At 29.7% G+C, this 144179-nt stretch overlaps 15 protein-coding genes across 25 annotated transcripts in view; 5 read left to right on the top strand and 10 right to left on the bottom strand.

The window, feature by feature from the left end:
• Positions 1 to 81, top strand: part of LOC113523286 (nuclear pore complex protein Nup50) — a 2275-nt gene extending 2194 nt beyond the window's left edge. The window contains exon 2 of the mRNA XM_026909178.3: positions 1 to 81. This exon is cut by the window's left edge and continues 1529 nt beyond it. The gene's annotated coding sequence lies outside the window, so the exon portion shown is untranslated.
• A 1884-nt stretch (positions 82 to 1965) lies between these two features.
• On the bottom strand, positions 1966 to 4778 carry LOC113523285 (protein lin-9 homolog). 2 transcript variants are annotated; one of them, XM_026909177.3, is made up of 2 exons: positions 4648 to 4778; positions 1966 to 4268 (listed from the first exon to the last, which is right to left on the bottom strand). In XM_026909177.3, exons 1-2 carry the CDS (start codon positions 4664 to 4666, stop codon positions 2563 to 2565), a joined length of 1725 nt encoding a protein of 574 aa, XP_026764978.1. In that variant the 5' UTR covers positions 4667 to 4778; the 3' UTR covers positions 1966 to 2562. The 2 variants fall into 2 exon arrangements, with proteins under 2 accessions (XP_026764978.1, XP_031763245.1); XM_031907385.2 differs by lacking the exon at positions 4648 to 4778 and adding an exon at positions 4368 to 4576.
• A 402-nt stretch (positions 4779 to 5180) lies between these two features.
• Positions 5181 to 8464, top strand: LOC113523287 (uncharacterized). The gene is made up of 3 exons (XM_026909179.3): positions 5181 to 5465; positions 6110 to 6286; positions 6936 to 8464. The coding sequence occupies exons 1-3, from the start codon at positions 5405 to 5407 to the stop codon at positions 7136 to 7138; spliced, it is 441 nt and encodes a 146-aa protein (XP_026764980.1). The 5' UTR covers positions 5181 to 5404; the 3' UTR covers positions 7139 to 8464.
• A 194-nt stretch (positions 8465 to 8658) lies between these two features.
• LOC113523550 (uncharacterized) lies at positions 8659 to 40454 on the bottom strand. 2 transcript variants are annotated; one of them, XM_031907387.2, is made up of 5 exons: positions 40150 to 40454; positions 13880 to 14102; positions 13344 to 13472; positions 9633 to 9788; positions 8659 to 9295 (listed from the first exon to the last, which is right to left on the bottom strand). In XM_031907387.2, the coding sequence occupies exons 1-5, from the start codon at positions 40150 to 40152 to the stop codon at positions 9090 to 9092; spliced, it is 717 nt and encodes a 238-aa protein (XP_031763247.1). In that variant the 5' UTR covers positions 40153 to 40454; the 3' UTR covers positions 8659 to 9089. The 2 variants fall into 2 exon arrangements, with proteins under 2 accessions (XP_031763247.1, XP_052758274.1); XM_052902314.1 differs by lacking the exon at positions 40150 to 40454 and adding an exon at positions 19847 to 19906.
• Positions 40455 to 42723: 2269 nt separating this feature from the next.
• Positions 42724 to 44073, top strand: LOC113523551 (uncharacterized). The gene has a single exon (XM_026909540.3). The coding sequence runs from the start codon at positions 43034 to 43036 to the stop codon at positions 44018 to 44020; it is 987 nt and encodes a 328-aa protein (XP_026765341.2). The 5' UTR covers positions 42724 to 43033; the 3' UTR covers positions 44021 to 44073.
• Positions 44074 to 46073: 2000 nt separating this feature from the next.
• On the top strand, positions 46074 to 49318 carry LOC113509078 (uncharacterized). Its single transcript, XM_026892355.3, has 4 exons — positions 46074 to 46234; positions 46567 to 46707; positions 47336 to 47489; positions 48210 to 49318. Exons 1-4 carry the CDS (start codon positions 46189 to 46191, stop codon positions 48343 to 48345), a joined length of 477 nt encoding a protein of 158 aa, XP_026748156.1. The 5' UTR covers positions 46074 to 46188; the 3' UTR covers positions 48346 to 49318.
• Positions 49319 to 52532: 3214 nt separating this feature from the next.
• On the bottom strand, positions 52533 to 56975 carry LOC128202340 (uncharacterized). The gene is made up of 5 exons (XM_052902323.1): positions 56585 to 56975; positions 56031 to 56302; positions 54847 to 54931; positions 53103 to 53216; positions 52533 to 52696 (listed from the first exon to the last, which is right to left on the bottom strand). The coding sequence occupies exons 1-5, from the start codon at positions 56859 to 56861 to the stop codon at positions 52533 to 52535; spliced, it is 912 nt and encodes a 303-aa protein (XP_052758283.1). The 5' UTR covers positions 56862 to 56975.
• A 3719-nt stretch (positions 56976 to 60694) lies between these two features.
• Positions 60695 to 61894, bottom strand: LOC128202339 (uncharacterized). Its single transcript, XM_052902321.1, has 2 exons — positions 61129 to 61894; positions 60695 to 60729 (listed from the first exon to the last, which is right to left on the bottom strand). Exons 1-2 carry the CDS (start codon positions 61892 to 61894, stop codon positions 60695 to 60697), a joined length of 801 nt encoding a protein of 266 aa, XP_052758281.1.
• Positions 61895 to 63205: 1311 nt separating this feature from the next.
• On the bottom strand, positions 63206 to 66286 carry LOC113523554 (uncharacterized). The gene is made up of 4 exons (XM_052902320.1): positions 65645 to 66286; positions 65094 to 65171; positions 63755 to 63908; positions 63206 to 63369 (listed from the first exon to the last, which is right to left on the bottom strand). The coding sequence occupies exons 1-4, from the start codon at positions 66173 to 66175 to the stop codon at positions 63206 to 63208; spliced, it is 927 nt and encodes a 308-aa protein (XP_052758280.1). The 5' UTR covers positions 66176 to 66286.
• A 2779-nt stretch (positions 66287 to 69065) lies between these two features.
• Positions 69066 to 72332, bottom strand: LOC116412714 (uncharacterized). Its single transcript, XM_031907476.2, has 4 exons — positions 71458 to 72332; positions 70875 to 70952; positions 69990 to 70146; positions 69066 to 69447 (listed from the first exon to the last, which is right to left on the bottom strand). Exons 1-4 carry the CDS (start codon positions 72247 to 72249, stop codon positions 69281 to 69283), a joined length of 1194 nt encoding a protein of 397 aa, XP_031763336.2. The 5' UTR covers positions 72250 to 72332; the 3' UTR covers positions 69066 to 69280.
• A 5760-nt stretch (positions 72333 to 78092) lies between these two features.
• LOC128202352 (uncharacterized) lies at positions 78093 to 80076 on the top strand. Its single transcript, XM_052902413.1, has 3 exons — positions 78093 to 78168; positions 79410 to 79566; positions 79881 to 80076. The coding sequence occupies exons 1-3, from the start codon at positions 78163 to 78165 to the stop codon at positions 80042 to 80044; spliced, it is 327 nt and encodes a 108-aa protein (XP_052758373.1). The 5' UTR covers positions 78093 to 78162; the 3' UTR covers positions 80045 to 80076.
• A 568-nt stretch (positions 80077 to 80644) lies between these two features.
• Positions 80645 to 87748, bottom strand: LOC113523361 (NADH-cytochrome b5 reductase 2). 3 transcript variants are annotated; one of them, XM_026909302.3, is made up of 6 exons: positions 87557 to 87748; positions 85924 to 86140; positions 85337 to 85455; positions 83678 to 83882; positions 82813 to 83007; positions 80645 to 81401 (listed from the first exon to the last, which is right to left on the bottom strand). In XM_026909302.3, exons 1-6 carry the CDS (start codon positions 87581 to 87583, stop codon positions 81229 to 81231), a joined length of 936 nt encoding a protein of 311 aa, XP_026765103.1. In that variant the 5' UTR covers positions 87584 to 87748; the 3' UTR covers positions 80645 to 81228. The 3 variants fall into 3 exon arrangements, with proteins under 3 accessions (XP_026765103.1, XP_026765104.1, XP_026765102.1); XM_026909303.3 differs by lacking the exon at positions 87557 to 87748 and adding an exon at positions 87353 to 87457; XM_026909301.3 differs by lacking the exon at positions 87557 to 87748 and adding an exon at positions 86957 to 87126.
• A 4197-nt stretch (positions 87749 to 91945) lies between these two features.
• On the bottom strand, positions 91946 to 105073 carry LOC113523555 (proton-coupled amino acid transporter-like protein CG1139). 2 transcript variants are annotated; one of them, XM_052902404.1, is made up of 9 exons: positions 104771 to 105073; positions 99330 to 99467; positions 98442 to 98592; positions 97387 to 97508; positions 95572 to 95656; positions 94573 to 94817; positions 93915 to 94133; positions 93349 to 93518; positions 91946 to 92356 (listed from the first exon to the last, which is right to left on the bottom strand). In XM_052902404.1, exons 1-9 carry the CDS (start codon positions 104806 to 104808, stop codon positions 92112 to 92114), a joined length of 1413 nt encoding a protein of 470 aa, XP_052758364.1. In that variant the 5' UTR covers positions 104809 to 105073; the 3' UTR covers positions 91946 to 92111. The 2 variants fall into 2 exon arrangements, with proteins under 2 accessions (XP_052758364.1, XP_052758365.1); XM_052902405.1 differs by lacking the exon at positions 104771 to 105073 and adding an exon at positions 104742 to 104761.
• A 15397-nt stretch (positions 105074 to 120470) lies between these two features.
• On the bottom strand, positions 120471 to 137483 carry LOC113523418 (proton-coupled amino acid transporter-like protein pathetic). 5 transcript variants are annotated; one of them, XM_052902395.1, is made up of 11 exons: positions 137315 to 137483; positions 136898 to 137081; positions 135047 to 135151; positions 133088 to 133238; positions 132469 to 132590; positions 131778 to 131862; positions 131172 to 131416; positions 129256 to 129468; positions 128555 to 128724; positions 126726 to 128088; positions 124667 to 124786 (listed from the first exon to the last, which is right to left on the bottom strand). In XM_052902395.1, the coding sequence occupies exons 3-10, from the start codon at positions 135121 to 135123 to the stop codon at positions 127838 to 127840; spliced, it is 1314 nt and encodes a 437-aa protein (XP_052758355.1). In that variant the 5' UTR covers positions 135124 to 135151; positions 136898 to 137081; positions 137315 to 137483; the 3' UTR covers positions 124667 to 124786; positions 126726 to 127837. The 5 variants fall into 5 exon arrangements, with proteins under 5 accessions (XP_026765212.2, XP_052758355.1, XP_052758356.1 ...); XM_052902396.1 differs by having other exon boundaries at positions 135047 to 135148; XM_026909387.3 differs by lacking the exon at positions 136898 to 137081.
• A 2709-nt stretch (positions 137484 to 140192) lies between these two features.
• Positions 140193 to 144179, bottom strand: part of LOC113523415 (protein yellow) — a 6129-nt gene continuing 2142 nt past the window's right edge. For both annotated transcript variants that reach the window (XM_026909382.3, XM_026909384.3), the window contains exons 3-4: positions 142453 to 142641; positions 140193 to 142340 (exon numbers count right to left, since the gene is read on the bottom strand). In XM_026909382.3, the coding sequence (XP_026765183.2) occupies positions 141244 to 142340; positions 142453 to 142641 (1286 nt within the window). In that variant the 3' untranslated portion in view covers positions 140193 to 141243. The remainder of the gene's footprint in view (positions 142341 to 142452; positions 142642 to 144179) is intronic.

Here is a 144179-nt window from a genome sequence, read left to right as displayed (position 1 = left end):
AACTTATAATGAAAAGTAATACTTGTATTCAAAAATGATTTTTGAATAAAAATGTAAATAAAAATATCTATTTCGTTGCAATTTTTTTTCTGTAGTAAAGAAGTGATTTGTTATTTGATGGCATACCAATAATTTTGCTCATTTTCTTATTGCTAAAAACATACAAATTATTTCCATATGACCAAAAATGTGTACAATTTTTTTTTGTTTTTCTCTAATATGCATTCCATCGGAATACTAGATTTAGGTAATTAAAGTTGATTTTTTACAGTGTACTTATAGGTAACTTAATTAAACAAAATAAGTAGTTAAATTATTTTTAATCATGTTATGATTAGTTATCAATATACTTTTTGTACTTATATGTCTACTAATTACTTAAGATATCCTCACGCAGCCATTAGACGGGATGGCCAACAGTCAAGAGTATATATTGTAAGTACTAAGCTTCAAATCATCAAATATGTTACTGTATAAGTACGATCTCTTATATTTATAGTTTAGAATAACTACTTACATTATACTTATTTCGCAACCTTAATAGTTACTGGTCTTTTCTAATAGCATTGACTTGAATATCAATGCTGGAAATTAGGTACTGGGTGAGTTTTTTTTTAATGGATGATAGAATAATAGCCCCATCTGCGGTATGAGTATACCTGGACGGGGTACCTGTGAGGGATGATAGGTGAGGATGAAGTCGGATTAGTTAACCCATCGTGTCTAATTGAAGAATAATTAACCAACACTGTTTTCTATGAAAGTTTTTTGTGATCGACCTGGTACCAATATGATATGGTATGGTACCAATATAGGGTATATTGTTAACAATGTGATTGTTAGTCCCCATTACAATTTCTTCTCTCCCTTACTAAAACTACAAAGAGGACGCGTGCACCAAATTCAATCAGAATCACGATAGGTGTCCCGTTCTTTCTCATGCGTGTGTTAGGATTTGGTATTTTAATGTATTTGCAAATGAATTCATTTCACATTTACTACACGATTTAAATTTCTCTGGTATCGTAGATTAATTCGACAAGACGCCAGGGAGGCATCTCGTTGGCTATTCTGTTCCATCGGTTAAATAAAAAGATCAGGAGAAATTATGGACTGACTACTAAGTATAGTATATAATGTATTTTTTTAATCATTTGATCTCTACAGGTAAATACCTAAATAGAAATAAATTGTAATTAGTCTATGTCTGCACATGAAAAATATTTAAGAGAAAACTACGTGAGAATTTTGATAAAAGGAGTAGAAGTCATAAAAATTATAAAAATGATTACTTTCATTTTTATTATTTTTGTATATATGTCCCAAAAACACGCAAAACTGCATCAAATTAAATGTAGTTTTCACAATTGTTTCTGAAGGTCTAAAATCTGGTCTATGATTCTTAATACACCTTGAAGCGGTTATCTAAATAATATAATAATAATATCTAGCTAATATAAAATAAAAAAGCGTTAAAATTGATAGCTAATATTGCGTAATTTTTGTTTATCACAAACTGTTTTAAAAATAATATAACGTTGGATTTGGATGGATGGGTAATCTACTAATGGACAGTATTTGGCAATAGATGGCGCTGTATAAAGACATCTATAATTTTACTTCTAAATACATAGTATATTTATATATGTCAATTTAGTCAGTATAGCAATAGGTTGACAAAATTAAAAAATACTTGTAATTATTCTTAGTCACTAGCAGGTCACAGAATTTTAAAGGAACTAAATGTAACGATTTTAAGGACCACAATTTTTTATGACCGAATCAATGTGGAACTTGATCGGAGTAGATGAATTTATTTATTCTAATGTACAGATTTTCATTTGATTATATAGCTAAGAGGGATTATTTTTGGTTGATTCATAAGAAAAATAAAAGTTATGTATATAACATGTTTAATTCTAATCTCTATACAAATAAAATATCATTCCACTTAAAAAATTAAATATATTTTTAATCCATAGGTATTATCGTCAAGCTTTTTTTGCCAGTTGTACACTTCCTTTTTTAATATTTTTACACATTTCATTTAAATTTAAAATATTTGTAAGTTAGAATGGTATGATTAATAAACATTTTAACACCGTTTGTAATACTTATTTAGTTACAAGATCATCAAGTTTAATATGTATGTAGATACTAATGAAGATGAATTATAATAAAAATTACAAAAAATATTTATATTAGCATTTTTTTTACAATAATGGAAGTGACAAAGAAGCTGACAGCCCACCCAATACAAAGTACTAAACATTCCTATAGACATGAACATACCAGAGATCACAGATTTATGTTGTGACCACTGTAGCACCACTCATGCTTTACTACTGCCACTCCTAAAGGTGCAGACCCCTTAGAAGTGATGAGAGGTGTAAATATTATATCTATACCACACTCTCTATTATATTATCTCTATAATGATTTATACAATTTGTACAAGTTTACAATTAACTTAGAAGTTTTAGATATGAGCTGGCAGCACTTAACCATTTATTTTACAATAAAAGAGATAGTAATTTTAAATATTACTATATTGCATAGACTTTATGTACCAGAAACATATGTATTTGAAGACATTTGGCCTAATCCTAGTTGTATTCTGTGCATATGGACCTCTACATTATTTTGGAATAATTTTTGGTGTTGAGGTTTTAATTTTATTTTAATTTGATCCATGGTTCCTTGCAACACACTTAATTCATAAGCATTTTGATCAGAATCTGATAAACTTCTGACTTGTAACATTAAAGCTGTAAGATCTGTGATGAGATCAATTAAGCTAATATCTTTTATAGAACCTTTGTTATTCTTCTCTACTAATAATAATGCCTCCTCTCGACATTTTTCTCGTAAATGTGAAGGTGCTAGCATTGCAGCTAAACAAGGTCCTGGAGCTATCTGTTGGCAGTATTGCTGCACTTCATTAATATACTCTTGTAAGTCCATGTTCATTCTCTCAAGGTCTATTACAATTGCAGCATATTTCCTTTCAAAATCTTCAGGCATTTTTTGTCCAAAACATTTTCGTTTCTCAGCTTCACAGTTGTATTCTTTTAATCTGCTTATTTTACTTTTCTTGGCCAGAAGTACTTTTGTTAATTTTACAATTAACTCTAATAGTGAGACTGGATAATTACCTATAGAGTTTTCAAATTGTTTTGCTATGTCAGAACATCCTATTAGTGGATCACTTTGTGTATTATTATTTGTGGGCAAACAAGGTTGATACAAATTGAACATTTCTTGCATTAAATATTGAGGTCTGAATTTTTGTGTAATACTAGAAAGGCTAATTGTATCGGGGGGTTCATTAGAAAGAACTTCATAGTCAGGAACAGAATGAGTTCCCAACTTAGGTCGTTCAAAAGAAATTCTGTATGTGTTATTTGATGTATCAACAGCATCAATACAACCAGTAAATAAACCATCCTGTGGTTTTCGCAATCTTGCAGTTACCTTTGTACCCACCACTAACTGCATAGGGATTTCATTAGGTAAATCTTTTATAGATATATCAACAGTTTTCCTTTGCTGTATATACCGTATAAGTTTCCTTTTTCTATCTAACTCCTTACGTTCTTCAGCAAAGAAAGCTTGAGAACATCTACGGGGTTTACCCATCATTCTCCTTATTTTAGCCCATTGTACTTGAGTCAGTTTGCGATTTGCTAACTGCGGAAATGATTCTTTAAGACATATCATAAAATCATTTTCTCCATCAAAGAGTGCTTTATCAATATTGCTATAGAAATACTCAAAACACACCCATTTATGGGCTTTTGGCAGCTTCAATAGGTTCCGAAGCCTCATGCCAATTCGCTGCCCTGATTTACGATCTGGTGACTGACTTCCAGTACTCTCTGTTTTCTCTTCATATTTGTCATTATGTTTATGGACTTTAGTAGGTGATTTCTGTTTCTTTGCACTGGATTGCTTAATTGGTGACCTTGATAAAATCTTTGGAATTCTTTTTGGTGACTGTCTAGGAGGAGATGTATTCACAAAGTCGTCAACAAAAATAAACCTATTTTTCTTCCGAATTCTAGCTGGCATACCTCTGGCATTAAGCTTTTGAACTGGTTCACTAGGCGCAGGTTTTGGTGGCAATTTAGTACCAACTCTGTGCAGACCCAATGCAGCAGGGCCAAAAGCTGGTGGCTCTTGCTCTTCCTCGGGAAAATCCAAATCCATGGGTTCACTTTTAACTCGAAATTGTGATCGAGAAGAGAAATTTTCTCCATCTTGTTCTCCTATAGAATAAATAAGTAAAATTATTATCAATTGAATTTAAATTACAAGATTAATATCGTTAGTGTAATAGGAATAGTAACAAATTATATCGTACTAACGATATTGATTTAGTTATTAGGAGTTGTACAAAGTATTTTCTGGGTCCTTCACTAAACATAAAATTTCAAATTTCGATATAATAAAATGACATTTGTTTCGTAAATTTGAATTTTTTCAAATTTTGAATGTAGTAAAGCACTTCATATTCCAATATGCGAAGGACAAGAAGTTTTCTGTTTTATTTTTGTGGAGGTAAGCATATTTATAATATTCAAGTTTAATAATAATATAATTAAAAAGGCTCTTAGAAAAGCTTTATTATTTATAAACAAAACTTACTTTCTGATTTATCCGCCATGTTGATGTTGAAAATTTGATTCAATTTGAAGAGGAGAGCGCCAAAGATTATAGTTGTTCGGATACTCACTTGTACGTATACTTTGAGTAAAAATGTATTCAAATTAAATGAAAAAAAAAAAAAAAACATTAAAAGACAAAGTTGGTTTGTGATGGAGAATAAAAATGAGATTTCAAATAATAATTATATTGTAGCTACATTAATTAAGATATTTCAGAACATATCTACCTCACAGTTGTTCATATTCTCTGTTACTATTTACAGAACTTAGGATATAATAAAATTTAATTAAAAAAAAACTATATTTTTATTTAGTTTTTTTTTTTTTAATTAAATTTTGCATGACGATAATCTATGCCGATCGCTATTATTGTTCTTAATATAACTTTTTGCCATTGTTAACACGATGGTACATAGATACTTTTTCTTTGGTTTGCTTTTAAAAGCAATTTTCAAGCTAATTTTAATCTATGGTAAAGAAGTATTTTTTTTTTTAATAGATGAAAATGTAGTCTGTCGAACGAGGAATGTGTTAACCTAATTCCTTGTTCTTGGAACGTAGTGGTTACAAGTGGTTGTAGAAACTACTTGCTTGTTAGACATATTCTCTGTAATCTGTATTACTCTGTTGTATTAAGTATTCTAGTCTAAATAAAATTACTTTTGGATATGAAAATTTAATTGTTATATTTTTATTTGTTGTTTTAATACTTTAATTACGGGTGAAAAAATACTAATATGAATTATATGTTGATTGTAAGCGTTTTCTTCGCGTTATTTTTATGGAAGGAAGCATATTGTAAGTATCAATATTTCTGATTGAGATTTCTTTCAAGGTAAAGTGAGAGTTAACTATATGAACAATGAATTTTTATTAATAATATAATTATAATAATAATATAATTAAATATGTCAGTACTCTTATGATCTCATGATACGTAATTAAGGAAATGAAGCATAATAAACAAATACAAGAGAATGAACTTATATTTTTGTTTTATTTTGAACTGGTATCTGTAACAAAAGCTGTCGTTTCAGTAAGATAATTATAGAATTGAGTTCTCTTATCACTAGTAGAAACCTTTATCCAATAGCAGGGCATTTATAGAAATCATCACCTGGTGCATTTATTATGATGGGCAAATTAATCTAATTCCATTTTCATTTATCATCTCTAACTGTTACCCTGCCATAATATGCCGATAGTTCAGGCAGATATAAGTTTCGTTTTCATGTCATAAAAAAGTAGTGGGACATTGATGGAAGGGATTAATGGGAACTAGTAAGATTTGCTTATTTTTTATTTTTGGTTATTACATTGTTAGATATGTATAATCTTATATAATATTTTTCCTTTCCAGACAATAATAGAAGATACCAGTAGAATAAAAAAATTGTATTTTGAAATATATAACTATTTAATAATTGTATATTATATTCCAGGTTTAAATAAGAGATGTATAAAATGCAGATCAAGAGGTGAATTGGGTTCCTGCGGAGACCCTTTCCCGTTCAATGTAACAGAACCAGAGGCTGAGTTTGGTATTCATGTGATGGCCTGCCCCTCAGGGTGGTGTGCCAAGATGCTTGAAGGTGTTAGCGGTGCTCTGCGATCAGATGGTATATAATAATTATATATATATATATATATATATTGTTAGGTTTTATAAATGGGACAACACTGTAAACATATCTGGGGGAAAGGGATTATTATGCAGGGAGAGTTAATGTGGACTACCAGCCCCAAAGTTAATAATATACCCTGTCTGGCCTACCTCCACATGGTCTCCCTTGTATACCATTGATTTTTTTTTATAAAGGAATTAAGATTTAGAAAATTTTTGATATGTTTTGGATGTCATGATAATCCCCTCTTTTTATATGCCCATTTAATAGTTATAATAAAAAGTAGTTAAAATTTTTCTAATTCTTGTACCCCTGATGCTACAATAGTACCGTAAAATTGTTACATTACGAAAATAGTGTGACTTATGAAAAAATATCAAAATTAAATAACCCTATTCTATGGACACATTAAAGTGGGGTTATTGTAACATCATACAATTCACCATGCTTCAACTCACACCTTTTTTATTGCCATAAATATGAAATATTTATTTATTATGTCAAAATGCAGATAATTATCTGATATAATATGATACATGTGTAATTTTAGCTTTTTTTCTTCAAACTAGAACTACAATCTTGTAACCTAGTTTAAGTTTCATATGTACAGTGTAAATATTTATTTTATATATTGTAATTTTAGATTATGGAGCAGCGACCGAACGAATGTGTCTTCAGAGACCACCAAGTGATTATGAAGAAAGATGTGCATATACTATGTGGAATCACAAAAAAGTTTATATGTGCTTTTGCAATGGTGATCTCTGCAATTCTGCATCTAAAGTTAATGTACTTAGTTATATTAATTTAGTAACAATTTTTTATACACTATACAATTGCTTATAGGACAAAAATGCAATATGCATAAAATATCATAGAAATGTGATATGAATTTATATTAGATAGATTGTTTATTCTATTTAATTTTGTAACTCCGTCCATGTTTTTAAAGCTCTTTATAATGTCACTAAATAATGTTTTTTTTTTTCATTTTGTACCTACTATTTGTGTATGAAATATATTGTAAAAGTTAAGAAATATTGTATTGTATTATAATTTTTATATTTAATTTATGTGTAGCTCTAATATTATGATCCTATTAGAGAAAACAATCTCAAATAATAATACTCTGATAAGAAAATGACTTTTTTTATCTTAATGATTTTAGTTATTATTACTGAGTTGATTGAGATAATAAATTTGTTCTTAATAGTTATAATTATTTACAGTTCAATGTAATCTCGTTTTTTTCTCAATAAATTTTCGTTTTAAATACCTATATATAATTTATCGATGTATACAATATCTAAAGGAACAACAAACTAAGACGAAATAACATATTTCTACATATTTGAATGAAATTGAATGTAATTCTGGACATCATTTTCTTAAAGTTTTTGTATTATGTTTCTTTGTCTTTACTCATATTTCTAAAATATAGGTTTATATTATACCTTATTTTGTTTATAAATAAGTATTTTATGAAGTCTTCCATTATTTTTATTTCTCAAAAGTTTGCTGGGAAAATGTTTTTTAATAATCGTTGAGTCTGCTTTATGCAGTTTGTATAAACTATTCTATTGTAGTTATTATATCAGTCGTTAACTGTCACGTTTTGAACATAGACATTTCTTATAAGGGGGGAGAGGTGCCAGTTGTTGCCATGCTTGTAGGTAAGTTGGCAACCACAGACTTTGGCGATGTGTTAAGAGGGGCCCTGCTTCATCCCTCGACCTTTGTCGCCTCTTACGACAACCATGAAAAATAAAGGCGTGATTCATTCTATGCCCGGTCTACACGGTACATATTAGCAATTATATATTTTATTAAAGTTCAATACACTTGGTTTAAATTAAAATTGTATAATTCCATTATCTAATATTATATTGCTATAAGCTCTGTTACCTGTACCTGTATGTTGTCATGTATATACTTAATAGACTGTCTCTTATGTATTTAATTAATGTATAAATAAAAAAATAAAAAAGTCTGATTTAAAATCTTAAATTGATAACAAGATATATTAATATTTTAAAATTGTTTATCAAGGTGCTCAAATGTATATTCTATTGAACTTAGTAATATTATTATGATTATTTTCTAAAGTTTGTCTACAGTATTTAACAAATAATATATCACTAGCTATGTAAACAAGTAAAAGGGATGGTTTCAGTATGGGTAAAATACAAGATAAATTATTAAATAAATATCTTATGAAAATAAAATTTTGAATACCCAGCATATCTTGTCTATTATAGACAATAGAATAATAGGTGTAATTGTTTATCTATAATGTGAATCTTCATGATGTAATTGTCACTGCCTTTTTATTGTTCTATAGATTAATAATGTTTTATTTTTTAAGAGATTTGCTACTAAAAAGGAAGAGATTCTTAATATGTTACACTAAATTTTATTACGATTGATTATTTCTCTTGCATAATAATGCAGTTGGTTGCGTGTATCTGTTAAAGTTTGATGAAAGCGTGTAATTGAAAGAGATATTACATGGAAGTAAATCCCTAATTTTGTCATAATTAAAGTCGATGTCTTTTTGTGGAACAAGACTATATTACGTTATAATTTGATATTCGATACATCATAGATTTTTCTACAAATATAATATTGAATGTAATTTTGTTTAATGAAAAGATTTAAATGTGTTGCGAAATTTTTATTATCGAAATTTAATAACGTAATATTATGACTTTAAATAGATTTTAATGTAATGAGTATTTTTTACAACTTTATACAAATATAATGTTATACTTTTGTAACATTTGTTTTATTTTATGCGCTACGGTCGATTAAATGGCCAAGTATGACGTATGCTACCGAGCCGATGGGGTTGTAGTTTATTGTTGATCCTCAACTGTTGATTGGCGAGTAAAGATTCGATGTGGGGGATATCATGGAAGTATAGGTGTCCGTGAAGGTATGCTTTCTCCACTGCAGCGATTGCATCCGTGCCCTCTAGTAGGTACGGGTCCAGTGGTTCCGGTTCTGTGAATAACATTACGTGGTAATATTTTTTAGTCAACTCGTTAAATGTTACAAATATTAGTATATCTAAAGCCAAAATTTGTATGTGTTAGGTTTCCATAGTAATTTACCAAATCGAGTTAGATATAATTAATAAATAGAATATTGTAACTCAAGCAAGGACCATTCAAAACTTTATCTATTTGTAGTTTAACAGGACTAAGTAGATGACTTCGTTGGGCCTACCTGTATTAAGTAAATTTGCAAAAGGTCTCAAAATTTACTTATTAAGTTGATTTCCATTTTTATTATATGTATACTGTTTTTTTTTTAAGTCCCAACCTAATAATTAATTTACCTGACGTTACCTCACCGGTGTCGGTGCGTCTCCCGAAGTTTGTTCCGAAACGAGGAGGGCTAATGGGTGGAAGGTATAAACCTTCAGGCCATAGAGATTCTGGGTCAGGTGAATCTACTTTGTAAGGCGATGGGGGCAGCACTGGTATAGAAACCTCTGTGGAAGAAATATTATTTTATACTACTGGGCAAATAGACGGTCGTCCTTGATGGAAAGTGGCAGCTGTCTGATAAAGATTTAACTGTATTGCATATGTGGCATAATGGCGGGGCATTATTAGAGAACAAAGTGATGAGTTTAAAGTCGGGTCAGTTGACTCATTGAATTTACTAAGAATTGTTTTATTTATTTTGAACTTATTATTATACTTATTACACCATTTATAAAAATAATAAGTATCCAAAATGATTTCCAATACAGTAGATGATTTTCAAAGCAGTACAAAGGTCGATCTAATAGGGTATATTGCTAGCAATAGCGACTACTTACATTACTTACAATCTCTTCTTCTCTTATAGAGCATACTGTGCCATCAATGAAACGTGCAAGGACCTTACCTACCTAATTTTATTCTACGCGTAATTTCAAAATATTTTAATCTAAATTGGTTAGTTATAATTTGATATTTAAATTAAAAGTCTTCTAAAGTAATGACCATATTCATTCAAGCACTTCTAATTTACTTGCCACCATGTGGTTATTCATCTAATGTACATATGACCGCACGAAACCTTGCTTGACCGATGTGTAGACTGTATAATTTAGGTACATTGTACAAATTCTATCTTCTTTGAATCCTCCGACTATGAAGGTCGGCTGCTCTAACGGGATCTGTCATTGTCCTTTGCAAGATGAAATAATACATCTGCACTCGTTATAATGTGTGTATATGTTATAGTTAATTATAAACTTTCGCGTTGTTTACACATATTTTTAAATACACAATAGGGACTTAACGTGATGAAAAAACTTATCAGTTAAATAGTACCTACATACCTGCTTTTATATTTTCCTGCTTTAATATTTTATATTTACCTGTAAAAAGATTTTTCATCGCTTAAAGTCACAATTGTGTGTTTAAAAATACGCTGTTGCCACTCGAAGGTTACGGAGCCATGTTTTACAAAATTTTTGTAGATAATAATTTCCTATGTAAAATTAATAAACAAATAGCATTGGAGATATTATTTAACGTTTCCTTATCCGTTACTAAGCAAAACTTGTACTGTGATTACTACTTAGAAAAAGTAACTAAACTTAAATATTTTTTGTAGATAAATATATACATTTTATACATAGTAAACACCCAAACTAATACAAACAGACATGAATACAAATGTTTGTATTGCGCGAGGATTGAACCCGTGACCATCGGAAGGTCAGGCAGTGTTTTAAATCGCTACACCACCAAGGTCGTCTTCAATTAATTTATGTGAGTGTCGATAAGTTTGTAGTTTTAACATTCTACTAAAGGGAACTAGCAGCTTTATTAATATATTGTTCTCATGGATACCTATTGCTAGCAATCAAGCCTACTTTCACAACTTCCCTCTTGAAAACCATCGTAGTAAATTAATTGTGAATTTCTTAGGATGCGACGGAGTGATACTGATTAGTGTATACCAATAGTGGTAGTACATGAAGGATTAATTAATACCCCTTGTCATTCACTTTGGCGTATGTAAGATTATTTTCCACGGGGAGCCTGGTCTGGCCTAGCAAACACACTGTTGTAAGGCTTATTTAAAGGGCTGGGAGGCGTGCCCACCCTAGGATACTAGAACCTGGGGTGGACACGCCCTCCCACCCCTTTAAATACGCCTATAGTCATCCATTAAAAATATAACGTCACTCTTTTATTGAGTAATATCTATTAGATCTTAGGTAGAGGTTCTTATAATTGGTCATGCTTATGAAAAAAATTCCTACATAGGTATTATAGAATCAAAATTAAACAAACTACCTATTTTACCTAATAACTACCTAATTTATTTATATATCAGTTTAATAACGATTGCCATAAATGAAGTCCTACTAGGTAAAATCAAATTTTAGAGAGAAATCAAGAGACAAATATGGCTGGGCTGGGCAGCTTTTGGTGAAACTTTGCCAGGTTTTTTCGTCATCTCCATTACAAAGCTTAAAGATGAAAGTCTATAGCCAGTATTACCTACCGCCCATGACATACGGCATGGATACGTGGACTCTTACGATATAACTAGTCCACTAATTGACAGTAACTCAGCAAGCTGTAGAAAGAGCTATGACTGGAGTTTCTCAAAGGTATCGAATCCGAAATAAAGTAATTCGCCAGAGGACCAAAATTACCGACATAGTTCAGTGAATTTGCAAACTGATGTGGTTTTGCAGGATGGTAAAAACTGTAAACGAAAAGCTAAGATCGTGCTCAGTGGCGTGATTTGGGAGACGTCCATGCCCAGCAGTGGACAGCAGTAGATTGAATATGATGAATACTCAATTAATTTATGTAACTATCTTCTTTTAATTAAATAAATATGTTCATGTTCATTGACATGACATTTGCAGACTGTTGTCGTTATGGTGATCTTGACAATTAGTCGACAGTATAAAAGGAAAATAAATTTGCGTTCACAGATACGTAGTATGTATAATATTATAGGTACTTCGGCCGTGTGGTCCCGGCATAGAATAAGCCACACCTTCTTTTTCTGTGAGTGTTGTAACAGGCGACTAAGGGAACTTAATGGTCGAGGAATGGGCAACAGCGTTCCTCTTAAAACATCACCAAAGCCTAACTGAGGTTACTTACCCGATTGCTAAGCATGGCAACTACTGGCAAACCCCCTTCAAGGGGAAGGCCTATGTTTAGTAGTGGGCAGTTAACGGTTGATATCATCACTGTTACCATAGATATCTACTGTCATAGAGGATGTCTATTAGGTAAAGAAACATATTTATCAGGCTCTCCTGTTAACCTTCTATTGGAAAATAATAGCTAGTAACAAACTAGACGATTGATTACACTGTAAGTACATAGGTAAAAACTGCTATTATTTTTAGATTAAAGACTTCCTTTCTAAGTAATTACAGTTTAATGTGTCTATATTGCGGGTTATATCTATAGGTAGTTAGAGGTTCTTACAATCAAATGCGGAAGTTAATATGATGATATTAGATCTTTCATCTTGCTATGTATCGAACTACCTGTATTATGTACGATTCGTGTTTCAACTGTGAAGCAGTTGTGTTTGCATAGTTGTGTTTCGGTTTGAAGGGTGGGATATGACGTGAATTTACAAGGTGCAGAGGAATAACATCTGAGTCCTCAGGAATGGCAACTCATGGGGGGTATCATGGGCGAAACAGTATGTGTGTGTACTGTTATGTCCATGGTACTGCTTATGTTTATAGGTGACGGTTACCACTTTCCATCAGGTAGGCCGTCAGCTTGTTTGCCATTCTAAGTTGTATAAAAAAAATTAGAAATTCATACTTGTATAGAGGCTAACTTTATCCCGTGCCAGTAATATTGATAGCCTATAATCATAACAAATTAGCTATCACATGCAAAATATTTTTTTTTAATCTGATTGATAGTTTCAGAGATTAGCGCGTTCAACCAAATAAACTTTTTTTATATAGATATTTATGTATCTATCCATGAAATTTTCTAGAGTTTTATTTGAATTATGCACTCCTATATTTTTTGTAAAATTATTTGATACCTACCCATAAAGGAATTGTATTGCCATGGTATTTGGTTAATGGTAGCCCGTGGTACTTCTTCCTCAGTGAAAGGTATTGTTGGCCGCTCTCTTGAATAACCTCTTCCTTGCATTTGTGGCAACGATGATTGCCCTAGAATATATATAAAAAAGAATTTAATAAACTGATTAAATAAATAATTTTTGAATTTACAATATTTCTGCGATAGGTTAAGTACCTACTTAGCTAGCGTAGAATTTTTTTGCTTTATCTACTTATTTAGGCGTGGCGTAAATGTATTTGGGGGAAAAGAGAATTGTTAGTCAAGGTGTAAGGTCGAACATAGAGTTCGACCACCTCCAGGAAATTGTGATTAATGTATTTATCAGGATAGCCCACCTGACCTGACTTTATTCTCACCTATCCCTCATTGGCACTCCTACCATTGTAAACTAACAGTACATACATAGGCGAGGTTACTTTTCAATTTTCATCCATAAAAAGCCTTCACCAGTCCACCTTGACTGTTTAAAAGTATGAAACAAGAAATAGGTACTTACAGCCACTGCGGAGGTTTCTACTGAACGATTTCTTAGATTGGTATTGGTTGTTTCTTTTTTCATTTATGGACAAAGGGTCACCTACTCCATGACTAAAACTGCGAGTAGGGGTGTTCACTGTCACGTGCGAAGAGAACTGCGTTCCGGCCAGCACTTGTGTTGATATGTGTACAGTATACAGTACTAAACTGCATAGACTCTTGAGTGTTTTGCTTGTCGATTTCTGAAAGTTGAAAGTGCACGGTTGTTAGACGAGTTAGTGAGGTATAGCAATATTCCATTGTTAAAAATCCATTGGCAACGAAATAAATAAAATTTGTTGTTTTTACGTTTTATTTTACGTAATTTTACAACAAAAAGCGGGTAGGTAGATAAGTATACTTTATTTAGTGACAGAGTAATAACACAATGTGTTATCACAATTTTCATCCCCAGTGTATTGTTAGAGTTGTCTAGAAAACAAAGGAAATTATCCCAGTGACTGCGCAATAGAAGTAACACTATGTTAAGCCGCCTAGCTTGTGTGGTAATACTTGCCCAACTATGCCCCTTGTATTCTACCCCTAAACTACACACAATAGGTATTCCGCCTCCAATATTAAATAGCAAGTATAGGATGTCTAAACAGATCTCTAATTAAAAAAAAATACTTGGCCAATGTCTTCCTTTGTAAGTATTATTGTTAGCAAAATTGGTCAATCTCTACGAAGTCTCCCTTATAAATCATCGTCATTAATCTTGGTGAATTAATTATGTGTGTATACCAATATTGCTGTGTGCTCCCGGCATAGAATAGGCCACCCCTTCCTTTGCTGTGGGTATAATAAGAGGCGACTAAGGGAGGGCGACGAATGGGAAGCAGCATCTCTCTTAAAATATATCCAAAGTCTTACTGCGGTTACCAATCCGCCTGCTAAGCGTGACAACTACTGGCAAACCCCCAAGGGAGTGACTTATGTTCAGCAGTGTACAGTTAAAGGCTGATATGATACATCATCATAGCGTAGACACTACCAATAGCGTAGACAGTTAGTATTCCATTAGCATTCCATTAAAAAAATTATCCTTCTGTTATGAGGAGAAATGCCATTTGTGATTGTCCGTGTCCAGCAGTGTTTTTTTTTTATACAACTTAGAATGGCAAACAAGCTGACGGCCTACCTGATGGAAAGTGGTAACGGTTGCCTATAGACATGAGCAGTACCATGGACATAACAGAGTATACTGCTTCATCCATGATACCCCCCATGCGTTGCCATTCCTGAGGACTCAGGTGTTATTCTTCTGTACCCAGTAAATTCACGCCATATCCCACCCTTCAAACCGAAACACAGCCATGCAAACACAACTGCTTCACGGTTGAAACACGAATGGGACAGTGTATTGATAATGGAGTGTTACTCGTATGTTATGGTAAGATCTTTATCTATTTGTACTTATGTAAGTAGTTATAGGTACAAACACTTGTTAGTGCCTATAACTATTTACATAGACTGTATTCTATAGAAAATACCTTCCTGTATACCTATACAGGTATAAGTATATAGGTTGGTATCTATATAATTGAGATAATATATTATCAGCTATATAACAAACTATTCCGATTAATTAAAAGAATTAGCAATTTTCAAATAAAAATAAATTTTGGTACTAGTCTAATAAATTTGTATTCAAGAAAATAATAAATTCTATCTCGGCGGTTATGATATCAAGCAAGAAACAGCTGTTGCATGCCAGCGGTGTTGATTGCATCACTGGTCTAAAATGAAAATTTTAATAGCTATTCTTTAAGTGTGCCTACCTATTAAAAAAATTTGCTTCTGGATTTAAACAGTCGTGTAGGAAGGGGATAAAATTACGAATTTTATAAAATAATGATAATCTATTATGATTAATAAATTACTAGTACGAAGGCAAAATTCGTAAAATAAAATTCTTTAAAGTCCAATGAAAATGCCAATAATCATATAAATAGATAGGTTGATTTCGACACATGTTGTATTTTTTTTTTGGAATTTTTTGTAAAACATGAACTGGGTTTAAAGTGATTGATATTGGTTGACAAAAAGCAACCGATTTTTAAAGCTAAAATCTCAATAAAATATTGGCTTTGTCCGCTCTTGAACTTTGTGTAGGTAAGTGGTTATTTTTAATAATTTTGAACAATTTGTGGAGATTGGCAATAATTAAGCCCTGCCAATTTTGAAATCTGTGTAGCCCTAGACTTAAAGTCGCAATACTCAAATAAGTAAGTGGTGCTAAGAAAGTGTGATCTCGAGATCATGTGACTACAATTACTTTCACTGTACCTGTGAGGCAGAAACATGTATTATTTAACAGTGTACTCGTATAATCGGCTTGAATTACATTCGACTTGTTTTAGCTTAATTGAAAAGACATAGGCAATTTACTTCATGATGTGTATTTAAAATGTGACATGAATTTTAAATTATAAAATGAGACTAGGAAAAATAATTTTTAAGACAATAATCGTCTTGAAAATTATTTTTAGAAGGAATTTTTAAAATAGAGTTTACATAAGAATTTGTTTTGTGTTACAGACATTAAATACACCTTGATTATAGTTATGGCTTAACTTTGCAAGTTTGTATTGAATAAAAAGGCTTTTAAAATTCTCAATGTCTTATTTAGTATGTAAGAAGGATATCTAAATAGTATCACTAAAATATTAAACGGGTAACAGTCTCCGCTGATATTCGTGCAAAGATAAGCTAATCACAATATTTACAATGTGTAACAATTACTTTTTTGCACAAATTAAAGAATAATACAAATTAAATATACATTATAAATTATTCGGTATATGTTTATTAGAGATGTTCTACATTTCTAGTCAAAGGCTTGTATTCTAATATAGTAGATAATGAATCTAGTTCTTAACATGTGATATCAGATCAGATAGATGTAAATATTTTTGATACATTTATACTTAATTTGGCTTTTAATCAAGCTTACAGTCTGCCTGTTGGTTATGAGTGACGAAAGCTTATTAAGACTTCAGTCGCTGTTCTTGATTCTTGTAACATAAAAATCCTGAGACACACTACACATGTAATATTTTACTGCCATAAATATTCCTTTCAAATATAACAACTGTAGGTAAACAAGTTCTATATCTGAAAGCAATAATCATGCAGACGTCTTTATAGAGTTTTGTTAAAGTAATACGAAACAATAACAAATTAATAAGTTTTTGTAAACATATGTATTTGGTTTTAGTTGTCATATACAAACTATTGGATCAACTATACATACCAAGTAAGTAGGCTTAAAATTCTGCTATATAAACAAAAGCTAAATACTAATTATTTTAATAAATATGTTATACGAAGTCTAAAAGAATGTGAATAAAAAATTATCAGTATACATAATAACATTGCAGATTAATCGCGAATGAGTACCTACTAATAGCAAACAACAATTGTACATTTTAAGCTACATTATTGTCGGTCCATTTAGTGCGGCATGCTCTCACGCAAGTTGCAACACAATGTCGTCTCAATTGGACCCTGCCAGTCGGTGGCGAAACGATGAGTACGCTGTGGATGGCACGTGGGACTTGCCACTCAATGGTGGTGTGGTGAAGAGCGTGAGTAGAATACCATTTAAACTAAACGTTAAACTAAACAGAACTAACGAGTATTTTTAGGGATCAACAAAAATAGGTACTGTAGCTGATGCATAAAGGAGCGAAGCAAACTTACATTTGCAAGTATAGTAACGTTACTGTCCTATGGTTGATCTTTAAATATGACAATAATAGTAGTTTGTACTAGAAAATAATAATTTTGAGTTTAGGTACCATCCAAATGTTGATAATTGGTAATAACGGAAGAAACCACAAATATAGACAAGAAGAAACAAATGCCTTTCTTTTATGACAAAATAATAATAATATGTAAGAGATAAGAATTCACGTATTTGTTGAATTCTTACGTACATAATATGTCTAGACCTAGACTAAAAAAACAAACAAGGTTATTTATAAAAAATGTACGTATATATTGTACGGGGATTGAATCTCTAAACGTTGGAAGGTAAAATGTATACAAATACAATGTAATACAAAATAATACAAATAGGTACGTATAATATCAGAAGTCTACATCTATTACAAAGTTTATCATTTGTATTACAAAAATCCGAAATCTATATCCATGTATTTAGTATCTATTTACAGAACGGAACAAATTTCTTTAAAAGAATATATAACAAAATATGAAGAAAATTTTGAACCTTTCATAATAATCGATCACGAAATCGTGCAATTTGATTCACGAATCACGTCACGACAATAAATAACTTCTTTTTTTAAGCTATTTAAAAAAAGAGGATGTACTTAATTCACTTGTATTTTTTGTTCATTTATTCAACTTTTCGTTTCCTATATCCATCTCTTGCTGACTTTTACAGAATATTCGAATCAGCTACTTTGGCGCTTTGGCTTTTACCAGCTCTACCTTTTAGTTGATATATATAAAGCACTTTAATAAACATAGAAAACATTTATATCGTATAGCAGGTATTGTACATGTTTCAAAGAATGTGATAATATTCTTCATTCTTCTCTAAATATGGAGATAAACACATTTAATGCCATTTTCCTATTAATTAAACTACAAAGTGAATAAGAAATAACTAAGCTCATAAATAAACCTACACTTGTCTAAGTACTACATGTAGTTATAATTACAAGAACTGGATTATTATAAATTAATTGTATTTATATAAAATTATGTAGTTATTACAGCATTTTTATAAGTTATCAAGTAGATAAGAATTTATGACCATGACCAGCTTATATGAAATACGTGCCATTGCATTTCATATGAGTTGCATTACATTACAATGTAAGTTCTAGCTGTATATGCTGTATCATTTGTTAGCCTTATTTATAAGTTTTTTAGATTTTTTATATTACTATTTGCTACATATTACGTTGTATGAAAATTTTCTATTTTTTTTTTAATATTAAAATATTATGGGTAGCTGTGTAATCCCGGCATAGAATAGGTCACTTCTTTCTTTCTGTGGGTGTCGTAAGAGGCAACAAAAGGAACTTAATGGCAGCAGTGTCCCACTTAAAACATCTCTGAGGTTTATTTGCTGTTGTCAACCCGCCTGCGAAGTATGGCAACTACTGGTAAAATCTTCCAATATAGGGAGGCCTATGTTCAACAGTGGACAATTAACGGCTGATATGGTATGGTACTTGTAGGTGTAGCAAAGCCAAATACAATTATAGAGAGTAATCATATTAATACTAATAATGTTAAGTATGAGATATAGCAGTAAAATTACTGGGTTATTTACAGTTATTTAGTATTTTTTTAAATGGATAATATGCTGGTGTAGTATCAGTGAGTGAGTGAGAGTGATGATCTTTAAGAATGAATTCAAGTCAATTGGCGACACATTCACCAAGAATTAAACACGATGGTTTCCTGGATGTCCAACTGATAGGGTTACCCATTGTTGGCAATATACCCTATATTGCTAACAATCCTCACTCAGCCTCCATTAACTAGCAATCTTCATATCAGTTCGGGAAGATCTGTGTATAGCGAATCGTATGCTTACACACTTGTATAAAAATTTAAGATTTTGTTCTACAAAAAAAAAAAACCGATTTCAATCGTGGTAAAACCAGTTATTTTGAATACTACTATATTGATTTTGATAAAATTTTTAGGGATCAATTTAAAAGTATATGTTTTCAGATAACAAAAAAATTTTTCAAATCGGTTTATAAATGATGGAGTTTCGAGATAAACAAAATCCCTTTTTTTTAAAGTCGATTGAAAAAAGAATATGTAATATATTTATGAAAAAATATGAAATATATTTTTTTCATAAAATCACATTTTTTAATCTTACAATATCGCTACTTTTTAATTATTTTACCTATTACTAATTTTTATTGACATAACACAGATATCTACCTACCCAATTGGTGAAAGCATTGTTGTAGTTGGACATCTATTCTCTCGGAAAGATTAGATTGGAAAGATAGTTTTGTGGTTTCTTTTATCTGCAATAAAATTATCTAAACTTTATAATAGCCAACCATTACATTGTTTGTAGGTAGGTAACGTTATAAAACTGAACTTTAATTGCCTTATTTATGTTATTTTAATATTTTTTTTAAATTATCTATCTAATGATGTTACAGATAATCATCGTCATATCATATCAACCGACTATTAAATTATAGATAGTATTGTCGTATAAATTTAAACAGAATAGGTAATTTCCACTTTTTATAACGGAACTTTTTCTATTGTTTACACTCACATGCTTACTTCTTGATATACTAATATCTCAATGACATCGGCGTGAGAGATAATAACGAAATAGTATGCATAGCCGTGACCTTAGGAGCACATATAACAAATAGATCTCTTAACGATCGAATCTACACTAATGGAGTCATATGAGCTGAACATTACACCAAGGTGAGATTAGACATCATCACAATAATACTGCTGTGAAGATAAAACGAGCACACGGATATAGCACGTCAATGAACGTTCGTATAATCTTAAAAAAATAATGGATCAAAATAATGGAATCACGATTGAGGATGTTAACAACGTTGAATTAATATGTGTTGAATTAATCGGCTTAAGAAAGTATGTGAGGTTTATTATATTACCAGGATAAAAAATTATAAGAGTCCGGGTGATTGACTTATGTATTGATTTTATAAATGATCGTTAATTATTATAGAAGCAATTAAATAATCAAATCAAATGTTTTACAACACTACATATCAATAAGTTGTTCCTGATTTCAATTATGAATTGGTAGATACTTACTTATTCATACTATATGAAATTAGCAAATATATTTTATAAAGATTAAGTGGTCTTATAGACTACCCTGTCGGTTGCTATTATTGTACCAAACTATTCCATTGCCGGGCACGGGTGTTACCCCATAAGATGCAAGAAAGATCCTTATAATTACAATGTTTTAGAGACCATCGGTTTAGTTTTTCATAAGTATTTAACAAATCACATTTCGAATTTTCTTTCTATTAACACGGATAGAGATTTATTCCTAGTCGCCATGACATTTTAAGGTGAAAAACAGCAGTGACTGTAAATTATTGTTTACTAATGATTGCTGACAATTGGTGATTTATTTCTAATTCAATTAAAAAGTAAATATAAAATAAAAATGTTACTTTTGGGCGTTTTTATATGAATTTACACAGTGGATCGATTCTATTATTAACACAGAATTGGTTAATTCGCTCCTTGACAAAATCGACAAATAATATCGATGATCGCATCAGTAAAATCAAGCTAACTCGAATTAAGAATCGATTACTGATTAACCTCATGACAGGAAGTATCCAATTCCATAAATTTTATAATTATGGCAATAAAATATTTAATAACTAGTTTTGCAGGTGAGATGTTTTATAAAATTTAAGTATATAAATATTAGCCCTGGGGGCTAATATTTATATACTCAAAAAGTTTTTGTACAAATCTATTATAGGTAAATAGCAAAATGTATAGTTTTCATAATTTAAATTAATTTAACCTATTCACGTAATTAAATTAATAAAATGGAAAATTATAAAACAATAAACCATTTTGGGAATACTGGCATTATATGAAATAAGGAGTAGGCGACCTTAATGGTGTATCCCGTGTATGCACAACTGCATCCCGCGTCTTAATTTGCGCGAATCTCTAAGTGCATAAAGTATACTATGTGCTAAGTTAGAATTTAACCTACTTGTGTACTAAATTTCATTCAAATTTGTTTAGTAATTTTTCCGTGAAAGATTAACAAACATGCATCCATTGATCCATCGTTACAAACTTTCATATTTATTGTATTAATAGGATATTAGGATTATAATAAGTGTATTAAACACAGTAACAGTTAATAACATAGATTTTTATCAATAATTTCAGCACGCGTGTAACTGCAGAAGTTTGCGTGATAGGTTTAGATTTAACTTGAAATTTTAAACGTTCTCTTTGTTTAGCGGACCTGCAATCAATCCGTCACTTGTCAAAAGGAGCTTTTGCGAACCACAAAACGTGACCGTAGTTCAATCACTTTAATTTAGTTCTAATTATCAATTCAGCGGTACCGTTTTCCAACCGTTTACGATTACAAAATTCGGTTCTAGGACTGCATTACAAAATTTAGAACTTGATAGACTAATCGAAATCATCTCTACGATTTTCATGGTATTGTACCGTAGAGCTAACAGAGGGTATTGTCACGAGCTGCCCATGTCATGTTGGCTAAAACGGTCACGATTTAAGACAAGAGTTATGTACTGAAATACTTGTAGTCGTATGTACCTGCTCGTATTGGTGAACTAAACTATTATTATTAACTAAAGCAATATCGTCATCATTACAACACTTTGTCGTCCACTTAATATAGTTTTCTTCGTTTACTACAAAATCCGAGTCATATGCATCAATCAACACCTTGCTGAATACTCTTGAAATCGTTACTCCCTCTCGAGCTTATGTATATGGAGTTGCCGCTAGGTAACACTTTTTTCCACCGACTTTCTAGTTAGGTATGTGGCAGCCCTTCGATACTACAACTTACAGATTTTTAGGACTAGATCGATATCGATCACTAGAGTTACTAAAATATTGCCTTGCCACAACTAATACCGATACCTAGAAACACATAGTATATATATGAGAGGGAGACTTTGTACAAAAGTCGTTTGCTTGGGCACCTCTGTCCCATTCGTGTTTCTACCGTGAAGCAGTTGTGTTTGCATGGCTGTGTTTCGGTTTGAAGGGTGGGATATGGCGTGAATTGACACTAGTGAATGTACAGAGGAATAACACCTGAGTCCTAAGGAATGGCAAAAAAGTACTTATACATATTTGCGTAAAATTAGACAATTTAAAAAGTAGTAACTTGGGTCTCCCACATAGCGGAACCAATGTGAGAATGAATATGAACTAAATTTCTTAATAAAGAAAGGTATGAACTAGTATTAATATGTATGTATATGAAATTGTGTATATATATAATAATGAGTAGGAATATATATTTATATTATTACATGTAACAGAATTTTTCATCGTGCCTATCACCAAACTATTTATAATTACTCCTCTCCATCCAAAGGTTGCCTGGAAGAGATCGCTTTAAGCGATAAGGTCGCCCATTGTTTTCTTATTGTGATTATTTCTTGTCATTGTTTATATTTATAATAAGTTTACTATTGTAATCTTTTGGAGGAAATAATAAAGAGTATCTATCTATCTATAAACTTCACGATAAAACTAAACATACAAACAAATACATTCATATTTATAACATATACTCATACATAGATACGGACACGGATTCAGTTTAATTATTGAATTTAATAAAATTTAATGTAAGATATAATTAAATATAGTTTATTGGTATCCTTTAAACATAGATGATTCTTCAAATATGTTTAATATCTACTATCTATAGTCATTTAGGTAGGTATGACAAACATGAGGTCGAGCTGTTAACTGAACATTTCCATAACAACAGCGTTCAATAATTTGGAAACACGAAGCGAGATCATTTTTGAAGTAACAGTGCACTTGACCGATTTTTATAACAAATAAAGACAACTGATTTGGTACGTGTCTTTGTGATTAGGCAGTTTTGCAGTATTGTGCGAAGGCAACCATTAGTGATCCACGTGTAGGCAACACCTATTGACAGGTACATAATTTGCATTTGTTAGGTAACGGACGATACAAATAAGGATGCACTCGATTCGATGACAGGATCATGTACGAGTATGTCATAAATGCATACGAGACACTTTCACCAGGTCAAGAGCCTCGTGAAAATCATAATAATCAAATCTTATAAAAATAAATTACGACTGTGTTGCACTTTTATGGTTTTACTGGTGTTTTATCTGCTTATATTTGGTGTCAGAATTACGGTGGTCTTTTTATATTTATATTGTTATTTACTGATATATAAAGTGAATTCTGAAATAATAATAACTATTATACCTAAAAAGTACATAAGTAATTTGCCAATATTGTGAATTTATTAAAAAATTACTATTACTTCTATAATAAAAAGAGACCTCCGTGTTATTATAGTACCATCCGTTGTTTTGCGTAATGTTATTTTTTTAATGGATGATAATGGAATGGTAACTCCGCCTGCGCTATCGGTATACACTGGCGAAGCATCAGAGAGGGATGATTGGTGAAGATGAAAAGGCAGGTCAGTTAGCACATCGTGACGAATTCAACGATAAATTAGTCACGGTGGTTTCCAAGTGGAATCGCGTGGAGGTCGACCTGATAAGGTATATTGATAGCGCTGGGGACAAACTTCCCTATTACTAACAATCCCTTCCCTCCTGAGTAATAAAGTCATATCATTGTTGTCGGATCAATTTAGGAATCGACCTATTTCTAAACATGCTCGAGGGTAGAAGATTGTGATATTCTCAAAAGTTTGTTGCCAAGCAATTTGTAGAAGTAGGAAGTTATAATATGATATAGCTACTTGATGAGAAGACAGATATTTTACCATAAATATTCGTAAATATAAATGGATGAATTAAAGAGAAATCCTGTATGACTTATTAACACACAGCTGAAACTATTACAGCTAGTAATACCAAATTTACAATATATATTACTTTTATAATTTATACAAGTAATAACATAGTTTTTTTTTTAAATTCCTTAAAAAAAGTTCTTTGTTATTAATACCCTTATGGGTGTAAAAGTAGTAGCGGAAGTTTGCATGAGAAAGGATTTTTTTTACCAATAGGTATACGTGAATTAATCATATATTTGTTATACAATAATTATATTAAATTCAGTAATTCACAAAATTCGTATTATATTGTTTTAAATAATAACACAAATATGGCATGATGTCGTTTTTTCGCTCATATTTCTTTGGTGTATACGTTTAGTTTCACCTGAGTATTCTATTCTCATCAGAGAATGCTAATGATTTCTATTTTAGCCCGTACTTATAGAAAAATAAAAAGACAACACTGTAATAGTTAAAATGAGTTTATTAGATGTTTAAGATTTTATAGATAATGAGGTTAAACTATTCTACTTCCTATTTCCTCTGACTAGTACTACTACTATAAATACAAAAGTTTATGAGAATGTATGTTTGTTACTCAATAATACTTAAACGGTTAAACGGATTTGAATGAAAGTTGGCACACGGGAAGATTATATCCTAACTTAATATGTAGGATAATTTATACATCGATGCACGTGGGCAAAGCCGCGAGGTACATTTAGTAAATAATTAAATATCCTTACCAATATTACACATGTGAGTCTGTATGTGTATTTGCTCATTGCCTTTTGGCACATTAATGTCCCAATTAATTCTCATGAATATGTTTTATATAAGTTTTATATAAGGAGTATAAGTAGTATTTGGTATCGAGAATCAATACATCACAATAGCGCAGGTGAAATCCTGGATAAAAACTACTTACCTGTTTATTAGTACATTGAGACTAAAATATTTCATGTTACATGCGACAGTAATAGTATAATTTATCTATTATTACAAATTATTGAATCTGAGCAGTGGGATTATCCACTATTAAGTTATGTAATTCATTTAAAGGTAAAGTTATCAATATTATTTTATTATTATCATCATGATTTCAACTAATATCTATTAATCATATTATTAATATAGTAAATGTGAAAGTTAGTGTATGTACATGTCTGGTTAATGTCATCTACATGTGTGAAATATAATATACCGAAGAGCCGTACATTGAACTAATATATAGGATACTTTTATATTACTTTTAATCTTCTGAAAAAATCGTTATTATCATTGTAAAACAAGTATTTTGCTTAGTAAAAAAATTGTGATTTCATTCGTAATGACAATTATGAACCACTAGACTCAGAATCGTATATATTTTCTATGAATAAATGTTGCTTTGTTAAAAGCAATTTTGAAAAATTTCCTGATGCAATCGTCATAATGTTAATATGGAGCCACTAAAAGAGTAAAGACTAAAAAGATTAAAACGTAATCTGGTAACACACAACGAAAAATACAGACGAATTTAGAAAATTCATTATTTGAGAGGTCACTTAAAAATGCCCAGAATCTATATCTACCTATTCCATTATATTATATTAGGAATAGAGAATGTAAATGATGGTCCAGATGTTCGTTAACGTTCGTTTCGATTAAAGCTAGCGTGGGTACAACCATGACCAGTAATTTAGTTGCACAATAGTTTTTTATAAATTACCGTAGACTAATTTTTTGACAACTACTATGTATAATTATACGTTAAATGTCGTGGGATTGAATTTTTAGAATTATTGTCTTTTATTTTATGGTAAGAATCTTCTTTTTTCTACTCTAAATATAAGTATTTTTAACATAGAAAGAGGTATAGAGAGAAATATTATTGCTAGCTTACTTCAACGAAAAAGATTCATGCAGTGATTTTTAAAAAGTCTCTTGTCTGATTGAAAAAAATATTATATATTATATTATACTCTAGTACTTACGCAGTAAATGGATACTTTTACCAATATCCTTTTGTTATATGATTCATGGATCAATTCCTTATATGGTAACTGATTTCATAATTGTTTTACAATAAACAATAACCGTAAATGTTAAATAAATCCGATGCAGAGCTCTCTTTTTGGTTTTCAATGATCCTAACAAAAGAAGGTATGTATTTATAGTTCCACTATACGTAATAGTGAAACTTGATATAGCACATTCCTGTTCGCATCACATAAGTATTTGTCATAATAAGCCTTATCGCGATAACCAAATCCGGTACCTGTGTATGAAAGTTCTACTTTCTATATCTACTGGACAGAACACCTTGCTAATTTTTGTATGGTACCCGTGCGGACAAGTACGTACCTGACTGTTATTTTCTTTTTATCAAGCATGATGTAAATAAGTAAAAAAAAAAAATTGATAATATAAAAATAATTGATAGTTGTTCACTGCTAAACATAGGTTTTATGTATATATCTATGTCCTCTTCTATCCCAAATAGTACGTATCATTAGTCCGTTAAATTGCGAAGAGATAACAAACTCACTTTCACATTTATAATATCAAACTCCCTTATTCATAAAAAACTAAAAGTATGAATAATTAGTAGGGATTATTTGTGTAATGATAATAGTGTAGTGTCCTAAACATCCATATCTTGTACGTACCTATATATTAATTAATAACCACGGCATTTTGTACAATGAGTTTATATATCTAATATATAATCTAGACGTATATTCAATTGATATAAGTATTAAAGTCATTGTAACATTATAAAAAGAATATCTAATAAAAGTGAGATATAATTACATAAGTATTACTTGGTGACTAACGCATTAGTATGAGCAATAAACACGTCTTTGAAAAATTATATTATCAAAGATCATTATGGTTCTGTAGGTTCATTATTTCCAGAAATCCAATGGTCTTGCATTTATCACCTATCTATTGAATATCATAAAAAATACTAATACTATAATAATATAAGTAATATTGAACTAAGTAATATAATAAAATTATTCATGATAAAGGTTAATTGAACGCATACATAAAATTTGATATAGTATCATAATATGAAATGAGACTATAGTACTCATATTTCATTGTTGGATAGATACCATTATACATAAACCACGTAATTAATTACTATTTAGGTTTACGTTATAGTAAAATAATAAATGTTGAAAGTGTGCGCAATATGATTTTCGTAAAAAAAAATGTTACAGCAGCTAGAAATAAGCACTAGATTCCAAATAAGTAATTTTTTAAATGCTATTTGTTATATCATCACTTATTTCACCATCTGGTGAACGATTTTGACGGAAATGAGCTATTATAATATATTAGAATATGGTCGACCGAATCTTAAGAAGTAATTTGATTGTTCTGTAACACTTAATTCGTTCATATAGAACATAGAGCTTTTTTAGATATTCTAATTCACAAAAAAAAAAATATTCAGATTGTTTTAATATCAAGTAATCATGTTTATAACCATAGTATCATAATATAATATCAAGTAAATGATTGATATTATAAGTATATGAATAAATGATCCATTAAAAATGATTACAACTGTTACACGGTCGAAGTCGCGAGTAACATATAGTATGTCTAAAATTAGTTATTACCTCACCAACAATAATCAAGTACACGAACAAAATATGCGGAACTCATTACAAAATCGAATCGGAATCATCACTTGCGAATCCAGGGAGAGAACCCGAACGGGTTTTCGCGTCCTCCGCACTTTCGCCTGTCTGTCGTCATTCTCAACTAGTAGGTAGATATTACCTATACAAAGAACAGATTAAGAGTACTAACTATACTGAAGCAAGCGATAATCTCATCGTTTGTAATCAATTAACTTTTATTGCTCAAACTATTTTAGACAATGCCACCTAATCTACTTATTAGTTCATTGTACTATTCGTCCTCGATATGAATGGCTCAGCTGCCCGAAACGAGAACTATTATGATTTTATTGATGATTTAATAATATTTTATATGATGTAGAAAAATAAAAAAATACTTACTGCTATATTTCCTAATTCATATAGTAGCAATTGTCGAATAAATCCATTATAGTGAATGTAAACATAAACTTTGTCACACAAAAAAGTGGTTACAATTTATAAATAATAATTGTAGTTCGGAATGAGGATACCTCTCATTATATCTAGTACATATTAAAAAAAATAACATAGATATGTACATAGGGATTTTTACAATGAGAATACTAATCGTTTCCATAGCATGGTCTCATAGGGATGAGTCTGAGCATGAGTCTCATAGGGATAGATAGCTGTGACTGAGAAACAATAAAAAGTAACATCTCGTAAAACGGTATATTTTAGAACTAATAGAGAAAAAGTGTCGAAAAACAAATATTATATAAAAAAAAAAATACAAAAATACAAGTACATAAAAAGGCCGTCTAGCCAAGTTACCAGTAACGATAGTAACGAATTAAATGTAAATAATTATTCCATTTTTTCTTCTATATATGCATTAATAAATAACTAAAAAAACTGTGCCGATGAAATTAGGACAATAATATAAATTGCTTTATCAATTTATTTATATTGACCTACTTTGATTCCTGACTCAAGTAAAATTACTATGAATTATTATTTAATAATTGCATTAAATGAACAATGATAAAATTTGGCTTTATCTATATCAATAATATCGTATATAATTGTTGCTGAGTTGTTGCTGCTTTCTCTTTCACCCGGTATAAGTAACCTTTCTACTTATAAATAAGAATGCCAATTTAAGTTCTCTTATATGTATGTACAACTCGAAGAATTTATTTTTAAAGGATGAAAAAGTAAATTAAATACAAAAAGGTAATTTTACATGAAATATCGTTATTGTTTATTTTTTATAACGGTTTAACAGTACTACTGACTTTAAATATTTTTTATGATTAATAACTTTTACCGGAAATACCTAATATCGAAATTCACATAATCGGATTTAAAATTATGTAAATTTGTATGTAGGTAGTATATAGACATATTTTGTAGAATTTTCAATGCAAATATATCATCTTATGTTTTTGTAATAAAATTTATACTCATAAATTGCCACTCAAATCAGAAGTCATCAGTTAACCACTTTACCCATATTTTATTTTAATATTACATCTGGAATCAACAGCTTATATCTAGAATAATTAAAAAATATTATATTCACATCATACATTAACCAATTACAAATTTCCAATTTCTATACCACACAATATTATATATTATCTTTGGAGGGTAGATATTCGCAACAAAATTTGTTGGAGATAAATGTTGCGTGAATGTGGTGTACAAAGAAACAGTGTATAGAGCGCGTATTGTTTTGTATTAAGGATATACATATATCTTTAATAAATTATATTATTTTCAATAAGTACTATATAGTATAATAATTAACAAAATAAATTCCTTAAAAGTAGTGTAAAATCACAGAACAATTTTTTTGTCCGAAATAAAATCTTTTTATTACCAAAAAACTAAAAGAATAAATTAATATACCATCAACACTACATAATAATAGGTATGTCATACTTTATAGTGCCGTTGGCAATACTAGTTTTAAGAAATAGATTTCATTAATTTACACAGTGTTTGGGACAGGAAAAAATAGGAATAAAAGAAACCGTACTACTTCAATAATATGGAGTATATGTTTCTAATGTAAGTTATGTTAGTGGCCTGGTATTGCAAATTTCTAGTCACATCGTCATATCTATTTATTTTTTGAACGTGTTAACCATATAGGTATAGATGTTTATAGAAATTTCTTATGTAAGTGTTAGCAATTTTATTGTACTTATTGGTCGAGGTGTGACGACCTCCTTATCTGTTTTGAATTGACCACAAATTTTGCAACTATCGGTTGTGTATGGAGGGAAGCAGTTATATATGACTGTTCCGGCGGGATGACCGATTGCTATACTAATGGAAGAGCATTGACTACTTTCACTGGTCAAAACTGTCCGTTAAGGAGCTTACCATAAAATCTAACTCCCATCCAGTTTACGTTTCTAAATCGTGCGTTTACTATTGTACACATATTGCGAATACAATATTTTTTTACTGCGGACATAGTGCTAATACAACTTTATAATAAATTGCCTGGTTATTGAACAAAAACTCAATATAATAATAAAGAAAAAAAAAAACAAAAGGAACTATTAATGCAAAAAGGATATTACTCAACAATTTTATGTATGATTACATTATAAATAAAAGATAATATTGATTTATATTAATTAAGAATATTAAAACTACAATAAATTTATATCACAAGTTAAATGATTTTTTTGTTTTCTTTATCTATTGATTTACCTTAGACCTGTCGGTTCCATTGATCATGACTGCAATACAGTGATTTCTAAAAGAAAGGATATTAAAGATATAACATTCCATGAGTTCAATGTAAGTTTGAACCACAAATTAATCTTTCTTTTTTAATTGCAATATTTGACCTAAAATTACTGACCAGTGAAGATAAAAAAAGCACAGAAAAAAGAGACAGTAGAATAAATCTGTTGTTATCGTTTTTATTACGGGTGCTAAAGTAGGCTAAGTTTATTTTCTGGTGAAAAAAATTAAGGCCATTTAAAGCTGTGTTATCGAATCGTATACGTAACTTCTAGAAAAACATTTTTCTTCTACTTCATGTATAAGGATGATGGGAATTGAAATATCTAGCTGGTACGATTTTCAGGCTAGTACTTAATTTTTTTTAAAATAGAATTTAGAATATTTTAAAATAGATTGCTAGGTTATCTTGATTTTGTACTAATGTAAACGGAAAATCTATCTATATTTTCTGTTAAATACTTTATAACTAATTGTATTTTGATGTAGTTATAAATAGCATAAATTATAACTTAGATAATACAGTCATGGTGGAATTGAAAGGAAACTAAACTTGCATAAAGGGCTTGCATCACGGATGCAATCATTAGGTACTGGTAACACCTCTTGCTTCACTTAATAATTTAGTGCTCATTTTAATTAACATTATGTCGGATGTACTAGTAGCTTGTGTAGATGATATTATTTTGTATATAAATGGGCTAATTGATGACTTTTGTCATTGATACCTAAGTCGTCTTTGTATTATATCGTATTTGTATTATAACAAGAAATAACGTATTGACGGTAAATCAATGTCATAATTGATCTACAGATTTCGTTTTAAATGCCTGTGTTTTAAATACATAGCGATTGAGAATTTCCTATATTTCACAAGAGATATAAAGTAGATTCGATTCTTATTTAGCTGGGTAGCTTTAAAACTTAAAAATAGAACTAGATGGCAAAAATATAATTGCTTCATTTTATGGGTACTGAAGTCCATTTTGAGGAAAATTGCATCAGCATAGTTAGTAGTACTGATCTTTAATTAAAAAAAACTAATATTCATACCGTAAAAATTGTATGTCTAATCGCTATATTAGAAATAATTTGAGAGATATGTACCCAATGTTCATAAAAATTCATAAATTTATTTTGAAATGAAATATTTGAAAGGTTGTTTCCGCATTAGGGCATTTTTTAATTTATTTTTATATATTTTTATATTTTTACTAACTATGCCTGTAATATCGTCTGCTTGATCAAGATAAAAACCTGTTTTCTTCTGTACATATCAAATACTACTTGTTTGTTAAATTTAACAACAAATGGTTGAGGAGTCAAATAAAAAGTTAATCACTCTCTCAGGCAGAGACTCTACTGGTATCTTTTTTAATATTTTAAATGTAAAAGTGAGTTTGTTTGCTTGTTACCATATAGCCTCTGAAGGGCTTAACTATTAAAATATAGTTTAGCGTAGGTTGAAGAAGAATATGGTCTATTTTTAACTCGGTTAGTAAATAAATCCTCGCTACACAAACGATGTCGCGGGTAAAAGTTTGTATTTTCAATTCTCGATCTATTCAGCTATATTATATATTTATTAAATTACGCGACTAGCAAGGTGGACTCGGCGAATATTCATCTTCGATCGGTATGCAAACCAGCAGATCCGATACTGGATTTTATGAATGGCCTGCGATATTACTGTTTATCATTTATGTACAAACACTCACATATAACTTACATATCGTTAACCTATATTAAAACATGTATATTTTGTATTAATTACAAGTATAGAAGTGCGAAGTGGCACAGGTGTAAAATATGAGTACTATAAGGCCATGAAATGGCTTAATATTGTAATCCTATAGTGTAAACTGTGTTGTACAATATACTACCTATCTATCAACCTGTAATTAAAATTTGACATATACCTAGTATTTGGGATGAATGAATTCTAGAAGTTAGTAATAAAAGAACAAAAAAAAATAATAATAACAGAAGCTGCCTGGTTAGTGTGATAATAACAAGTAGAAATTCTTATGAGGACCAGTACACAGCAAGAAAACTGACCAGTACCACATAAATGAATGGTAGAATTTGTCTGTGATGGGAAGAGAACGTGAAGAAATGTACTATCTATATAAACAACAATAATAGTAATAAGTGCTATACAATATAATCAATTTGGCACTCAAACTATAATATTACGTTATAAGAACTAGAGAATAAAAATCTGCGGGCAACTGAAATATTCCGATATTTCTAAATTGATCTGACGGAGGATTGAACCTCATTAACGTAAAACTCTACCTCATAGAGACGATCGCTAATATGATATATGTTCGCGTGAATTAAAAACGATCAAAAAGATATTATACATTTCTAGAGTGCAATAATTTGAACAATATTAACATAGGTTTTGTTTGCATCTAGGTATACCCAGGTAGCATATTCGTATCTAAAGAAATTCCTTACATAACAAAGATTAGGAGTAAGAAATATCGCACCCGGCACATCTTAAATTATTTATAAGAATACTTAGCGTACAATAATAGAGCTATGTCATGTAGGTCTTTATTACGTTTCACAGTTCCAATACCATAGACATCAACGAGTGAACTCTATACGCAACGTACGAGATAATGATCCGCGTCCCTAATTGTCTTGTTTGAAATTTATCTCCTATTCTGGTATACGTAGCTGTAGCCCCTCAATATTAAAAAAATCTCCAATGAGTTAACAGTGAGTCTGTGACGATACCAGGAAGCTTCTGTGCTTCTGAACGGAACTTGGCTGGCTGTATTAGCCAAGACTGACACGTACAATGGTCGAAATGAGAAACTTAGTGCGAAAATGGGAATCCAGTTTGTACATTAAGGGAATCTAATTTACATTAATTAACTACTATTAGAACACATTACTGGGATAATTATGTTACATCGGAACTACGCTTAGAGTATAATATTATGGCAGGCATATTATATTTGGACATTTCTTTTATCTGATTTGATTATCTGATCATCATATCTGAATAAGTAACAAAAGAACTCATTCTATCAATTAAATTAATGTCGTATTAAAAAAAAGGATAACGAAATATTTAATTTATACTATGAATATAGTTTGGTATACATTATACTTAATAATAGTAAAACATAATGATATGCCTATATATAATTGTACAGATATGCATTATATGTATACAAGAAAATGACTTAAAAATTATCATTGACTACTCAAGATTTGCGAGTAAATTAAGTCCATATACCTATTCGTGATCCAAATAATTCTACAATGAGCTTATATATTACTATAGATGCGGTTCGATCCATTGCGCAAACTCCGACCTTCGTACCGTCTCTTGGTCCCGTTCTATATCATTGTCTGAGATTTTAGTACTTACTTATTTCAAATTTAGGCTATGCTAATTTAGATCCCCTACGCATTCAGAAACTGGTAAAGAATAATGATTCTCTTCAAAGTAATGGATTCATTCGTATCAAACAAATGTGAATACGAGTCGAAGTTAACGTTGATAGATATACATTAAATGCTTTGTGTAGAATTTTAAAATACACCCTTAATCATTTAGACGATAATATTATGTTAAAACATATGGATAAAAATATACTCGTAAAATAAGCAAAAACTTTAAATGTCTAACGTAATAATTAAAATCGTTTTTCTGTCGGATCTAATTCTGGTATATATATATATATCACAAACTGTTAATATATATAAAAACTTACAAAAAATGAAATATCTCAATATCAGACTCACCTAAGTGATGTCACTGCGGAATACTACGGATATGAATGACCAATTCATTATAGTAGAGTTTATTACCTTGCTGTCAAAATTGCCAATTAAATTTATCACCACTTCACGAACCTACTAAAATGTAATGATCGCTTTTATTTGTACTTCCATTTAATTAATAGTATAATATCTATAGTATAATGTTAGGGTCAAAGTTTGTACATTGAGTTTTTTTTTCGCATAATTACTTCATAATTATCATTTAATTAATTAGCCTAGAGAAGGTTAGAAAAAAGCAATCAAACTCAAATCAATCATCTTCAGAATTGACGTTTATATATCTGTTACTTACGTCATCATGAAAAAATGATTATACAGATGTTAATGAAATTTTATATTCTAGCAGGTATAAGCTATATAAAATTTGATAAACATTTTATGCAGTACACAGTACGTATAATGTGACTTTTTTGTTCTTCCAGTACGTTGCAGTCTTGTCAAATGCTCATATATTGTCATATTTATGAGAAAATTCTTTAGTTTACAAAATAATTATATAGATTATATTTTCATTATTATCATAACAGCCGTTAACTGTCCACTACTGAATATAAGCATTCCATTTTTTGCCAATAATTACCACTCGCTACGGGCGGGTTGGCAATCGCAGTTAGGCTTTTAATGATGTTTTAAGATGGACGCAACTGCTCATCACTTGACTATTAAATTCCCTTAGTCGCCTCTTGCGAAACCCACGGGAAAGAAAGGGGTGGCCTATTCTATGCCGGGACCGCATATCATCATCATCATCATATAAGCCTTTAACTGTCCATTGCTAAACATAAGCCTCCTCTTAGGTGGGTTTATCAGTAGTTGGCACGCTTGGTAGGTAGATTGGTAATTAGACTTTGGAGATGTTTTAAAATGACGCTGCTGCTCCTCCTTCGCTTTCCCTTAGTCGCCTCTTACGACACCTATGGGAAAGGAAGGGGTGGTTTATTTTATGCCGGGACCACACGGCGTTTATTTTATATTTATTCCGACTACAACGCGGTCGCTGGAATAGCTAGTTTACATATTAAAAAATCGAATCATTAATTAAAATTTAAAATAGATTTCAATAATGCGTGAGAGTAAACTTAATACGTTATTGAACATCGTCTTCATTAGTAAGGATAATAATCTAAAATGATTGATTAACTGACTTACCATGTTAATGAGTCCCGAAATAGTTTTAAACTCGATTTCTTATCAATGTATTGTCCATAAAAGTTATGAATATAATAAGGTGAAGCGTTAATTGCAATAAAAGATGTATATCATTACCAAGGATCATCACGTTATGCGTGCTTCAGAAATTTGGCAGTCGTTTGTAAATTACTACCTTATATTATAGAATAATATCTCAAGGTCAGGGCTTACCGTGTTTAGCGATCATGTTAGAGCAATTAATCAGAACATTATTACATTAATGCGATTTTAATAAGCACTTAGTTTTGTATAGAATATTTAAGTGAGTTCGTTTTAAAATTTCTATATGTTTTGTATTGTTTTTTGTATGGTTATTAGGAATGAAGGTACTTATATCGTTTTGTGATGTTTCAGTACTTTATTTAATATTAAAGGTTATTTTTAAAATCGATTAAGTAAAAACTTGTTTGATTCAATATACTTATAAAATATACAAATTAATATCTATATGTTAATATTCACAGACTGAAAAAAAATTACATACGTTTATTTACGTATTAATATATACACGTTACATTCTTGGATAAAAATTTGATTAAAATATCTAATAATAGATACTAAAGGAGAAATTAGTTTATGTTATCGAGATATGTTTTCTTTCGCTTAAACATAAAAAGTAATTATTAAAATTAAGAAAATAAACAATAAAGTAGGAAGTAGTCACATTAGTAATATTAACACATAAGAGAAAATTTTAGCGAGATTTGAACAGATTAAAAGGATGATACAGTCAGATATACTAGCAGACCCTTGTTTTTAATTCTATGCATGCCAGTCTCAAGGCAGTCTATTAGAATTATACAGGGGCATAGACTTCATTATCTATTATTACAAAATCTCTGTAAGTTGAGTTATTATTTGTTTATTTATTAAGCGATTAAACATATATAAATAGATATATTTTTAGCAATAATATTATAATTTTAATATTTACACTCATTATATCCAGTGTCACATTTATCAATAGGTCGTACAGTTCATAGGCTTATGAGCAGCAGATTTTGTCAGTATAAAATCTCATAAAATATTTGTTTTTCATTTTAGACTTTTATCATTTAATTGGTAATTCACTCATTAAACTATTTTGCAACACCTACCTTAGCTATCGGTTTTAAACAAATATTTAAATAAATAGACACAAATGTGAGCTTTTTTTTACCTAGAGCAATAGAACGCGAAATGGATTATAAGTATTTCGGAAAAAAATAAGTTTGGCGATATAATATCTCTTTATAATTTATCGAATATATCAAAATATAGATTTAATTCATATTTTGTAAATTAATTAAATTATTAAATATGAATAAATTTTGAAATAGAATGTTTTATTTTGAAAGATTCTTTTTGTAAGTATAACTAAACTTTTTTCTCGTATCATGACGAAGTATGAATATTCAGATCGTTTCGTGTAGTGACGAAATAAAATATAATGTGACTATGGGAAAATAAAGTACATGAGAAGGAAAACTCATAATAAAACCCCATGCTAAGTCGCCTAACTTGCGTGGTAATAGTAGGCTATGTCAACATCTTATGGGGAGAGACTCGTGACTAAAAGTGGGATGTTATTAGGTTGTAAAAGTAATGATACTATTGCTCAATTATGAAATACAACTGTTAATTGGGCAATATGGTCTCATCTATTTTTGGTCAATGATATTGAAGACAGGTATCGTATATAGATGAAGTTACATATGGACAAATAAACACAAAACAGTAAATAGCTTTACCGAATGAAGTGATTTGTACTTAGCCGGTTTTTTTATCACGTTCACAATTAATTCTGAAATAAGTCACGCGTGGCAACTCTACAATCGACTAATGGCACATCGATGTAGTTTTTGACGTTTGTTTATCCATTCGATTATTAGTCGTATTTGAGGTCCAATTAGCAGTAAGTATACATACACAGTGCTATTTCACCAAACGTGAACACTGTTTGGTGAAGGGTAGACTGATGACATATATTTGTTTGTATGTACACGTTACTTTTAGATATTTACTCGAAGTTTATGTTGACATTTACTATTGCAGCAGCGCGTGGAGGAAATTAGGTTTTACTTTGACATAGTGATTGAATTGACATAATATAGATATATGTATATATATATATATATGTATATGTATATATATATATATATATATATATATATATATATATATATATATATATATATATATATATATATATATATATATATATATAAACATCTTCGTACTAAAATAGAATAGACAAGATGCATTGCGTAAACAAGTTGGTTTTAGATCGGGACGATTTAGGAAATTAATTTTCTTAAATTGCTTCAGGTGTGGGTGTTCTTGGTAACGTATTTAAATGTTCAATGTCTGATTTCTCAGGCAATGGGTAATTGATGTTATTGTGGGGCTTTTAGCCAAATTACAATAACGACACACACACACATCTTATTCTTTAGAAATTTTAAAATCTTTGCGATTTTTTGAAAATAATTGAAAAATGATCCACTTTTTTATACAAGTGACCAAAAACTATAAATATTTCTAATCATTATTATTACGTTCAAATGTGTTATTATATTGTACACTTATTCAGACTAGCAACTATAATTAATACTATCATTAAGTTCTCACAGCATGTGCAATAAAACTTCTCTAACGTGCTTCAGATTTAATATATAGATATAGATAGCGGCATGGATAAAAAACGTATTATTATATATTTTTTAAATTACTGTTAAATAGGTTAAGTAAATTTTTATACTACAAAAAAAGTATCTAATAGCTATTTTAAATACGTATAGAAGTGTAGACTGCGCAAGTTTATTATATATTTATTACATATCTATGACAGATATAGATAACTGTATCAATAGGTTTCTGAAAGATTTATTAACTTCCTTTTTTAGTAGAATTTAATAATGGCAAGTAAGTAATTTAATGTATGTGAAATGAGGGCAAGAAGGTAATAAAACGTACTTAGATAGAAAAAAAAAAAATATTAGGTACAAGGTTAAGGTGAGGCTACATTCAGAATAATAACTAAAGCACTAGCCTCGGACTACGCTCTACAAGTACTAATGTGGCTGACAAATTATTTAGCTAGTCTAGATGTCTAGACCATAAAGCTTTTAAAGAAGCTAAGTTATATTGTACTTAGGTATGTATTATTTGTTTGTTAAAGATACGAGAACAAGTCTTTCTTTGATAAAAGGAGGATATCCTTACTAATATTATAAATATGAAAGTGATTTTATTTGTCCGTTACATCTTAGTTCTTTAACGGTTTAATGAATTAATATGAAACTTGATATATACGCACGATATGGGTCAGAGAACATATTTTAGTCACGCGGACAAAGTCGCAGGTACAAGCTAATTAGCCAGTAAGACCTACTATTGCAATGGTGACCAGGCAATTAAGTATGTACCTATGAGCGGTTTATTACTTTATGAGTTTATTATCCTATAATCAGAATTAGGCAGATTTATTGTTTATGAAATACCAGGAGAGATTTAATATTTAAAAATATAATGTTTGTCTTTCCATCTTCATCCAATTTATAAATATATGAAATTACTTATGTAAAACAGGTTTCTTTTGAAATTAGATAAATAATTGAAGCATGAATCAATTATAATGTACTTATCTAAGCATAAAAAAAGAATAGATTATCTAAGCGTTTTAGTAAGTAGATGAGACAGATAAATTTGAAATTATTTGAGTCGATCTATTTCAACTATATTCATATCATTTAAAATGAATAAAGCATTGTATTGTAAAAATCTTTATTGTACATAAGTCAGATTAAATACTAGTAAATGATTTATTATACATATTACTAGAACTACAGATAACATAATACTATTGACAATACATGTTTAAGGTCTTGTTCTAGAAACATCTACTTACGTATATGTAAATTATAGTAGTTTTACTCGTCCAAAAAAAAAAAAATAACTACTCAAATAATACGTCCTGTATTTTTTTATAGAAATATAGAAAATAGTGATTATGTTTAAATTACTACAATACTATTATTATTACTATGTGCTTACGAAGATAAATAGTTATATAATATATACGTGTGTACATAGGCATATTGTATTTATCTTCTTTACATAAGTAATTACTTATCAAATTATTTTCCTATAAATCAATTACTACACTATTATTTTAATTAATAATTAATTAGTTGAAGTATTTGTTTAATTTATAACTCTTAGGAAATGCTATGGGAGATATTACCAACGATACAAACATAATAGTAATTAAAAAGAAGTCTCATTATGTATCAGGTACTTAATTATAGACATTATTTATTTAAGTAACTATTAATATTTACTCACCATTGTATTGGAAGCAAACTATTCTGTTCCGATATTTATATCATCACTTAAAACACTATTGGGAATATAAGTTACCTCTAAAGTGGTACTTAATTTGTTTTTCAATACTATTTGGTCGAATAGCAAAAAAAAAAAAAAATGCGCGTTCGTATAATTTCCCGCCAAAAGTGGTCGCAATTCGCACGCATGCGCGATGATGCCGAGCGGTTTGTAATCTGTCTGTTGTTAAGAATTCAACATCCAGTCGTGCGGCTCAGCCGCTCACCAACTTGCCTGATTCTTTCTCCCTCGAGATTATACGCACGTGATGTGCCTTATGAAAGCACTGGCCGTGGGACGTTATTGGAACTTTTGCACTAGTTATTCTACGACTATTGCCGGTTTAACTAGACCTATGCACATTGCAAGGGTGACCTTTTACGCATTTGAATCGTAATAATTGCAGTAGCTATTTAGCAGAGACCGATAGGGAAAAAGGGTTATTTTCTATTAAACTATAAACGCGTTGTTTTTTATATCATCACTGTTGTGTTTTGATAACTTCCGTGGTGTAGAGGTTCGATTTATACTTTAGGAAACTCGAATCTGGGTGTTATTGGGTTATGCTCCTAAATGCTCGTTGCCTAATTTTTTATAACATCGAGGATTCTATTTAGAAGACTGGGTGATTGGTATGTAAAATATATTGAGATTTCCTGATGCTTTTAATTTGTTGTCCAGCATTATGGCTTTATGTAAGTATTTGTTGAAAGTAATAATGTTCAGTATAAATTGTACACTGAATATTTATTTGAATGGTCTAACCATTTACATTGTCTGTTGAGTTTCTAATTATTCTAGATTTTCATCTATCCAGGTGTTTAGTAATTAGGTACATTGTATGCAACGTAACAGTTAAAGACGTTCCAAGTCTCTCACTAAGGGAATGTAATTTGTTGTTTGGTTACGCGGAATTGAGTTCACAGACCTTTTTATATTCTTGACGGCAACCTGGTGTACATATCATTTCATACCGTTATTCAGAAATCATACAGTAACTACCTTCTACAGGGAGAGTCCTTGAAAATATTTTAAATTTTGATACATGATGCATCTTATGCTATATTATCTAAAAGTTATACCTATGAAAAGAATGTAACACACTTGCTCATTATAATCATTATTTTCTATATACTTACCTACATATTTACCTATCTACATACTTACCTATCTACTATAATCAAAGTTATTTAATTATTATATTTGAGAAGTATGTATATCAAGCAAAGGATTAAATATTAAGATTGATATTCATAATAGTAATTGTATAGATATACTTATGGGTTGAGTGAATACTCTCAGTTGGTAAATTTGAAATAATTTTTCAACCAATTAGGGAAAATATTTTGAAATAATAATATGAAATCGCGTAGTTACTATATTTTTTTTTATTACTTAAAGGAAGGGTAATTTTAGAAATAATTATTTTAGACTTTAATAGATATACATTTTGATAATTGGGTAGATATATTTACATATATCTGCCCAATTATTAAATTTTACAAGGTTTCTATAAATTTCATTCTAGGGCGCTCTTAAAATATTAAGCTAAATAAGTTTATTATTTTTTTTTACCCTGCTGTATATAAAGTTAACTCTCTAATTTCCTCGAAATAGCAATAAAGGCAACACTATTTTTAAAAAATATATCTACATAGAAATTTAAACTGGATGAATGTAAACACAAACACTTAGACATAATTTTCGGACACATAATATAATAATAAAAACCTCACGATATGCTCATGACTATAAACCCAAATGGTATAGTAAGAAGCAATTGTCTACTGTTATAGTTACGCTGAACGTGACACTCGGCATGCCCTCATAGTAATAACAATAAATAATATGATTGAACATATACGTATAATATGATACTACATCTAGTCAAGGCAGTATTTACGAATGACATACATTTTTGAATATATATTTTTATTCAAACGTACTAAGTACCCAAACAAATATAAACAAACACTTAAAAACACAAACGTACTTATTGTACGAGAATCGAACATACAACCATCAGAAGATGAGGTGATGAGTTAAATCGGTACACCATCACGTTTGTCAATAAAATAGTTCAAAAATATATTTAGTAGGTACAGTGATATTACTTCACTAGTAAAGTGCCTACCTACCTACTTATTGCTAGGCAGAGATACTTAAAAAATGTATGATTCTAAAATATGTATTTAGAACATAAGCACTGTTGTTCTATTTGTTCGTTGATTGTTATTTCTCTCACGACTGAACCGAGAACACACTATAGATACTTATTACGTTTTATTTCAGTCGTGAGAGATAAATTCAGTGCCAAGTTCCAAGCATGACAACGAATTATTGTAATACATATATACACATACCTAATAAAGATTTACCAAACTTACGCCGTTATATATAAATAATACAAAAACTTAAAACTTTATATAGGTACTTCTTTTTTAATTTAAGTTTAGGCACAAAAAAGTAAAAAAGTAAAAGGTTTTACCTTTTTATTTTGCGTTTTAATTATTCAGTATCCCGGATGACATTTTTTTAAATAATGACAAGATCAGTGTGATTTTTCTGTCATTATATTAACAATTTAAATATTTTACATTAATGTTGGATTTTATAGAAAATGTACGCAATGAGTTGTTGTATGAATTTATAGAAATTTTAGAATTCGTATCAGTTGGGAGTCTTAATTTATATGACAGAATTACTTATAATTTAATATCAATACTAAGATCACAGTTCTACAAACATAGATGTGGTGATAATTGTTTAGTATGATATAGATTAGGTATCATATTTTATTAAAATCGTAGGTATACAAAATTCTCGTTAAGTAATAATAGCAAATATGGAGGAGCAAGCTCCACCTACTGAGAACATGGAGACTCCATGCTTAGGAAACATTACAGACGGTTCAAAATTAGCAGAAAGTGAAAATCAAGAGAAAGCTGGAGACGGTGGTGCTGACGAAGAAAATATTGGAGAAGGTTTAGAGGAAGTACTTAGTGAACATGTTGTTGAAGGAGAGCATATAGAAGGAAATCAAGTAGAGAGAGAACATTTAGACATAGAAAAAAATGCAATATTAGAACAGAGAAACGAATTGATAGGCAAAGAACTTGAAGGTGAGCATGTTGAAGGGGAAGGAGGAGAAGATCAAGAAAAGGAAGAAGAAAAGCCGTCGGAAGAAAAGGTAGTCGAAGAAGAACGTTACGCCGAGGAGCCACCACCAGATCCAACAGCGCCTTATAATTTTAGTAATTCTAAAGAAGCATTGAGAGAACCTTTTGAATTAAGACCTGACCAATTGGCTGAGGTAGAGCAATTGTGGGATCTATATCAAAATTATACACCAGCTTACACCGATATTGATAATTATATAACTGAAAAAGAACTCGTTTACATGTTAAAGTCTATCCTTCTTATGACAGTTACACAAGAACAGCTTCAAGAACTTATAGATTTTTGCGTAAGACCACCACATCCGCAGGGCCATATTACATTTCAGCAATTTCTCAAAGTGGTAACTATACGACAAAGAGATTTTCCTATTGAAGAGGAGCTACGATCTGCATTACAAGTTTTTGATCCCGATGGAACTGGAAGCATTGATAGAGAATATTTCAAAGAAGTTTTAGCAAAACAAGGTTATAATATGCCTCAAAAGCAGCTGGATAATCTTATAAAAGAAGTTGATATGAGTAATGATGGTACAATTGGTATTGATGATGTAGTTGGCACCATGTGTATAGATTTGAATAAAGAAGATTTGATGATGTTGATGGCGTCGATAAATCCAAATACAACCGATGAACCACCTGAAGAAAATATATAATTTTAGAAAGACAATTTATTGTATTTTAATTGTATATGACCAAATAAAAGATACTCACCCACTATTAGTTGTAACTAACTCGACACAAACCTGTTAAATTATATCAATTAAATAAAAATGGAAAAGAAAACATTTAGTTCATAATTTTTTTTATGCAATGCATGATAATATACAAGGAGTCATGCTCATCGGTTAGAAACCAAAAATAATTGTCTCTTTTAAACATAAACAGCCAGGGGCATTTACTTAATACATAATGGCGTCCATGGATTTCATTATGGGTTATCATTCCCTCGTCATTCCTAAAGATTAAGGTGTGTAATATCACATATATAGTTAATAAAGCGTGAGCTTTGAAGGTTCTATAGGAGTGAATTGACCGATCTTAGGTAATAGGTAAATATCCATTACCTGTAATTTTATTCTCGTTTTCACTCTTTAAGCTAAAAAAGTTATACAAGTACAACGATTTGTTAGTAGAAATATGAATACGAGTAGGATAGGGTATTCAGGCATGTAGATGACTTTTGTTTAAAGCTTCTATCTGGTTAATTCGAAAATGTAATTCTTTTCAAAAATATATTTAGTCCAACGTATTTAAGATTATTTGGCATGCCCCTTAAAAAAAGGTGCATATATAATCAATAATAATATAGAAGCTTATTATAGAGAATTTATTTTGTTAAAGTATAATATATGTGTACTTCAAAGATTTTTGATTGTTCTTAAATGTACTTACATTATATATTTTGCAGTACATATACTATAAAAATGCTACCCGTGTATTAAATGTTATTCAAATCTATTCACCTGTTAAAGTGTCATAGAGCAATATACATCTAGACATCTAAACATTGGAACATCCTTATAAATTTTCATATTTATATTATTACTGAATTTAATAATGATATAACTACGAGATGAGGTCAAAAAATTCGCGGAATGGAGGGTTTGGCGGGGGTTGGTTTATTTGTCTAGGTAGTCACTTGTTAAGCACCTCATTAAGAGTATATATACCACGTTTGAACCAAATCGGGTCTTTAACTTTTGAGTCATCGACCTGCAAACATGTGAATCGGGAAGAAATCAGCAAGTATGGAGAAAATTTAATACTGCACTGTTATTAAGTTTTGGATAAATATTAAATATTAGTAGATACTTTTTATCTTCTTATCCTGTTGTACATATATAGTTAAATAGTTTTTTGAAAGTTTTGTCGTATTTATTTGTTTACACTTTATTGCACCAAGTAAAATTATTATATAAATATTAATGAAAAGTGATAGAAAAGGCGACCTTATCGTTAAACAATTTAAGTTAATGTGAATCAAAATATATTATTATAAAGGATCCGATAATATTGTTAAAGTATCATAATAATTATAATAAATTAAGCGTGAACAGGCTGACACTAGCCTGCCCACGTTCAACAAGTTTTTCTCCTACGACAATAGTCGACAAAACATTAAATACTATGAACAAAGAATTACATAGAGTGATAAAATTGTCAATTTATAGCAGGCTAGTGTATAAAAATGTTATACGGCCGTATATCCCTACCAAATTCATTCAATCTGCTTACACACTTTCTATGTAAACTGTATCGATTATATAATCTAGTAATGTAAAATTTGTTATTGAACAAATAATTGACATATCAAATATTTTTTGTATCTTTCGTCCTCTTTTTACTAATTATATTTGTATAAGAAGAAAGGGAACCATATGATTTACAGATTTTATTTTATCATTTCTTCTATGTAATTCCCTGTTCATAGTTCAAATATCTGCTTTTTTAATTTATGCAAGATGCCATTATGTCATAAAAAAAAAATAGGAAATGTGAGGAGATATTAAAAAGGAACGGGAAGGATTTATGGACGTAGGAAAAGGAATTTTTAATAAAAAAATTGATGTATGAGTTCACTTGACCCTATAGAACACTTATTTCATTCAAAACAAATATTTCCTTGTTTTTAGCTTCAAAATAAGTATAAAATGTCAACGTCAAATAATATGTCAAACGTCAATGTCACTAACCAAGCCCAATCAAACAAATTCAAAACATTTTCAAAACTCATTAAACCAGACCATCAAACTGTTTTTGCCGCATACATTAATAATCTTTAAGAATACTTTGTTTTGTGATTTATGAGGAACTGAAAAATATGAAGAATATTGTAGCATTACTATTGATAGCTACATTTAATTCGTGTAAGATTTTATAATTATTTTGTAAAATGCATTGAGCATAACAATGGGGTGTGGTAATGCTATCATCAATCGAATTGTTGTTTTATATAGTTTTCCAGATTTAGAAGTATAAATATTCTAATTTGGGAGTATTCATAATAAACATACAATTTGACGTTTTAATATTCATATTTCATTTCAACTTTTATTACACGCCAGGTATTATAACCCTCTTGCCCATACGGGGTCAAAAATAAGCATAGAATATCAAATAGTAGTAGTAATGTCAACAACCTATTATGGTGAACATGATAGTTAAAAAATATTTAAATATTTTTTTGGTATTATTTCAGGTTTAGCAATATGGTGTTATCAGTGTTCATCAGCCACTCCTGGGTGCACAGAGCCATTCAATTGGAGGGGAGTAGGTTACTTAGGAAATCCATGTCCAGATAATGACGATTATTGTATCAAATTAATTGAGAGGAAAGGAGGTTTGCAATTTTTTTTAACATTTTTCTACATAAATAATATATAAATCACCAAACTGTATGATATTTTGCTGATGATAAAGTTGATATTGGTACTTATTAATTCAAAATATATTTTAGGAATGTATTTGTAACAGAATTAATAATAAAAAAATAGTTATTCATTATCATAATGTAAAATGAAAATAATCTATTAATATTTATATTAAGAGAAATGTGATTTATCACCATTTAATTAATACTTCTTAACTGATATGAAACAATTGCATAAGCTTTATCAAACTTACTTATTTACTTTTCTAAGACATAGAGGATTAATTTTCATTTCAATATGTTGGGAATTTATTTTAAAATCAGGTACCATACTTTTTAGTCTCATTGTGTTTGGAATAAATTTAGAATGTATTCTGTCTACTGTAATACTTTGTATTATTTAGAAGCTGTAGGTAGTTAAATGTCAATATGACATTAATTTATAGTGTAATTATTATCAGGTAATTGGATGATTCCTGTCATTCCTAACACAATAACTCTGTAGGTCTGCCAACAACAATTGTCTTATTATACTTATCTATAAAATACTTCTAATGCTTATTTATAATTTACATGTTTCTGTTTCTTGGTATTTTAGCACAAACAGTAATCACAAGGGATTGTTTGAGCAACTTTCGGGCATTCCGGACAGACATTCCAGCTGATACATATGAGGGGTGCAGACCTGCAGCAAAAGATGTCAATCTGGCAAATTATGTTAATAACTCTATTAAAGAACTGGACATAAAGAGGTAAAGAAAACTTTTATATTACATATATATTTTCATTTCAAGAATCAAAATTTAGATATTTTACATATGAGTGTTTGATATTGTTTGTTTAATAAGTAAAAAGGTTGTTATAACTAAAATAAAATGGCTAAAGTTTGTAATCACAACAGTAAAACAGTACTTTCTGTTTTCTAGTGAAGTATGTTTTATATTTATATGTATATCAAAAAAATTTCCATTGCATAGGAGTTTCTTCCTAAAATTTTATTGATAATGTTTGTTGTATGGGATTTTTTATGTTACTATGAAAATAATGTCAATTTTCATAGTTTTCCAGCAAAGTGTTATGCACTTGTTAATTATTTATATAATTAGTACATAATGATGTCATGTTATTGACATCAACAACTAAAAAACTTATAAGTATATATTGCAAGAATTGTCAAAACTACTATGTAATAATGTAATGCTAGTCTTGGTCATTCATAATTCAATGCCTATACAAACATTGCTAATACTAGATTCAAATCGGAAATAGATTTTTCATTGTTCCATAAGTTTCAATGTAAATAAAAGTTATTGTATATGACTAGTGAATAACCTTGTGGTCACAACCAGTATTAGAGGAAGCTACATTCTCATTGTGTGGCTGATAGTTCATAATATTGTGATATTGACAATAGTCTGTTTCGGATAGGTTTTTTTTATTTAATTTTTAGCAATGTATATTTTTTTTTCCAGAGACTGGTATGATGAGACAATATGGTGTTTCTGTTTCCTTGACCATCGATGTAATGGTGCGGCAAATGTTTCCACATCAATGGCGTTACTAATGATTTCTAGTATTGTATTGTTCACAAATCTATTGGTATTTTGATATTCTCTTACATATCAAATAAATTTTAACACATGACAATATGAATGTTTCACCAAATAAGTACTTTTAAGAAATCAATATCTCCAGTTGTATAAATATATTATATTTTATACATTAAGAAAACTAAGTTTTGTAGTCAACTGTAAAATACTTTTAAATATATGATGAATTATAATACATTGAAAAACCTTTACCCACATAATTGCTATTGCCATTACAGTACAAATATTCAAACACATCTTTTTTGGTTTTATGATTAAATATAACTATGTTTTCAATCAGTTTTTTATAGGTATGATTCTAAGTTATTTTACCACATGAAGTTCATTCTCTCCCATTTCAATGGGAACATTTAAATTTTTTTAACCAATTGTTACCTGAGTTTAAAAGAACCCCAGTGCATCACTCTTTTAGTTTTAGTAACTACGGCTGTGCATTTATAATGTCAGTCAGTGGTTCTGCATTTTAATTTTTTATGTAAAGAAAAGGGTGTAAAACTTAATGCAAAAGTTAGTATAATTGAATAATTTTTCTTATGAAAGGCATATTTATAGACAATTTTGAGTTTTATGGTATAAAAAATTAATAGTGCATAAAAAGTAGCTAAAAGAATATCATTTTTTTTTATTTGTTTAACTAAGTACTATTATATAATATTTTTTTTGGGGGCCTTATTTTTATACTACCAAAAAATATTAAGTAAACTTAGTATGACTTTTAAAAAGTTATGGCAAGATCATTTAGAAAATATATGTTTAGTATAAAAAAAACCAGATCTTATAGCAGAGGTAACTTTTGTATTATATTTAAGTTGCATATGAAAATAAGGTATATATTTAAATACTTATTTCTATATATACATGGTAATGCTGTTTTATTAAGCTTATATTATTATAATGATTCCTGTAATTACTCCGTCCATTTTCTATAGTTGAATAGATATGTTTTTATTAATAAAGTGATTATTGTATAAGAGTGATTTATTATTTCAAATGTGGTATAGAACATATATTAGTATTCAGTATAAGGTTGTTTTAAGTTTCATTTGAGATATTTTGTATACATTGTGTACATTCACAATGTATACAAAATATGATATATAGTGACTGGAAACTAATTTCACGATATTGTTTTGTCACCTGCATCACATTTCAATTATGTATCTTTAAATTTGTAACGCATGCATTAATTTCGTGAAATCAAAAGTTTCTTACAACATGCAATATTTTATATACAATATGTGCTATGTGTGCATGTATGTATGTATGATAGCAGCGTCCCTCTTCAAACATTACTAACAGCTGAACTTCGGTTGCCAACCCGCCTGCCAAGCGTGGCAATTACTGGCAAAACCCCCTGGAGGCTATATTCAGTAGTGGTTATATGACTTAATACGGTGAATAAATACGGTGTCTAACTATTGTCGTGAATGTGCCTACGCGTTTAGTTATATATATATATATATATATATATATATATATATATATATATATATATATATATATATATATATATATATATATATATATATATATATATATATATATATATATATATATATATATATATATATATATATATTATATATATATATATTTCAGTATGTGACTAGTTTCACATTTTTTAATGTAAAAAATTGGGGTTTATAATAATGTAGTATAGAGAATTTGGTAAATGTACTCAATAAAGGTAGTACTTTTAATCATTTATTATATATTAAAAAAACTATATTGGTACACAAGTACATACACATACGTAGGTAATTATGGTATCTGACAAACTGTCTTAATTTATACCGAATCATTTATTTTATCCAATAATTTCTATTTCACCATATTTAGTTAAAGGATTACTCTACGATGGGGCAATAGTCCCATTAGTTGGCTCATGACAATTTCATAAAAATTTAACCACGATGGTTTCCAAAGGGGGCCGCGTGGAGATCGACTTGATCGGGTATATTGCTAGTAATTTAGGGTTGCTAATCTCCATTATTAAAAATCCCTTCGTTCCTCATACTTAACTATATAATTCCTAAATGTACTTCAACGCGTATTTTCAATAGCGGAGATAGTGACTATACTATCTAATGATGTATTCCATATAAATCGTTAAGTACTTAAATTTATATTTAACAGTTATATTACAGAACTGCAAATTGTAGTAATATAGCATACATTCCTGTTGGGATCTTGCCAAATGTGATTAAAAGGTATGCATAGTTAAAAGTTTCGCAATCTGGTGTGGGCACCAAACATATTTGAGGTGGGCATGGTTCACTCGAACCCCCTTTTAAATACGGCTATATGTGAAAGAGTAACAAACATCCATTCATCCTAAAATTTGCAATTATAACAGTAGTAAGATTGTCTATGTTATTATTTAAATTAACGATTCCGTGGTTTTATCCATATTATTCCCAAAGAGGGTTGACGCCAGACAGGCGGCCTGTCGTAAAACTATAAGCCAAATTCTTTAGTAATATGGATAAAATCATATTACGCCGACCCCAAATAATAATTGGGATAAGGGTAGGAAGATGATGACGATTCCGTGGTTTAATCGCGGTGATTAGTATAAAAAGTATCCGATATTTTAACCTAGTATATGCATTACTAGAAAGTACAATTTGATTCAGATTTGTTCTGTTGTTTAAAAGTGGTTGACTATAACAGTAGGTACTTGGGCACAGAACACTTATGCCTAATATATTTAGTATTCTGTGACTTAGTTATCTATTTACCTTCAACATAATTAGACATTACTGGAATTGATAGCTGTTTAGTTAGTTTTAGCTTGGTTAAAAATAGTGCACATCGAAGACATAAAATATTATAATAGATTAGTAATAGTATACTCGTCTATTATATTAATGTAGAATAGTAGATCCATATATATCAAGATATCTATGATCTAAAAAAATATGAGTATCTATAAAATTATTGCGAATGGAGAATAATTTCGTTTAGAAATGGCGACGTAAATACCTAATAATGTAGGCAAGCACATTGGGGAACTGTAAAGTTCGCCGATTATGTATATAAATATAAACTACAAAAAATAATAGATAAGCCTCTTAATTTTGGAAGTCGGCTAGTATGTAGGTACCTAAAGTACCGAAAGTAATTATAGTATCATTTTATTTGGAACTAGATGGCACGATATGATGTCTTCAGATTATATTTTTTATTACTAACGAATACACATTACAAATAAATACTTGTATTGTTTTGTATTAGATACTCATGAAATTTAACGTAATACGATTCTATGAATATGAAATGATTACTAATACAAATATCACTAGTAAAATCGATTATATATCTTTAATATAAAGTCGATAAAGTTATGAATTTGTCGACGTGGCAAGAGCCCAGTATAAATTGAAAACAATATATGGGCTCAAATTATCTTAATATATCCTCATCTATTATGTCTTTTGTAACATATTCAATTGAGTCAGAGTTGAGTTTCTGATTTTTCATCTTTGGTGATAAATTTGTAGGTATTCAATATATTCCTTTCATGTAATTCTTGCATAATTTTACTTTTGTACTTAGATTATTTTTATAAGTTGTTTTAATGTAATTGGTACCTACCTACAACTCATATCTAGCACTTTCAGTGGCGTCTTAAAAATAATTGACATTCAATCGATTGATGTACATGTATTCTAAGGCATACGTTCGTAATGTATTTACTTACGAAAATTGAATGATAAATGAAAACAAAAACATCTATGACGTTCTTAGCACAGTTAACACAGTATCAGAACAATCTAATAGTTAATATAGTAAAAACAGATCTTTAAGGTGAAGGTCCGATGATGTTGATGTTGATGATTTTGATGGTGTGGTATTTATCTATCAAATATATCTATATCTCATGCTACTGTTTATTTACTTGCTTATGAAGCAATTTAGATACTTATTTAACAATATAACTTATAATGTGATTTTGATGACTGTCATGCTTGGAAAGATATGTAGATGAAAGAGATTTAATAGTTACTGTGAATAAATATGTCATTTACTAATGATTGAATTGAACATACAGCAATAAGAAAAAAATATATATATACTGCTTCGTATATTTATATAAATTCGGAGCTTTATTAGACTGATATTTATTTCGTTTATTATATAAGATGTTTTTAATAATTAAGTATATAATGTTGTAATTTAAGCTTAAAGAAAAGCAAATTGCAGCAAAGTCACATATAGTCCGGTTAGAATTTTGCCAAACTGGATCAAAAGGCGCGCATTCATTTCCCACATGTCGTAAACCATGAACGTAGGTGGAGTTTCATCCAATATTTTGTATATCTTTTTCGCCTTTTCTCTTATTGGTCCTAAAAAATATCAATAATAAATAGTGTATATAATAAATAGTATACATTACTAGACAGATATAATTAATTGTCTAAATATAGAATAAGTGTTTCCAAGCGTCTACGTAAATAATAGGTACATATTTTTTGTTAGTGCTTTTATTAATGATTGGTTACTTCTACATCACATAATGCATACGAGTCCGTGTTAGTTTTTAACACAACTGGAATTTTTTGCTCCATATGAAAATGTTTTTCTAGGTCTGAACTAGGTACTTGCACAAAATGTGTGCGTTGCAGCATGAATGTTTCATTATGACCTGAGTAAAATTTACGCCCACGATTTTCTTTTAGATTAGGCAATTATTAACAAAAGGCTCCTTATTTGCGTAACCCAGTAGTTTAAAAATTTTCTTATTATACCTACCGTACATATGATACGACATTACAGAAATTGACAGTTGTTTAGATAATTTTAACTCGTTGAGAAATAGTTCGCACCGAAGACATAGTACTAATATTGTAGATGTATGTATAGTTGCTGCAGATAATAGATGAATTAGTAATAGAATTTCCATGGCCTGAAAATTACGTAGATGCAGTTAAACTTTATTAGTAAGTAAAGTATTAAGAATACACTTAACCTTACAACTGTAAGTCATCAGGATGTACACTTAAAAGAATATTATTAATTCTTATTTCTACACTAATATTATAAAGAGGAAAGATTTGTATTTTTGTGTGTATGTACGTTTGTAATGAATAAACTCAAAAACTACTTTGCAGATTTCAAAAATTCTTTCACCATTAGAAAGCTACATTCCCCCTGAGTAACATAGGCTATATTTATTGCTAGAAAATATTAGGGATCCTTACTAAAACGTTAGTAACGTAACTAAAGGTGTAAAAAAATGCTATAAAATAACTTTCGTCGCGTGCGCTGCGGAAACTATTGGTGATAGAATAAAAGTATGTTCTACAATATTGAAGAAAATATCAATAACTACAAATCACTTTTTAAAATGTTGTAAAAATATCCTGTGCGAAGCCGGGACGGGCCGTTAGTATATTATAAATTTGAAAGTGAGTTAGTTTATTTGCTTTATTAGACGCTTTAACGGTTTAACCAATCCCTATGAATTTTGGTTTACACAAAACTATATTGAAAGCAGAAGGACATTGGTTATTTTTTATGCCGGTCAGTGAATATACGAGTATCTCGGTCAAGTTGACGAAGTAGCGGGTAAAAGTTATTAATAAAATAATAATAATAAACAATCTAACTAACGAACGAACAAACAAACAAATAAACATATATATTAAAAAAAATTGCCTCTTTCAAGTTTAAGCACAGATGTTATATTGGCTTTAAGTATCTATATATTCTGTCAAAATAAAATCGAAATAATAGTAAAATCTTAAGAGAACTTAATCAAGCTAAACGTTTTTTCCAAATATAGTTTATTAACTCTACTACTATCGTTATAAAGTTCCCCATACTTGTATACTAATTTCATTATTGAACACACCGTTTTCGATTTGTATCGGAGTCTCAAATATATTGTCATTGCTTGAATTTTTTTTAAGAACGATGTTTAATTTTACTGTTAGGTAAAGCAATATCTTTTAAAAATACTAAATATACATAAATAATACAATTTATATCATCAATTTGCTGTAATAACTGGTTATTTTACATCAAGAACTGGGTTTCTGTATAATTAAAGAAACCACAATAGTCATTCTGTTTCAGTTGCGTCTGCACTTTTGGCTTTCACTAGCACAAATAACGACAGATGAAAGACTAGTGCAAAACTGTTATTCCATATTTATTTAACCGTATTAGTAATATTTGAAAACAATAAACTACTATGGAAAAAGGTTTTTCTATAAAATCAGTATTTTATGTATAAAAATCTCGTGTATGACGTTTGTGGTCGAACTTCTCCGAAACGGTCCATTTTTTATTAATTTTTTTATTTATATTTGGTAGGTATGAGAATAGGGTATAAAGTATATTTCATCGCGTTAGGTGATTAAAGTGTCTCTATCCAGAAAAAAAATATTATATGGCAGAACAAAGTTTGCGGGGTCAGCTAGTTTTTATATACAAAATAACAATAGAAATTTTTATTTAACATTCAGAACACATCATATATGGAAACACTTACGTTGTATAAAAACACTTACGTTGTTTTGTACAAGTAGAAGTATAAATTGAAATGATGACACACCGCATACAACAAATTTGACACAAAAAAGAAACATCTGAAATATAAATATATTTTATTTATTTGTAAATATAAATAGGTGTTTTAGTGTACAAAAGGTGCACCACTTTTTATAGAATTTGACAGAAAAGTTAAGAACTTCTAACTATACAAAGTGAAGTCGATATCGTTAGCATCCTTTGAAGGGAATGTTTTACCACCGAAAATGGACATATTTCCCAAAGAAACGTGGTTTGCGAAACGACAAAAAATTTTGAGTCCTCTATACACGGCGCATTTAGCTATTGAAGTAGTGTTGGAGACTTAATATTTTTTTCATTTTAAATATTTTGTTACCGTAATTTCGGTCCTAATACGTATATTCTATGTAGCAAGCTGAAGTGGCAATGGGCTGGTCACATAGTTTGAGGAACTGACAACAGATGGGGAAGAAAGGTTCTTGAGTCCCGTACAGACAAACGCAGTGTAGGATACCCCTTACTAGAATGAGCGACGACCTCAAATGCTAAAGTCAGTGGATACAGGTGGCTCGCGACTGTTTCTTATGGCAGTTTATGGGTAAGGTCTATGTTCAGCAGTGGACAGTTAACAGCTGATATTATGATGATGAGCTTCTATTATAGGATGGATGAATTCTTAATTTTATGAATATTATATTATATTTCAATTTTACCCTGTAGTCTTTTTGTAGATCTACAAAAAATCCCCATGTTTGGAACGTAATTTTCTTCGTATTAACTTTCATGTTCCTTGTTAATCACATTTCGACTTTTAACAATTTTTTAAATTTTTGTTACATTTACAATTTCCCTAATGGAAGAGAGGGGTTTTAATAACTAATATTAATAACAGTCAAGCATTCTTGACTGTAGGTCAAGAATGCATGAATGTAGACAATAGAACCTACTCATATATTCGGCCCCATCTTTTGACAGTCTTGTGAAGATTCTAAACAACTAGGTAAATCGGTTTCATACTTGTGCGTATGGATATTTTTCATATTACTTTTATGATCATTATACTGTACATAGAACACAGAAAACACATAAAGTGTTACAAACAAACAAAAGGTAAATATACGACTACACAATGAAATGTACATAATTGTTGTCATTATAGCTTACCTGAAACATATACATTTTCTGATAGTGAGAGAAAACACTTAGCAATTTCTTCAAATACGCGTAAACATCGAATGATTTTAGGTCGTAGTTTTTCATTTCAATTTGTTCGAAAAGTACTTTGACATAGTAACCACTACTGAATGGTACTGTGAGATCTATGATGTCCTCTTTAAATTCTTCTTTCAAATAATTCTTTAATATACGATTTATGACACGCAGATGCATAGCAAAATATACCATCAAATTTGAATAGTGACTTGTTTCAAATAAAACTGTTACATCAATATACAACATTATAAACACACTGATTGCTGCTACAAGCCCTTTATAACATGTTAATAAAAATATTATAAATACCGATAGAGTTATTATGACTGTTGTTAAGTTTAATTTATATATACAGTTGTATAAATCTTTATTATTATTGTCTTTTATGAAGTGATCAAGTTCTTGCATTTTTATATATAGTTCTCTCTGTTTTTCGCTGTTGAGGAACCGTACATTTACAATGGTTAAAAAATGTACTGAAGTTTGGAAACATAACATTGAAGTACTTGTAAATACTAGGGCTTGATAATTATGAAAAATGCTGTATATTATTGAAATCAATTTGAAATTTACTAATAATACTAAAATTAATAGTAAAATCGAATATAATCTTTGATATAACGTCGGTGCAGTTACGAATCTATGTCTGCCGTCGACACGGCAAGAGCCCATTATAAATTGCAGTCGTCGGATGGGTTCAAAAGATCTCAATAAGTCCTCATCGATTATATCTTTCGAGAGATACTCAATAGACTTAGAATGCATGTTTTTATCCGTTTTCATCTTAGACGTTAATATTTTTTTATTATTTAAATTAATTTAAACTTTCTACAATTTGTTTTTTAATTTTCTCGTGTTGTCTTATTTATCGTATACAATATTATTCTTTATATTTTTTTTTATTCAATAACAGTGTTATTTTCTTTATCGGTACAAATAATTCTACTGACATATTTGTTGATGACTTACAAAGAATTGACTTTCGTAATTGATTGACTTTTATTTATTTTAATGAGTTGTACAAAACTTTATTCATATTGGAAGATAAGTAATGAAATTGTGGTGGCAATACATTATTATTGTTTGTTAAGTGGTGGGTGAAAATAATTAAATTAAAGACAGTCTTTTATGTACATCATAAAAGATAGTTTTATTATAATAATTGATTGTAGGTGATAAAAATAACATAAATTGTTATAAATATTCACATCATAACATTATTATACAATGAATAATTACGCTAATTAATTGCAGAAATACCTAAGCATTGTAACAAATAATGTTATATTTGACACTTGATTATGCTCCCGCCTTAGATTCTCACATTGCAATGTTATATCTAATCAATGTTGTGGTTACATGAAAGTTTTTGGTGAATGCTCTCCTTAATGTCCATCTATGTGTAGATGCAGATTGCAAAATTTATTTATGTGTATTAAATTTATCTAAATTATATTAAAAATACAAGTTATATATTTTATTAGAAGTTAAAAAAAGTATTTTAATGTGTTACATAGTAATTTAATATTATATGTGAAAACTAATGTAAACCCACATTTTTGAATAATAAATTTTGATCCTCCCATACTAATTTGTTTTCAGATACATAATTTTAGGGTAAACATTCAGTTGGATAATATTTAAAAGACAACGTTTTAAAGATGATATTTTAAAGAGTAAATACTTGTGACTTTAAACGATTATTTTAACTGAAGTAGCGTTATAATAGTACATTCTACAAGGTAACATCCACAAATCGTAAATATTTATTAGTACCTACATCAAAATTGTTTCGTCGTTATTGTTGTTAACCCAGTGTAGTGGATCTATTCCTAGCAGCAGTATTTCCGAACAAATACGATAGAAAATTTTAAGAAAAATGCTCATTGACCTCTGTTAAATTCTATTACCTCTCTCTTTAGTACTATGTTTCTGTGTTGTCTCGTCATTTTCCTCCATTATTCTTTCCTGTTGTATGTGTGCTATTAAATATGTGTATGTTTATGTAGGTATATATTTGTTTTATATAAGTATGTTTGTATGCATTAGTATCAATATATTAATGCGTCACATACCCTTTGTCTTTTTCTCAATGAGCTCTGTTCAAAGGTTTTCTGGAAAAGATTGCTTAGCTATACGGCCGCCTATTGTGTGTCTTCGCATTAATATTTACTGTAATTATTATTTTTTGTAAAATAAGTAAATAATAAAAAAAAAAATTGCAATTCCTCAGGTGTGCTCATAGGTGTCGATAGTCATTTATCAGGTGAGCTGCATGTTCGTTTGCCCCATGTTATAAAAAAAATCATATAAACAAAGAAAACATGAATAAAATACGAATTTAATTTTATTAGTACGATTTAATTTTATTAGATGTCTCAGGTTCAAGTTACAGATATGCAAACTGCAGTAACGTCACAAATACACCAGTTACGATATTTGTTATTTTGATAGAAAGAGTTGCGTCCATATGCCACATGTCATAAATGGAGAACTTCGGTGGAGTCTCTTCTAGTATCTTGTACATACTCTTCGCCTTTTCTCTCATTGTTCCTGATGACAATAACATCGATTATACCTAGATAAATTGATAAACAATAAATTCAATGTGGTTTCAGTCTGATGCTTTAGTTACTGTATCGGTTGAGTATCATGTCACATAGTAAGTATTTAGGAAAGTATTTAGTGTCGCCTGTAGACATGAAGAGCATTATAAATGTCACAGAATACTGTGACTTCTATGGTAACCTTGATTGTAAGTTTATAACAGAAACGATGCTGTGACCCGTAATTTCTATCTGGATGTGAGTACTCGCATTTTAAAATAAATACGAGTATAAAAAGCCCTATATTGAAATGAGAAAAATAAAATTTCTCATTTCAAGATGTCATAAAAAGCTTGAACAAGAACCTAATAAAGAATTGTTGTATTTAAGTAAACATATATACCTTGCTGATGTATCGACATTAGAGTAATTGATAAAGTTTTAACAAGTTTTATTTCTCTGAAGAATAATTCACACCGAAAACACAGAGTTAATAACGTAAATGAATATATTATGGTCATAGTTCCTATAATTACAAGATCGGCCAAATCTGGAATCTGGAATATAAATATTGAATTACATTATTTATCAAATAAAGACAACAAATTGTAACGAGATGTCATATAAAAATTATCACTAAGAGACAAAAGACTTCTTATTTTAAAATTACTGGGCGATACTATAAGGATGGAGTTAGACCAAGTGAACGAATATACTCGTATGTATTCTTTTCTTCAATTTTCGTTTTAGCATGCTTACACCTAGGGCTGGGCAAAAACATTTTTAATCTTTTCTCTCTCTCTCTCTCTCCCTCTCTCTCTCTCTCTCTGTCTCTCTCTCTCTCTCTCTCTCTCTATATATATATATATATATATATATATATATATATATAATTTTTAATTTGCAAAAGATGATTTTTAATTATACAGTACTATCATACCTACTTGTACAACAATTAGTCCATTACCTTAAGGTTGTCTTGAAAAGATTGCTCTCGGCAATAAAACCGCCATACTGTACTATACAATTGTATCGTTGTGTTTGTAAATTGTCTTGCTTATTTCCTATATTGTATAATGCAAATAAAGTATACTCATTCATTCATTCATACATACCTACTTGGCTTAATACAAATTACGAAATACCGTCTTGTCTGTATTTAAAATTCGAAATACAAAATATTTTTAAGTCATGTCACTAACATATAAAATACAAAAATACAGTCAGGTATTACGTAATGTGACTAGAATAGAACTAATACAGCCCAACATTTTTTATGACACTTAGAATAACAAACAAGCTGACGGTCCACCTAATGGAAAGTGGTAACAGTCACTTATAGACATGAACTGTACCATGGGTGTCACAGAGTATGCTGTGTCGTCCACGATACTGTTTATGCGTTGCTATTCCTGAGAACTAAGATATAATCACATATTTTGATATCAAAATTAAACTACTGATCTGATTTTAAAGACATTTTTATGGAATCAGACTGTAAGTATTTTTATTACAATTAAAAAAGAATTTTTCAGATCGGTTTATAACTGATAGAGTTACGAGGTAATAAACAAACAAAAAACCGTATTAAGTACCACCTTCTTTCTGAAGTTGGTTAAAAATCAGATAATAATTCTGTATTAATTGTAGACATAAAAACACAGATTATAAACTTGGAAAGTTAAGTCATAACAACAAATTTGCCGTACGGCATTAAGCTCAGTATTTGTATAAATTTTATGGTGAAATAATAAATAAAGAATAAATAAATAAATAACGAGTGATGTCATATGTTTACTGAGAACCCGGATGCACATATTTGACACAAAACCATGTGAACAAGTTCATAAATGAATGACAAGTGATTTTTCTCTATCCCCGTGATAACTATTGACGAAACTTGGATCTCTCAAGATCTGTGAGATGAAGCTGTGAGAAAGACACTTTACGTGACTCTTTTATTCTTATATTTTACGGCATTTTTTTTCTTACGGGTATTTTAATATATGGTGTCATGTTTTACTTACATTGTGTTGTACACTGAGAATTACGAATTGAAATGACAATATACTATACACCATGATTTTCAAACAAAGTAGAAATATCTGGAAAGGTCAAAACAATATATATTTATGACAATTTATTAAAGGAATAAAAATGTTGATAGTATAATCTAAAGTTGATACTTATTTATTTGTATTTTTTTTTTATATCAGTTGAAAAAAGTATGTAGAAAGGTCCTTGAATGTCGTTGATGTCTTTCCAACTTTATTTTTTGTGTATATTACGCAAAGATGCGAATTCTAAATATTTTGCAATCTTTAAAATTACTTTCTTATTGATTGTATATTGTTTCATCATAATGAAGTTGGTTTCTTTTATGTGAAAATTTTAAATGTAATATATATTATAAATAATAAATGAACATACCTGAAATCTATATAATTTTTGAAAACATGAAAAAACAGTCAAAATCTTTTTTAAATAAATATCAGTACTGTTACATCTGTAGTCGTAATATTTGTCTTCAAACTCTTTAAAGAGTCGTATGAAGCTTTCGTAATTGGGTATTATACGATCTATAACTTCGTTCTTCACGATCTCTCGCAAATATTTCGTTATTATACAATTGACGAAACATACCCGTAATGCAAAATATGCCATAATATTAGAGCAGTGGTTTGTTTCAAATACAAACGACGCGTCTATGTATAACGTGATACCAAGAGTCATCAATGCTGATAATCCTTGAGTACTTGCAATGACAAGTGCTATCATATATATTGAGAGAATAAAAATAATTGTAAAAACATTTAATTTATACATGTTTTGATTTATAATATTCTTCTGATTCATTTTCAAAAGATGATCCAGTTCTTGCATTATTACATAGAATTTTACATTATCTTTATAGCCATAGAACCGTACGTGTATCATGTTGGCTAAGTACATCGATATCATACAAAAAGACAATGTAAAAGCTATAGGGAATACGTAGCGATAGTCATTATATTTCTGATTATATATGTAAATTATTCTGAATTGTACGGAACATATTAAGATTATCAGTATCATTGAATATAATCTCTGGTACAAAGTAGGCGGTGTCACGAATCTGTCTCTTCCGTCGACGCGGCATGTACCCAATATTAATTGAACACAACGAATGGGAGCAAAAGAACTCAAGAAGTCTTCGTCCAATATATCATTTGATAGATACTCGGCTGAGCATGTATTATTTTTTTTAGTTTTTATTTCAGAGTCCAGCATTACTGCCTAATACTTTTTTTGACACTGTTGATTTCATCGAATGCTATTTGACGTGTCGAGTCCTTATGATTAATTTATTACATGAGTACTTTTTCTTGTAATTGATTAGAATTTTGTTGTAATATTTGAAATATGTGGATATACATTAATAGTATGAAGACATACATTTTATGTTTGTTTATATTGATGTAAGGAAAGATTGCTGCTCTTTACTAAATGCATGGGGGGTATCGTGGGCGAAACAGTATTATATTCTGTTATGTCCATGGTACTGCTCATGTCTATAGGCGACGGTTACCACTTTCCATCAGGTGGGCCGTCAGCCTGTTTGCCATTCTAAGTAGTATAAAAAAATAATCATTTTTCTTTGAGAGATGTAATAAATCGTTTGCAGTGTCGATATTCATTCATTCGTAATATTTATTATATATTGTCAATATAAACATTTTTTTAACTATTGCTGTTGACCACACATGTTCTTTACAGCTTTACCAGAGGTAACGGGACTAGTGCAGACGGCACTTCAAATCTGCGGAAGGACTTACGAAGCGGTTTCTCGCCATACTATACATATATGCTATATATACATACTATATATACAGTATACGCTGTTATGTCCATGGTACTGCTCATGTCTATAGGCGACGGTTACCACTTTCCATCAGGTGGGCCGTCAGCTTGTTTGCCATTCTAAGTTGTATAAAAAAAAATACTATAATTAATTGTGAAGCCGATTCAAGTATTAATATTAGTTACTGCATATACAGTATGTTATAAGGGTGGTTTCTATCGGATCTCAACAATTAGCCATATAAAATATAATATCCCCATCATAGGTGGCTAAGTAAGTGTTTAATATATAGCCTTTTTATGGTTAACACTAATTTATGGTGTAAACTTTGTTATAAATTGGCAAATTTTTGTGTCCAACTAACCTTCAACATCCATATACATATATCCCGTCCATATATTAAACGCTTTTATGTGTTTGCATACTTTATATTTTTAATAATTTACATGATTTATATCAGTTTTGTTTTTGAGGTAAATATAGCAGTACAGAAGTCGAAAATAAACACATGAAATAACATCTTTAAGTTGCAATTTGCCTTCCAGTAGAACGAAACCTGACATTTTTAATAGAATAAAGTAAAACATATTTAATGTATTAATTATTTATTAATGTATTAATGTTAAGTATTAGTGTAAAGTATTAATGTATTTATTAATTATTAATGTTACCTACATTACTTACACGACCGTTTAGGTATCTGAGACGTAAAATTTTAGAAAAACAAAATACAATAAGTTTTATAGAAAAGCAAATTGTAGCAGTGTGACTATCAGTCCAGTGATGACATTTGCAAAACTAAGCAAAAAACCAGCGTCCATTTCCCACATGTCGTATACGTAGAAACGGGGTGTAGTGTTTTCTATAATCTTAAACATTCTTTTAGCTTTATCCCTTAGTGGACCTAAAATTAAACAGAAATTTTTCAGTATTTATACTAAACATACACATACATAAATATAGAAAACTATCATTTATTTAGATTAAAGAAAGCTATTATTTTTCATTGTTTTGTATATTTTTTTTATATTTAAAATATATAACTTAAAATTACCGATTTTCATATTTTACATAGTAGTAATTTGGAAAGGGAATGTCACGTACAAGTTATACGTTTCATTACAAAAGTAGTATATGTAATTACTGAGAAAAATAGGTATTGTATTTAAACAGATATTAAAGTCTTGTGAGAGGTTTATTTTTACTTGTAAGTACGTAAATATAGTCTGAAAGAAAATAAAATTTCTTAAAACCTTACTTTTAATTTATAAATAAATAATAATATTTACCCTGATCGTAGACTGACATCAAAGAAATTGTTAATAATTTGAGCTTTTTTATTTCTCTAAATACAATTTCACAGTATAGACAGATTAAAATGAATATAGATATATCTACTATTGACAATACAACTGCGAGAATGCCGTCAAACATGTCCATAATCTGAAATAAAATTTATATATTTCTTATTACTGTTATCATGTTTTAAATTAAATAAAATAGATACGGTCCATTCTTAAAGTAAGTGACAAATATTAATGAATATGGATTTGTGGTAATATTTCATTTTGGGGCAATGGAAAATACGTGATTAACAAGTACAAGTACAGGACTAATTTATATTTTTTTTACTTTATTTATAAATGCCATACAAATGACGTCAATTTGCCTGGTCTATAAGTTAGGATATTCTGTATCATATAACTAGTCAATCAATGTTCTCACTTAATCAATCGCACCTAAGAACATCCAGACCCGATTCGAGGCAACTGAGAAAAGTTTCCTAAATAAAATTCAATGATAAATGAACCCATTACCTCATTTATGCAAAGGAACTTGTCATTTGCTGCACCAAAGAGATGTCATGTATAATATAAATAATTATATTATACAAAATAACTAGTTTTATATTTTTAATTAGATCAATATGTCCTGATCAATTCTTAAATGCGCAGTAAAAATTGTAGTCTGAAGTTTACAAGTTGTGCCAATGCGAAAGTATATTTAGTATTGTTCTTATAAGAACGGTTACACTTTTTAACAGATAATTAACTTATTGATATTTTCTCGGTAGTACTTGTATGTGGTAATTTTTATTTGGAAAAACCCGCATGAATAAAGTCACTGTATGTGTTTCTACTTGTATCTACTTGTCTACATAGATATGATAAAAATTTAAAAGCTAGCGTATTATTTACTCAAGTCGACGTAGGTTTATACAACGAAGGACGCAAATCCATTGAATCTGAAATACGGTACTTATTTTTGCATTTATTATAAAACAAATATTTTTATATCTATAAGACATTTATCGTAATTTTACAAATTTATATTGAACAATAATAGCTATAGTTCGCGATTTTACTTACATTAATATACACATGCATATACACGCACAAGCACATGTACACGCATATACACACGCATACCCGCACGCAAACACACATAGGTGCATGGAAATTTAAATAAATAAAAAACATTTAAATAAAAGGGTATTCTTTGTAATAGTTTCATTTCAGATACATGTGTTTAGCTGTTTATTTATTTATTTATATGCTTTTAAATTGCATTTAATGGAATTTGGTATATGTGTAGACCACGTCATAAATATAAAATTTTTATACTTACGTTATTTTGTGTAGTAAGCAGTGTAAATTCGAACGCTATCATACTGTATCCAACAATTTTACAGCTGAATACAAATATCTGAAAAAAAAAACAGCAATCATGTACGTAACTACAAAAATGACAAAAAAAAATACAATTATGAATTTAGATATTATGTATATAATCAAAAAACAGTATTTTGTTCCTTATTATAATAAACATTTAATGAATATTTTAATTCTATTAATATAGGCCGCCCATTGTTTTTTCAGTGTAATCTTTTTTTTTGTAATTTTGTATTTATAATAAGTTTATTAATGTAAATATCTATCTCTATAATAAATGCGAAAGTTTTTAAGGATAGATGAATGGGTAGATGTTTGTCACTCTTTCCCACAAAAGTGATTACACAGACTTGAATGAAATTTGGTACATAGTACATAAAGTCTCAGAATATTTAAAAAATTAAAAAGTACATAGATATTATGTCAATAAGACTTTAAGTAATAATAAAATACAGATAAATATTAATTTCTTTTTATACACAGAAAAAATGTAACAGATGTAATTACCTGAAATGTATAAAGTTCTTGATAAATTGAAAAGCATTCGAATATTTTCCTCAAATAAATATCAGTTTCACTTGACATGAAGTCATAGTTTTTTGCTACCAATTCTCTAACGAATCCTTCTCCGGCCCATTTTTTTTGTAATATCATCTTTTTATTTAAATAGTCCAGTAATATAGAGTTGATTATGAGGAAACGTTTTGAAAAATATATTAAGAAAGTTATAGATTGTGTCATATCAAGAATAAATGGACTTTGGGTAGACGTTACTCCTATCATAATTACTGTTTCGGGTATTCCTATATTGCATGCGATAAACAGTAAGGAAATAAAAGGGATTAGAGCAAGGGCCACCGCAACCATGTGGCGTTTATATATCATTTTTGTGACTGTTTTGTTTTTAGCTATGTTCATAACATGCTCCAACTCCTGTATTTTTTTATACAATGTTATATTGTCTATGCCGTTACAGAATCTTACGTGAAAAATATTGACGAGATACGACGAGAAGTGTAATGGTATTAGTACCATCATTAATCGCTGAACACCTGGATAACTTTTAAATTTTGATGTGTATACTCCAGCAATATACTTGTAAATACATATATTAATAATTACGAGTAATATAGAATAGACTTTATGATACCACGGCAGAACGGTCATATATCCATATAGCGGGTGTACACGACAGGACGCGATCAGTAATTGGACTCTATGAAACGGTGAAAATAATTTTAAAAACTCCACATCCAACTTGTTACGTGTATGCGGCAATTTAGAAGTTTGTATTTTTATCTCCATAATATTCATTTTAAAATTTTTAACGTATCAAATATTCTGCAGTTGTTGACTTTCAAAAGGACAAGTTTATTAGAACAATTAAAACAAAAGTGAACAGACATTATAGATAATTGTTGTTAATAGTGAGTGCAAATGATATAACGATGATAAATTTACGATTGACGTAATACTGTGACCTATTATTATCTTAGTAAATTAGAATAGTTAATTACACAACTTAAGGCTAAACTCTATCGTCTGCTAAAATATAGATAGCTTTTTTTGGCAGTTGAATAAAAATGAAATAAAAATAATAAGTTCATCGGGTATTTTATGTAAATAAGTAGTAGTATTTTATATAAGTATGTTGACCAAATAGGCGACGTGCTGAAGAAGGGCCAAATTAAAAGTACCCGTAACCGGCGAGTATGTATAAAAATATTGATGAATGTGGAAGAAGCGAAAGTGGTCTGTTTGAATCGAAGCATTTGGCGTTCCATTGTTTCTGCCTACCCTAATGGGAGACAGGCGTGACAGATATGTATGTATGTATGTATTTTATATACATCTATTCGATCTCTTAAAAAAAACCTCATCAGAATCAGGAATACTTTGAACTATTATGGTCATTAGGTTGTTTAGTATTACCATATGTGATATATCTAGGGACTTTCGACGTAGCCTACATATCTACTTTATATATTTTTTATATTTACTCATACATAATCGATTTCACTCCAAGCAATGCCGCTTATTTTTTAATATCATCATCATTATATCAGTCTTTAACTGTCCACTGCTGAATATAATCCTCCCACTTGGGCGGTTTTGTCAGTAGTTGCCACGATTGGCAGGCGAATTGGCAACCGCAGTCAGGCTTTAGAGATGTTTTAAGAGGGACGCTGCTGCCCATCCCTCGTCCTCCCTTAGTCGATTCTAACGACACCCACGGGAAAAGAAGGGGAGGAAACAGTAAAGAGTATCTATCTATCTATTCTATGCTGGGACCACAAGGCCATTTTTAATATACTTAATTACAATAAAGCTCTTACATTATGATATGATTAGATATGATAAAATCAACGAAAAAATAAACTGTTTAAAAATGAATTAATTATTGACGGCTATTAATGTATTGAATATACCCATCATTAATAACACATTATTAAATAATAAATTATATTGAACTGATGATTTCCTTTTATGTGTCAAAAGTTTTTATTATGATTACTTACTACAATTTTCCATTTTGAACCTTTTATATAAAGGTCCGCAATGAGTTCTACCTATATGTCGAATCTTATCTTCAGCAAAGATTTCTATGATGATTCATTCAGCAATATATGTACATAGGGGGGGGGGGGGAGGAGGGATTGTTAACAATGGAGACTAAAGGCCCCATTGCTAGCAACATATCCAACCAGGTCGACCTTCACGTGGTTCCCCCTGGAAACCATGGTGCTGAATTACAAGTATATTTATCATGATGGCCTATCTTTTCATCATCACCTATAATCACTCACTGATGGCCCGCCAGTGTATACCAATAGCGCAGGCGGGGTTACTATTCCATCAATACCCATTAATAAAAAAATTTATGTAGGTACTTAGCAATTTACGTATATAACAGTTTGTAAATATCATTTACGGCTATGCATATTAATTGGATAGTAATCGCTGTGTGCGACCACGTACGAGTAAACGCAGTGTAGGACGACCCCCCACTAGATGGAGTGACGACCTGAAATGCATTGCAGGGAGTCAGTGGACGCAGGTGGTTCAGGACCGTTCTTTATGGCAGTCTATGGAGGAGACTTATTTCCAGCAGTGAACCGATAATGGCTGAAATGATAATGATGATGAATCGCCGTGTGGTCCCGGCATAGAATGGGCACCTCTTTCTTTCACGTGAGCGTCGTAAGACGTATTTAAGGGAATTTAATAGCTGAGGGATAGGCAGCAGCGTCTCACTTAAAACATCACCAAAGCTTAACTGCGGTTACCAACTCACGTACCAAGCGTGGCAACTATTGGCAAAACTTCCCTTATGAGGATAGCCTATGTTCAGAAGTTAACGGCCGATATGATAATGATGATAGTAATTTGGTGCTAAAAAATTATCCTAATTCCTTTTATTATACTTTTTTTTTAGAATTTATTTATCTTATTGTTTCTTTGATTTTTAATCAGCGGTGTGTATTTCGCAATCTTGGGTAGGTGAAGATTTTTCTGATCGTGTAATTTTGGCGAAAAACTCTTGAAAGTTTTTGGAGAAAAGTAAAATAGATTTAGAGAAATTTGCTTATTTTTTTAATAGTTATGGTATTTGTAAAGTATAAAGAGGTAGCAAAACAGAGAATAGAATAGGTAAGATAAGGAGATGGTAATAGGAGATAAGTTAATAGGAGGATAAAAAACAATGACTTTTTTCATTAAAAGTTCTGGAAATCGTATAGATTTGAAGAAAAAATATTTGAGGTTTAGGTAAAAATCAAATAACAAAATAAATAACAATCTTGTCGTTTACTAATTGTGCTAAATATAGAAAAACAGAATTCGTGTAATTGTTGATATGATTTACATTTAATAAAAATATAATATCACACTAAAACATTTTGAAGCTATTAGCTACAACACTCTACAGATATGTTTTTGAATGAAAATAAATGTCTAACAATTAAATAAATGTAATTCACAAATTTTAATATATAATAAATGCTACACATAATTATACACGAACCTAAAAATAAGCACTAGTATGCTTTTTTAATAGATATGTATAATTAATATTGTCAAAACATAATTATATATTTACGCAATTTTTATTATTGAATAATTTTATTTCAAAAGTACTAATATTTATTTGTAGACAAGTAAATTGTACATAGTCACAAATACGGTGGTTGATAATCCGAATATTTTAATTAAAATACCAGCATCTAAACAATACATATCGTACACAGAAAATCTAGGTGGGTTATCTTCTAATAACTTTAACATTCTCTTAGTCTTCTCTCTTAGACGACCTAGAAACAAACAATGTTCTATTATTTTTACATTTGTACAGAAATACAATATGACACAGCAGCCAAAATACGAGTTAATTTGATGGTAGAAATAAAAGTATTTTGCTCATGTTTCTAATGCCAAGTAGTTGTGCTTGCATGATTGTGTTTCGGTTTGTAGAATGAGATATGGAAGTGCATTACAGATTATATTATTTCTTATTTCTAGGGACTAAATTTTATGTTTATTAACATTTTGCTCCTCAGAAATGGATGTCATGTTTAAAATACTTTGCCATCATAATGATGCTGGTTCATGTTTATAGATCATAGTAATTGCTTTGTAACAGGCAGCTTGTTGTTTTATTCACTATTTAAAACACTCTATTTTTCTTACTGAAACACAAATTGTTCTATCTTTCAAGTTGAAGTAAATAATAGACATACAAAATTTCACTAAAATTGGTCGAATGGTATCAGAAATAGTCATGATACTGTTTTTTTTTTATAAATCTTTTTTATAAATCTAAGACAGATTGAGGGTACAAATATTGTATAGTTACCGTCATAAGAGTACGTTCCCAAGAGTGTTATACACAAAAGCTTCGTTTCTTTTACATTTCTTAGGAATTGTTCAGAACGAAAGCATACGAAGATAGACGTGGTTAAATCAAGTACTGTCAAGCCCACTGTTGCTAGAGCTTCGTAGTACTTTATAATCTGAAACATTAATTGAGGTTACAATAATATTAGTTCCCATAAGTATTTATTCAATTTATATTGCGGGAGGAACGAAAGAACTGTTAGTAATGGGACAAAAGTGCTAATAATATATACTATCAGATCAACCTATACGCCGCACCCTTTGGAAAATTTTGTGGTTAATATTTTTTTATTACAAAGGTAGTAAACAAACATACATCCCGTCTTATATGCCTGCAATACCAGGAGTGACAAGTGCGCGTCGCCAATCTTGTATGTGTAATTTCTGGGGAATTAATTACAATAGGCCGCTCATGCTCATCTATCATCGCTTACTAGCGCGCCGCGAGCGAATACCGATAGCACAAACGGGGTCACCATTCAGTAATAGTCCATTTAAAATATATTTATATTATAGAGAAATTTACTGAAATATATTGTTATGTCAAAACATGAATCTATTTTAGCGAGGTCGACATAGATATTTTGATTTCAAAATATTTTTTTAAGCAGTTTTTATGGGTATGGAACTATTATATCTTCATATGTAAGAAAATAAGTTTATGCTGACAGTACGAGTAAATGGTCTCAAAAACTTCAGTAGCACATGCAGAAATCTTAAATGTTAAATTAAAAAATGTTGATGAAAATAGTCAGCAATTTTGGCAATTTGTATGTCTAATATATAATTAATATGTGATAAAGTTAAGAGTCACGCTTTTGGTAATAAAAATATAGGTACTTACGTGCTTTTGCAGAAAGATGATTACAAATCCGAAAGTAAAAAACATAAAAGAGAGATACTTTATCAGAAAATTTAAAATCTGAAATGAAAGCAAATAGTAATTATTGACTAGTCGACTTTACAATCCTATAATCTTATTCTAACAAAATAAATGAAAAATTTGTAACAATAGATAGATGGATGAATGTTTGTTTCTTTTTCATACAGTAATTTTTGAATGAATTTGGATTTAATTTGAATTTGAAATGAAATTTGGTACACGGGTAGGTTATATCCTAATTTAGCACATAGGGTACTTTTTTATGTGTGGGCTTTTATATAAATTAAACTAGTTGATCCTACCACCAGTTACCGGGTCCATTTTATCTTACGGAGGTAAAAAATATATTTTTCGATCAAAGTTAGAGCAAAAAACACACATTTATAAAATTTTATGAAAATCATTTGAGATATTATAGAGATTAGCTCAAAGTCAGTAAATTAAGTACCTAAGTAATTAGGTTCAGTATCCAAAATTGTTTAAAACTTCTTTCAAGAATCGCATATGTATTTATTTATAATATAAAAAAAATTATAATACATACCTGGAATTTATAAATATCTTGGAAAATAGAGTAACTTTCTAACAATTCCTTTAAATATACATCGATATCACATAATACCAAGTTATGGGCCTCTCTTGTTAATTTTATAAAGAAATTCTTTGTTGGAGCTTCGATTTTACTCATCAATTTGGGCCCATTATATAGTTTTAAATGATTGATAATTATACCATTAACCAATTGTATCCGTATGGTAAAATAAAACAATAGATTTGTAAAATGTGCAAATTCTAGCATGTAAACAATTTGAAAGTATGTCGTTCCAATTGCTAAAACAGCGAGTTGGAGATCATTTATACATACAATTAAATAAAGTATGATGTATGTACTTAGTAGTAGTGTTATAGTTGCTAAATTGAGTCTGTACATTATGATATTCAATGTTTTGTTATGACTAGTTTTCATAACATGTTCAACTTTTTGCAACTTTATATAAAATTTTGCATTAGCTTCGCTGTTTACAAATCTTACATGAATTACGTTACTATAAAGTAAACACCAGTGTAACACAATAATTACCAAACACGAATTGTAAACGTAATAATCCTCGTAGAAATTCTTTAAAATCATTTTCGACATTAGTGTGTACAAAACTGTGGCGATCGCTGTCAAAATAATTGTATAAATCCTTTGGTATAATGTCGGTTCTGTTACAAATCTGTGTTTGGAATCTACTCGATAACATCCTAAAGCCATTTGAACGCGTTCTAGTGGTGCAAACATCTTCATGAACTCTTCATCTAATATGTCTTTTGAAAGATATTCAGTAGACATTGTAATTTATATTAGACTATGTGCAAATCATGAAACTGTACAATATTTTTTTAAGTAATAATTAAAATATTATTATTTATATTTTATTTATTTAAACGTTACAATGTGGCAAATTGCAATAATACTATTGAATAATTAGCTGTAAAAACAAGAAAGTTGAGTGGTAGTTGAGTATTTAATGTAAAAATATCATAAATGGATATTATACACTTTTTTTCAACGAGTAATGACAGCATTTGCTTTGCAGTTGTCCTGGTTTTGTCTGAAACAAATATATACTTAGTGAAATTATTATAATATATCTATATAAAGTATATGAAAGTACTAATCAGTATTTGTGTAATAAATTAAATACATTCATGTTTATTGTTAATATATTTTATTGTTAATTAACATTTACATCTATTGACACCCTACAACATTTTTAAGGGCATCACTTCATCTGGCAGCGGTTCCCCTCACAAAGCAGTTGCACCAACTGAATTTATGTTATTATTATGGTCGAAATATAAGTGTTTCTAACGTATATCACAATCATGAAAATAGGTATTTTATAAATTTTATAACAATTGCAATGTAATACAAACGAACAACTGTATTTGGATAGATGTATGTATTTAGGTCGGCTTAATTAGAATTTAATTCCGGCATTTAAGTGAACTTAAGTAATGAAAAAGTCGAATATGGTGTAATATAACATGAAATCTACTATCTAACTAGTATAGCCTAATTACTTTATTTAATTTTTATTTATAAATGTAACAAAATCGAAATTCTTAAAAAAGTACCATAGTGCATATACGTACCATCACTGTATGATAACAGGTTAATATTAAGTTCCCGACAAGTTTTTAACTTTGAGCTTAAAATTTCACCCAAGAAAGACATAAAAATTACTAATATAGCCAATCCTATCATATATGGAAGTAGAAACATGGTGACGAATGTGAAGTCGCCGCTCGTCTGTCAAACAAAATAAATTGTAGTATTTGTTATTATAATAATAGCATTATTTTTTCATTGTTGTATACTCATGGCATACAATCAAATTTCTAGATTATATTGTAAATTTGAAAAGTCTTAAATGTCGAATTTCCTGCGGCATCATTTCGGTATACAACGACGTTTTGAAACCAGTGGTAGAATTACAATTTAAAAATGTATGCGCTCTAGTTTATTTATAGGTTGTGATATACTTCTACTGCGGTTATGGCGACTATTTTGAGATTCCAGCTGAGCTCCATGAGGAGAGTTATTTCGTTTCATGAATATTATCATTAGTTTTGATTCGATATGTGCAATGCCGTTGGTGTTGTGGCTGATTATAGGCGGCGGTAGTCACTTACTATTAGGTGAGCCGCATGCACATTTGCCCCGTGTTGTAAAAAAAAAAATATTCATCTCCAGATATCCAACTAGAAAGTATGTCTTTTAACATCTGATCATCGTCATTTCAACCATTTTCCGTCCACTCCTGAACATGGGCTTCCTATATATCCATATCCATGGGCTATATATAGACTGCAATAAAGAACGGTCCCACCTGCACCTACTGTCTCCCTACAATGCATTTGAGGTCGTCATTCCATCTAATGGGGGGTTGTCCTACGTCGAGTTTGCCCGTACGGGGTCACCACTCAAGAACCTTTCTTCCATGTTACTACTAATTCTGTACAACTAAAGATAACTATTTCGAGATAAAAGAATTTACTCATGTAAAAAAATAATCCGTACCTGTTCTTTGATCGCAGACACCGTGATCTGTATTGTTAAAAGATCCCAAGTAATCACGTGACATGTGAAAATAAAAATCTGAAATGTAGAAGGCATAACTTATTAGAGTAATAATATGTTTCTTACATATGTTTCAAGTAGATACACATTTTTAAGATGTTTACAATTTATAAGATAAAAGTGATAATGTACTAGAGTATTTTACAATAATTACTGTTATAAGTTCAGTAGGTTTATTAAAGTAGAATATATAGAATATATAATATATATATGTAAACTACTACTATTCTTAATAATGCTAAATTAGTAAAAACTACACCTTATACATTCCATTTTTTTCACTATGATGCGTTCTTTTTTAATAAAATAGCCAAATTCCGTACCCGTTCTCAAGTCACTATTACTACTAAGTATAAATAGGTACTTAGTTATTTTTATTAGAATTTCATTTACCTACATTTTATTTGTATAGATTAGTCTTAACATTCTTCTGACTTCTGAATTAGACTTGGCAATTCTATAAAATAATAATACACTCACCTCAAATTGAAAAACAGTAATAAAATCTGACAAAGTATCTAATACACTATGTATCCCGAACACTAAAATATTTCGTGTTTCTTCATCTATGTTCTTTGAGTCCGACTGACAGGTAATTGAGTTTTCATTTCTTTGTTTCTTTTTAATATTATCCAACAATTTATTTATGTATGTTATTCTTATAATAACGATAAACATTATATAAAATGATAGTAAAATTTCCACGTATTGTCCTACGTTCAGTGTCAGAGTAAAATATAGAGACAAAGTGAAATCTTTTGTTAAATATGGAACTCCTGTAAATATTAATACTGCACTGTAAATTAAAAGTAGAAGTAATAAGACTTGTAATAGAAATGAGGTCCTTTTGTTTAATGATTTTTTATCTTGCATATTTAAAACACGATCGATATTCTGTAACTTCACATATAATTGACTGTTTACTTCATAATTCAAGAAATTGTTACGCCACATTATAACAAAGCACAACACGTAGTGCAGTATAATGCCCAATTTATAAAAAATATTAGAAGAGCTGGCTTTCAAATTAAATTCACAATTCACTGCAATATCGCAGGTGCATATTAAATTCAATAACATTAACATAATACTGTAACCCTTCCAAAACTTGGTTTTACTTGTAACAAAATTATATTTAATATTAACACGATTAAAACCTATTAAACTTTGAAAGATATGTATAGGTTGAAATATTTTAGCGAAATCATCGTCTAAGATATCTTTAAATAAATTTTCTTTGGTTTTGAAGTTTATCATTTTATTTGTTGGTTTATACGACTTGATTTACCAGCAGATTATTTCGATGGAGATTCCGAAACGTATATATGATTGTCAATCAATAGTTATCGTTAATAGATTTTTAATTTACCGTAATGCCGAAGTATTAATAGGTACATATACTATATACGTAAAAATGTCTGTATAGTATTTTATCTGTTTTCATTTTTTTTTGTTAAAACGTTGATTAAATTGATTTTAATTAAAATGTAAAGATAACAAATTAAAAAGGTATTAATGTCTTTTACATAAATCAGAACCATTTTATTTATATTATTATTTGGATTCATTAGTTGTGTCTTTAATTTCGGTAATTACCTAAGGTAATACGTATTTATCTATCCGTCCATTTCTAAGGTTTAGTAAAACCGTTTAAAAGTTTATTCTGAATGTCTTTGCAAGTACCTAGCGTCCGTTACGAACATAACATAATTAACTATAATTTTGAAAATAAGTATCTATATGTCTTTGAGTTTAAAATGAAACTGAAAGGGTATCAGATTTTTACTTCTACAGAATTAGGCGTAATAAGTGCCTCGTGATTGTAAGGCGAAATTTAGTGATAGGTATATTGGGAATCTGAAAATAATTTTTGAACCTTTCGTACCTATTTTTTTTTCTTTTCTTTGACTTTTCGTATTTAATCGATCATGTAATCCTGCTGTTTATAGATATGTAAAGTGCAAATATTGCAATAAGTGTTCAAAAATATCTACCTACTTAAGTAAGAAGATAGATACATACATACATTATTTAAATCTACCTAAAACTTATAAATTTCTTTGTAAACTTACAAGCGTATCTCAGCTTTATTGTTATATTATAGGAATAAATATAATGGTATAGGTATAATAAATATAAAGTACATTTTAATATATATTAATTTTTGTGTCCCTTGAGGCCGTAAATCGTTTTCATTCAGCCTATTAGTCACTGTATTATTCCTACCAGTTTTAAAATAATTGTGTTATAAGTCAAGGGCATACAATATAAATTATTACTGGTGGTAGTGTAATAATGGAATGCAGGAAATATTTTGGTTTTAATAAACTAATATATGCATGATAAAATTATAGGTTTGTCAAGTAGGTTATTTTTTATACAGGGCTTTCTCTACTACCTTCTTAATATGCCTGTTCTGTATCCTATATTTTATTGTAATATCCCATCCTTTAAACCAAAACAAGATACCCATATTAGCTATTTAGAAACAAAATCTATCAGGAAATAATTACGATAGTTTCTTGGGATATCCACGTGGAGGTCGTCGTGTTAACAGGGAATATTGCAAGTAATGGGACTTTTCCTCTTTATTAACAACTTTATCTCTTCATACTGACTATTCGTTGCTTACCAATTTGTTACTAGTTTAACTCGCTCCTCGCTAATCGTCGTTGGTGGAACAAGATATACCTACACTTACATTACGCCGTCTACGACGATTATTACCTATTTTCTGTAAGTGCTTCATATTTTATTTACGAAACTTTACATAAGTTATCATATACAAATAATCAGTCTTTCAGAAGTTACCCCAATTGATTGCACTATTGCTTACAATAAAAATATTTGTTGTAAAGGATGAAAGAAAATTGTAAGGAGAAAATGTATTTCTTGAAGTCAACAAAAATAATATATTATTTTCAAATTTTGACTGGAACTTCGCGAGTAATAGTAAAAGAAGATAAAATATCTCCAAGACCTATATATTGGTTTTTGATAACAGGAATGTTGTCTATGCACATGGCGTATAGAACTGTTGTGGTTCATATTGATCATACTAATCTGCAAAAAGTTTTAAGATTTTTCTCATTCGTGGGATTATACTACTACTATACAATTAATATTATCGTTACACGCAAACTCGCATGTAGATTATTTAAAACGTGTTTAGATATAGATGGTTATCTCAAGAGTATTTCCGTAGTTGTGTCCAAGTTTAAAGGAATAGATCATTTGGATATAATCTTGATTATAAGCTTAATTTTAAATATTACTTTCGTTATAAATTTTCTTTCGGAATATGAAAGATTTAAAGAATTAGACATATGGATTTTACCTTTTTATAACAGATTTTTATTATCTGTCATTCAAGATTTTGATCTTTTACTTTGGTTAAAGGTTTGTAATTTTTTGAAAATTAAAATACAAGAATTTAATAGATCGTTAAAAAATAAATACTGTAAAAGACCTAATGTTATACAAAAACCACAAAATATATTTTTTGTTAACGAAAAAAGAATGAAGTGCCAGAATACAGATATTGAGAAGTATGTTCACATTTTAGAAAGAATTGTGCACTCTCACAATATGCTAAAAGAGCTTTACAAATCACCAGTAAGTGTGCTTTATATAATTTTCGTATAGACTTTTAAGCAATTTTTGCACTATAAGTTTGCGTGGTACCAGTGAGTAATGATAAGTGAGAATTAAATCAAGTCAGTGGGCCTGTCGTGATAAATTCACCAGGACTTAACCAAGATGGTTTTCATAAGTCTATATGACAAAACATATAGTTAATAATAAAACTACTAGCCCTTTCTGCTTTAGTCTGAAGGATTAGAAAATTAAAATGGCAATAGGCTGGCCGAATGAAAAGACATTTCGCATAAGCCGACAAAGGGTGGATAGAAAGGTTTATGAGAAGCGACTTCATAAAGAAAGTCTAATTATGGGACGATCCATATATTATTTATCAAAGTATAAATGAAATTTGGGAAACCTGTCATGCATAATTAATTCAGTTACAATTTTTTTATCGAATTACAGATATTTTTCTTCAACATTTCATCTTTCTTATGGTTTATATTACGTGTTTATGAATTACTACTAGAAATAAATATGAATGTGAGTATATCTTTTCTAATTAGGAGATTAATTTCCATATAATACAATTTTCAAGGTGGGGGGGGGGGAGGGAGAGGGCAAGAGAGGGCTTCGACCAGTACGTATGATCAGTCTCTATGTTTGTTCTGGCATCACGCAAAAAACTATTGTACCAAATTGGATGTAGGGTTCACCCGAATTAAAAAAATCGGTTGAATATTTTTATATATTTGTTACTTCATAATTCCGTCAGTTTTAAACCGATTTGGATTTGGTTTTTTTATCTGAATGGATTTTATATACAGATATTACTTACAGATTGGACCCATAGAAATTTTATTAAAATTGGTTCAGTAGTTTAGTAGTTAGCTTACCTAACCAGCCTACCAGCGTTCAGAAATCACCACATCTTCTTATCTATAATACCTCAAAGTTTAAAGACGAAGGTGTTTAACCAGTACGTGTCGTTAGTGATGACCTATGGAACCGAAACATGGTCCTACACTATTTCCTTTATGCAGAAGCTTCAAATTACTTAGCGAGTTATGGAGAGGGGTATGTTCAGATTTTTTTTACGTGACAGAAACCGAAAGGACGGTATCAGCAAAAGAACCAAAGTGACCGACATAGCCCGAAGAATAAGCAAGCTGAAGTAATAATGGGTCGGTCACATAGCTCGGAGAATCGACAACTGATGAGGAAGAAATGTTACCGAGTGGCGAGTCCGTACGTGTAAACGCAGTTTAGGACGACCCCCCCACTAGACGGAGTGACGACCACAAATATATTGCAGGGAGTCAGTGGATGCAGGTGGCTCAGGACCGTTCTTTATGGTAATCTATGGAGGAGATGTATGTTCAGCGGTGGTCAGATAATGGTTGATATATCGATGATGATGAAAAGTATAACAATATTACTAAAATGTCTTTTTTTTTTTAATATAAAACTTAGAATGGTAAACAAGCTGACCGCCCACCTGATGGAAAGTGGTAACCGTTGCCTATAGACATGAGCAGTACCATGGACATAACAGAGTATACTGTTTCGCCCATGACACCCCCCATGCGTTACCATTCCTGAGGACTCAGGTGTTATTCCTCTGTATCCAGTAAATTTACGCCATATCCCACCCTTCAAACCGAAACACAGCCATACAAATACAACTGCTTCACGGTAGAAACACGAATGGGACAGAGGTACCCAATCAATCGACTTTTATACAAAATCTCCTTCTGGTATGTCACATAATGTCTTATTTTTAGGGAAATCTTTGGTGGTGTTTCAACAATCTACTGACGAAGAATTTAAAAGATTTCTTGATTATAGCAGCTCTTAGTATCTCAGTTGAAAGTTTTTTTTTGGAATTGGATAATACACGAAACATATGCTTAGAAATTTTGGATTACCATAATGAAAAAAGTAAGTAAATTTATAAATATTGGGTGTTCTATAGATATAGAATGGCAAAAAGATTTTATTTCAGTGCAACAAGTATTTTTATTTTTTCTATATATATAGGTATAGGCTCTATAATGGTATACATCTCTCATAGCATTAATAATTCATTATCATCCATTAAAAAAAATAATGCACAATACCACGCACACGTGAATGTGTAAGTACACTGCATAGATACTAATGTGAAGTAAGACTTTTTGTCTTTTGCCAACAAAATATCATTCGTTTATAATAATAATAGTGAATTATTATAATTATTATTTTTATTGTTCTAGGCAAACATTATGAAACAGCGAACAAGATTATTTGGTTAATCGACGAAATGCCTTCTAATTATAATTTTTTCGGCTTATTTGTATTGGATGGAAAACTGCCGTTTCGTATTATTGCGTTGTTTTCCACTTATATTGTAATTTTAATACAATTTGTATTTATGTAGGTTTTACGAGCATGTCCGAACTATGATAGAGGCAACGTAGGTTTGATATATTTTATGTTTAGTAATTAAAAATTTTTGGAAATTAAAATTTAAATACGTCATCATATGATTATATATATATATATATATATATATATATAATCATATGTATATATATATATCTGTAACGTTATGTATTATAGTAACGTATGTTAACATTAACTGTTTATGTAGTATCTAATTGCTTATAGTGTTGTTGTTATTTATGGAGTGGATCATGATTCATTGCATTAAGAAATTCCTAAATTATAGATTTATATGTGTATTTTTATAATATATTGCAAAATGTAAGTTATTATCTGTATCCTGTCCTATTGTTCTATCTATTACCTATCTAGGTTTCAGAGTATTGGATAATGCTACGTGCATAAGGCAATTAAAAAATAAACAGCAACTCTAGTAGTAATGCAATAATGCATAATATAGTTTGCGCACCGCAGGGCGCTTCATCAGTATGTTTACTTGCCACATATAATGCTTATAATTTTAAACAAACATCCGATCTGACAGTAGATAGGCACATACACGTTATTTTAATTCGTGCTATATAAAAAAAAGACATAGTTTAAACAACCTTTTTATTAAATCAACAAACTATGTATTATTTTCTATTTGTATAAATATATCCATACTTATATACAACAAAGAGCATTAAAATAATATCTAAAAATGTCGAAGAACACTTATGACAACCACAACATTCATTAAACCAAATTTAATAATAAATTTAAATTGTGCTTGGACAATGAAAATGTTAAAAATATTGTTACTTTGTTATTTTTATCAAATACAGTCATATAGAAAATATTAAAAGGTTTTGGGATTAATTTGTCCTAGTAACAACTGCTTAACTTATATGTATAAAAATGAAGTTTGTTCACTTAGTAGAATAGTTAAAGGTTATTAATCAATCATAGTAAAAGGTCAAATAGAATTACATAAGTATGTATTTTGATATATATTCCCCATGTTATACTTTTTTTTTATAAATATCATGCCAGAGAAACAGAAATAAAGCGAGTTGGATGGAATTGGTAAAATTAAATATTTGTATAAAAAAATGAATAACTGAGTTATTTAGGTCACGTGGTAAAATACCCGTTTCATTCACGTTAATTTACAATACAATATTTAGGTATAAGGTTCTAATAAGCAAAACGCAAGTTCTCTTTGAATCCCAACTTGTCCAAAGCTGGGTTGCAGGCGAAATTAATCATAGGCGGGGGACCGCACATTAGCACTATGACGTCATCGGCAGGCGGGAACAGGTGATTTCGGATCATCTCATCGTTAATGAAACCAGTACTGTACTTCCATCCTGTAATTTTAATTAAATATAAATATTTCCCGAGTTTGAGAAATCAGACAACTATCATATGGGACACAACAACAAACATATTATATCTTTTTTAATTTTATGGTACCATTCAAACAACCTACATCCGAATTAATTAAGATAGTAAAAAATAGTTGAATCGGGAATGGAACTCTATACCTCATTTATATAAAGTCACAAATCTCTGTCAGAGATAAGTCCACCCTTGCTCACAATATTTATAAATGCATTAACAATGTAATTTACAAGTGCAATAAAGAATATATATATATATATATATATATATATATATATATATATATATATATATATATATATATATATATATATAAAACCATTTAAAATACACAATCGGGTCTCAAATCTTTTTAGGATTTTTTTTCATTGCGTTAAGTCCCGATTGTGTATTTAAAATGTGTAAACAAAGCGTAAGTTTAAAATAAACTATAAAAAATTAGACAATTAATACGACTCAGAATTTGAGTTAATTTACAAAGTTACTTTCCTAACTTAACCTGACTGAGAACCAAATCCGGGACCTCGTTTCAAAAGCCGTCCAAATAACAGTCATAACAACATTTATTTTGGTATTTTGCATATTTTTTTAGTTTCATATTTATTTAGTAATGGACTTCTAAAAAACTTCTTGATTGGTCTAATTTTTTCTCAATGTAATGTGTGTACAAAACATCTGATTATTTATTTGTATACGTGTTCACGTTTGACATAATTTTGACAAAACAAATAGATGTATTTGTTACATGATTAATATTATTTAAAATCCATCCACAGATATTGCTGTCAGTCGTCTCTGATATACCTCTTATTGTCATTATTACATGTATAGATAAATCTTATTTAGAGATACATGAACGACTTCACGTATTTCCTCTTATCTCTAATTGAGGATTATATTATATAGATCTTAAGCACGGCACTTGTATATGATAGCTAGTCATCTTAGATCGAGATCGCTTTACGTGACTACGTTATCAGTAAATAGAATTACTTCAAATAACATAATAGAGTACTTAAAGAGAAATGTAAAATAAATATGGTATACATATCTAAGGTAAATAAATTCTTAATGATAACCTAGAATCGTATTGGATATTCTCCGTATTAATAATTACTATATTATATTATATTATCTCTATGGATTATTTTTTTCATGTGTAAACCTAATCTACGTGTATTAAATACTATTTATTCCAAAATGATTTGTAGATTTACTTAGTATCAAATGTACAATTATTAAAATAAAATAAAAAGTAATATATCTGTATTATTGATATATCAAATAGACATTGTACGTGTAGCATGGGTGTAGCAGTTTTAACAAGATGTGGTATCAGAATTTAGAAAAAAAAAAGTTTTGTATATTAATACTAACCTTCATTAGCTCTGTCGATAGTATACCACAGTTTAAACTGCTTTGGGTGTTCACGTTGGTACTTCTCTAGCTCGTTTCTAAGCAGGATATCTTGCTCGCTCTGATTGGCAAACAGCAGGCGCAGCTCCGTGTTATCATTGGGCTCTTGGCATATGTGTCTGATGAGTTGGAGCATTGGCGCGATGCCAGTACCACCTGTAAAGAAAGCTTAGGTGTCACATATAACAAGTATATAATTTAACACAGGTAGATAATAAATGAGCCAAGAAAATGTCAACTCGGCACATCTGTTCTGCAATTAAACATACAGTAAAATTGAAGTCATTGTTGAAATTATTAATGCAACAGCAATGTATATTTTATCTGTATTTATAGTAAGACTAAAGCTTCTTTGATCATAGATTTAGCTAGTTAGGTCAGTTATTCTCAATTCTGAGTACTCTTAAACCACAGGTAAACTTAGTAAAGTCAATCTGTGAAGAAATAACATATTAATCAAATATATTACATGTTGCATTTGTATGTGCTGAGTGACTGCTGAGTGACAAATTTTGGCATTAAAATAGGCTCAAAAAAGATTTCCAATCACATATTAAGGGCACAATAGATTTGAATTAAATAAGCTACATAGACTCACCATATCCTATACTTTCTAATACTTTGAACAATTTATTCCTGCAAATGCAATGATCAAACGTTTTTAAAGCCTGTATCATATTTAACTGCTGGCCAAATGCTTTGTTATTGTATCTAAAAGTATTAACTAAATACATTCTATATTTATTGCTCTCCATTATTTTATATTATTCAAGAAGAAATTCTAAACTATTACTATAAAACTACAGTAGATAAATTATTATTTTACCTGCAATCATATTAAGTTTCTTTGTCACAATTTTGAGTGGTGGATCTTTTCTCAACTTCTTGATTAAGAATGTACCCTTTCCTGCATATTGCAGCCTTCCAGATGGTCCACGAACGTCAATTGTTTCCCCGAGTTTCAAGTTTTCCAAATATTGTGATAATTTACCACCATCAGGAAATTTAGGGTGGACATTTTTGAAGTAAACCTGATAGAAAACAAGTAATAATTATATGAAAATGTAAATTACTTGCTCGGTTTAATGATAATTTGACAAAATTTACAGAAAAATCTAAATACCCAAGATTTATTTTTCACTACTTTTTACTTCGTGACTTCGTCCACGTAAAAGCGAAAGGTATATTGATAAACTTGGATAAAAAGTGGCCAAGTCTTTTCTATCTCAAATATTGCATCATGAAGATGCTTGGTTGAGCCTGTTAAGGTGCAAAAAGGTAACAAACTCACTTTCACAATTATAATATTAGTAAGGATAGTTAGTGTATGTGTATTTGAAGTTAGTTTATTTATATATACATAAAAAAAAATACATTTTTTTAATGTAAGAATTTTCTGGGACAAGAAGGCATCTTTCTCCTAAAAAAATATACGTGTAAATAGTGTAACTAAATATTATAATAATACATTTGGGATTAATGAAATCCCCGTAAGGGTATGATTCCCTACAAAGTAAAATAAAAATTGCGTTATTAAAAATATATGTGAGCACGAATTGGATAGACCATGGTTTAGTATAAAATTTTTTGTAGAAATCTGACATAATCTCTAATTAATTTTTTATCACTGTTAAACAAAGTACACAAAGATACCTAGATAGATAAACACTGTATCTAGATAATGGCGGCGAAAGTATGAATTTTTGATTATAATTTTACAAGTAGTATTATTTTATAATTACAAATACCTAAAGAATGTGAAACGGATCATTAAATATCAATAATATAAATTCAATTCTCATTATACTGATTTTTTAATATTAAAAATTCATTATTCTTTTTAATATAACTATAAGTAATAGATAAATATGCTAATGCCCACTTAATGGAAAGTAGTAACCGTTTGTCTATAGACATTAACAGCATCATCTCTGGCGTATTAATTTCCACAGGAGGGGCCTAGCTTCTTCACAAAGGTACATTACATACTCTGAGACATGTTTTTCTCATAGTGGAAAGTTTCTTACGCATCCTGGAGTGGATATCAGACAATTATCACGGCTTCCCCTTAAATATACCTATGAGCATTTTAGACATCATGGACATGATGATAACATTATCCTCATGTGTATTATTTCTAAGGATTAAAGGTGTTATGCTTCTGTACTCTCTAAATTTTGCTGCCATGTTTCACCTTTAATACCAATGCAATAATTCAATATTGTGACACTAATTACTTATTTTACAATTTGTTTGACATAAAAACAAGAAAATATGTTAACATTATAAAATCTGTTTGGAAAAAGAATTACTTATAGTGTTGGTTGAAATGGTGCTAATCACTAATACAGGCGACAGTGAGTCAAATTAACAATACATACAATACATATTGACACTATCAACAGTGCTGAGTAACATATAAAATTATAATTAAATGTAGTAAATTGATATTTAATATTAATTATGATTCAATAACACTTTATACCTTAATAACCAAATCAACATAGCCCTTTTCATCATCACTTGATACTGGAGTATATGCTCTGATGACAAGGTCATCATCAATTTTTGCTGATAAATGTATATGTTGACCAATTGGTAAGCCTGGAATTGTGTAAAAAGCATTATTGTAAAACATATTCTTTTTAATTTCAATTTTATAACTATGAAGAGTCAGCTTTTTTAACATTCTATAATTTGATTATAGGGGTTTATCATTACAAAATTTTGTCACATTTATCTACATAATTTATTTTTAATTTAAAAAATAATTAAGACTATAGATTATCATGAAAAGTGAGTCATAGTTAACTTATGATGAATAACTTTTTAATAGAACATAGGAATATAGTGATATTTCATCATCATCATCATATCAGCCATTAACTGTGTTACTACTGAAGATATACTTCCCTATTTTGGGACATTTTGCAAATTAATGTCACACTTAGCAGACAGGTTAGTAACAACAGTTAAGTTTTGGTGATGTTTTAAGAGGAATGCTGCTGCCCATCCCTCGACCATTTAGTGATATTTAAATGAACAATATGTTACATCAAAAATTATGCTTACCTAAAACATGTTCACTAGAAGGTAAACCAAAACGGAACCTTCTTGTGTCATGACTGATCTCCTCCCGTTCAATAAGAGGCAATTTGTATTTTGTGTTGGGGTCTACTAAAGCAACAAGTTTATTTTGACTTTTTGTTGACTTTCTGCCCCATATAAAGTTCGCAACCACAGTAACAACTATGACCACTGCACCAACTCCTGCCACAATGGGTAAAACCTGGGAAAAATTTATAGAAGATAACTATATTAATTTCTTAGTCAATACTGGTGACTCCTGTAGATATATCGAAGATTGTTGGCACTTGTTGCAAATTGTAAAAAAAATTATATGCAAGAAAATAATCATATTACTTCCACATTTTTTGACAGATCACACTGATAACTTCACTGTATAGATTTATATTGTAATTCATCCTATGAGAAGATATTACCAAAGCAATAAATGTCATTGTTCATCTAATATGGCATAGTAATATTGTTACAAGTGTAAAATTCCATCTAAACCTGTTTAGATGTTTCGGTGGTTTACATAAACATTTTAAACATTAAACATTTGATTACATTAGTAATTAATGTATTATGATAAATATAATATATTTATTTATTTTTTTATTTATTATTATTTGACAAAAACACAAAGTTACAAATACAAAATACAATATAATCACAATTTTTTACCTGCAAATACTTATCCTAAAGTTTTTTGTTTAAAAGTAACATAAGTTTTAACCTATAAATGAGTTTTTAGCTGCCAGAGTGTCAAACTTATCAAAGAATAATATTTAGAACAAATGTGGCTAATTGATAATGAAATATATAGATTCAACATTAAAGTAATAAGCACATCATAGATATCTACTTATTGAGTACTTTGTATAGTTTGTAAATTATTTTTTTATCCAGGCCTATAATAGATTAAAATCTCAATTTAATCAAGTTTGGTAATGTACTTCCTTTATTTTATTAAGGTACTTCTTGTCTAATCATTAATAATAAAAAGGTTATATTAAGTAAATATGAAAAAACAACATACTGGTATTCCTTCAAATAAATCAGTAATTGCTAGTTTTAAATAACTCATATTTTCACTTTCTTATTATTAAAACACTTGCAAATTAGTAATAGTAATTTTTTAAACACTGAAAATACTTTTCTTCTGTTTCCTTGGTTGGACCCTAAGTATAGAGTCCATTAACCAGTGACTGATTTCAGAGATTCAACTTTAACTATTATAAATAACCTTGAACTTTTATCATGTAACTTATGATCATTTATTACCTACTTATCACAATATCACTGTGTCATACAAGACAATTGAATGTAGTAGACGGACGCTACAAATAATGTATTCACTACGTAATAAGGTACCACACCACAAAAAACTAGGAATACTTTACACTTGGTAGATTATTGAGTAATTATTACTAACCGCAATGCTTTCACTCATGTTTCTATTTCTACAGTTGAGACGTTAATGTTTATTAAAGTTGATTTATTCATACTTACATTGTCTTTGTAATATATGATAGAAATATCAAAGAAATGATAAGAAATATCAATAAATATCTAATCATAGATAATAAAAGACGCGAATCGCATATTTTACTTAGATTTCAGGTTACTTTCTACTTACGACTTTGGAGTTCATGTTGAAAGTCATCTTAATCCACTATTAATTACATCTAAAGACATTTAATTAAGTTTTTAAATATTATTTATTTAAATAATGAAATTATTGTGACACAGCGTAGATTTTTTTTCACAATGCAGTAAACTATTTAGTAGGTATTACTCAATAGAGCTTTGTTTGAACGACTTTCCGCACGCACGGTGTCCTAACTGCTCCAAACGAAAGCACAAGCTAGCAATTTATTTTAAATTCTTATGTATTTATGTACGGTTACCTACCTTTCACGGATTTGGAGATGACAATCACTACAAAAATAGATCGCAGTACTACCGAAAATTCACATCCACCTCGATAAATAAAATGAAAATAAGGGAAATAAAATAATTAATTTTAAGAACACCTATAAGTTTGTGATTATATTGTGAAATGACATTTTTTTCGGTAAATATATAACAACCTTAAATAAAGAATGTTAAATGAAATAAAGTAAAAAAATGCTATTAGCATTTAAATTTTAAATTTACGCGCGAATGAACCATTTTAGTTACAATAATTTTTAATCTTATAAAAAAAAAAGTAGGCAAGAGAAAGTCACTCGACGTAGTTTGTATTCTCCTCTTCATAACAGCAGAATTGTAATTGCGAAAATTATACGATATTTGCTGTCAATCTCGATTTTAATACATTTTAACTGTAAGACTAATTGGATTAATTTGCTTTATATCTTAATCGAAAACGTTTGAATATGTTTTATATTATTTAGACTTAATAGAACATACTATCAAAATATTATAACTAATGGATAATATTATCTAATAATGTAGGTATTACATTAAAAAAAACTAGTAAGCGAATATTAGTGGTGTTCTGGAGACCTATTCAGAAACTATAATTACTATCGAACGGGTTTAATAGAATTGACGGGGTGAATAGAAAAAAATTGTGGAAAAACTTTAAGGCCTTTTTACATATCTATGGTGTATTATACGTAGTTTGAAAGTTGTAGTGCAAAAATATAAAAAATTTATGTTTCACATTCTTTAAAGTCCAGTCGTAGTTTTTTTTTGCATTGTACTTATATACGAGGTCTGTCCGGAAAGTTCGTATAAAAGTGTTCTGGAATGCGAGAAAGAGGAGTGGGGAGGCCAGGTAAACCCCTTCCTTATGTCCCTAACAATGCTTCAGTTCTGGTCTGACCGCCGTGCGGTGCGAACTGGCTTGTCACGCCATCTGTGAAGTTACCTCTTAACGAAACCCCGTCGGCATGGAGCCCGCTTCCGTTGAAGAGCAGCGCGTCGTAATCAAGTTTCTCTCGAAACTCGGCAAGAATGGCCGTGAAATTTTTGCCGATCTCAGAACAGTAAAATCCCAAAGCAAAGAGTGGAAGACATCAAGAATTCGTCCCTCCAGGCCAGACAGTTGATGGAAAATTCTACGTCGATGTGCTCAGACGCCTCAAAGCTCGTGTGGCACGAGTTCGTCCAGAATTGGCGCGAGAGGGGCGTTGGATTCTTCACCACGACAATGCCCCTGCCCACACCTCTCTTGTTGTCCGTGAGTTTTTGAGTAAAAATTCCATTACGGTGACCGAACACCCCCCTATTCGCCGGATTTGGCCCCGTGTGACTTCTTCTTGTTCCCAAAAACCAAATTGGTACTTCGGGGGCGGCATTTGGGGGACATAAATGAGATAAAAAAAGCTACGACGGGGCAGCTGAGAAACCTACAACCAGAGGACTTTCAAGGAGCCTTCTCACAGTGGAAACGGCGTTGGCACAAGTGCATTATGTCACAGGGGGAGTACTTTGAAGGGGATAAAATTGATTTACCTGAATAATTGTAAAATAAAATTTTTAAAAAACTTTTATACGTACTTTCCGGACAAACCTCGTACTTTAAAATGTTTAAGTAATATATTTCTACTTCGGAATATATAAAAGAACCTTATTTTAATTATTGTTTAAAATAAGTAAATAATAAAATATAATCGATAGCATACAACGATGATTCCAATTAATGGAGTAAAAAATTGATGTTATAACTGTAAATAACATATGGCAAGTAAAGTGATTTTGGATAACTGTGGAGTAATAATTTGGCAACACTGATATTGTCTGTCTCTAAGAACGAGGAATTACATAGGAGTGATAAAATTGTTAATTGATAGCAAGCTAGTGTATAGAAAATGTTATACGGCCGTATGACCTTATCAAATTCAAATACAATCTAGTAATGTAAGATTTGTTATTGTCAAATATTTGACCTGTACCGCCACTCTAATAGACTCTTAAAAATAATGCGCTGCGCGTATTATTTAATAAACCAAATCTTAGTAGTTTAAAGATTTTTTTTATAACACAGGGATCAAATGAGCGTGTGGCTTACCTGATGATAAATAACTACCGCCGCGCATTAGCACCCACAACAGAAACATAGGCATTGCAGGTGTGCTCCCGGTCTGTAAATAGGTTTAAATAGGAGTATGCTCTTGAAGGTTACGATGTCGTATCGGTTCGGAAATACTGCTGCTGTAAGTTCAAGATGAAACTGCAGAGATACTCGATGGTGGATTATATCGTTTTTGTATGAAGTGTCCGAGTTGTGATAGAAGCACAATATAAAGAACTAGGTATCCCGTGGTCATGAATCAGTCTAACATCTCTATATTGTATCTCTATGTATAATAGATAATTTATACAAATTTATGTGGAGTAAACGCTGTACTTCTTACACACATAGGTATTGTTAACATTATACAGCAAGTAATTGAGAGACGGATTAAATCTCGATAACATCGTAAGCACCGCATATGCGCTTGCCTAGCGGGCCATTATTATATAAATTTTGATTAGTACTAGAAGTAGTAAATATTGATGACTGAAGTTATAAATTAATTATTTAAAAAATATTATTAAAAAAATTAGGAGATTCTTCATCTACATTTTTGTATAGCGAATTTGTTAATAACATCGTTAAATCTACGAAGTACTAAATCTACTAAAGAACTAAGGAATTTAATTTCTTATCTGTAATGGTTGAACGAAGGTAATTTTTCACTCTCTTTGGACAGAAAAAATCCGACTCATTTTTGCAATTACTGACTGCCGTACGTACACACATTCTTAAGCAAAGTTTGGATAAATTTTATAAGTATCTTTTATATTGTACAAGTAGGTGTATATGTACTTACTGACATAATTAATTTTATATTATTTTTTCTTTGTTTAAAAGTCTCGTGCGGGCGCTCCTGTGTAAGCTCGCGTCGCTAAGCTCGTGCCCAGTTTGCCTTAGAGATAAGTCGTCTCTGTAATCACTATGTGAAAATATTTCTAGTCACAGTTATTTATTTATATAAAAGTTGTCACATACACACGAGGTCTACATAGCTTAAATCAGGATACAACTGAGAATGAATTATAATCACAAAAATGTTATAATGAATAGTTTTTTCTATTTGTGTAACATTAAAAACCGGCGCACTTTTTTAATACTGCATTTTATTTTAATTGGCTCCTGTCTACGTTAGTTGACACGGCTGGTACGACAACTATTACGTTTACAAATCCATGACGGTTCATGTTACGTTCATACGTTTGTTTTAATTTTTCATCGGGCGAGGTCGAGGTCAATCGCGGGACCGTCAGTAAAAAAATATACTATTCATATAAATTTATCGAGGTAAATGTGAACCACCATAGTTCTCAAGAATCATGAATGTCAATGCATGAGGAGTACCATGGATATCACAGATAGTATTCTTTGATGATGTGCATCACAGAATACTGTTCATGTTTGTAGGCGACGGTTACCTCTTTCTATCAAATGGGGTACATTGTTTCCTAATCTAAAGTCGGATCTATACTGTAATTGTCTCAGATCGTTCTTGGTCCTATCTTGGTATGGTAAGTAGAAACGGTTTGAGATTGGTTGTGACTGGAACGAAATGGGGCGAATGTAATAGGAATACACACATTTTTTCTTATGTAATAATATTTTATCAGACCCAGACCGTAATCAGCTTTACAGGGTGTATCCAGCCCAAGTTTCATAAAAAAATCTTTATACAATTTACACTAACTACTAGGTATGGGTAATATCGGTACCGTTGCGATATCTATGTACTGAATTCCTCTGGATATTGATGGCGGAAAAGCAGGTCATCACATATTTCGATATCGTCTATACACATCAGATATCTATATTCAATTCCTTCAGGTTTTTTATTTCGATATGATATATTGGATAACCGATGTTTAATATCTTTTATTAAGTCAATATATAGAGATACGTTAATTATTATATATAGATATTGCTAAATATTACTTATTTCTACTAACCACACATATGACCATTTTGATAAACATTAAAACTGCATGAAATAAAGACGTAATATAAACTTTTCTTTTAAATATTTATTAAAACAAGGTAAGTAATGCTTATAAAATATTTCCATTTTTGACAATTTATTGTAAAAATCACACATTTTATGCATGTACCGTAATACTGTAATCGTCTCTTATGTAGGTAGGTAATTACAAAATACAAAACACAACCGTTATTAAGCATTATTAGTCCTAATTATCTCCCTAATACTTTGAGTCACTCCTGTGACAAGCACAAATGTACCGAAAAGTATTAAGCACACATCCTTGATCAGGACCCACTTATATTTGCCGAGGTCTCTATTCCAATTGAATATAAGATCCATTGCAGACGGCGCAATGAGACCAAGGAAGGAGTAGAAAAATGCGCCTTCCAGGCCGATAACTTGTTCCAGTCTCGGTAATGTAGCCGCTGCTGCCACTGTAAATCGAAAAGTATATATGAGTAATTCCTATTAATGTTATAAATGTGAAAGTGAGTTTGTTTGTTTGTTTATTATCTTTTAGTGCCTTTACAGATTAATTAATCAATTATTATAAAATTTGGTATACACGTACTATATATATTTTTTAATACAACTTACAATGGCAAACGAGCTGACGGCCCACCTGATGGAAAGTGGTAAACGTCGTCTATAGACATGAGCAGTACCATGGACATAACAGAGTATACTGTTTCGCCTATGATATCCCCATGCGTTGCCATTCCTGAGGACTCAGGTGGTATTCCTCTGTACCCAGTAAATTCACGCCATATCCCACCTTGTCATGCAAACACAACTGCTTCACGGTTGAAACACGAATGAGACAGAGGTACCCAAGCAATCGACTTTTGTACAAAGTCTCCCTCTGGTACTACTCTATTTACCTCAATTTCATTTAGGTAATATTAATAGAGTTTTTAAATAAAGACCCAATGTTAAATTATTTAATTTATGATTAGTTAGATCTTAAATAATAATATATTTAATGTTGGTGTATGTTGGTGCAATATAATGTTGGTACAATAAAGTATTAAATAAATAAATAATTAAGTAAATATTTACAAATTACTGTGTTTAATGTAATATTATCTTCATCATCATTATATTAGCCGGTAACTGTCCATTGCTGAACACAGGCTTCCCTCATAAAGGGGGGTTTTGCCAATAGTTGCCACGTTTGGCTAGTAAGTTGGCAACCGCAATTTGTGATGTTTTAAAAGGTACACTGCTGTTCATACCTCAACCATTAAATTCCCTTACTCACCTCTTACGACACCCACGGGATAGAAGGGAATGGTCCATTCTATAATGTAATATATGGGATCCAAATCCCATTGATTCTAATCTAATATTTTAATATGAAAATATTTTATACAAAATCCCGAAATTACAATATAAAATTATTAAAAAAATATAAGTTTTAACTTACCAGTAAGAGAGGAAAAGAAAGCTCTCATGATAGCTTGAGCTAGATTGTAATATTTCTTAGCTACATGTTCTTTAGTATTTCTCCAAACAATCTCCATTGGCACGTAAAATTGCAATGTATAGGTGAAAAATATAGCGAGGACGATGAAGCACTTCGCCATTAAAGCAGGGCTGCAATTATTAATTATAAAGTTATTTTATATTGTTATGAAAAAAATAAGAATGTTTTTAAATCACTTAAAAAGTAATTAGTTCCATGTTTTTTAATCGAAAGAGTTTAATGTATTCTTGATGTTTAAAAAAATATTAATATATTCGGTAAAAGATGTACTTGATTTATTTTACGCATATAATTAAAAAGAGAAACTAATCTATTGAAAATATACGTATATCATAATTAGTAGTAATAGAAGTGTCATACTAACATAGTTTTAAGATTTACTAACAAAATGAGTCTTTGTTACTTGAATAAATAAAGAAATAAAAAATAAAGTATTCATTTAAATATTCAAAATAGTGTTTGAAATTATACAATGACAATACTGAAGCACTCTGAAACTAACTCACATTTCATTTTTACCAGTTGGTAAGTTTAGAGTGATGCTGCCTTCTGCGAGGTCTCCGTAACGTATGTATCCCAGAAACCCCATGATCATGTAAAGGAGCACCACCACGCTCATAGTAATGTTGAGTACTCCGGGACATCCCAAGAAGTGCTCAGGTTTAGCCATTGTGTTCTCCACTGGTAACACTACGCCGATGCCCTCCATGGCGAAGATAACTGTACTGAAATGAAGTTCAAGTTTTGTTGAAGTCGAGAAAATATAGTAATTAAACAATAAATCTTACCTATATTGGTACTTTTTTTTACATTGTTAGTTACTTGATTTACTAGATATTTTTTGAGTCAGAATGGCAAACAAACTGATGGCCCATCTAATGGAAAGTGGTAATCCTAATGGTATTATTTTGATAGCATACTATTATATTAAATAATAAATATGTTCCGCTGGAATAGAATAGAACATTAAAATAATGATCTTACAAGTGATCTTACAAGTTCTGTCTCACACTAACGCCTGGTGTTTTTACGTATTAAGTTTTGATACCACATTGTTATTATACTGTAATTATGGCAATATGCACTTACTCGTATATCTAAATAATCTCTAAACTTTAGATCTATCACTATTTTAATTACAATAGATAGAAACATTACATTTACCCGATAAACAAAGGCAACTTTCCAATATCGACTGATGATGGACGAATGGTCACATTAGGGAATTCACTGCATATGTAGTACAAACATATGAGGAATGTTAATACTAATAATATGTTGGCGAAACCAGAGAATGGGGCCAGATATTTGAGATTCTTGATTTGTGTGAATATAAGAAGTGGCACCAAAAATATTAAACAGTACATAGTTGTGTTGATACCATTGTCTTCGTAAAAGTGATCAATTATCTGAAACAAAAAAAAAATCAGCATAAATAACAATCAATTGCTAAATTTTATATTCATCATTTTAGAACGACTGCAGTTATTCGGCTAATTCTTTTATTTGTTGTATTTGTAATTAATTTGTATGATAGAAAGTGTTTACAAAATTAGAAGATAGTAAATTATAAATAATAATAAATATAGTAGCGTAACATAGTCTTCTAAGTAGAATTTATACTTCTTTCAATATATCTCTATCTATTGAAGGAAATCTGCAAGAAGCTTTACTGTTATTTACTTATCTCTTTTGTATTTAAATAAGTTATCTGTTGCTTGTACACGGTCCTTATTAGATAACTGATAAGTATTTAGATATATTTTTAAATAAAACATACTCATAAACACATATATTTGTACTAAGCGGGGTTTGAATTTGTAACCATTAGAAGGTGAGACAGTCACCGATTGCAAGAAATACAAGGAATTAAAATTATATCCTACATTATACGTGTAGAGTGATAAATCATTTATTCTATAATAATTTTTTTTTTGTGTAATGGATATTGTATACTGCATACTAAAAATTAAAATAAATAAAAAATTGGGATGGTTTTAGCATGCCCAATTATGTCAACTATTAAAAATCGGCAAAGGATGTTGTTAGTAAGGGAACTAATGGTTCCATTGCTAGTAATATACCCAATCAGGACTATTTTCATCCGGTTCTTCCGGCAACTTTGTGGTTATATATATATATATATATATATAATACACCTACCTGTTTTACTGACTCTACAAGTAGGATGACATACACTGCGCATGCACCAAGTATTGTAAATGCCATTGCCCAATCTATGAATATTCTGAAAAAAAAAATAACGAAATTGTTTGAATAATAGCTATTACATATTCAATGTGGACTCTTGCGTCAACTTTTTTTTTGTATGAATACTTAAAAAATATATTTTAATTCTTTTCAAATTTCATTGAGAAAATTGTTTATTACATGATTAGTTATTTATTTTAGTTGCTGAATTTTGTTTTTTAATTATAGTCGTAACTTTATGACAAAAAAATAAAACAAGAAAATTGTTTTGTATTATTTTCCATAGGTCATTCCATAGTGAATGTCGAATGAAGCATTGTTATGTTTATAGCAGGTAGAACAAAATATGTCATTAGAATTTAAAAGTTAAATTGAAAGCAATTTAACACGTCTATTGGTCGTGCGTAGTTTTGACGTAGAATCATCGCTTATAATGTTTCAGCAAAATGTCATAATTTGCTGTGTATGAAATACCTAGTTACTTTTGTATAAATAGCATTATTTTTAGCATTATTATTAGTTTCATGAGCATTTATTGATCATCACTATGTAATATAAATTGATATGTCCGTATTAGTTTATACCTGTGATTTAAAAATAATGAGATTTTTATTTTGCCTATATTGTGAGTTGGTATTTTATTTTAAATTATATATATACATACACTGATAAATAATATAATTTAAAACACTGGTTATAATTTTTTTTTAATGCATTCATGTACATAATATAGAATTGTTATAATGTTGTTATGAAGAGTAAGTGTATGAAGCCTATTTGGGTATATCAAAATTTAATCGATAGGTAACTAATATATATGTATTAATGCCCATTCAGATGTTAAGTTATATTTAATTACTTTGATATATAATTCCTTATTTTTATATATTTTTATCACGCAATAATTTCGATTTACATTGAATAGTTAACTTTATCTATGATTAATAATATATGACTATGAAATATTACATTATGTTTATCTTATACTCGCGACTTCAGTTCAGGATACCAGACGTATGTTAAAAGAAATAAGTGTCATAGTTGGTAAATTAAGATACATATTTTCAAAGGTCTTAAAGGTAAAAACTAGCTTTTTTGTTATTAGACTAGGAAAACGATCTAGCTGCTGCAATATATAGGTACGATCACTTCGATCAACAGCTATTAAATTATATTCATGCTCAAGGGGAAACTGTTACAAATCAATTTGTAAATATATATGTAAATATCAATAGATATAAATATCACCTATTACGAATCCAGTAAGCTTTATTAGTGCAGTACTAAATAACTGTTAATAAAATTTGTCCGTATAGTTTCTAATGCTTTATCTGATTATTAAGACATCAAAATCAAGGTATAAATTGGATATAAAATTTTTAAGTTTTTCTCATACATATATGTATTGATAAGAAAGAAATTTACAAAATAGGTTAGACTCCACAATTTAACTACCCTTTTTCTATAGTATAGTATAGTCAATCATATTAGATAAGATCTGATAAAGGGGAATAGTCCTAGTTAGATAGTGGGGATCAACAAAATGTTTATCCATAATTATATTATTCTTAACTTTAAAGCTTGAACGGATATCTTCTATTCTTGACTATTTTATAAGAAGATTCAATCAGTTTTATAAAGTAGCTGCAACCTTGAGCGAAATAGGCACGAGCCTCCAACAGAATAACTCATTCGATTGTTACATAGCGTTATGTGTTTATCTTAGTTTATATAACATTTCACTTTTTATCTAATAAGACAACTTACCTAGAAGCTTTTGAAACTTTTCTTAGTGGCTGTGGACCTGTGGCAAAAACAGCTTCTACTGTTTCAGCATATCCTAATGATGGACTTTTTGAGACTTTGGATACATCTTGTGATGTTTTCACCTGAAATAAAAAATATATTGGTAATATAATCTGTTTTAACAGTATGTGTATAATGTTATATATCTTGAGAGTTACAGATCTTGAGTGAGACTTTATTATTCATTTGAGAATTTGAAACAAAATATAAAGGCATAATTAAGTGGGAATCAATAAGTGCTGCTAATGAAGATTCCCATGGTACTTTTGATAAAAAACCACCCTTATGGACTAAGGTGTTATATATAAAATCATATAGTTTAAATCATATCATACATCCATATTCTACAGATTGGAATAATGTACGTATTGATGTTTTATGGAAAAAATATGTAGTAAGGTATGTATTAAATAGATTTAGAGTACTTTGAAAAATAAAGATTTAATTTAGATCTTTCTAACTAGGTATATGTACAAAATAATAAGAATAATGAATTATGCAATTTAAATATGTACTCGCATAAGTGTTTAATACCTGTTTTCTAAAGCAATTTACTAGTTATGTACCTAAGTAATTTAAATTAAAAATGTAGTTTTTTCTTCCTGGTAAACATCAGAACGAACTAAACTTAGATACTTTGAGTGGTATAGTAATTAACATGTCTTTGAATATCTAATCTAAAGTCTAGTCGTTTCATTTGTTATTTTTTTTTGTTAATAATTTTTTACTTACTTTATTTTCTGTCGTACGACAAACTTTTTGTTCTGTAGTATTTCTATGTTAGTAGGCTATGTATATTTGTATTAATATATAAATATATATTTAAATCGGGGTTAGATTTTTGATTAGATCAATTTAGATAGGAGTTTACAGGTGATTTAAATTAATTAAATTTTTAGATTTCAATTGGTTGATTTTCTATAGGTTTTAAGATCAAGTATTTAGTGTATTTGTGTATCTACTCGCTGATGAAGTAATTGACTGTATAATGTGAATTTAGTGCTCAAATAGATTACCAGTAAATAGACGCAATGCGTACAAATGTATCCCAAAATAATTGTGCCGAAGATGCCGACTAAAGAACCAGCGTTCTTGAATGCTGCCGGCATAGCTAGTATACCGGAACCCAACGAAGACTTTAGGAGATTTGCAAATGATCTCATGTCTCTGTAACAAGGTAATAACAACTTATTATTATGATTGTCACATTTAACATAATCCTACTGATTGTAATTCTAAAAGTTGGTTTGGACATTTATTACTGAACAGATTGTATCGTCTGGTAATTACCAGACTATAGAATCTGTTATCAAATGTAATCTGTCTCTTAGAACTCTAAGGTTTGGTAATTCAAATATTTATTTAGATTCTAGATTTTTTTATTATAAGATGGGTTTGTGCTTGACCTTACCTAACCTTATCTATAATTATCTTGTTCGTTCACTGTTGGCTTATACTTAGAAGTTAAATGGAGAAAGCAAGATCAGATCATGGAACTTCTGTGCATATTCTCCAAAGTGTATCCTACAGACAGTATTAGGCTGGCCACTATGCGCCAATGTTTCAGTCTGATGGATATAGATCTATAAATCTCACATCTTTAGTAATGAAATCAGTTTTTCCTTTTTTATTAATTAGTTCTTTGTTAGTAGTGGAGGTCTATACTTGATCTGTTTATCACTTTGCTATTTTTATAGTTTATATTTATTTAAATTAATAACTATGACAACGAGTATGACTCTCTAATATTATTATGTACCTATCTACCCAAAATGCTATTAAATGATTTCATTATGAGTCTAAATGGTTTTTTTTTTTTTTAAATAAATAAAGGATATTTTGTGATACATTTAAATAATAATATTCCAGAATTTACTTTACTGTAATTTTTAGCAATAACTTACGAATTCGGATGTTCTAATTTCCTATGTTGAAAGGGGTTATATGCGTCAATATCCACTTCTTCTTCTTTATGTTTCGTATTGATTGTGTTGATTGAAATTGTTGAAGGGTAAAACTGGCCATTATTGGTGATGACAGCTCTGAAAAAATTAAATATACCATAACTAATTATAATAAGATTAAATAGGTATCTTGCGCTTTAACTGACAAATTACTATAAAATGTAAATATGTATGTTTGTAAGGAAAAATATACCCGTGACAAATGCATTAGTTTTAGTGCCTTATGCAGTCTTGATAATATTGACATGCTCTCCGCGATTAGGTACCTACTGTGTGACGCATGACTAGAGTTTTTTATGACAATAATAATAAAATCCCAGTTTATAAACCAAGACAGGTAAGTTGTCAAACTAGAATGCGCTCCAATATGATAAATCAACGAATATCTATAAACTATATATGAATTTATAGGGTACAGAGGCTTATTACTTAGATCTTAGTCCTCAGGAATGGCAATTCATGGGGAAGGGGGTTTCATGGGTGAAACAGTATACTCTGTTATGTCGACAGTACTGTTCACGTCTATAGGCGATGGTTACCACTTACCATCAAGTGAGCCGTCAGCTAGTTTGCCATTCTAAGTTGCATAAAACAATCTGAGGGTACACCCTACTTTTTTTAATACCGTGTGTTCTACCGACGATTATGGTCTTTTGGTTCAGAGTTCGACTTTATTTATTTAACTTCTACTTTTTCTATGTTGAAGTAAAGTTATCTAATCCATTATGTGAGAGGTAATATTACAATCTAAGGAACTGTTCTCTATCGTACATAGAGAAGTGTACTATCATGCAGATAACGAATTATAATACCTACTAAGTATATATACTAAGTATGTATAATAGCTGAACATATTTTAAATGTAAATCCGATAATAAATAAAGATGCGTTGTAATGTTGAGATAAACTGGTTTAATTAGAAGGATTCCATATCTACCTACTCCAAATGAAATATTACTCACGCGTGTAGGCTATAATACGTAATTTACTATAAAACAAAGAATCTATAGAATATGACTAAATTATGCAGATAATTCTAGCAGACATTGTAAACATTAGATTAATATACAACTGTGAACATATAAATAAAAATGATTTTTGGCTTAAAAAAATTGTAAAAATACCTAAATAGCAATAATTTCACAAAGGTAGTTAAGACTAAAATTCTTGGGATCTAAAAACCAAGATCAAAGTCAGGTATTTCCTGTCTAAATCTTCACCACGTATTAAGATTCGAAGACCGATTAATGTTATTATTTACAAAGTAAAAGAAGCCATTTTTAAATACATAAATTTTATCTCAATTCTTATAAAATTATAAAAATCGTACTTGAATTATAATCATGATTAGAAAAACGACAAGTAGAATTATTTACGTTTGTTAAAAATAAAAAATAAAAACTATATAGTTTTTTAACATACTTATATCTTTTTAATTCAGAAAGAGTTAAATCGAGGTACTCATTTAATCTACATATTAGGAGTGATTTAATATTAATCTCTTTGTATAAAGATTACATTCTTTATAAATATAAAGCAACTTCTTTGTACTTATTTTAGAAGACAAGTGAAGGTCTTTTTTTCGTAAGCACTTATTACTGACAGTAAATTCATTTAGGTGTTATCTATATGCATTTTTTTAATCACTTGCACTACGAATTACTCACTACGATTTTCAGCGAGCCTCTTCACCTCTTGATACAATACAACATTAACTTTTTCCTTGATCTGCCTGATGTAACTATGCCTTAGTCTCCCTCTTCCAATAAAATAATAGTGGGAATAATTAATAATTAACGGTTCGTATTTTTGGAAGCATTTCATACTTTTCCACAATTCGTGAATAACTGAATGTGGTTATAGAAATTTCTAGGTAATTATAAAAAGAAGAATAATAGTTTTATTATAGTTTACAATTCGATATGCGAATGAAGTCGTAGGTAGATTATAGAAATTACAAGATAGACAGGCAATAAGTAATGGGAACGAAATCCATAATTTTTATAATACGTGTATGTCTGTTTATAAATTACATCATCATAAGGAATTGGCTGATAAATGCATTGAAATGAAATAAAATATATAACAAATTAATAGGTATGTTTTATCAGAATCGGTACAGCAAATTGTGAGATACAGTTTGATCTCTCCATTAGAAATTTAGAGAAAAAAAAACTTTGACTATCATTCAGACGAAGTCGCAGGCATAGCACACAGAACTATTAGTTAGTAATTAACCGAACGGTTTAAATGAAAATCGTTTCAGTTGCACAACAATGTTGGCGCCATTTCAGTTTATGTATTGCATACATTACGCCTACATGGTCTTCAAATAGTTTATCATTAGGAATTTAGGTCTTCTGAATATGTGTTATAAGGTAACCTTTTATGCTACTACGTACGATAAACAGTCTGATGTGTGACAACTCAATTGAGGGAAAATGGTAACTGTCGTCGCATGTTGCACCTTCAAACCACAACACATGTTATTCAATTTTTTATATGCAACTGTGAATGGTAAACAAGCTAACGGCCCACCTGATGAAAAGTGGTAACCGTCGCCTATAAACAACAGTATCATGAACATAACAGAGTATATTATTTCGCCCATGATACCTCCCCCCACATGCGTTGCCAGTCCTGAGGACTAAGATGTTATGCTTCTGTATCCTGTAAATTCACTGTCACATCCCACCCTTCAAACCAAAACACGGTCATGGTAAATACGAGTATAATAACTACGTCACGGTAGAAACACGAATCTTTAGTAGGTAAACCTGTTTCTTTATCAATGTGATTATCAAAGTTAAAACCTTTAAATCGTACTTCGTTATTTTAATTAATTTCCTTTTTTAATTGTCACTTTAATCTTATAATGAACGTCTGCATTTTGGCGGTGGTATTTAAAAAAAAAAGTTATTTGTTTTTAAGCATATAGTATATGATGTTATTTGTTTCAGAATATAATAGTTACATTTGATTAAATTTTATATTTAAAATCAAATGTCAAAGTTTGCAGAGATGAATTATTACGTTCACTTCACTATCGTGGGCAGAGCTATGTGTACTATCGGACTTAATTCAGTACGTTTGATGAGATTGGTAGTTTCACGTGTTCAATAGAGTTTGTATTATTTATTTTGCTTTTAAAGTAGCTGATCTCTGTCTGTGTAGGTAAATATAAAGGTAACGTATGATAAAAATACGTAATAGTAAAACTTGACCATCAATAAATCACTACAGTTGATGGTTTTATATTTAGATATGATATAATATAATGTGATAGTCTTGTAATTGGAAAAATTAGATGCCATTCGAGAGCCAGTACAATAATTCTACCTAATTCGACCTATTAGGTATTTATCTATCGGGTGGCACTCACGGGCTTTGACGTCCAAGGGAGGAGCCCGAGGTTTAAGGGGGTGCTGCACGAGCCATATGCATCAATAAATACATATATAAATATATATAAACTATTAATATAAATACCGATATGTAAATGTAAAGATTAGTCGAGCGCTTCTTTCAGCTTTTAAATTTGAGTAGTGCTTTGTATATAATGAGTTATATAACATAATAGGGTAGCAGATATAAAGTTTACAACTTTAATATTCTTTTTAATATTTCAATGTCATATATTAAAAAAATATGATTACAAATTTCAGATATTTTTCTATACTAGGTTATTATGATGAGATAAATTTATTTATTTGAAACTTAATTCTAAAGTCTACGAAACCGACGTGCATAGATGTAAGGAATTTAAAATGACGTCGAAGCAGGTACTATATATACTCATAGATATTTATAAACGTATGTGGCATATAAGAAGCCAATTATAGATGTTTGTCTACTTATACCGTAAAAGATCTGGCACGAAGATATAGACAGATAGTTCTCATAGTAAAATCAACATGCAGTTACAGACTGGAAAGATTTATCGACCTTTTTTCTGATATACATAAACGAGAGAATGAACATTGCATTTACAGCTGTATACATTACACACTTTATATAATTTTTCATAAATAAATAACTGGCACTAAAAAGTCATATTATAGTAAATAATAAGTACGTAATTTCGCTAAAGAAAATATCTGTGAAATTCAGTATTACTGGGACGTGTGTTTAATGTTTTTCAGTTAATTTGTTACTGAAGATGAAGTTCAACAATCTTGGTGGTCATTGACCTACGACGCAATTTGTTTTTCTTTTGCATAAAGATCACAGGAGACGAACATTCCTTCACTCGAGTTAGGTATAAAAGATTTTTTTTTATTTGTCTTGTAAGCAGTGGGACGTTTATTAAATACCTGAGATATTTACTTTTTGTTTCTAAATATTCAGTTTTAAAATTTTGTTACCTCAGTCGATGATTACCAAATTGAGCGCTGACATAACACTTCTGTGAAAAGATATTAAAAAAAAAAACAATATTTTTACTAGGTATTTTTTTTTAAATATATTTTTACGTATAGTTTACGTTCTTATCAGAATTGTTTAAATATCGATTACTTGACTAATTGAAACGATATTTTTGTCAAACTTAATTATTATTGCGCTTTAAATCGACAGAAAAACATTTAGGTTATAACATATATTTTTCGTTGAATGGACGTTTTTAAAACAAATAGCAAAATTTATCGTTCTCTTACATGTCAAAAAGCTTTTTAAAGTTAAAAAGGAAAGAAATAGATAAGGTACACTAAATGTGTTCAATGGATTAATATCAGATTTAAATCATAAGGATTATGAAAAAATTCAGGATCTAAATTTAACTTTTATGAATAATAATTAATACATATATTATTAGATATTATAATTATGACAGTCTTAATAGATTTTATTAAGTAACATGTCATTACATTACTATTAATGCAGTAGATTTAAAAAAGAAATTACGATTTAAAAGTGCTTGTAAATGAATAAGTCTATTTGAATAAAGATTATTTGAATTTAAATGCAATTTTATGGAAAACGAGATGACTGTAAAATAAACACAAATGGTAGCTATATTATTTTATTTACAATAAATTTAGGAAAGCAAAAAATAGAAATATACCACTTTCAGTGTGTACCTATTTCCGGAAATATACAGTTTTGAAAGTGGAAATGATGGACGGTTGGACCTACTTAGTGCAAGTCGGTTAAGAGTCTTTTTACCTTTTTATAAAGTAATTTTCAGTATACATTAAAAAATTGCATGATTAAAAACATCAGGTTAAACAGTATTAGAATGGAAAAAATAAGGGTAATGTAATATTATTTTTATAAGGAATTATAAAAAGAAGCATTCCTAAGAGCAAAAGTGGTAGAATACAAATTAATAAATAAAAAAAAAAATGGATTTACTGCATTGAATGTAAGTTGTAATGACTTACGTTGAACTGAACTCCTTCATATTATAACTATTAGACATGATCACTATTATAAATAGACAGTCCAAAGAATAATCACACAATATCACTTCCGATGATGTTTAGTTAACTTTTACGTTTTTTTTTTTTATTTTTTAAACTCAACGCGAGTCCGACATCACTCGTGATCTGCGACAGCGCACTCAATGATCATGAATGTAGCTTGCTAATGATGTTTATAAATATAAAATATATACGCGGCATCGTCATGAAGAATGTTTTGGCAATAGTCCGTATTACATGGCGCCGACGTGGTAAATGAGATGGAAAGACTTCCAGATTGTTGTGCGAATTCCGCAGTGTCAACCCTAGTGAATTCCTAAACTAAAAAGAGACAAGTTGATATTATCATTAACAAGGTTTAAATACTTATCCCCTTATTCAGATAAATTAAAACCTTTTGTAAACCTATTTTAACACTGTTTTGTCACTTTTACTCTAACTGAGAATTTAACACAGAAGAATGAAATAAAACAGTTCAATAGCTATAAAAGATTTATGATAGGCTTGATTTTTTTATAAATAAGGGGGTAGTAATCGACCTGTTGTAAAAAATTTTTTATAAAGTTTTTTTATTAAAATCCGAAAATCCTAGGCTTGTGTTACTTAAATTAATTTCATATTCAATTACTATATTTAATTATTTAAAAACGTGAATAATTTTTTATTCTAGTATGGTGGTAAACAAGCATGTGGCCCGTCTGATAGTAATAGGTTACTATAACCAATATATATCTATCTATATTTATACACCCTGGACACTTGGCTGTTACGCGTATGTTGTCCGCAATTATTATACCTTATTACTCTTTTTTAGAAGGATTCCATGATTTTTTATGGGTGAAAATGAAATTGTAACCTCATCTGCGCTAATGGTATATGTTGTTGAGGTATCAGTGGGAGATGATAAGTGAGAATGAAAACAGGTCAGTTAATCTATCTTGACGAATTTCTTAAAAAAAATAACCACGATGCTTTCTAGAGAGCACCGCGTGGAAGTCGACCTGATAGGGTATATTGCTAGCAATAGAGTTGTTAGGTTTCATTATTAATAATCCGTTTCCCCTAGCACTCCATTTTTTAAGTCATTCAGTAGCTATATTTAGTGGTAAAAAAAGAAAATTTCTTACAACTAAATATGACTACTGAATCATTAAAATCAGCCATGAATAAAAATATATCAGGGTTTGTATCTATAACAATGTACCTACCTTATACAAACAAATTATAACTAAAGCATAGATACGAATATTATTTAGACTAAAATAGTAACAATATTACGTCAGTTCTATTTTAATTTAGATACAATAGACTGTAACATTGTAATAGAGATTTGTAACTCTGAAGGTTGTCTTCACTTTTATTTCAACTAGTGATGTTACACGTAACATCGACATCTTATTAAAGTAGGTACATAACATAAATAAACAAGTTTTACTTCAATATATTAAGAAAGGGGGAAAGGGATTGTTAATAATGAAGACTGAAAATCCCATTGCTAGTAATATACCCAACCAGGTCGACCTCCTCGCGGTTCCCCCTGGAAACTATCATGGTTAATTCCTGATGAATTCATCATGATGGGTTAACTGGCCTGTTTTCATTCTTATCGATCACCCGTCACTGGTGCTCCGCCAGCGTATCCCGTTAGCGCAGGCGGGGTTACCATTCCATTTTCACCCATAAAAAAATATTAAGGATTTATTTTATAATTATTATTTTATTTACTAGTTTATTTTATTTACACTTACACATGCAATTCCCGTGCTCATGGGCAGCGGTAGACATTTGCCATTAGGTGAGTTGTAAGTTTGCCCTCATATTATACAAAAAAATTTGAATTACAATATTTTCAGTCTCTTGTATAGAATTTTGTGCATGTTAGGAGATGTTGGCAGTTAAACGTCGATAATATGTGTCAGTCGATGTTTTAAATGGTATTTTACTCAAATGTTGAATACTTTCGCATCTAACGAGTGGCAGAAAGCAAACACGTGATAAGTTTGTACGTAGGTAGAAGTATTAACATTTTTATTAGTCATGTGTCTATATAGACGTGCCAGTTATAAGATATTTTGAGAAAATTATTTTCTAATTGTTGTAAAGCCTCCAGAAGCCGTTGAGTCTTAAAATTACATAGTAAGTTCAACAGATGAATAGAATAGTAATGTTGCTTGTTTTAAACTACTGGTTTAATCAGGCGAAGTGAAGGAAGTATCTGTTACGACGATTTCACCAGGAGTGGAATGAGGAAATGTTTGGGTTGTTCTTTTTTAAATGGGTAAATATGGAATGGTAACTCTGCCTGCGTTATCGATATACGCTGGCAGAACACCAGCGAGAGATGATGATGAGGTGAGAATAAAAGTAGGGCAGTTAGCTCATCGTTGAGAATTCAACAAGAATTAACCACGATGGTTTCTAGGAGTTTTTAGAATGAACCACGTATTTTATTAGTTAGTCCCCGTTACTGATAAATCTTGTCCGGTCTATAAAATACAGTAAGCACTTATTGTTGTTTTTTATCTCAAAGTCCGTTAGTACTTGGATTCCAAATTGTATTTTATTCTATAGATATTATGTTCTGTCATCCATACCTCTAACTTTGTAACTACTATTGGATTGTAAAAGTTATATTTACTTTCGATTGTTTATTTGTTGAAGATTATAAGCTAATCAATATCGCGATACAGTCAAAACCGCGTGGTACAGCTAATATTTTATATTCTCATATACGTGCTAAAAATAGCTAGTTTATTTAGTATAGGTAGTTTATTATGTGTATATACCTATTTTGAAGCCACTAATAAAGGGTGTGTGATACACGTGTTTATGATAACAAACAAACATGTCCACAAAGTTATATAAACAGACAATAAATTAAAAAAAGTGTTTAGTTCAGTGTTAACAATGTAAACTGTACCACACAAAAATTATATCATTGTCTGGGCATTGTCATGAATATGTGTTATGTACTAGCTGTACCCGTGACATTGTTCGCATGTATTATATGAAAAAAATATATAGTTTTGTAATAATAAATAAATAAAAGTAAAATCAGTTATTATCAAATAGGATAATTACTCTACTTGATAATAAAATAATGTTTACTACATAATTGATCCTTTTGTGTTAATATACGTCATATTGGGGGAAGGGATTGTTAGTAATGGAAATTAAGGACTCTATTGCTATCAATATACCCTACCAGGTCGACCTCCCTGTGGTCTCCCCTGGAAACTAGTGTGCTTAATTCCAAGTGTATTTATCACGATGGGTTAACTGACCTGCTTTTTCATTCTCATCTACCATCCCTCACTGGTGCCCCGCCAGCGTATACCATTAGCGCAGGCGGGGTTATAATTCCATTATCATTCACTAAAAAAATATACGTCATATTTAGCTTATGAGGTATTTAAATAATTTTTTTATACAACTTAGAATGGCAAACAAGCTGACGACCCACCTGATGGAAAGTGGTAACCCTCGCCTATAGACATGAGCAGTACCATGTACATAACAGAGTATACTGTTTCGCCCATGATACCCCCCATGCGTTGGCATTCCTGAGGACTCAGATGTTATTCCTCTATACCCTGCAAATTCACGCCATATCCCACCCTTCAAATCGAAACACAGCCATGCAAACACAACTGCTTCACGGTAGAAACACGAATGAGACAGTGGTACTAAAGTAATCGACTTTTGTACAAAGTCTCCCTCTGGTACTACACTCTAATAATATAATGAAATTGTTACTGGACGATGTCTGATATTTAATACTTTTTCTATTTAATAATGAAATAATAAAAGTTCAAATGACATATCAGCTTACCTATTTAATTTTGGCGAAAACCTCAATACACTTACAGACTTTGACCGTTACAATTTTACTACATACGTACATAGTATAGATAAGTGTATGTAGATATGTATTTAACTATCTAATCTACAGAATATGTAAATACAACTAAGCGTTTAGATATTTTTATATACGTCATTAATTTACGGCCTTGTCTGCATCAATTCAGCGTAACACGTGGATCGTGTCTAGAACAAATAATTAGGTATTATGTAGTAAGTACTTGAGACTTAGTAATTTTAAATGAGTTGAACGTACTAATAACACGGCGTTGTCTAGTATACCAGACAATTATTTACGTGAATTTTAAATATTTATATAAATTTTATTGATGTCTATATTTGATATGAGTATTAGATATATGTTGTTATGTCCCAGTAATATTTAGTTTAATCTGTATAGTTCCTAATAAACGTTTACGTATTATATATAAAATATATTAATGCCTAATATACTCGTGTAATAAATGCCCTCTGATTTTAATTGCTTAAAAATGAAAGTTCAAAGTTTTAATTTACCTGAAACGTTTTAAAATAAGGATCAGTTATATTAATTTTTCTTAAATATCTCTCATATACGGATATCATCTAATTATAATTTTTACTTTAGTACTAATACTTATACTGCGATATTAGTAAGAAATGCTAAACAGGTATGCTCTAATCGTAACACCAGGAGAGTTACTATTGGGTACATCAGATGATGATCAATTCTAACAGTAGTGAGGACAATTACTTGTTACTTTAATTACTAATTAGTCTAAGTTGACAAATAACCAAACAATTAATAATAATTTATGACGTAAGCTTCGTTTAGGCTATTTTATTTGGAGAAATTCGGGATTGTTTACGATTCTAAATCGAATCGTATTGTTATTGTTATAGGTTTACATATAATAGATATGGAAATTATGTTTGTGTGTCACCGTGTTTTCGAAACCGACTGTTGTAATTTTGTTGAAATATTGAGATGTTTGGTGCCAAGAACATGATCTGTTAGAATTTCATATTTATTAAGTTTATTTTCGTGTTGTTTCAGTATGAAGTAAATAATGCTAAATTACGCTGAAAATATTTTAAATATATTTTTGTTTTTTTTTTTACTTAAGAAAAAAGTAATAATTTTATTTTTATTTATGGTTGATAAACATGGACATGGGTACATGATGGATTTTTCTTTTTTTGAATACAATAAAGGATAATATTTAAATATCTATATTTAAATAAGTATTTGTGAAAAATGGCGGGAAATTTTGCAATAGGTTAATACCAGTCGGGTCTGCCCACAACAATAAACGTAGTCGAACTTGGCACACATAACTAAAGATTTATAAATAGGAATATGGTACCCACAGTACATGTGACTGGTACAAGCTTTGGCACGGATCGTCGAAATAGTGGAATTCAGTATAAAGTTTAGTAACTAAGGAAAAAAATTTAAACCGGTCAACACCGCTTTGTCGAAAGCTTTTTTTTGCATTTGAACGTTTGAAATTATTATGATTACATTTGCCAAAAGCAATATCTGTTGTTTTTTATTAGCATTTAACACCACGTCTTTACTAAATATACTTCGTATATTATACATATGTAATATTTGTAGTAACATTAAAAACATTTGCATGCCTTGAGAGGCAAAAAAATTATGCAATTAATATAAGTCGGATGATTTCCAGAGAGAATTACGTGGAGGCCGACTTGATAGGGTATATTGTTAATATGCGGCTTTTAGACGATCCCTTTTCTTGCAGTTGATTGAGACTGGTTAGTAAGTACTTATAGTACCATTTGTTTATCTGGATATTTCAATAGATACTATACAGAAATATATAAACATAAAATTTGGCGGAAGCAAAACAAACACGAGGCGTCTTTTGGCTCCAGTTCCTACTAATAACATATTCATACTACTTGTAAATTTCAAATGAATTGCATCAGTTTCTCGTTTACTGTTATTTATAAGTTATTTTATATACTATGTACACTTTATTAGACTTCCTATTAATATTATAAATGCAAAAGTTTGTAAGCATGGATAGAGTCTTTCTCGTAAAAACTACTAAACAGATTTGAATGAAATTTGATACACGGTTAGGTTATATTTTAAATTAGCACACGGTATACTTTATGTATTGATTCACGCGGGTAAAGCTGTGGGATACAGCTGATATACGAGTACTAGCTTTTTAACCGTTTCTTCGTGCGCATAGATTTTAGAAGTTGAAACATAATTTTTTTTATTTTAAATACACAATTGCGACTTGACGCGATGAAATACCTTTGCAGGTAAATGGTACCTACATACTTGCGTCTTTATTGCTGACGTTTTTCTTTTAGATGGCATATCAAGAAAAAACATACACTAGTTTTTAAGTTAGACCTTCAGGAATATAACTATGAAAATAGCAACTAATTTCTTTTTTTTTATACAACTTAGAATGGCAAACAAGCTGACGGCCTACCTGATGGAAAGTGGTAACCGTCGCCTATAGACATGAGCAGTACCATGGATATAACAGAGTATACTGTTTCGCCCATGATACACCCCCATGCGTTACCATTCCTGAGGACTCAGGTGTTATTCGTCTGTACCCAGTAAATTCACGCCATATCCCACCCTTCAAATCGAAACATAGCCATGCAAACCCAACTGCTTCACGGTTGAAACACGAATGGGACAGAGGTACCCAAGCAAACGACTTTTGTACAAAGTCTCCCTCTGGTAAATTTCATGCAATAATTAATTTTTACGTGATGCCGGAACAAATATACAGAAAGACAGACAAATTGTCAAAATTTCTATAAGTTATTCTGTTGGTTTTATAAATATCTCTCCCATTATTTTTCTTAAATATTTTCTATGTACAATGTACGTTAATTAGTATGTTTTATAAATCAATTAGACTACTTGACTTAATTATTGTATTACATTTATAATGTTAGAAATTTTTACTAACATTATAAATGTAGAAGTAAGTTTATTTTATTGTTACTTCTTTATGCTTTAACTTAACCAATTCTCATGAAATGAGGTGTAAACAAATACTAACTAAGATAGAGAAGGATATAGACTTATTCCGATCAATCAATATATCTCGATCACGCTCCTTTAAAGTTACCCGTTTCATATTACAATCTAGCTCAACACTTGAATAATTTGTAATTTTATTTTAAACAAACTGTTGCTTGTAGCTTTGCACGTGTGGTGTCGTGTTTTCTCTTTTAGTTAAAATTTTCAATAATCCTTTCTTAGCGGATGTTTACGTTATAAAATAATCCTATATCCCAAATTTCAGCTTTGCAGACTTAATAATTTTGGCTGTGTGTTGATAGTCAGTACAAATGACGTTTGAGAATACTGGCAACTTGTCCTGGGCATGGGTAGATTGATAGAAAGATAAATTAGTATTTTATATTAGTACTTAGTCGTATAGGAGATAAAAATAATATTAAGGCCACTCACACCGCGACACTTTTCTTACTTTCAACATTTATATGTGTGATGTAACTTCTAAATAAAAAGTCCTATTTGACTAATTACTAAAAAAAATTTACATATACGAATAGAAAATAAGTTGTGTGGATAATAATGAGTACAATAAACATACACGTACATTTCTTTATGTATTATGAATAGTTTTCACTGCACTCATCAAATAATTAGTTTTACAGGCAAAATTTTGATATCTTGAGGTTCTTTTTTAATGCGTGATAATGGAATGGTAACCTCGCCTGCGCTATCGGTTTACGCTGGCGGGGCACCAGTGAAGAATGATAGGGGATGATCAGTTAGCCCATCATCATCTTCCAACTCTTATCCCAATTATTATTTGGGGTTGGCGTAATATGGTTTTATCCATATTACAAAAGGATTTAGCTTATAGTTTTACGATCGGCCGCCTGCCTGACGTCAACCCTCTTTGGGAATTATGATAAATAATAATACAATAAAAAAAAAATGGATGATCAGTTAGCCCACCGTGACGAATTCCAATAGAATTAACCACGATGGTTTCCAGGGGGAACCGCGTGGAGGTCGACTTAATAAGGTTTATTGGTAGCAATGGGTTCATTAGACCCCATTACTAACAACCCCCTTTCCCCCCACTAATGCTCTGCTGTACCGTGTGCCGAGTCAGACTCTTATATCTTGGGGTTTATTGGTATATTTTTTGTTTCCGTAAGTAAAAGAATTCTTAAAATCAGTTATGCAGTTTTTGTTATCTTATCTATTGTTACAAAAAAAAAAAAAACAAACCCAAACATAGAAAAAAATAAAATTTTTCTTCCTTATAATATTTGATCAAGTAAAAATTATTATAATTTTTTTTATAATATATGAACAAGTGAATAATAAATAATTAGATGATAATTTATAGATATTTTGCACAGTAATTATTTGATAAGGGACACTACCTATACAATCTTTGTTCTTATTTAGTTATAAACTCATCTATGAAGGACTATAATGATGAATGCATATGGCGTAATGGCTTAGACACTGTTGTGGAGAGAAGGCTTCTATTTGGTATTAGGATTATAGCTGTGATATCTAACACGTTTATAAATCCAGGTGTTAACCACATTATATTAAATGTAATTAGTGCAGCCTTTATCTAATTATGTGTGCCTAATACAATTTTTTAAAAGTATAAAGCACTTCCTTATTATAGGTAAACATCTCATGATAAATGCTGTGTATATACACAAATTTCAGTGATACTTATAATTATGGTCTCATTCAGTAATATTATCATCTTTTAATATTATTTAAATAACAGGACTGGAAATGAGTAAGGAAAAGAAGGGATTTTAATTTTGGAAGTTACGTAGCCATCGACAGAGACTGACTCCAATAATATACATACAATTTATTATATTTGGTATTATTTAAATAGATAAGAATGTAGGTATATGCAATAAAATTTCTGTATATTAATCTATGAATTAGAATAAAAATGTGTGATGTATAATGTATATCTGTTTGCTAACTTTTATTTACTTCTATTCAATCCATTAAACGTGATCAAGTAGTAAAATTCCATTAAAATTTTTACATTTAAATATTAGTAGGTTATACATACAGGTTTGTAAAAAGTTCCATATGATTGTAACTCAGTAACACACCATACCTTGTTTTGACATAGCATACTTTTTATCCTAATGCATGTTGCACTATGGCAAATAAGGCATAGCTCTTAAGTACCTATGTTATATTACATCTATGATATACTTACTACAAAAGTACTTGCAACTTGTTCATAATGATTTGGGTGTCAGATAAAAATCTATTTCAAGGTATTAATTATTCGCTTGCTTTTGTCGTCACCGTTATACACTTTTTTATTTGTCATTAATGCAAAAAGACTTCATTTTTCAACAAAATAAATAACATTTAGACGTTGCAAAACATAATGTACTTATAAATACATCTACAAAAATACTCTGTTTTCTTCTGTTTTAAACGTTTTTAGCTTATGCGTCGTGGCTGTAGGACGTATTGAAGATCATATGCGGTCATTGTAGTTCACGACTCCGGTTTCCAAAACATGAGGTTGTGTTCGATAAGTGTGTATTTGACTCGGATTCAAACAATAAAGTGTTTTGGGTCAATTTATACATATAAAAACAATTCTTGTCATTTCTTGTGATTGTTTGTTCTTCCTAATATATAATCTCCTAATACATTTTGTGCACGTATCTATGTACATATAAAACGTTGTATTTTTTTAATAAAAGTTAAAGAATATGCATTACATTTAATTGGACAAACTGGTTAGAAAAAAGTACAGAATAAATTACAATAAAACCTTACAAGAAATACCTGAGTCAGTAATTATTCAAATTGATATTGGTTTTTGTCATCATAAAATCATGTCATTTTATACTTAATCGATTTATTTAGTTTAATTTGCCTACGTTTTATCGAAATCGGTTAAGCATCATATCATTACCTTACCTACATTGACTTCCTCGTTGTATTGTGTTGGGTAGACGGTCTAGTTAGAGTTGGCTTCTTGTTATTTGCAACACCATTTCATATTTTTTTAAGGAGTATAAAAATCGTTTTTAAATCCTTTATGTATTTATTCATAAAACTACTTATAATTTTATTATCGTTACTTATATTTCAAATGTAAAAGTGAATTTGCTTTTCTTATCATTCTCTATTTCAAACACCATAGTGTCATCTGGTACTTTTTATCTGGGTTAATATACACATTATATCAGTATTTTCATTACTGGATGATTATGTATTGTAAAAACTCATACGATGAAGATAATTATGAATTTGTCTAATTCACCCTTTTTTATGTAACTTGGAATGCCAAACAAATGAGCGAGGCGTTTGTACAGAGTATCTCTTTGTTATTTTTCTGCGAGAAGCTCTAAATAGATGTTAATTTATGTTAGCAGTAAGTTTCTTTTAACAATTCAATAATTCAGCAATACATATAAAGAGATCCATTTAAAGGATTCTGCGCTATTTTAGTACTCAAGGTCTTATTACAGATGGAAATAATAATTCTAGTTTTGCACAGAGGGATTGATAAACTTACTGTTCCATATGAGTACTAAGACGGTATAATTAAAAAAGTATATGCTCACGACTATAATTTCTAATAGGATAGTCAGAGATATTTATTCAACGTTACTGTTCTGGTGATGGCAACTTTCAAGATAGTCAAATTTTGTCAAGCATATTATTAATTCAACGTGGTAGGTGGTGAGCCAACCACCGTCATTCGGATTAGTTTAGTTTGTTATCTGTGTTATCAATCACAGGAGAGTTTGTTGCAAGTACAAATTGACTTTTTGTATTTGCGACATCTGTGGCGTACGCATGAAAGCAAAAATTATGTTACTTCTTTTTTGGATTTTCCTTATTTTTTAATATAGGTATGTATTCTTTTATCTATTTTCATTCGTATATGTCTATGTCTGTTATTATTTGTGTGCTGTAAGTAATGCAAATAACTTAATTGTCTATCTAACTATATATTAATTAGTAGATAGCTAGCAGAGAACGTTTTTGGTATGTAGATTTGAACTTTATAAGATTGTGTTTAAATGTAATCATATAAGCCGGACGATCATGAAATGACTAAGTAAATCCTGTATCAAGTATAGATTCAAAAGTAGACTTATAATAAATATACCCTTTTTAATAATCCGGTAAAACAAATTTTTTACATTATACTTAGTCCTAAATTGATATAATATTATCATGCTGAGTGTAGTGGCCTTGTATATTTCTTTATCTTGACAATTTCAAATTTTCACCTTATCACAATTACAGTACTTTTTTCTAAACCGGATTCGAATATATTATAACAATACGAACAAGACAGTCTATAGCAAATCAGAAGCAATGTTAACTGTAATGTTTCTGATGATATCGGCTGAAAAACGATTTTAAATAGAAGATTTTTAGTAGTGCCCACGTACAGACAACGACAGTTGCATGATTCCCCACATTTTGATGACATATATCATCATCATCATTATCAACATACCAGCTCTTAGTTCGGTTTGAAGAGTGGGATATGGCGTGAATTTACTGGGTACAGAGGAATAACACCTGAGTCCTCAGGAATGGCAACGCATTGGGGTATCATGGGCGAAACAGTATACTCTGTTATGTCCATGGTACTGCTCATGTCTATAGGCGACGGTTACCACTTTCCAACAGGTGGGCCGTCAGTTTGTTTGCCATTCTAAGTTGTATAAAAAAAAGGTCTTAATGGTCCACTGCTAAACATATACCTCTCCTTCGAGGGAGGGGGTTACCAGTAGTTGCCACGCTTGGCAGGCGGTTTGAGAACCGCAGTTATGTTTTAGAGATGTTTTAAGAAGGACGCTGACGCCCTTCCTTCGTCATCCCTTAGTCGCTCTTTACAACATCCACGGGAAAGGAAGGAATTGTCTATTCTATGCAAGAACCGACAACTGATGGGGAAGAAAGGTTTTTGAGTGGCGAGCCCGTAGTGGCAAACGCAGTGTAGGATGACCCTCATCTAGATGGAGTGACGATCGCAAATACATTGCAGGGAGTCAGTGGGCGCAGGTGGCTTAGAACCGTTCCTTATGGCAGTCTATGGGGAAGGCTTATGTTCAGCAATGGACAGATAACGGCTGAGATGATGATGATGATTAAAAATATATATATAAAAAAGATATATATTTTTGATATATATTATATGTAATGATATATATTAAAAGGATATAAAGTATATAATAAAATTCTTTTGACTAGAATCACCAGTGGGGAGAAGTGATTGCTAGTAATGGAGATTAGTGTCCCCATTGCCAATAATACACCCTGTCGGATCAACCTTTTCACAGTTTGCGCTGGAAACCATTATGCTCAGTTTCAAGTGTTAGTTCCAACCATACCTATCATTCCCCACTGTTGTCCCACCAGCTTATACTGTTAGCGCAAATGGGGTTACAATTCCGTTAAAACATATAAACTAAAATAGTTGATGAATGCAGGTAGCTTACAATTGTATATGTAACAAAATATGAGAAAGATCTTTCTACTCGTATGTTTAGTGACGAACGATGGTTCTGTTTAAGCGATGATAATGACATCTAACATCATAGTATTATATTTAAGAGCTTATATATTCATTTTAATTTTAAACTAGTACGTACCTAACATAAAATATTACGATCAAAACAATTTCTGTTAAATTCTTTAACGATACAGGTTAGGATGGAGAATATGTATAAACTCCATATTCCTTTAATACGAAAGTACGCACTTGGCATGCCTGTGAAACTACGTCTGAGCGAATATTATTCATATACATAAATACTATTATAAATTCGGGTTATGTGTAACATTTATACATACACGTTAATAAAATTTTCTTCGTCAGTGATCCTAATTACTAAATGGTCTTTAAACATGAATTTTATTGTGTGTGGTACAGATTGATAATACAGATTGTACGAAGTGATCCTAGGATCAATTTATTAAGAGAAGTCGCCGCCATAGCTAGTTATTTATAAGAGCTATTTGAGTTTATGACCCATATAGTTTTTGCGACCATTCACATACGCATTGAGTCAATACGTAGACGTAGTAGAATAAGATTAAGATGCCTCCACATGGTCGTTAGTTTTGCTTTTATAACAAACAATTTAGTTCTAAAATACCCTATAAATAAATGTGTTCAGCAATGAACCATAGATAATTTGTAATGATAAAGACAATATTAATAAGTAAATGCTATAAATATGATATTACTGTGATACTTTGTAAATTATATAAAAAAATAAGATCATCTTTGAATTTCTTGTAAGTTATTTTTAGCGGGTAACAATATTCCGAACTCTACGGGTGTTGAGAATTTGTTCAAGCTTATTATCTATATAAAATCTATTTATTGTTACTTTTTATTGTTTAAAGTCAATTTTATTTTTCTAAAATAGAACTATTGTCAAATTGTATTAAAAATAAAATCTATTGTATCAAGAATCCGTATATTTATTAATTATTAAAAAAATATTTTCCGGTCATTATTATTAACAGCGGTAAAATTATAATTCTAGAAACAATTTTGATTAAATTTATTTAAATAAAAATTATATTTCCTTACTAGAAATGAGTTCTAGTCCACGAAAAATATATATAATATACTTTTATTCTTATTTTGTTAATGTAATTGTTTTATATTATTAACAGTATTAGAAAAATATGATACTGTATTGTTGGTGTGTTCCTCAAATAAAAAAAAAAACAATTTTTTTTTTCAAACGTGTCTAATAGGTAGAATAAATATTTTCCAATACAATATGCTACGGAGGTTAGTATTAAATGAAATTACTAATAGAAACACCAGTGTGTACACATTTTTTGACCATTCAATTGTAGTAGGGGCTTTGGGTCAATTGTCACGATTTTGTTCTTTAAACGTAACGAATAATTGTAAATTTGGGCAATATGACTTGAATTACTTATGTAATGTCTGTCTGTACCTACTATTTTATTACAATGTCGTTTTAAATTGATTGTGTCTATCGATCAATAGTTAAGGATCTAAGGTCATTGCCTTATAATAGGTATATTTTTCTCTATAAATTGTGTATGTTTAAATCTAAGGTTTAAATATACAAAGTCGATTTGTAATGTAATGTAAATTCAACTGTCTTTTCGGTGCTCATTTAGGCCGTTATGCGTATTAGTTGTGGCTATTACAGCCAACTCAGCTCCGCCCAGAAGCACAAAAGCTTCCTGGGATCTTCACAGGCCTCATGGAGCGACCTCACCGTTCCGAGGATTTCTAAACGTTAAGGGGCCACAGCTTCACATTCCAGGATTACGTGAGTAGCCGTTTTTTCGGTGTCAAAATAACCTCGACAAAAAATCTACTTTTTTGCTATGTTTACTATGATGTACAGTTAATATTTGTATTCACACTTGTATGTTATAATCGTTACAATTACTAATAAAAAGAAGAATAAAAATGAAGAAAAAGAAGAAATATATTAAACTAATAATCATTCAAAAAGTCCAATGTGCATAAAAAAACATATAAGCGTGATATGTTGTTATTAAGTTACTTATTGATCGAATTTCGACTACAGGCGATAGAGATAAGTACTGCTGTACTAATAATAGATAGAAATATGTAAATTCGACTGCTTGAGTATAATATCTTTCTCAACTATTTTGTCTCCAAACAGCTTGTTGTTTAAGCACCTTACCAGAAAGATGCCTTTAATTTTTCAGCCGTTCAAAAGGTGCAGTGGCCATTATGATGATCGTAGTTTGATTTGCCACCTTTAGATACTTTATAATATCTAGCCCCTGTATGAAATCTGAACATGAAAAAGATAAAACGAGTGCAAAAGTACTCATTGTCTCTTTTTGGAATCGTTTAAAAAATACATAAAAATCCTTTTTTTTAAACGGTTCCAAAAAGAAAGCTTTCTATCGCACGACATTTTGATCTTCGTTAGTTTTAAATTAAGTTTGGTAATTTTTATGCAATTAGTATTATAATGTTTTATTTATGTAACTTTTTTTTTATAACTCAGGAGACAAACGAGCATGTATCTCATCGGATGGTAAGTGACTACCACCGCCCATGACCACCCGCAACATCAGAAGCATTGCAGGTGTGCTGTCGGTTTCATATTAATTTTTTTACGAATCAATATCCTGTTTGTCTAAGAAACTGTGGAAGGCGTATTTATATTGCCACTTAAATTTCATGGAGGTTGAAATGTTGTGTTGTAATATCATCATCATCATCGTAGTTATAAATTACCTGTTCACTGTTGAACATAGGCCTCCCGCATAGAGTGACACAAGATATAAATAATAACAAATGAAGGACACCATATAATAAGGTTCCTTTTCTGATATTTGGCTACAATATCATATAAATCAGGTCGTTAAATTTTGTATTGTCAGATAATGATTTTTTATCGGATACCTGCTAGATAAATTAGTATTTTATCATGTTCTACGACACAATGCATTTATTTAGTATTCCTGTGTTTTTATAAATTAGATTAGTTATACTCACAACTTGCAAAACTTACAAAAAAGATTTGCCATTCTTTAAAACTAAAGTGTTATGGCATAATTAGTTGTTATTTATTAATAATTTATGAACTACATTTAAATAAAAATACTACATTTTTTATGATTTATAAAAGGGGCAAACAAGCTGACGGCCTACATGAGGAAAAGTGGTAGCCTTTGCTTATAAACATAAATAATATCATAGACAACTGTATTTTAAATAAATAAAGACAATTCACAGTAAAAAAAAAAAAAAAAAACTATAATGTAATGCTCATTTATTTGTGCAGATATATTTAATCACTACGATATTGAATATACGAATTTTACTCAGTTTTTCTATTTACAATGCTAATAATGTCTATAATGGTCACTGCGCATCCGGAAATCATACAACAAAATCCGAATAAAACAATTAAGATATTTTTCCACAGTATCCAATTGTATTTTCCCAGGTTGTCCCAGCGGAGTATGGTTTCAATTATTCCAGGTATTATCACTCCGAGAATTGAGTAGAAGAGTGAACCAACTAAATTGATGATTTGCTCCAACATCGGTAATGCGACACCGATACCACCTATAAAATAATAATATTAAATTAATAATACACTAGTTTTCATAAGCGACTTTGTCGCCATGACCAGAATATGTTGATTGATCGCGGTTAAAATTTGCTGATGATCTTCTCTATCCCCAAATACTATGTGTATTTATATAAAATTATCATGACAATGTGTTAAGCCGTTAAAAAGCTAAGAGATAACAAACAAACTCACTTTCACATTTATTTTTTTATAGCAATGATTCTCATGAAGATATCAGCAGAACGATCAAAAAGACAGAATGATACAGTCCGAACGATAAGCTACTTAGACGGATAATGGAGCAGAAAGGGTAATAAGGGTATCGCAGGGATAGCGTAAAGATAGTGGACTTTTTTTTTATATAACTTAGAATGGCAAACAAGCTGACGACCCACCTGATGGAAAGTGGTAACCGTCGCCTATAGACATGAGCAGTACCATGGACATAACAGAGTATACTGTTTCGCTCATGATACCCCCATACGTTGCCATTCCTGAGGACTCAGATGTCTCCAGTACCCAGTAAATTCACGCCATATCCCACCTTTTAAATCGAAACACAGACATGCAAACACAACTGCTTCACGGTTGAAACACGAATGGGACAGAGGTACCCAAGCAATCGACTTTTGTAAAAAGTAGTGGACGTAGTGCAAAAGAAAATATTGTCAAGACTCGGGATAATTTCTATGTGAGGAACTTCTATGTTTAACAATGGTTAATTGACAACTGGAAGAAGGACGATGACATTATTACTACTTGTAATCTGTGACTTTGCTATTCGAATTAGAATAAAAACATCTCAGGTATTAGTTTATGATATGGCCTAATTATGTGCCAAATTCAATAAAAATTCGTTAAGCTGTATAAAAGTTATTGTGTAAGAAATTTACAAATACCTGTATATTCAAATATTTTACAAATTTTCATATTTATAATTATAGGATATTAACTTACCACAGAATAAAACAATTGCTATCCTTATAAAGACTTGGGCCGTAGATCTGTAATTTTCCTTAATATGTGACTCTGTATGTCTCGTTATAACATCAATTACACAAAAGAAGTGCAAGGGATATGTGAAGAAAATAGATAGTGCTATAAAACATTTCGCACAAATTGCTGGCCTGAAATACACATACCATCTAAGTTAACAAAAATTTAATTATTGACCATTGATATTATGGGCCAAATGAACTGCCTTCATCCTCACCTGTCACCCTTCACTGGTATCCTGCCATATACCGATAGTGCGGACGGGGTTAACATTCCATCTTCACCCACAAAAAAATATCCATAATATTGAGGGGAAAGGATTGTTCGTAATAGGGTCCATCAGGTCCATTGCTAGCAATATATCTTATCAGGTCGACCTCCATGCGGTTCTCCCTGGAAACTATTATAGTTAATTCTTATGGGATTCGTCAGGATGGGCTGATTTGACTTTTTGGAGACTAATTTTTATCCGCGACTTCGACCGCGTATCTGAAATATATACTGCTTAACCGAAATAACATGCAGCCTTTGTTCTTCATCTTAAATACTACGTGTACATTCTAAATCTTAAAATAGTAAATTAAACTGTTAAGGTAGTATTGAGAAAAGAAAGAAATAAGACAATTTTATATTTATAATATTATATTATTATGATATTATAGAGAAGGCTTACAACAAATTTTGAAGAACATATTTGTAATATAAGAATGAATTACTAAAAAAAATGTCTCAGAAAACGATAATCGAATATAGTGCTTGCATGAAATTTGGTGATTGACGTAAATGACAAATGTTGTGTAGGCAGACGATATTTCGATCTAGGCAATATTGACCGACATAATATTATTCTTTAACAAAATTCTTTTTATAACGAAGTCACTTAAACGTCATTATGCCATATTTTTCGAAGAATACTCTCCAATGAAACTAATGACATCTCTCTTGGAGAGACATGTTTACTTAGAGATCGATTTATTTATAAATCTTATTACAAAACTTTTAAAAGGGACAAGTTGAAGAATATTAAAAAATGCATGAAAAGATATTGTTAAGTACCAATTCAAATTTTTTCATAAAGATACTAATTTATTTTATTATTAATTCATACCAATTATGGAAGAGCGGAAACTATAGATAAATTAACTATCTAAAAAACTCACCAATCATCCATAGGCAAGTTCAAAGTGATAGAACCTCTTAATACATCGCCATATTTAAAGTAACCGAACAGTCCCAGGGTCCCATATAATAATGCCACAAGTAACATGGCTATGGATAAGACGCCAGGACATCCAAGGAATCTTTGAGGATTTTTCATGGCATTTGCTACTGGCATTACAACTCCTATGCCTTCCATTGCAAATATTATAGTACTGAAAAAAAAAAAACACAATTTGGCGCTTTTTTTATTAATTCCATGTATTTTAATTTTTGAAGTATACCTATTAATAAAAAGTACATTTTATGATATACAGGTACATTTATTCATTAAATATTGAAAATGTGACTAAATTTTACGCGTGTCTGTCATCTGTGCGAGCTAAGTATGTTCCTATTTCCAAATACAATTATAGAAACATATTTAAAAAACTTCCTGTCGTCCCATGGAAGAACAATAAATGCTCAAATTCAAATATAAATAATTTTTATTCAAATAGACAAATAGACTTGTTTACAAGCACTTTTAAATCGTCATTTTGTTTTAAATCTACTGCAGGCTTCGGAAAGTTGTTATCTGTTGTGAAGAGCTTACAAGAAACTCAACAATTACTCTTTTAAATCTCTGTTAACATTATGTGTATTTATTTAAATGTACTATGTTTAGAATTACATGGTTATTAAAATTCATGCATGATCGATTTATACCATGCACATTTGTCATTCAAGTAATCATTTAAAGTGGAATAGTCTTTGTTCAAAAATGTTTTTAATAACAATTTTAAACTTATTAAAAGATAGATTTAAAAAATCCTTCGGTATCTTATGACATTTAATATACATTCCCATAAAAGACCTAGTAAGTTTTTCTAAATTATACTTCGGAATAGCAAGTTTATATTTATATCTAGTGTTAAAATTATTAAGATCACTATTTTTAAGAAACAGTTGAAGATTCTTGCGTATATACAAAATGTTTGCGTATATGTATTGTGAAGTTACGGTAAGAATATTTGCTTGTTTATTTCAATTTAATTTTTTTTTAATTTTTCTCTTAGTTATTTACGATTTCCCATATAATAACTCACGCAAGTAGCATTAGAGTAGCAGGTTTTGTACTACAAATATGATTTAGATGTCGGCTGTTTTACCCCATAATAATATACTATGAAAGTAACTAAAATAAACTAATCTGGCCTATGTTCCGATGTACTTACGATAAAAATGCTGGAAATCTTGAAGCCTCACCGACAAATTTTCTATCAGAAAACGTTAATCCGTCTTTAAAAATATAATAAAGACATATTGCGAAAGTAGCCACCAGTAGGACATTAGCTATAAATGAGATAGGCGCTAAGAACTTTAAATGTCTTATTTGAACCAATAAACATAACGGTATTAACAAAATGAGACAGTAGTATTCTATCGATACTATAAAAACTGGATAATATGTATCGAAGAGCTGAAAAATTACAAAAACACATTACTAATCTTGAGAAAACTTTTTTCTATTATTTTGATTTAAACGAGATATTTAATTCACCTGTTTGATTGAATCCGCTATAAGTACGGTAAAAATGCAAGCCACTCCAATGTATGTACAAAAAATGGAACATTCTGCAAATATTCTGCAAAAATATCATAATTATTACATGTTTTAGTAGGAAATAATTTATTTTATTCAGAAATAAAAAATAGAGCCGCAATATACTTTTACCCAGAAAATCGAGCATAACGCCTGCTCGCTTTTGGTCCGGCCAGGAATGCAGCTCGACATGTATCTGCGTATCCGAGCAAAGGCGTCTTTTCTATGCGACAACATTCTTGAGATACTTCAACCTGTAACAAGGAGTTTAATTAGTTAATATTAATATTTTTTAACATTATAATAAACTAGCAATTCCACAGGCTTCACACAGGTAGATGAAAATAATATATAGCCTATGTTACTCGCTGATTATATAGGTTTATATAGGCGAAAGAATTTTTAAAATTGTTCGACTTGTTTTTGAGTTTATGCATTACAAACATTTTCCCTTTATAATACAAGTATAGATATAACATTTTGTAATTTTTTGGAATTTATTATAAACTTTTAAATAGATGACATTTCAAAACATTAACGCTCTTATTCATGAAAACGAAAACCTACAAATCTATTTGAACTATTACGCTATTTTGTAATTTTTCTCCAAATTAGAAATTTAGCACAAATTAAAGAAACGAAACAATTCAATAGCTAAAATTGGTTTACAAGATGTTTGATGTTTCTATGAATAAGGGTGTAGGTATATAGGTTTTTATGTTGAACTATTGGTAAAGCGTGCGGCTTTAACGTAAGGTTTTAAATCTTTATCCGAATTTTTCTAAATTTGTAAAAAAAAAACCCTACTAAGACTTTAGATTGAGTAAGACAAAATTTTCAAAAAAATACTTACAAATATATGAGCACAGTGGGTACAAATAAGAGCTATGATAGCTGTGCCAATGATGCCAATTCCCCATCCCGAGTTAGAAAAGGCTAATGGTACTGCAAGCAACCCAGAGCCTAAGGAAGCCTTTACTAAATTTGCTAATGACCTGATATCACTGTAATTACAAAAATAAATATTTCTATTAATAGATAATTTATGTTACGAATTTTTCTTGGATCAGTGAAAAATTAAAAATAAAATCTATACCTTTGCTAGTATGTAATTTGCAGGCGCTTTCCCTTGCTTTTATAATTTTACAAAAAATTTATGTATAATTTTTGTGTTATCTGTCATTACGTAAAATGATATAGATATATTTAAATCAATTATAGAAAGTATCATATGGGAATTTTAGCATAGCATTAAATAAAGATATAGAATAGACGAAATTAAAATATTAAAGTTAGGTGAAGTATTTTTTATATAAAACGTATAACAGAAAAAATACTTTTCTACATTTACAGACAATTACATAAATTCTATACAATATAACTGTAAAAACAACTATCAATAAAAAACGATGACTAGCGACAAATAAGAATGCATTTTGATTTCCAGATAAGAGCGTAACATCTTGTGTCTAGGGGAACCTGACTTTTTACTTATATGTAACACTATATGTAGATATATTAGACTATATATTTAAAAATATAATACTATAAAATATGAATACGTAACTTCAAAATCTATTTAAGTATACAAAGAGAAAATAGATTAAAATAAAAAAAAGCAACCCTTCCATATCCATTATGGCCTATAAAAGAATATTATAAACGTATTAGTGAATTAAAGTTAGGAAATTACACATAATAATTATGAATTATATAAAAGAATCTTGTAAAACAAATACTTTTTAGAACTTTTAAATTAGAAGGAATTTATATTAATTGAATAATTATTCTAATAATTGATTGTAATGTTATTTTTGACAATTATTATTGGTTATTTTGTTGCTTCATATTTTTTTTTGTTTTGTTATCTTTTACGATATCTTCTTGTCACTTGCAAAAATATTCAACACGATGCAATATTGTAACGAATAAAAAATAAATTGAAAAATTGAAATAAAATAAAGCACATAATAATAAGTAATAATATATTATACACATATTTATATTATAAAACACATGTACTATTAAAATGGTTAAACTACCCCTCAATAATATATAAAGCGCCTACAATACATTTAAAATAAAATAAAAACAACATTAAGTAACAATATGTAAAAAGTATAATATTTTTTTTTATTATGGTTATAATAATAAATTGTAATAGGTATATAACAAAACAAAAAAAAAACTTACGAATTCGGTTTAGCAATTATTCGATGTTCAAATGGATTGTATTCTTTTTGATCAGATTCATATATACTATTTGTGCTCATATTATTATTGATAGAAAATTCATTTAATAAATTTTAACTTTTTTTATTCATTGAACATATATATTTTAGATGTATAATAATATATTCAGTCTAAAAAATACATATGAAACCTAGTCGTATTTTACACACTAAACAAAACACTCATCTGGGCTTAATTAATTTATTGTTACATTCTGGTTATCTTTGTTTAATAACTTATTAACATAAGATAAGTAGATAAAATTGAACAACCTTTAATGTACGTATGCACATATTAGGTTTTTATAGTTACGTCCTTATTCTATGATAATACTATGTATTTAAATTCGTTTTATACCTAAGCACTGAGAAAATGGGAAATTGCGTGAGCATAAGATTAAGAATATTGTACATAGTAATTATAATCCTGTAAATAAGCAATATAAAGTTACAATAAAATTTTATTAGTAGTATAGTCGAATAACAAGATAATCTTTGTTTCTAACTTTTCAAAGTTAAAACATTGGTTAGAGATAACCTTGTCTATTTTGAAATATTACTTTGTAATAATTTAAATTATCTACAATAATTTACAGCACGTTCCTTATCTAATAAATAGTTTTACATAATAATAATTTATTATAATAAATGTTATATTAAAAGAAATTATTATAATAATTTAATAGTTTTTTTTTGCCAAATAATACTTATTTAAATATACCCCAATAAAACAAATAATTTAACTGCTAATTACTTACTTACTGAATTATTTTTTTCATAAATATATTTGCTTAGTAATTGCAATCAAAGATTATTTAATTTTAAAAATTACTATAGTCAAAGTACTTCCATTGTTTAAGTTTTATTAGCTATTCGAGTCGGTAAAATGTTTATATTGTATTAATATATTTTACAACAAAATCGTGCATATCATAAACACAATAGTTGTTATTACAATTTCATATTACACGACTAGGTATACATATAAACACAAATAATTTGTAATGACAATACAATTAAAACTGTCATGCCATAAAACTTGTTTCTAAGTTTTATACAATTCTTTTTCTATAATTATTCAGTTTTACTGTGAAGAATTTTTATTATATCCATAATAGTAACTGTACAACCAGATATTAAACATAAAAGCCCGAATAATACGATGAAAAGGTTTTTCCATAAAATCCAATTAAGTCTTCCAAGATTGTTCCAACGGAATACTGTCTGTATGATACCAGGGATGATAAGTCCGAGTGTGGAGTAAAAGAAGGCACCCACAATATTAATAATTTGTTCCAATAATGGTAAGGCGATGCCGATGGCCACTGTGGAAATATATTAAAATTATGATTAACTTGTTGCTTTACTGCTTGAATTAAAGTAAAAAGTATGTAAGCTATAATAAATTTGTTTTAAATTTTATTTAAAGTTTTTTAGTTTTATACGTTTAGTAATAAATATCCTAATACCTTTACAATTTTTCATATTTTATAATATTATTGACATATATTACTCATTTAATTGTGAAGTAAGAAAATTTAAACAATATTTAAATAATGCTCAAAGCAGATGTTATTTAAGTTTGATGCACTAATAAATTGTAATATAGGATTTTAGACTAAACAGGCAAAGCTACAATAATTCCCTTTCGTAAGATTATTAAGAAAAACGCAAAAAAAAAAAAAAAAATCAAGCAGGAATCTATTTGAATGGATATGTTTATTGGATTCAAAGAAGATTAGTTTGAATATAATTATGAGGAATATATTTATATTTTCAGTTTGAACTTACCACAGCAACAGACGCCTATCGTCCTAGCGACTACTTGCGTTGGTAAAATATACTTCTTCTTTATATAAGGCTCAGTGTACTTCGTAAAAATATCGATAACAACGAAGAATTGAAGTGGATACGTGAAGAAAATGGACAGTGCTATGAATATTTTTGCGCATATTGCTGGCCTGGAAATAAAAGTCAATACAAAATATTTACAAACCATCATCGAAATGATTTTTTCAAAGTAAAGGGTTCTGAGTAGTGTAAAGAGCTACAAAGATAAATTAAGGCTATATCGGCACGAGCCATATAGTAGGAAATTGATAGAACTAATGTAGGATATATTAATAGAACCTAAAATTATATTACTGTATACATTTGCACAAAATATTTTTTTTTTATCATAAGATTCATTCAACTTTGAAAAACCAATTTGAGCTTTGGACACTGAACCTTTTCGGGTTCTATTTCGGATCAGGCCAATTTAGGAAAACCATTGTTTTTAGTTCATTAGCATTTTAATATTTGGGTCTAAGCTCGCAGGGGTTTTAATTAAAATTAATTAATAATTACATTTTTATAAGAACCTTTGCGGGGTTCTAATTAAGAAAGAATGATTAGAATTGGTTTAAGATTAGCGAAGATGCAACATAAATTACTTATACACAAAAAACAGTTGATTGAAAAAGCAGTTGTATTATAAATAAAATACTAACCAGTCTTCAATCGGTAGGTTCAAAGTAATGGATCCTCTCAGTACATCTCCATACCTGAAGTATCCAAACATGCCGAGAGTACCGTAAAGGAATACAATAATTGACATAGCCACTACTAGAACACTAGGGAAACCAAGGAAGTGTTTCGGTTTTTTCATTGCATTTTCAACTGGCATCACCACACCGATACCTTCCATAGCGAAGATTACTGTACTGAAATAGAAACAAAATTTTATTTTTGATAACTATGATCTACATAAAACGTGATCAAAATATATCTTTGGGTATATAATATAGTACTATATTAATACCTTAATAGATTTAATTTGGTCGCAGGACACAAACTTTTATATTCATGATTATATCTGTTTGTATTTGTTTAGGTATTGTATATGTGTTTACTAAAAAAAAAATAGTTCTTCTAACTTGACTATGTAATGAACAACTAATAGTTTTTAGATATTTATTACATAGTACATGTTCTGCATAGTTTGGAACTATATGGCGTTATGTAATATTTTACTGAACTACGAGTAGATGTTATTTTGCTTTGCTTTTATTATTAGAATCCAAAAGAATATTTATTGGAATAGTCTATCTGTCTGTATGTTTGTACTGGTATCACACAAAATCTGTCGCACCAATTTGGATGCAGTTTTTATAATTCTATTCCTGAAGGTCTTAAATAATTATAATTTGGTGTAGATTTTACCTTGATATATTTATATCTATAGAAATGAAATCTAAAATCCATACGTACGAAGATGTGAGCAAAAGCTAGTTAATAATAAAAATAGTAATTATAAATGGTACAATTGCACTTACTATATGTCATTAACCTCCTTCACTATTATCTATTTCATTATTAGTAGATCAAATTTTTTTTGTTTTTTTTTTATTATTACTGGATTTAATTAAACTGAATCGAATAAATAATCAATCATTAATTGATTTGTACATTATTAAAATTATCTAACAAATACGGAATATATTGTTACTTACAAATTTAGATTTAGTATTGCCATAAATCGCGTCCATATTATGTGGATATTTTACTGAAATATGAGTGTTATCTTGCAGAAGTCCAAGTCACAGGTTATTTAATTATACTAATTATTATATTATAATAATTGTTTATTTATGAATTATTTTATTTTACTAATTCTAGCGGTATTACACAAACTGATTGTAATTAAATAACCAGTGATGTTATGTGGATAAGATACAATAATGTAATAGAAAATTAAATAACCTAAAATGTGTTAGTTACTAAAGACCCTTTTAGAGTTCCATGCCAAAGTGAAATGGTACTTCTTTGATCCTCCGTCTGTCCGTATTTCACAGCGATTTATAATAGCAAAAACAAATTCGCAAAGTAAAAAACTGTTCGAAATTTTAAATTGGTAGGATTTTTAGTATTAGATGTAATTAGCTCATATATATTTAAAAAGAAATAATTAAAAAAAAATTTTAGTGCTAGGGGCTTAGGAATAGGTATTCAAAATGTAAATATGGATCTATTAGTTCCAGTAAGGTATCATATGAAAGAGCTTAATTTGATATTCTAAAATTTGAAAAATCTAGTTTTGGATGGCGTGTCAAGATAAAACATACACCAAATTTTAAGTTAGGACATCAGAAATATTATTGTGAAAACCACATTTAGTTTAGCGCATTCTTTTTGCGTAATGCCGGAACAAATATCCAGACAGACAGATAAAAAATAAACAAACTTTGTCTCAGATCAACAATTAATATAAATTTAGTTATTCCTATAATTTTTGCAGTTTAGTCAACAAGAAAATTTAGCTGTTGTATCAATTAGTTAAAACATTAAACGATATATATTACATATAATTTTGTGTTTTCGAACAAAAAATAAATTTAAATAAACATACTATTCACTAGATACTTACGAAATGAATGCAGGGTATCGAGCTGGGTTGCCCGCAACTTTCTTATCAGAAAAGGATATTTCATTTCCAAAAATGTAATACAAGCATATCCCATAAGTAGCTACGAGCAAAATGTTTGCCAAAAGCGAAAATATCGCCAGGAACTTTAAATATTTTATTTGGCATAGCAGACATAGAGGTATCAATATAATTAAACAGTAATATTCCACTGGTAATATCGCAGACGGAACGTAGCGGTCTACCAGCTGAAATAATAAAATATGAACAATAACAAAACATTAAATACCTATATAACATTAATTAATTTTAATATTTTCTTAATATTTTATATAATATTTTAGATTAGTTTCATTATAACATTAGCTATATCCCGTGGCTTTACCCGTGTATATAACGATAAACAGATCCTATTTGTTAATATAAATATTCCACATTAAATCCTAATATTTAATATGCTGATAGATTATAATGAGTGTCTCTATTAGCGTATCAAATTTTATTGGAATCCATTCAGTATTTTAAGCGAGATGGAATAACTAACATATAAATGTATTAATCAATTTTTATCTAATTTATATGTAATATTAAGTAAATTTAGATACGAACCTGTTTGATTGAATCTGATATAAGAACAGTGTATATACAGCATACACCAACGTATGTGGATAGTAAGGAAAATTCCGCAAACACACTGAAAAAAGATATCAAATATTTAACTGTGATTCATATTTGGTTAAAATACTTGACTCTCCGTTTTGTTTCCTACAAGAATTAAACAATACGGTCAACCAGTCATTTTATATAATTATTTATTTTCATAATATAAATATCTAATATTATCTTTGCTTAGTTATTTTATATTATTACTACTTTAGATTGGAATACTGAAGCTCACCTGTATAATATAAGTCGAAGTCAAAACAATATTTTCTATATTGTTAACCGATCAAGTTAGTATATATTAAAAATCAAAGTATATCAAATTAAATTTAATATTTTTTTGTTTCAGAAATAATATAAATATGAGTAACAAATTATAATAAAGGGCAAACGAGCATGTGTTCCACTTGTAGGTGAGGGTCGCTCATAGGCACCCGAAACATCAGAAAATATGCAAGTGTTTTGCCCGCCTATTAAGGAGTATGCTCTTTTATTGAAGGTTTCAATGCTGTATCTATATAGTTCAACATAAAGTCTAATATATAATCATCTCTTTAAAATCGTTTCGAAAAAATAGTAATATCTTAAGTTACCTACATTAATAGTTTAATTTTTTACCATTTATCTTTTTATTTACCTAGCAGCGTTAGCATATGGCCTAAGCCCCTTAGGTCCATTTGTAAATACAGATCTACATGTTTCTGCGTAACCCATTGAAGGTTTCTTTTCTATTTTGCAACAATCCCGTGATGTTTCAACCTGAAATATAATTATTAATTTTTAAAGGCATCCAGATAGTATGTTAATATTAATTTAGTTTTGTCTTCTTGTTCTGGAATTCGGTTTTATGTATTTTATAAGGTAATAGAGGACAACAAATTATTTTTCATTCTGTAAAAATTTACAATTTGAAAGATATTAGGAAAAACCTTGTTTTATTTAAGATAATTTTGAAGGGATTGATGATAAAGTGAGATTATTAGATACGATGATATAAATGCTTAGATTTCAGCAATGACTACACTTGAGTGCCATAATATAGTTGACCTATTCCAAATCCTATTAAAAATGACACTCAGTGCTAATTACATTTAAATGTTTATAATTTATCATCCCAATAATTCAATAACAACCCTTTTTTATTGGGATGGAGAAGGACAGACTATTTTTAATCTTGGCTAATTAACATATACTCGTAGTGGTCATTCGGGCAAAGTTTCAGTTAAAATAGTAGGATATAATAAAATAATACCAACTAGTATATGAATGCAGTGGCCGCAAATGATTCCTATTATAATGGTTCCGGCTATACCGACACCCCATCCTGCGTTGGAAAATGCTAAAGGGCCGGCCAATAGGCCCGATCCTAGTGATGCTTTTATTATGTTTGCTGTTGCCCTTAAATCCCTGAAATAATATATACAATGTACTAATCATATAGATAAGAAAATATTCTTAATGCACAAATACAGAAAGAAAATACCTGGGCGGAGGTAAAAGATATGACTTTATACATACTAAGTAGAGTTATTTGTAAGAAACCTAAGAAAAATATTAGAATGTATATATTAATACATTGTTTTATATAAAGATTCTACAACTGACAATATTAAAGTTTATTTGTTAGAAATTGATAATTAACTAAATGATTTTCACAACTTTAATAGTTTGCATACGAAATAGATATAATTGATTATATATAGGTATAAAACTGCATGTGGGGTATTATGGGCGAAACAGTATACTCTGTTATGTCCATGGTACTCCTCATGTCTATAGGCGACGGTTACCACTTTCCATCAGGTGGGCCGTCAGTTTGTTTACCATTCTAAGTTGCATAAAAAAAGAATCATTCAAGAGATCTTGATCTATATACCCTTGACTTTAATTACTCTGTTATCATAAGTAACACTTATATTTAGAGTTGATAATTTTGAGTTAGGTTTATATTTTACAAAGGGTGTGATATATTAATCTTTGTTTAAAAAATAATACAGATGTTTATATTATATGCATAGAGTATACACATAAAGGATCTCTATCTTCTCTTTTTAGATTCAACATATATCTTAATATATCAGATAAACTTTAACACTCCTATTTTTCTGTCTACTCCATATATATATGTATCTTATTGTGGAGATGGATATATTATAAATTATATAAATAAAAAAAAATTGTTAATATGTACAAGTTTAAGGATTTATATGCATTGCTCAACATGCCAAATTAAAACAATAAAAAATTATATAGTGAGCTCACCCTTATATGACGAAAAAGTTATTGAATTTTCTTCAATTCTGCTGATAAGTTTTAAATAATAATACACACTAGAAAGTTATCGAACACATTCACATTAAATAGAGAAATAAAAAATATACACATATAAATTGCACTAATACTGTCAATGTTCTTGTTGAAAGTATACTACTGAGATACTTTACTACGAATTATTTCTCAAAGCAGTAGATAATTTATTATAATAATTTATTAGGCACTTGTATGTACCCGTTATAAATCACACTGCTTTTCTTAATACGTATTATATGTTTAATATGATTGAGCAGTAACAACTTAGACAACTTTATTGATTCGTTTTTAAACCAGAATTTGCCCAAAAATATTAAAATAAAAACCAGTCAGGTGCGAGTTGAACACACTCTTTGAGGGTTCCGTACATAAATATAAGGTAAAATAATCTTTATTGGATTTCTCATACGAAATAGATATCTTAATAGTTATTTGTTGCAATATTAATAATAATTATTATAAATATAAATATAAAAAATTAATAATTCACATTTTTTTTTATTTAGCTACCATTATGTAGTTAAAAATTCGACCGCAAAATAAAGAATCTTAATAAGAATATTTTTTTAATTGTTATAAGAATTTTTAAACAGTTATTTTTTATGAATCTACCGCCGAATTTTCGAGTACCCGTAATATTTTATTTGGTAGAAAATAAAATATTTATTAAATTTTTTTTAATGCGATATGTTTAGACCAATAAATAATATGTAAAATTATTCCAAACTTCAGATTGATAGCATTAGATGTTACTAAGATTTAGCGGTGACGAACGGACAAACGGATAAATAAAGTCGCACCACAAGGGTTACTTTGTACGTTATGGTACATAGCCCTAAAAATATTAGAATTATGAGTTAGTTATAGACACATAGATAAAAAAAAATTGGAATAGAACAACTTACGAATTAGGTTTCTCAACCTGTCGATGCTCAAACGGGTCATATTCATCTTTGTCAGATTTTTTTTTTTCCGTTGTCATTATGTTATCGTCAATTTATTGGGAGCTGCTAAAATAAGAACAAATGAATGTTTTATGTGATTAGTGTGATTTGACACGAACTAATGAGACCACAGATAATAATAAAATCTTGATATACTTGTAATATCTATATAATATATTATTTTAATGTTAGATTATCATTAATATGTATAATGGTAGAGGATTCCAGAATTCAATTTTGTGGGATACTGATAAAGTGTACTTATAGTACCAACTTGATAAATAATAATATATTCAATAAGTAAAGAGAACAAAGATCGAGAGTAATTCTAATAAATTTACAGAAAACTACCTGAGTAGGGTGTGTTTGTGTGTGTGTGTGTGTGTGTGTGTGTGTGTGTGTGTGTATGCGTGTGTGTGTGTGTGTGTGCGTGCGTGCGTGCGTGTACCCCGCGTTTCACTCGCTTGTATCAATATGTAAAGTGTCCTGAGTGCTAAGTTTATGTTTCTGCGTGGAAGAACAACAAAGATCATTCAAACATAATACAAACTTTTGCATTTATAATATTAATATAGGATGTATTTGTCTACAAATTCGGAAGTAAATTTGTTTGTTGTCTATAAAACGGTCTATTATTATATACGGACGAAGTAAAAACTACTATTAAAATAATCTTAACAATTTTTTCTTAAATGAATGCCTATAAGAATAATATGGGATGAACGAAGTCATAGTAAAATCCAAATAGTACAATTAGTACACAAATGTAGTTAAATATACTTGACCTTGCCAAGGATTTATTATTACTGTAAATAACATATTAGCACAATTCAGCACAGATATTTAAATGATACATATTACTCCACTAATATTTATTTTCATGCAAAGACTATCAGCATAAAGCAGAGAGAACCGTAAGCTAAAGATATTCGTTTTCATATATGATACATCTCATGCACGTCGGTTCTGGAAACTCTTGACTCATGCGTTTGAAATTGTAAAAGTAACCATAAACTACGTTTAGTAGTTTAGTTTAATAGTAACAGTAATTAAAATTATCGTCATATCAACCATTAACTTTCCACAGATGAACATAGGCCTAACACATAAAGGGGGTTTTGCCAATAGTCCCCAATGTTTGGCAGGCGAGTTGGCAACCGCAGTTAGGCTTTGATGGTGTTTTAAGAGAGATGTTGTTGCCTATTTCTCAACCATTAAATTCCCTTAGCCGCCTCTTACGACACTCGTGGGATAGGAAAGGGTGGCCCATTCTATGCCGGGAACACAGGGCAAATTATAATCGATGTTTATTTGTAAACATACAAAAATGTAAATATTATTTTATTATACTATATTATTAGGCAAAACTTTCACGTGACTGTATTTTATTTCAGATGAAAGTAATACTTATTAAAAGATAACCTTGTCGGCCCTACCGACTAAGCTAGCAGAATACCAATGAGAGATGTTAGGTGAGGATCAAGTCAGATCAGTTGGTTCATTATTTTGAATTGATTATTAATTATCCACGTTAATTTTCAAGGAGGACTACGTGGGATCTTCATGTACAGGGCAACCTGACAGAGTCTTATGGAAAATGAAAACCATAGCCAATAAAGATACATATCATAGAATATATTATTGCAGTGCCGTTTCTTGCATTGCTATGTCTTCATATATACTAATATAAATTTACTAGTATGTCTTTTTAAATAGAAGCATAGCAATTTAGCAGTATAAACATAAGTGAGACAGAATGAGTTTCTCATATAATTATATTATCTACAATTATGTTAGAATACAATTACTTACCGTGTAGGTCCTGACATAGAAAGGGCTACCTCTTCTTTTCCCGTGGGTGTCGTAAGAGGCGATTAAGGAAACTTATGGTAGAGGTTTTGGCAGCAGTGTCCCTCTTAAAATATCACTAAAAGCCTAACTGGTTGCCAAGCCGCCTGCCAAGCATGGCAATTACTGGCAAAACTTCTGGGGAAGGCTTATGTTAAGCAGTAGACAGTTAAAAGCTGATATGATAATGATGATGATATTAGACTACGAAGTGACTTTGTACTCTTTTTCTGGTGCGATAATATAATTGCGCAAATAAACTATAAAACAGTGTATTGTAAATGTAAGAAACATTTAAATCTCACATGATATAAAATTCAATAAATATTTTATTTATATAATTAAATATAAATAATTTATTCCAACAATTAAGAAACTTACCAAATGCTTGTATATCAAATTAAGGCCATTTATATTACCACTTATTTTGAATATTGCTATGAATTTGTAACGCTTCAATTTAATAAACACTGCCTTCACTTCAACCTACACGTACTGACTACGGAAAACGTGTTGTTCGATGCCAATACAGTCGTTGAATTAGCGTACCATCGAGATAAGACTCATTGAACTCGATATTGTTAATATATAATTTATGAAAAGTAATTTTTGCATAAGCAAAGAAAATTTGACTTCAACCATAAACATACCGACGATGATGGAAATTGACAATATTTAAATTTAGAGTGTGAAATCATATCTCTATAAGTACGAGTAGATTAAGTTTAGCATCAAGCATTTTTTATTGTACTGCGAAGAAAAATAGTACCTTTAATTATTACAAAATGAATATGGAAAATGGTCAAAATTGGTGACGAGATCGTGACTTAAACTCTCCTTTTGCATATCGCTAAAAAATTTGGCAATTTTTTGAAATCATCTCGGTACGACACCGACATTTTTTTACTTTTATTATACTAACATGTAACAATTAGCTCAAACAAAAAGATTTTACAATATATTTAACAGTTGAATTGTTTATATAATATTTATTCTATGTTTATATATGTATATAATTATAATTTTATTTATCTATATTCTTTTATTAATCATATAAATACTAATAATATAAATTATTATTTATCATATTATTTTTGTATTATATATATATTATGCCGTATATACAAATACTATAGATACTTTCATCTTTAAGGATCTCAAAGTTGACTGGAAAAAATCCTTTGAGGAGATAAATTCGCCTGTTTATATTTTCGTTATAACCCAAAAGCTATATTATGCAAATAAATAAATTAGCCTAATCAAGGCGGCCGGTCGTAAAACCAAAAGCCAAAACCGTGTGTAATATGAACAAAAAACATATTATGCCGATTTAACATTTATATTTTGGATTGATATTGGGATAATGGGATAGGATGCATAATAATTAACACAATTAGTATTGTAATCAGTAATAAATTATAGTAAAATATTATATTAAAATACGAATTAACGAAAATAACATACGTCATCCTAACGTCACGAGTCTTTTCCCATATAAGAGATTAGGCATTTATTATCTATGATGTCTTAATATTGAGTTTTATTCAAAGATATTCTCTTTTTGCATATAGTTATATACTTATTACACTTTGTTCCCTTAGATGTCTTTTATAAAATCTTTATTTTTTTGTGTATATCCATCATAGAGAGCTACTTATCTCGAAGGAAGTGAGTGGGTGCTGCTGGCTCCTACCGGGTAAAATCTCATGGTGCTCTGCTTCTTCGCTGTAGTATCTTTTATGACACATCGGGAATGAAGATAATAGTGACACGTAGTAAACGTATTTCGTCACAACATTAAATAAGACATATTAGAAAACATAATTCTACAATTTGTCATGATAATACGAACATCATAACATCTGTATGCAAATATTTGGCTACACTTGAAAACGAACAGTAGAAGTTGTAGCAAATAAATTTATTTATCTAAAATCAGTTTAAATTTTATAAAATACTACTAGGTGATCCGGGGAACGTTGTTTTGCTATTCTACTTCTATCTACTAGGGTTGGATGCAATATAGCAATATCTATATATTTTAGTTACAATATCTATATGCCTACTGCTCCAATAAGGAATATATTAAAAGTCTGTTATACGAAAAATAATATTGATTAACAGACTTTTAACATATTCGAAAATAGACATCCGACCGACATGGGCGATATCGAAATTGTTGATGAGATTTTTCCTCCATTAATGTCCAGATTAACCCAATATATAGACGTCGGATTGGTATTGATATTACCCATGCATACTGGCTTAATTTTTCTTTTATCCGAATAATAACTGTCCTATCTTTCAAGTTGAAGCAAATAATAATATATAATATGACATTTACAAAACTTCATTGAAAACTGGTAAACAATTTCGGAGATTAGCGTGAACGAATATCGTAGCATGGCTTTTTCTTTTTTTTTTAAGGGAGAAAGAGAATATGATTATATGCACTACATATATTATGTTTAGATATAACATATATAACCTTCGCTTTCAATGCGACAAGATAGCCTTACTGCTAAAAACAATCTTTTGAAGGCAACTTTAATGCTAGACATTTTTTCAAGAATATTCAATTAAAAAAATTATAGGTACAGCTGTATAAGTGACCCTAACTTATATAATATGAATATTAATTGTTATGTTATTTACTGAAAGGATGTGTATGGACTCTTTGGTGATATATTACTTGCCTATAATATGATGGAAGCTGTAATATAGTCCAGTGTACATTTTTACACTATCTTATGTTGCAAATATTCCATTAAAGTTTACTTCTAGGAAACATTAATTGGATTGTATTTATCAAATACTCCGATAATCCCAAGCAAATAGTTTTATTTGAATTTGTTTACAAATGTATTTTGATCACTTTTAATATATGTCTCATATCAATTTTATTGTGAACTTCCGATCAGATAAAATAAATTGTGAGAATTAATGCGTTTTAAATTTTTAATGTTTTAGATCAAGGTCTTTACCAGTCACATAGTATTATTGTAAGTAAAGCAATTAAGATAATAAACAAATTGTCTAATGAGATAAAATATTACGTAAAACTAGTAATATATTATGGAAAAAGTACCATTTAGGTAGTATTTGTGAATATAAGGAACATAAATATGTAGATTATTATTTGAATTCAACGTAGGTAATTAACTATTCATGTATAATTATAAAATTATTAGATTGATGAAAAAAATATGTGCAAACTACTTAAGATTAATTCAAATTTAAAGAAAAAAAAAAACATATATATTTATTATATTTTATTTAAAAATCTCGAGTACAGGAAATATGTCATTCTAACACATACAGTAATAGTAGACACATCAAACAAAACGTTATCATGTATGAAGAATAAAGAATATTTAAAGAATAGATAATAATACATATCTAAGAATAAACATAATAATTTATTACGGCGTTTGTGTAACGATAAAATTTCATTTTCTGCTTAAGAAAGAAGAAATAATATTTTAGGTATAGATACATAATGCTATAAAAATACCTATATAGCATGTGTATACACCACAATGGCTTTATTAGATACTAATATGAAAGTATATTTTACAATATACTTACATATTAAATGTAAAAAATATCCTGTATAGAACACACAATCAAAGTCTTATAAGTGAAAAGGTATTGTTTAAAAAGGACACATAAATACAGATATTTATCTAATAGATATTTAAGTTTTTCTGTACTTTTTGTTTACACCATAACGATTGGAAGGTTACGCGGTATGTAGATAGAATAATGTCAAGTAATATAATATTATTTAAGATACATGTCACAGAAGGAAGCAACGACGCACAGACATTTAGACAACTGGTATAAAACAATAGCCACATACTCGTACACTGTATGTGTAAGTCGATAATGGGTATTATACTCGTTATAATGTAAATATAGTTCAAATTATTATGTGTATTTAGTTTTAAAGTATATCGTAAAAGATACTTTATCTAATGCATAAAAAGACCACAAATATTCAAACATATTACTCAATGAATGCTAATAAAATTCATGTATAAAATATTCGATAGAGATCGTTTATAGTAGACTTAATCTAGTCTGGGTGTCATAACTAATTTAAATATAATTTATTTTATTAATTTGTAATTGCATATAATTTTTTAATCAGAATAAAAATTAGTACAATACAAAACTTTATATAAAATTAATTAAATTCTTAATTCGTAATAACTCGTTCGCTATCGTTATATAAGTTTAAACTATCTACTAACAAATAAGGAACAGAAATAGGAAATATTTTCAGACATAAACTTACGTTTATATGTCTATGAATCTTCATAAACATCGTAAGTACGTTTCAACCACCAGGGCCTTTTGTAGGAATCAGTGATCGTTCGGGGATTGTAGGCAATAGCTGGCCGAATCTGTTTAGGGAAATCTACATCAATGTAACTTGGTGCTGTTGGAATAATATTTTCAGTTAATGGCTTTTTGAGCAGTGACAGTTGAGATTGAAGAATTGCTGGTTTGTATGGTAAGTTAGAAGTTTGCCACGATCCTAGATTGGTATTATAGTTTACTGATTGTGGCTGCACCAGAGTTTGTGGATTTAGTTGGAAACGTATTGGAGGTTCACATACAGTTCCTTCCACTAGACTGTCAAGAGAAGCTGTATAAATTCTAAAGTTTATATCACTGTAATCCAACTCGGCTTCTAAGAATACAGGCATACGGTCTGATATCACCCAAACATTGCGATTGTCATCAACTTTTATATCAGATGGGAATACTAAGCCAACATCATCTTTATCCACTATGGCGATGTTCTGTGGTTTATAAGGTCGAGCTGAGTACCAGCAACCGATAGCATTTTGGTCAATTAAATTAAAAAGTTGAATTCCCAAATTATCTATTACTTTAGCTGTTGTATGCCCATTTGGCCCACGAACGCCTACGACGCTGAAGTCTTTGAATGAACCATTCTCGACCTTGCTTTCATTTCGCAATATGCGTGTTGAAACTGAAAACTCTGTGTGACTTGATAAAGGACTAAAGTAGAGAGTTCTATATCCATCACTTTTGATTGGTGATGGTGCAATTCCGAATATGCCCTCGGCTCCCCACTGAAAATTAAGACCAGCTATATTGAAATCTCCTGTAAGTGGATCTGGCATAAAATAGCTGTGACTGAATCTCCAAGATTTGTTCTCTTCCCAAGAATACACAATTAAACCATAACCAAGCTCGTCAGAAAAGTAAGCAAATGTATCTTCGCAACTAGATCCAATATCTACTGCGATGTTGGCAATAAAAGTTGTAAAAACGATGTCTTCAGGACGTAACACATATCTTCGGATTCTCTGGTTAGTTTTTAGGTCATATACGTTGAGAGCATACGGGCAGAGGTTTGTGACGTTGGTATCTGAAAGAATTGTTTAATTAAGAATTATTAATATAGGTAATTACAGATATCTACCTTTGTTGTTTATTTACCAATAAAAATAAACAGATTTTTACATTGTACAGTATCTTACCATAGCCAAAAGTGCCAGTATCTAAAACCCAAAGTCTTCCACATTCGTCCGCTTTAATTCTGTAAACTGTGTTCAGTCCAGTATCGCAGTTACCCAACTCATTGCCTTTCCAACTCGGGTAGGGGTTCAATTTCGGTGAGGGTTCGTAACGATCGTCTAATCGTATATAATTTAAGGTTGCTGGAATACCTGAAATTAGGTATATAAAAGTTTTTAGGAAAGTTGGTATGAATATATCAGTATTACAGGAAGGAAAATAAAATTATTTGTCGCCAATTAATATATGTTATGTATATTATATTTTACTTTATACTTTACCTATATCTACCTACTTATGGAATGTTTATATGTTCATAGGCACAAAATTTTCAATCAACTTCAAAAAGAAGGACGGTTTCGATTGGGTTGGAATTTTTTTCTCAAAACTCATAACTCTGTCAGTTATAAACTGATTTGAATTTTTTTTTATCTAGAAGATTGATCCCATAGGAATTTTTATCAAAATCGGTTAAGTAGTTTAGTTTTCAAATCAAAATAACTGGTTTTACCACAATTGAAATCGTTTTATTTGGAACAATTTTAAATTGTTTTCCATTTCCTTGGTGTATTAAAGGATACGTAAAACCGTCATGCATTAAGCTACGTGTATGTCAAATGCCTTTTTATACACTGCTGAACATAGGCCTCTCCCGTTTCTTATGACAGTTTACCATTAGGGGGATTTTGCCAGTAATTGCCGTGCTTGGCAGACGGGTTGGATATTGTAGTTTGGCTTTTGGTGATGTTTTAAGAGGGATGCTGCTGCCCATTCCTCGAACACTAAGTTCCTTTAGTCACCTCTTACTACACTCACAGGAGAGAAAGACATTCTATGCCGGGACCAAACGGCAGGGTTACCATAATGTACATTTATTATTATACATTATTATTACATATTATATACACACATTCAAGGATAATAAAGTTGACCAGTTTTTCTCGAAGCATTTGTATGGAGACATTGTACCTATATAATCTAAGTGTATTTGTTATAATTTAGGCATGAAACATTATTAACATAAACATTTGTAGATTAACATCAGATTTCACTGTTATTGTGTTAAGGATGTAGATGCATAATTGCGTAATTTATTTGCACTTTATGTTTTTTTCATTTTGCATAATGTATAACAATTACATCAGGTACATATTAGGTTTGTAGGTGGATTTGTATTTCGTGTAATTGTTTTTTTATTGAATTTGTTTTTGCTTATATTATTGGCATATGCCAACGTACGTATGTTACGTATATAAATACGTACAGAACATATAAATATTGATTTATATTAATTTTAAGGTCGTCATTTGATATTGATATATGTAGTAAGAAACTCAACAGTTATCATTCTATTCAGATGAAAGTATATACTAAAATAAACTTAAGTTAAACCGCTAGTTATTACATTAAAATATATTTAGATTGTATATACCTAATAATAATGATTACACAGAACACTTTTACCAAAATGCAAATAGGTGGTGATTTTGTATTTGTCTGTATATTAGTGCATATGTTTTGCGATATCATTTTCTTATTCAAGTTCTGATATTGATGATTATTTTTAAACGACTTTCAAAAAGAGGAAATTATTAATTCACGTGTTGATTAATGTGTTTTTGTTAGGCAATCTTTGCCAACTCTGATTTTGATAATTCTTTCCACAATTTTTACAGTTTATTCTCGTGTT

The sequence above is a fragment of the Galleria mellonella genome, unplaced genomic scaffold (genome assembly GCF_026898425.1).
Source record: "Galleria mellonella isolate WM207_F2 unplaced genomic scaffold, CSIRO_AGI_GalMel_v1 utg90, whole genome shotgun sequence".
NCBI lineage: Eukaryota > Metazoa > Arthropoda > Insecta > Lepidoptera > Pyralidae > Galleria > Galleria mellonella.
This window is presented reverse-complemented; position numbering and strand designations above follow the sequence as displayed.

Excerpts from the sequence above, each read along its gene's own strand:
- LOC113523287 (XM_026909179.3), top strand. The coding sequence starts at position 5,405 with ATGAATTATATGTTGATTGTAAGCGTTTTCTTCGCGTTATTTTTATGG. Across the intron at positions 5,466-6,109 it reads TTTATGGAAGGAAGCATATT|GTTTAAATAAGAGATGTATA; the intron begins GTAAGTATCAAT and ends ATTATATTCCAG. Across the intron at positions 6,287-6,935 it reads CGGTGCTCTGCGATCAGATG|ATTATGGAGCAGCGACCGAA; the intron begins GTATATAATAAT and ends TTGTAATTTTAG.
- LOC113523550 (XM_052902314.1), bottom strand. The coding sequence starts at position 19,879 with ATGTCCAACTACAACAATGCTTTCACCAATTGG. Across the intron at positions 14,103-19,846 it reads ACAATGCTTTCACCAATTGG|AAATCGACAAGCAAAACACT; the intron begins GTAGGTAGATAT and ends TTCAACTTTCAG. Across the intron at positions 9,296-9,632 it reads CACCGGTGAGGTAACGTCAG|AACCGGAACCACTGGACCCG; the intron begins GTAAATTAATTA and ends TGTTATTCACAG.
- LOC113523551 (XM_026909540.3), top strand. The coding sequence starts at position 43,034 with ATGGAGGAGCAAGCTCCACCTACTGAGAACATGGAGACTCCATGCTTA.
- LOC113509078 (XM_026892355.3), top strand. The coding sequence starts at position 46,189 with ATGAAGAATATTGTAGCATTACTATTGATAGCTACATTTAATTCGT. Across the intron at positions 46,235-46,566 it reads GATAGCTACATTTAATTCGT|GTTTAGCAATATGGTGTTAT; the intron begins GTAAGATTTTAT and ends GTATTATTTCAG. Across the intron at positions 47,490-48,209 it reads AAAGAACTGGACATAAAGAG|AGACTGGTATGATGAGACAA; the intron begins GTAAAGAAAACT and ends TTTTTTTTCCAG.
- LOC128202340 (XM_052902323.1), bottom strand. The coding sequence starts at position 56,861 with ATGAAAACGGATAAAAACATGCATTCTAAGTCTATTGAGTATCTCTCG. Across the intron at positions 54,932-56,030 it reads AGAAAATGTATATGTTTCAG|TGTGTCAAATTTGTTGTATG; the intron begins GTAAGCTATAAT and ends ATGTTTCTTTTT. Across the intron at positions 53,217-54,846 it reads CGTAAGTGTTTTTATACAAC|CAACTATACATACATCTACA; the intron begins GTAAGTGTTTCC and ends TATTATCTGCAG.
- LOC128202339 (XM_052902321.1), bottom strand. The coding sequence starts at position 61,894 with ATGCTGGACTCTGAAATAAAAACTAAAAAAAATAATACATGCTCAGCC. Across the intron at positions 60,730-61,128 it reads CAAATATTACGACTACAGAT|ATATTTCTACTTTGTTTGAA; the intron begins GTAACAGTACTG and ends TGACCTTTCCAG.
- LOC113523554 (XM_052902320.1), bottom strand. The coding sequence starts at position 66,175 with ATGATGGTACTAATACCATTACACTTCTCGTCGTATCTCGTCAATATT. Across the intron at positions 65,172-65,644 it reads AAGAACTTTATACATTTCAG|ATATTTGTATTCAGCTGTAA; the intron begins GTAATTACATCT and ends TTTTTTTTTCAG. Across the intron at positions 63,370-63,754 it reads GATGTCAGTCTACGATCAGG|GTCCACTAAGGGATAAAGCT; the intron begins GTAAATATTATT and ends GTTTAATTTTAG.
- LOC116412714 (XM_031907476.2), bottom strand. The coding sequence starts at position 72,249 with ATGTCTACTGAATATCTTTCAAAAGACATATTAGATGAAGAGTTCATG. Across the intron at positions 70,953-71,457 it reads AAGATATTTATAAATTCCAG|ATTTTAAATTTTCTGATAAA; the intron begins GTATGTATTATA and ends CTTTCATTTCAG. Across the intron at positions 69,448-69,989 it reads GGGAACGTACTCTTATGACG|GTCGTCTAAGAGAGAAGACT; the intron begins GTAACTATACAA and ends GTTTGTTTCTAG.
- LOC128202352 (XM_052902413.1), top strand. Across the intron at positions 79,567-79,880 it reads GGATTACCATAATGAAAAAA|GCAAACATTATGAAACAGCG; the intron begins GTAAGTAAATTT and ends TTATTGTTCTAG.
- LOC113523361 (XM_026909301.3), bottom strand. The coding sequence starts at position 87,004 with ATGAGTTATTTAAAACTAGCAATTACTGATTTATTTGAAGGAATACCA. Across the intron at positions 86,141-86,956 it reads ATTTATTTGAAGGAATACCA|GTTTTACCCATTGTGGCAGG; the intron begins GTATGTTGTTTT and ends AATTTTTCCCAG. Across the intron at positions 83,008-83,677 it reads GAAACTTAATATGATTGCAG|GTGGTACTGGCATCGCGCCA; the intron begins GTAAAATAATAA and ends CTTTCTTTACAG.
- LOC113523555 (XM_052902404.1), bottom strand. The coding sequence starts at position 104,808 with ATGTCTAATAGTTATAATATGAAGGAGTTCAGTTCAAC. Across the intron at positions 99,468-104,770 it reads ATGAAGGAGTTCAGTTCAAC|AGCTGTCATCACCAATAATG; the intron begins GTAAGTCATTAC and ends TAATTTTTTCAG. Across the intron at positions 95,657-97,386 it reads AAAGTTTCAAAAGCTTCTAG|AATATTCATAGATTGGGCAA; the intron begins GTAAGTTGTCTT and ends TTTTTTTTTCAG.
- LOC113523418 (XM_026909411.3), bottom strand. The coding sequence starts at position 126,805 with ATGAGCACAAATAGTATATATGAATCTGATCAAAAAGAATACAATCCA. Across the intron at positions 124,787-125,385 it reads CCCACTGTGCTCATATATTT|GTTGAAGTATCTCAAGAATG; the intron begins GTAAGTATTTTT and ends TCCTTGTTACAG. Across the intron at positions 124,410-124,490 it reads TAGCGGATTCAATCAAACAG|CTCTTCGATACATATTATCC; the intron begins GTGAATTAAATA and ends GTAATTTTTCAG.